The 144,179-nt window shown below is 37.4% G+C and overlaps 3 protein-coding genes, 1 long non-coding RNA gene and 1 other non-coding gene across 9 annotated transcripts; 1 reads left to right on the top strand and 4 right to left on the bottom strand.

Annotated features, from left to right (window-relative positions):
* Nucleotides 1-6,044: 6,044 nt before the first annotated feature.
* LOC575436 (complement C3) lies at nucleotides 6,045-68,211 on the top strand. Of its 3 annotated transcripts, none has more exons than XM_775838.5 (41): nucleotides 6,045-6,129; nucleotides 12,337-12,667; nucleotides 17,070-17,251; nucleotides 19,493-19,690; nucleotides 26,011-26,063; nucleotides 31,863-32,012; nucleotides 32,582-32,624; nucleotides 34,064-34,154; nucleotides 34,992-35,091; nucleotides 36,204-36,437; nucleotides 36,978-37,175; nucleotides 38,734-38,853; nucleotides 39,703-39,771; nucleotides 40,992-41,183; nucleotides 41,925-42,089; nucleotides 42,551-42,625; nucleotides 43,279-43,333; nucleotides 43,742-43,819; nucleotides 44,649-44,818; nucleotides 45,738-45,925; nucleotides 46,665-46,893; nucleotides 47,163-47,372; nucleotides 48,309-48,429; nucleotides 49,707-49,808; nucleotides 50,522-50,710; nucleotides 51,381-51,465; nucleotides 52,649-52,808; nucleotides 53,693-53,776; nucleotides 54,292-54,457; nucleotides 55,718-55,932; nucleotides 57,409-57,570; nucleotides 57,934-57,993; nucleotides 58,916-59,121; nucleotides 59,781-59,868; nucleotides 60,521-60,598; nucleotides 61,661-61,766; nucleotides 62,324-62,416; nucleotides 63,018-63,092; nucleotides 63,395-63,478; nucleotides 64,355-64,496; nucleotides 66,083-68,211. In XM_775838.5, the coding sequence occupies exons 2-41, from the start codon at nucleotides 12,582-12,584 to the stop codon at nucleotides 66,207-66,209; spliced, it is 5,229 nt and encodes a 1,742-aa protein (XP_780931.4). In that variant the 5' UTR covers nucleotides 6,045-6,129; nucleotides 12,337-12,581; the 3' UTR covers nucleotides 66,210-68,211. The 3 variants fall into 3 exon arrangements, with proteins under 3 accessions (XP_780931.4, XP_011661993.2, XP_030852964.1); XM_011663691.2 differs by having other exon boundaries at nucleotides 49,710-49,808; XM_030997104.1 differs by lacking the exons at nucleotides 61,661-61,766; nucleotides 62,324-62,416; nucleotides 63,018-63,092; ... (1 more) ...; nucleotides 64,355-64,496; nucleotides 66,083-68,211 and adding an exon at nucleotides 60,700-60,765 and having other exon boundaries at nucleotides 60,521-60,555.
* Nucleotides 68,212-71,692: 3,481 nt separating this feature from the next.
* Nucleotides 71,693-106,104, bottom strand: LOC105437276 (coiled-coil domain-containing protein 180-like). Of its 3 annotated transcripts, XM_030998185.1 has the most exons (36): nucleotides 105,964-106,104; nucleotides 102,656-102,739; nucleotides 102,049-102,236; nucleotides 101,462-101,550; nucleotides 100,922-101,031; nucleotides 100,297-100,363; nucleotides 99,923-99,960; nucleotides 99,023-99,157; nucleotides 98,335-98,594; nucleotides 97,499-97,618; nucleotides 96,971-97,139; nucleotides 96,398-96,520; nucleotides 95,461-95,634; nucleotides 94,499-94,614; nucleotides 93,619-93,745; nucleotides 92,746-92,946; nucleotides 91,773-91,850; nucleotides 89,981-90,201; nucleotides 89,308-89,389; nucleotides 88,647-88,921; nucleotides 87,658-87,804; nucleotides 86,795-86,971; nucleotides 85,843-85,966; nucleotides 85,628-85,687; nucleotides 84,653-84,811; nucleotides 82,559-82,719; nucleotides 82,078-82,133; nucleotides 81,262-81,433; nucleotides 80,147-80,224; nucleotides 79,568-79,634; nucleotides 78,751-78,895; nucleotides 78,085-78,245; nucleotides 76,522-76,659; nucleotides 75,226-75,337; nucleotides 74,432-74,763; nucleotides 71,693-73,413 (listed from the first exon to the last, which is right to left on the bottom strand). In XM_030998185.1, exons 2-36 carry the CDS (start codon nucleotides 102,725-102,727, stop codon nucleotides 73,285-73,287), a joined length of 4,863 nt encoding a protein of 1,620 aa, XP_030854045.1. In that variant the 5' UTR covers nucleotides 102,728-102,739; nucleotides 105,964-106,104; the 3' UTR covers nucleotides 71,693-73,284. The 3 variants fall into 3 exon arrangements, with proteins under 3 accessions (XP_030854045.1, XP_030854044.1, XP_030854046.1); XM_030998184.1 differs by lacking the exon at nucleotides 85,628-85,687 and having other exon boundaries at nucleotides 85,783-85,966; XM_030998186.1 differs by lacking the exons at nucleotides 85,628-85,687; nucleotides 91,773-91,850 and having other exon boundaries at nucleotides 85,783-85,966.
* Nucleotides 106,105-110,866: 4,762 nt separating this feature from the next.
* On the bottom strand, nucleotides 110,867-120,716 carry LOC115929351. The gene is made up of 2 exons (XR_004066438.1): nucleotides 112,279-120,716; nucleotides 110,867-111,351 (listed from the first exon to the last, which is right to left on the bottom strand). It is a non-coding gene; the product is annotated as an uncharacterized LOC115929351 (long non-coding RNA).
* Nucleotides 120,717-121,907: 1,191 nt separating this feature from the next.
* On the bottom strand, nucleotides 121,908-121,999 carry Mir4851 (microRNA mir-4851). Its single transcript, NR_038820.1, has one exon. It is a non-coding gene; the product is annotated as a microRNA mir-4851 (primary transcript).
* Nucleotides 122,000-130,261: 8,262 nt separating this feature from the next.
* LOC100892594 (tRNA-splicing endonuclease subunit Sen15) lies at nucleotides 130,262-140,685 on the bottom strand. Its single transcript, XM_003727959.3, has 4 exons — nucleotides 140,542-140,685; nucleotides 134,235-134,316; nucleotides 133,280-133,415; nucleotides 130,262-132,592 (listed from the first exon to the last, which is right to left on the bottom strand). The coding sequence occupies exons 1-4, from the start codon at nucleotides 140,614-140,616 to the stop codon at nucleotides 132,274-132,276; spliced, it is 612 nt and encodes a 203-aa protein (XP_003728007.1). The 5' UTR covers nucleotides 140,617-140,685; the 3' UTR covers nucleotides 130,262-132,273.
* Nucleotides 140,686-144,179: the final 3,494 nt, after the last annotated feature.

Genomic DNA, 144,179 nt, shown 5'->3' on the forward strand with positions numbered 1-144,179 from the left:
TTAGTGCGTAAGTGGCAAAACTAATGTTTTCAAGTAAATTCTACCTGGAAAAAGTACGTAAAAATTACCAATGAACAATTTTTTTTTTACAGTGTAGTCAATACTTTTAGACGATGCTATGTTAACCAAATATGTTATTCTTTATTTTTCCACAACCATTGGCGTAGCTAAGGAGGTGGGTGATGAAGTGGGGTAGAGAATGGAAAATGGAAAGTAAAATAAAGATGAAACGACCCTTTCGAGTTTCGACACCCCCCCCCCCCCCTCATCGATAACCTAAATGTCATTTCCTAATTCATACAGTTATAAATATATATGTATATTGTCGTACTATCATGTTGTATATAACCGGTATTAATTTTTTCCTTTTTATTTGAAAAGAAAAGGGGAAACAATTGTAAAAAGTACTTCAATTAATATAATTTATTTTCATCCCTGTATTAACTTCCAGAATAGACATGCAGTTGTATGTTAACTTGTGTCATTCCTGTTTATTGTTATCTTTATACACTCAATTATCTATGTTACATTATAATTTCGAAATTTGTTATCCAATATAATAAACAAACAATTGAGAATGATCCTTTTTGAAATCAATAAAATTTGAATAAGTTGATTTGAATTTGAATTTAAATCGAGTAAATTCGGACCCCTCCCCCTACCTGATGGTATAGTGCCCCTTAATGTTTTCGGTAGATGCGAGTCTGGATTTTTGGCAATTAGGAAATGGCTTATGCAAGCAGTATGAGTCGTCTAAAAATGAAAAGTTAAATTTTATAGCGGTGGAACCGCTTTTTAAATCAATCGAAGGGAAAATTCAATTTTTAAAAGGGTAGAATTTACATAACGAAGGATTATGTTAAAATATCAAAGCCAAAAGATAATCCTAATGACATCCGGTGTTAATCTGCAATGTCATGTCTCTATGTGGTTTAATTGTTGATTAAAGAAGCCCACTGTCACTGTGTGGTTCTCAATAAAACATGAATCATGTAATAAGTAAGATTAGGCCTCCAGGTCATGAACGGTTCAGATCTATAATAAAAGGCCTATATTCTCGAATAGCATGAGTGCATTTTGGGGAAGACCTAAGGCCTATTATAGGTTATTTAATTTTGTTTTCAATTCAACCAGTGTGTACACCCTTTCACTATCAGGCTGCGGCATGAATATTATATCTCAAAATAGTAAAAGATAACTTTTATGGTATACATGAATGGAAGAGTACAAATGAAAAAGTTTAGCCGGAGAGGAGTTTCAAGAAAGTTCGGCTTGAACTTGTTAAATGCAATGTTTGGAAACGACGTTTTTCTTGTACAGTCGTGCAGCGCCGTCTACGTTTAATACTCACTTTGTCAATGTAGGTTTCTCTGTTGATAAGTTTCTAATGTTAATTGTTTTATACTCAATCAGCATGATCTGGAAAGTCAGGCAAAATTGGGTCTAATTTGACATTTTACAAGAAACACCATATTTTAAGGGAAGTGACATTATTTTGTACGATCTTTATTTCGTCAAAGATAGGGTTAATGCGCTTATAATAATGTTTGAAGTTAAAGGTTTAGTGGTAAGTACTTTAATCATGGTTAGTTGTAGTGTTGGGTCCAGGCAGTTTGGTCAAGGTTTGAAGTTAGGATTTCATCTCTAGCGTATATAATTGGGCATGGGGCGATCGGCGTCGGAGTTGAGAGTTAGACCCGTATATTAATTTTGAAATGAAGCTATACGAGGCAGCAGGCGCGTACGCAGGATTTGTTCAAGGGGGAGGGGGGGGGGGGGGGGGGGGGGGGTTAACATTTGTAGACGCTTTTTTTTTTTTTTTTTTGTCTCGAAATTTGAAAAATTGACATATTTTGGCTCCGTTGGGGGGGGGGGGGGGTAAGGTCAACTTTTTAGGTCAGCCATGGGAATATATATATATATTTTTTTTAATAATAAAAAAAAAAAAAAAAAAAAAAAAAAAAAGGGGGGGGGGGGGGTAGGGGGTTTAGGGGGGGGGGTTACACACATAAAAATACCAAAGGGGGGTTTAACCACCCAATCCCCCCCCCTGTGTACGCGCCTGCGAGGCAGATAGTTATTAAATTATTTGGCAAGAGAAAGTCATAGATTTGGTGATACTAGCCATATCTAATCTCAAAGTTACTACCCCCCCCCCCCCCAATGAACTTGATTAATCTGACTAGCAGCACCAAATATTTCTTACTTTTAAAAAAAGAGTGTATAATATATCAAAAATCCTTCATATTCATTTTGTAGCCTTGTAAACGGTATACCACGAATACAATTTAAGCTACTGAAGATAACAAAATAATGAGCGACTTTGAGTAATAAAATAATTTATCAGGGACGGAGATGAAAGAGAAAATTCTCAGTATTTCAACCACTGATCTCTGCAATTTTTTCCCCGTAGATCGAGATCAGTGGTCTCCGACGGGGTTGAATTCTATTATCTCCTGGATCAATTCGCTTCGGTCTAGCCATTATGATTTAGTGGTGCCAGTGGGCCCTCCATGGTGTCTGAAAGAGAGGATGGGGAGGGGGGGGGGGATGACTGCTTGAATAATGATATGCTATTGAGTCAGGGAAGCCAGGTAGTAGTCATATTTTCAGTGCCTCCTCTCTCCCATTTTTTCAATTTTCCCTCTTTTCCCTTTCTTCAAATTTTACGCCATTTGATTTGGTGGAATTAAGGCACACGCTAGTGTGTCTGGCAATATATTTCGTGCAGTTAAATATACCACTTTTTAACAGGTCTATATGCTTTCTTTCAAGAACCCTTAATTCGGCTGAGCTATATAGCTACAAAGGCATTAACTCTACTAAAGTAGCTCTTCCTACCTCCCCTCCCTCCTTTACTACTATCAGTGGCGTAATGAGCAAAAACTTTTTTTTTTGGGGGGGGGGGGGGGGGGGGGCAGGAAAAAAAAATCGGCATCACCCCAGGTGGCAAAATGGGCAATTATTTTTTAAGGGGGGATACAGATATTGACGAAAACAGTCGAAATTTGGGCCTACAATCTACGATTTAGCTATGGCGTACTGTTTTTTGTTATGTTGATTATTCGTGAAGCTAGAGTACTTTGCATCTACCCACTATCACAAATTACTTGATTGCTTACATTAACTTTGAGTAATGAGATTATAAGTTAATATCCTACACATTATCCAGGGGCGGTGGAGCGTCTTACAAAGTGAAGGGAGGCACCAACAAAAAGGGGCACTTTCTGAAAAATGGGCACCTACACATTAAGGGAAACCTAAAAGTGAGGTGTTTAACATTGCACCTACACATTAAGGGAAACCTAAAAGTGAGATGTTTAACATTGGTATACCCCTACATTGTGATTACATTATCAGGGATGATTTCAATGTTTGTTTCTCTCTTTACATGGTTCAAGTTACCAGTTAAGCATTATCAGTAATTTGCAGTTGGGTGTGATGGTCTGAATATATAGGATTTCCCGGCCAAATTCGCGAGTTTGTCATTCGAATTAATTTGTCTTGCGTTCAAATTCGACGGTTTTAGTGCAGTTAGGTATATCTCGGGTTTATATTCCCTTTTCTAGTTTTCAAATCTACGGAATTTTCGTTAGAATCTACGTATGTTTCATTCAAATTAACGAACATTGTGCTTCTTTCGCCATTTGGTCATTCAATTTGGCGCAACACGATTTTCTGACAACGCGACGATGTACTTCTAGCATTCTAATTAATTTGTAGCATTCAAATTAGCACTTTGTGCACTTAAATTGATGGTCATTATACATTTCTCGTTTATTACACACTTTTTATAGCTCATTCTTTTTCTTTCAAGATTGTTTTTTCATGTGTATTTCATCATATTTCATTTTTTTGCATTTATACACTTATACTTATTAGATCTATCTGATATTCATCAGCATTTAAGTTTGATTATTAAGAAGAAAAAAACGACTTGTATCTACGGACGTGATGGTCTCAGTATATTTGTAAACGTTTATGTAAGGAAGTTGTTTGTCTTATAATAAAATAAATTTATCATAATTTCATCATAATTTCATCATGGAAGAAGGGTACAATATTGTGACTGGGGTGGGGACTAGAGTCAACAATTTGAACATGATTCATTATTTAGCCATGTCTATAGCCATCGATCTGCTGGCGGGCAAGTAAACTATGAAACTCTTTAAGAAAAACAGAGGGGTGTGCTGGGTATAAGAGACGATGTGAATTACTTTTGTAAAATTCCGAGTCTGTAGTAAAAAGGGGCGATTGAGGGTACCCCCACATTTCCCGGGTAGTTGAACATGTCCGTACAGAAATGCCATATCCCTTGATTTCGCCCCTTCTTTACTTTATGTCTGATTACATCCATCTGCATTGTCCTGAAAATAAATAAATGGATTAACAGCTTAGAACCCAATGAAAAATCATGCATTTTAACTGCATTATTTAAAAACTGTAAAAGTTTGTTGCAATTCTTCCCCCTAACATTCCTAACTTGAATAAAAATATTACGAATACGAATTTGAATGATAAAAATTACGCTTCGACAAGTGCAGGGCTTGAATTAATCCAAGGCCACCAAGGCCATGGCCTTGGATGCCCCTTTGATTGGCCTCAATGCCCTTCTCATTGGCCTTGGAGATTTTTTGTGCCCTTTCCAATTCTTCCTATTTGTGCTGTAATATAGGAATGTGCCCTACAGAAAAGTGGCCTTGCCCTAAAAATATTGAAATTTACGGCCTGCAAGTGAATATTAATTTGAATGCTAGTTAAGCAGTTTCTAAATTGAATGACAGATCTATGAAACCCTTCGACCAAAATCCTAAATTAAATACAAAAGCTGGAAAATTGAATGATAATTGGCATGGCAAAGCCAATCTGCGCTAACTTAAATGCAAAGTAAATTAATTCGAATGACAAACACGCGAATTTGGCCGGGAAATCCTATATTTATTTGCGAGCGAGCAAAAATTGCCAGATGTGTGAGGTCGCAGTGCGAAAAACTACATCTTATAAAGACGAAAACACAATTTTGATTGGGCTTTAAGCACAATCTAATCATGAAAGACTTAAAAATATCAAATAAGAAACATAATTATATCAACTTTGAGAGCGAGCAGAGCGAGCGAGCTTTGGGCGAAAAAAAAAAATATATACTCTTAGTTGCTTTGAATTATATGAGCAATTTTTATGGTGAAAGGGAAAAGGGGCACATCTCAAAGGGAAATGACACTTATAAGAAAAGGAGCACGTGTCAAAGTAAAAAGGGGAATTATCAGTGGTGAAAATGGGGCACTTCTCGCATCTGATAAGGGTCACTTACTATAGAGATGGAAAATGAGAAAGGTGCATGAGTTGGCTCTTATTTTAAAAAGGGGGCATTTATCCGCAGAAGGAAAAAGGGCCCTCTAATTAGAAAGGGGGCACTTATCAGAGGTGAGAAGGGGCACTCATCAAAGGTAAAAAGGGGCACCGGTTATTATAAAAAAAAGAGGAGGGCACTTGTTAATGGTAAAGTGTTCTGTACTATTTCAATCATATAGCACGTCATTCGCTTCTGTATAGTAGCTCCGCAGACTCTAAAGACTGTTAGCCAATATATAAGCTCTGTACAAGCTTTGCTTTTATTTACGCTCCTTATCATAAAATATTATTTTACATTTTTTCAAATTTTAATTTGTCAAAATATGTATTGTCTCACATATCTGCACTTAGTAATTCTACCCTTTATCTACCCATTTTGTTTTGCTACTCTACAGTTTGTATGATTCTGAATATAATAATATAAATGTTGGGAGCCCCAAATTCGCAAAAAAAAAATTGATGGCAAATTAAGTTAAATTGGATGTGAAAGAGCCAAAGAGGATGTCATTAAAGACACACTTCTACAAAGATCCCTCCAAATGTGTTTGAAGACAAATATTGATAAACTAAGAATACATAATAAATTTGGGTCAGGCTGTTGTACGCAGAAAATCTAAATTTTGTATTTTTTTCATACACGCCGAGCTAGCTGGCATGGCTTTCCACCTCCCTGCTCAGATCAGCTCAATGAACTTTCTGAGAAGTTCTGCGCAAGCGCATCGAAATTATTGAGTTGATGGTCGCCTGCCGACACAGATCCTCCGTCTTTTTGAGATGGTAAGACATGACAACGAATTCTAACATAAACTTTTTTTAATTTAGAAATAAATGTTCATCAGATTACTGAGCAAAACGTCACCATTTGAGATGTATTTCTGGTCGACCTTTTTCGTACGTGAAGATTAAAAACGTGATGTTGTGTGCAGCTGTAATAAATCTACTTTTGCGTAATCTGGTAGAGGCTCTTCCCCCGCCCTTCCCGGGGAAGAATCGGCACCTGCCCGATGACCATTTCCATGTAACAATAAATATCTTGGACTTAGCTTAGTTTGGGATATGTCTTGATGGCGACAGGTTGAAGGGAGAGGGGGGGGGGGGAGGGTTAGCTAGGTACCTTGTTTCTATCAATAACAAAGCTTAAAGTCATGTATTATAATTTAATTAACCTCAATTGTCAAAGTTTTGTTTTGTTGAGAAACGTTGAAGTTGAACTTCAAGTTGCAGTTTCATGTCAAGACTCTAGACTCTACTTGAGTCTTACTCTAGTCTAGAGGTCTATAACTTGTAAGTTCTAACTTAGCCTGAGACTGAGGGACTAAAGTTGCATTGATTTGTGAAGAAAATCTATGAAAAGATTGTAACAGGGTTGTATTATTAATTAGAGATCTAACTTAGATCTATGAAATGATTCTAGAAAAAAAAAAGTTTTAAAAAGGCTTCAAGATGAGACTGGATAAGCACTGGTGGTCTGAGCGATTCAAATTAAGTTAATTTGATATGATCGAAACCGTCCCAACTCTGCGCATGTGCAATAAGTTAAATCTAGAACTTAACCAACCCTGAAGAAGTGACCGAGGATTACAGGATCTACCTCTCCTCGTATCATGATGATGATGATGATGATGATGATGAAAATATTCTTAAATTTGGAGATGGTGATGTATTTCTACTGCATCTTGTTATTCCCACGCATATATGGGAGTTGCATTGTTTAGAAAACTCTCAAGGGAAAATGTCAATAACAATGTCACAGGGATCATTAGTTTAAGGCAGCCATCAATGAAGGACTACTACAAGTCTACAACGAATTTGATTGACTGTAATAACTCCCATTGCCACATGTTTCAGGAGCGTCATGATGGTGCTTCTGTATTGTAAACCAAGAGATTTCAGCGTTAGAACGGGATCCTATGACTATGAAGGTTTAAAATGAGTTAAAAATTTGACATAAAGCCATTCATATTTGTGATAATGTATGGATAACGTACATGTACAAGATGTTGCATATTGATTATTCTAATGAATTGAAAAACCAATTAAAAATTAAACAAAATTGTAATTTTAACTGCAATTGCCACTTTACTGGAAACCCCATCAAAAAAACATTGCTGTTTGCTAATTTAGTTTTTTCTTGTTATTGTGAGTTGCATCACTTCTCACTGCTCTTGCTCTCTGCTCTGCATGCAATGGCACGGATGTGAGGAGAGTCACACTTGAACCATGGGGTTTTCCCCCATGTTTATAGGTACATGTAGTTGTCAAGTAACCTCCCATCAACTCCAGAATGTGAGAAAACCCCAGGGGGGCGTTTCACAAAACTTGTCATCAGTGACAAATGACAATTTGTGTTATAAGCTACTGAAATCCTTGCTTCTGATTGGTTATCAGCAGATTTGTCACTGATTTTTGTCATTTGTCATTGAAAAAAGGCTTTGTGAAACGCCCCTCAGGGGCAGGGATTTTGCTTTCGGTGTAAATGCATCATATGGGACTGTCCCAAAGATTGTTGATTTGGAAACCTAATCTGACTTTTCCTCCTTGGTATGTTAAAGGGGCTGTATCATGAGGTGTGTCTTTCCCGTGGCCCTTAGGCCAATCGGACGACGTGACCACAGTATTCACGTGCATGCTACATATGCAAAATCAAAGCGTGGGGAAAACTTTGGTCTGTTTCGCGCCCTTTCGCGCCCTCTCACGAACGCTAGCGCGCCATGACTGTTAATCAAGTCCATTCATTTACTTGCCGTTGTCAAAAAGAAGACGCAGATGGCGTCACCCAGCATTTCCCATGCAGCCCCTTTAATATTGACTTTTTTCCTCAAAGTCATGATATTAAGAGGTGAACCTACTTGTGTTAATTACTAAAACATTGAAAGAAGAGTAAGAAAAATGAATCAATGTATTAAATCTTCAAACAATGACAATACCATTTCTAACGGAAATGTGGGCTTTTCCAATTAGTTACATGTGCACAATTGTAAATGTTCATGTGACTATTTCAACAAGTGGTTTTTTTTTCCGGTATCATGAATTAGCCCAAAGACTACTAAAATCTTTTATTCCCACAGGAGCAATCTGATTCATGTAGACAGTAGTTGAAATTCAATCGAACTACAATAAAAGATAAAAAAGATTCTTTATGCAATGACCATTTATAGTTTTTATGGGAACGTGGGCTTTTCTGGAAAGTTACGTGTAAATACACACGTGACTCTTTTAACATCATGCACATGTGGTCTTTTTTCCGGTATCATAAAAAACATCCTCAAGTGGCATTCCAGTTGTCTGACATTTCCCCCAAAACACCTGTTTTGGTGGAAAAGTAAACCAATTCAGAAGGTGGTACTTTGTAAATCAAATCAATAGGATTTATTGCGCAGTTACTATGGGAATATTAAAGTGACCTTTTATGTGGATACCTTAACTTCATTCTTCATATTTGCTACAATTTTTGTTAAGTTTGTAGGAAGTTAATATGATATAATTTTTGCTTGCAGTGTTTTGCACTAAGAAGTCAAAGGAATGCTTTTGATTTTTAATTTTTTATCTGGCTGGAGAAAAATTGATTTCAGCTTTCAAAAGTTTGATTTCGATACTTTATTGCAAAAATAGTCAATCCTGACTGGTTGCTCCCAAAACACAAAAACAAAACAAACAACCAAAACCATTAAATCCTAGTAATGTTGGCTTATGTTGTCTGTTTGAATATAGAATTCATGGCAACATATTTTTACTTGTGTCATTTTGAAAGATCTTGTATTATGTTAAGCTTCATTAAATATACATGTACAGTGTTGTAGGTGATGTTTGGTATTAATCAGGCATAACAGTTATGAATTTGTTGCAAGTTTTCATAATTCTCGTTCAGGAGACTTAATTGCTACACTAATCAAAAACAAAGAAAAGAGTTACATGTAGGTATAGGTGTGGTATATGAGACACACCTGAATTTTGCAAGAAGTAGATAAAGATAAAGATACAATTATCAGAGTACAAACAAACTTTTTAAAGAATTTAAGTTTGAAGTTATTAACATTTTTCCCAAACTATGTACATAAACATGTTATATATACCCCCCTAAAAACTTTAGTATGTGGATGTTTAATCCATTGCCTGTGGGAGGCAGGTGGCTCCTGTATTGTGGCTATTGGGACATAGACCTGTCGTCATCAGCCCTAGTTGGCCTAATAGCCCGCTATTTCGGAGCCGGGAAATTAGCCAGATCACGAAATAGCGTGCTATTCGTCAGGTGAAGACGGAAATACTGGGCTATTTGCTCAGAAATTTTCCCAAGATATCTTGGGCTAGTTTGCAAAATATCCTGCTCACACTATGGGCGAACACTAAGCAAATTTCTCGACTGATGAAGATGCAAGATGTAACTTCGGGCTAATTTCCCGGATCACAAAATAGCGGGCTATTTGGCCAACTTGGGCTGATGAGGACAGACCTAATGAGAACCCAGTAGTCAATGGGTTAATCTAGAACTACAGAGGTACTGTACAAAATATATATGTACACAGACTTAGGGTTGAATCAAGTTCATGGTTGCAGAGGTCACTGTAGATAAAGAAGTTGTGCCCTTGCGAGACATGTGATGACCTCCTTTATACAATGCACACTGTCATTATACGACCAGTAGATATTGTGAAGATGATTCAGTCCCAGACACATGATAGTCTTCAAGAAGGTCATGTCTAACAAAGACGTTTTGATAAAATAACCTTTATTGGCTCCAGTGGTTGAAGCACGTTTCGATGACACTTTAAAGTCTATGTACATGTACATGGTAGGCTAATGATAGGACTGTCCTCATCAGCTCGAGTTTGCCAAATAACCCGCTATTTTCAGACTCGTGGTGTTATCCCGAAGCTTGAAATTGCGTCCTCACCAGACCGATACGCTCATCCCAAACTAGCTCAGACAGGCACAAATTAGCCTGCTATTTCCCAAATAGTGGGATATTTTGGAAACAAGACCGAGATATCTAGGGATATTTTCTCAACCAAATATCCCGCTAATTGCAACTGTGGACTGATGAAGACGCAAATCAACTGGTTAATTTGCGATCGGGATAGTTAAAATAGCGGGTTATTTGGCAAACTCAGTCTGATGGAGACAGGCCTTGAGAGCTCTGAGAATGGGAAATGTGTTTGAACTAACACTTATTGTAAAGCCATACAATGAAGGGAGGGATCTAGGTAGGGAGGGAGGGAAATGAAAAAGAGAGAGAGAGAGAGAGAGAGAGAACTAGATTGTGTTTCCATGATGAAGTCTGTGGAATCCATTTAAAGCCTATCCGCAGTAGTTTGGCCAGGAGGGAATTAGACCTCCCAGCGTGGTCACTAGCTGGTGGTTATCTAATGAAATCAGCTCTCAATTAACATATATAAGAAAGAGGGGACCATGGGGGATCAACGAGTACGGCTTGTTGGCTGTACAGAGGGCGCAAGTAGCTACAAGTAGTGCAGTCCCACTTTTAATTAAAAAAAAAATGGGCAAAGAAGATAGATAGCCTTCATGTGGAGGTGGGCATATTGGCCCGTCTCTAGAAGTTGTGGAGTTATAGTTTTATAGGAAGGAGGATGAAAAAAAGGTGGTGAAAAGTGAGATAGGGGAGCACAAAGTTTCTATCCTGTAGAGCTCTTAAAACCGGCATGGTTGATTAGGGAGTCTGTCATACCAGGGAGATGCGAGTCCCGCACATACAGTTATTTTTCATACCAGCCATAGTCTACAGGCAAAGACTCTTAACTATGGCGGTAGCCTAGCAGAGCCGGGGTAATATTGGAGCGCTTTGAGCACCTTGCAGGGTGGATATGTGCGTTATATAAATATCCAATATTATTATTATTATGGCAGGCTGTTCATACCATTGTTTGCTCTCACCTTTAACCATTTACTGGCATTGATCTCTCAAGAGGCGTACAAATCGTGGTCACAAATCTACAGAATTTACATTTTTTGCAGGAAAAAATATTATCTAAAGATCATAATTGATATACCATTGGCGAGAGCAACCAGTGGCATGAATGGCCTGCCATATTTAAGTCCAACTTAAAGTCTATATATTAGTCTTTGTGAAACACTCCCCAGGAATCAGATAGTTTACAGGCAATAACCCTGGTTACAGTAGTCGTTGTGTATGTGTTACAGTGTCTGCACAGTGAGACTAGGCTGACATCATACTGCATAGGCTCTGTATTTATAAGCTCCCCAGACACAACGCAAGACTGACCAAGCAAGGCTCTGCTCAAGGCTTTAGGAATAAGCGAGTTCGTAAATAGCTCTGGACCGTATGACCCCAAAATATCCACAGATCTTAGACACGATGGATACTTCCCACCTGTGCATTTTAGAATCACTGCCAAAGTGATGGAGGTGCTTCATGAATACCTTTTGTTTGCCTCTTGAGAAGAATACTTCCACCTGTGTATCAAATAAATGTACTGTTGGTGCATAAATGAATACTGATTACATAACTTTCATGAGCACAATCCGAGTATTTGTCTCAATGGTTTTACAATTGGGGTACGAATGACCTTTATCTGCCCATGCGCAAATCCTATTACGAACTCGCTTATTGTGGTAGAGTTTAATGAGAGTCTGTGCTAGCAGACTAGGAATCAGACACAATCACTGCTGTGATCTCATTGGTCCTTGAGATTGAAAGGGGGTGTGAGATGGCCTTATTTGGCAAACGATAAGCATGGCTGGAGCGCCATGCAAGTATAGATTACATGCTGTTTCTCGTTCTACTAGAACCTACGCAGGCTTTATAGAGAAACACCACAAGGGTAAAGATATATTTAGGAAACCTGTTGCGATTTGACGTCAGAATAGAAGTTAGAACTTGCTGGAGTGCGGACAGACTGCACATGCTTTATACCAATCAGCATCTCCTACCTATAACTACCTGATTTGTTCACTGTAGGATCATTCAATTTGAGTCCATTTCTTTTTCAACTTGACGTTCCATTCCAGATTCATCGTGACGAGCATTTCAAGTTTTCTACAAAGCAACTCTGCTGAGCTGATCTTCACAATATTAAAGAAGAGGAGTTGGAATTTCAAGCGGTTCCTTTTTGGGGCACCCAGACCCAGAGGAAATCTTAGCTGAGAAGAACAAGAGGAGAAAGGGAGGAGGAGTAGGAGGAGGAAGAAGAAGAGAAGAAGAGAAGAGAAGGAGGAGGAGTAGGAGTAAAAGGAGAAGTAAGAGGAGGATAGAGATGGAGGGGTTAAAAGGACTGATCGTGGCAATCTTTGCCTCTATGGCAGTATTAGTATACAGTGGATCAGCGCAACTTCAGACAAGGTAGGACAAATTTCAAAAGAATAAATATGAGAGGAAACTAGATAAGTAATTACAGTACATTAACTTCTTGTCTTGATCTTTATTGAAAATTGATTAAGGGAAAATCTAGCTAACATCGTGATTTAGAATTTTCTTTAAAACTGTTGCATGATACTCAAACTTGTTGTTCAGAGAGAGAGATTTGTGCAAATAGTGGTGTTTTAATTATAGTCTTTATTTTAAAGAAAAAGAGATGAATGCTAAATTTCACAGCACAGTATACGCGATTACGTTGTTCATATTTTTTAGACAAATTAAATGTTGACATCTATATCAAATCAATAGTAGTGGTTATGGAGTATGAAATAAATAATTTTTTATCTGACTAAATACAATTTACGGGGAACAAAACTCACAATGTAATAAAGAAACATTAAAATTACAAGCACAGGTACATCAATCATGCTACAGCATTTTTATATTTGTTTAGATGTCCAACTCATCTCCTTTGTGAAATGATAAGAACTATTGGAATGCTTGTTTTTTTAAGAAAAGACCTACGTACATACACTAGAAACAGGAAAAAGCAATATATATTTTGCAATGTCGATTGTTTATTTATTATATTGTTGTTAGCATCCTTGAGGGATTTTCACAATTGACTGGTAAAACAAATGGGGCATGCCATGATGACTGAGAGATGATGAGCATCACTGATTCTTTACAATGAAAGGATAATAGATTCACCAGCTTAAATCATGAATGAAGTGGTTTACAATTCATAGTTATTGCTGAGTTGATCATCTTTTCATCTGAAATAGACAAATTTGTTGTGACTGTATTGGTTTGTCACAATGTACATGTATAGAGTGATTCTAAGAAGTCATTAGTCATTACTCAATTTTATGATGTACATGTACGAGTAGTTATAGATGATGTTTACTATCAAATGTACACAAAATGTATTAAGGTATTACTAAAAAGTGGAATATTAAATAACAATGATATTTTACTCAACAGTGAAATATTGTAAGATATAGCGCCTTTTCATTGCGGTTACAAAGCGCTGCAAACACCGCTCCACAGAGTGCTTTGTCTCAAGGTTGATCATTTTAACAAAACAGAACAATCGAAAAAAGGTAGTTAAATTGTATTGGATTTATATTTTAATATCAGATAAGAGATGAAAGTTTGTAGTAAGCTGCATCGATTTTTAAATATTTTGTGTGTGGCGAGAGGGGCCCTTCCAAGACAGAATACCCCAAATACTGGGTTTACTAAATAAATTGAAGTATTCTCTGGTGGTGGAAAAGTGTGTAAAATCCTTTGTCCTTGGGAAGTTTTGAACAAGAGTTTTTGCATACATCGTTTGAAGATGACCTTGTTTTCTCTACATTTGGCAAATTCATGAAAATGACTGTTATTATCTTCATAAATCCTTAAAAACATATTGCTCTGTATGTTTACCATCAAATTAGCATTTCTTCCAAAAACATTTTTAGACTGATTTTGCATCTTGTAATTTCAACGGGAAACGATTTGTTTCACCCCAAATACTGTCAGTTTGTTAGCTCTGCACTGTGAGAAATAAAAGTCACTTTGCCGGTCATGGTCCTTTGATCATAAGGCATGCTAATTCTTTATCTAAATTTGTGTAATTGTTGTTTAAACAGTATCACGTAGGTGCAGGAATTACCTAGCAAGTTTTTACTAATTATCGTACGTCTGCAGATCTTTGTTATTTAATTCCTAATCTTTGTGAGTGCCAGCCAGCAAGTCTAACTAACCTTCCTCTCTCGGATAAGTCCTCTTTGCTTAAAAGTAAATTCATTACTTACAGACTAAGCAATGAAAAGACCAGAGCACTGAAACGAATGACTGCTCATAGAGGTTACACAGCTTTTGTATCTCGACTAGCAGTCATTTGTGTCTCCTCTTTAGTCAATTTCCAAGTGTCAATACATGTACAACCCAATCAAAGAAATGCATTTTATGTATTGTCTGGAGCATTTGCCCACCCAATAGCACTTCTATTCAAATTGCCGCAGCAAATACCGCCAGTCAGCCTTACTGATTGAAAGTTCGGAAGCCGTATGATGCAAAACTATACAAGTTCTGTTGACTATGTTCGGAAGAGTTCAAAGTGTTGAGGGTGGTAGCTCTTCAAAGCTGACTTACAAATTTGCGGGAAATCACTTAAGTATCTGTTGATTTTAGAGTCTATGGATGACGCCGCCGCGAATGGTGTATGCTATGTATGTGTGAATAACCTTCCTTAGCCCTCAGCACGTGGCCTTTATGACTACAGGAAGTTTGTCTGCGACCACAGACAGATCAAAGAATATACTCACACTAAACTATCAGAAGCCCCTTGGAACCATTCACAAATATGAGATGGAACCATGAAAGTAGGCCAGATATTTCTGAATAAATGAGGCCAATCACAGAATTTTTTTTTACTAGAAGATATAAAATTATCCCCAAACTCTTATGAGTCAAATGAAGGAATAAAGGGCACAAAGAGACTAAAAAGATTTGATGTAAAGCTATTCTGCCATGAGATTTCACATCAATTATTGTAAAGAAAGTGTCAATAGTCAAAGAAGTTTTAATTTTCCACCGATGGGTATGGTCTTATGGAAAGGATTGACGTGGATTAGCAACTACAGTGTAGATATTTTGTAAAAATGGTCTATTAAACTGTACATGTACTCACTGGAAGATGTTGCAATATGATGTTCTCATTATGATTTTGTTCTGAACAATATGAAACATGCGCTATTTTTCTATGCAGAATCCCACCGTAGACATCATAAGGATAACACACATACTGTACATGTATAACATCACGGTAGACCCTAGAACAGATACTAAAGCACGTCGAAAATGGTTTTGAGCGGTTCAGTGACTAAAAGGAGGGGTGTTTTCGAGTGGGTTCAGCAGGGCTCCACACTTAAATTTTTCTAAAGGGGCCCGGATTGGACTTTTTACAATCTGTATGCATGAGCCCTTTGGAAAAACTTCAAAATCTTAGTCCCGGGCCCATGTGTTCCGGGCACCTGTTGGTATTCTGCCCTACCTATGGGTATGGAAGGGGTTAACGAAAAATTAGAGAATAACGGAATAAAGTCTACAATTTTTTTTAGAAAACTGAGGAAATAAGGAGATTGACATCGATTCATAAGTACTTAGAGAGAGAGAAAGAGAAAGAAAAAATAGAGAGAGAGAGAAAGAGAGAGTTTTGATCAAGACTATATTTTTCACTGTGAGAAGAGTTCAGGTTAACTTGTAGTTAAACTGTACGTGAAAGTAACATATAGGCCCAAACATAGTTTGTATATCTGTAAATCAGAACAATTTCTCTGAATTATTTCCATTTCATGGTTAGCTGGAGTCTGCTGGACAATTGTCTGAAAAGAATTGTATCAAGCACTGAAACTGTCTCTCAAGTCAAATACCATCAATTGAAGCGGCACTGTCATAACAACCTCTACTGTTTGCTCAAAGACTAATTCTCTTTTGACAGACAAATGTGAACTTTTGGGGATGTTTTGTGTTTGTTGCAGAGAATGATTTGAATACAATGTATTCCTTTGTGAGTAATTATGACAGTGACAGTTCAGCTTTACAGTTTCCAGACTTGAACTTTGTTGATGTATTCATTCAAAATCCAATGTTGAGATAAGAATGAAAATTGTAGATGTAGATTCTTGGGTTTTGTATTTTATGCATGATAGATTCAAATGACACTGTAGTGTAATTTCTCTCACAAAAGTATGTTATACATGTATATAATACCATAAAAAACAATCTACAGGAAAGGGAGAATATTTGCATACAATGATAATTTTGAGTGTTTAAATTCTTTCTTCTCAAACTCTTTTTTTTGGGTAATGTATTTGATTGAATATGTTTTGAAATGTGGGTGTGTTATCCTATTGAACATGTACAATGACTTATTACCGGTACACTCCTTCACTTTACTCTGTAATCTTATACTCTATACCACATACACATGTACGTTCATGTTTATAATGTAACTTACTTGCCAACGATAACAATTATCCAATCGATTTTGTTTCTAATAATTGATAGTAATGAGGTTCATGTACTTTTATTGCCCAAAATTTAAAAGGGTTGGAAAAACAAATTTCTCCTGTTCATGGTTATAGTAACACACACAATACCATACACGATATCCACTAGAATATGTTCGTTATTCTCCCATCTATATTTGACTTCTCAATGTTATAACCTTATTTGTGTACAATAGGACTTTTCACAAGCTACTTTTAATAGCTGATTAGCTAGACTTCAACTATAATGTGTGAATTATGTTAAGCACATAGAAACAATTTGTACATTATTTTAGCACTATATAAATGATAACTATCATAATGACCATTTTGGTTTATTTTTGCAGAGAGAAGATCTTCATCACGGCCCCCAATGTGTTTCGAGTTGGAGTGAATGAGACTGTGACGGTGTCTGTATTCAACACAGATCAAGACCAAGATGTTGAGGTTACTATCTACCTTGAGAAGAGAGAAAGGACGAGAGGACTAGCATGGCCGTATTCATATACTACCGTTGCAGTACGCAGAGGTGAGTCTCTGTAATGAAGGATGATGATGATGATGAGGAAGAGGATGATGACAATGGTGATGGTGGTGGTGGTTATGGTGGCAGTGGTAATGATGGTGACTGTTATTGGTGTGTTATTGGTGTAGGAAGTGGAAGTGATAGAGTGGAAGTGGAAGTGGTAGTGGAAGTGGTAGTGGTAATTGTTGAGATAGTGGAAGTGATAGAGTGGAAGTGGAAGTGGTAGTGGAAGTGGTAGTGATATTTGTTGAGATAGTGGAAGTGATAGAGTGGAAGTGGAAGTGGTAGTGATATTTGTTGAGGTAGTGGAAGTGATAGAGTGGAAGTGGAAGTGGTAGTGGAAGTGGTAGTGATATTTGTTGAGATAGTGGAAGTGATAGAGTGGAAGTGGAAGTGGTAGTGATATTTGTTGAGGTAGTGGAAGTGATAGAGTGGAAGTGGAAGTGGTAGTGGAAGTGGTAGTGATATTTGTTGAGATAGTGGAAGTGATAGAGTGGAAGTGGAAGTGGTAGTGATATTTGTTGAGGTAGTGGAAGTGATAGAGTGGAAGTGGAAGTGGTAGTGGAAGTGATAGAGTGGTATTGGTAGGGATAGGGGAAATAACAGGGTATTGATTGTGGTAGTAATTGTAGTGATAGTGATAATAGTAATAGTAGTGGTAGCAGAAGACAAAGAAGACAAGGAAGACGAAGAGGAGGATGAGGAGGATGGGGAGGGGAGGGGAGGAGGAGGAGGAGGAGGAGGAGGAGGAGGAGGAGGAGGAAGAGGAGGAGAAGAGAGAGAGAGAGAGAGAGAGAGAGAGAGAGAGAGAGAGAGAGAGAGAGAGAAAGAGGGGGGAAGAGGGGGGAGGAGGAGGAGGGGGGGGGGGGAGGGGAGGGGGGAGGGGGAGGAGGAGGAGGAGGAGGAGCTCCTTTAAAGATGTCCAAATCAGACTAATCTTTTAAAGTCCAAGGGCAGATATGAATACTTCAGAGAAAACATGAGTCACTACATACATTTCTCTGGAAATGGGGCATTCTTTCAGAGGATTGTTATCTTATTAGATTAAGTGCTGGTTTTGAAAATAAAGAAAGAAATGTTTCCAAACACTCTAACTGTATTGACACATTTGATAAAGAGCTTGGCTGAAAGATACACTGCTAGCCTGGGGTTGTTTCTCCTTTGTCTTGCTATAGACGTCATTTGAGGCTCTTGATAAATCCATCATTGAATTGAATTGCATTGAACCGAATCTAGTTATATGAACCAATCAGTAAATCAAATAGCATTGAGTTTTATATAGACTGCACTGTATGATACCATGGTTTATGCTCTTTCAGCAATTTCTTTTTAAAATGGTAATCTGAACCAATGGAAAGTGTCATGTAAAGCTTTACTGCAAAAGGTTAAAGATAATTCAATAAAGTCAAAGACGGCAAAAAATAGTTATATCATATGGAAAAGCAATTTCATGGTGAGAGTGTGACAAATACAGGTTTTTCCATTATTGTACGAAGAATGAATTGACGTCATAGAAACCAGAGGAATGATGAAAAAACACCCTGTTACGTGACAAGCAGTGAGTGACAAGTGACTAATGTGAGGGAAATGGGGGAGGCTGATGGGGGAGGGCGATACCACTACTACCAATCACGGATGTTTATGAAATAATATCAAGCATCCTCCATGAAGCATCATAGCGGATGTTTGAAAAGTTGAGAAACTTTTTTAACTTAATTTGTTTTAACATTTAGTTTGATGTTATACAACATTCTACCTTCACATTGTTTAACTCTGGCTATACACGTATCCAGGGAAGGCAGTGATTGTTAGGTGCAAGAAGTGTCTATACTAATGACTGCTTGTTTGATAAGGGGGGGGGGGGGATGTGAAAAGAAACACAATATGAATGTACATATATATAGTAGAGTGATTACTACTACTCGTACCTATTAGTATTAACATTATAGTTTACAATAAGCTGTTGTATAGAAGAAAAACAAAGTTTATAAGTTGAAACTATTGATAAACAATAGCAAATACTGTTTTATTTTTTTGATGCAAAAGAAAATTAAGTTTACATTAATCATTGTTTTCATAGCGTTTTGTTTGAAATAGACTACTACCAAGATATCAAAGACATGTACTCAATAACATTTCTGTTCGAAGATTTCAGATGCTATCCAGATAAATGATAGGAAAATGAATATGAAGAGATAAGAATGATTTTATAGTCTTTTTTTTGTTGATCATATCATTCTACAGGTACACCAGTGACAACCAGTGTGCGTGTGGAGCCAGAGCATTACTCCTCCCCGGCTGAGGGAGGGAACCAGTATGTATACCTGGTAGCTAGTGCCCCCTCCCTGGGATTCCAAGAGGAGAAAGAGGTCTTGCTGAGTTCCAGATCGGGATATCTTCTGCTTCATACCGATAAACCAATCTATACACCCAACCAAGAAGGTGAGTTTAGAATGATAATAATAATAATAATGGTGGCTTCTTGTATAGCACATGTCCGTCACGTTGTGACGCTCCTGGCGCTGCCCCAATAATGCTCACAACATTCCCTTGAACATTGCCTTTATTGTCATTTGATAGCCAAAAGAGAATTAAAGTCTCGGTCACAAATGCCATTAGGAACTGCTACAAACGCCGTACAAAAGATTTTCAGACAATGGAAATTCGGGAAGACAATGGAAAAACAGGGAGATTCGTACAAAATTATCATTCGTATGAACCTTTGTGACCGTAGCATAACATTTATGTACAGTCAAACCTGCTTTAGCGACCACCTGTATAGAAAGACCACCTGTCTTCAAAGACCACTTGTCCACAAAGACCACATTTTTGGGGTAAATACTCTAAGGAAGCTAATGTAGGATGAAAGTTTGATACCAGTTGGTGCAGACCAAACAACCTACATTTTAAGTTAAACATGTAGGTCAAAACCTTGAGAGTCACCTTAATACACACAGCAGGGTCCTAATGAAAGATTTATCAAGCAGGTCAGCTTTTAGTGGAAAAAAACCCACCTACTGAGCTCTGTTTTTTGAGAATCTTAGTTTAAATCCGACATGATAAAAACTTGCACCAAGTTTTTAAAGTTATGCCCAGCGCACACTACACGATCCTCCTTTTATATAATTTTCAAAGAAATGGCCATTGCATTACAGTAAATATGGAAATCTAAACAAGCATCATTTTCCCTATTTAGTTGCTGAATGATGATGATAATACTAACAACTTTTAGTGCATTTATGCTTAACAGTCAGAATTAAAGCTGAATTGGCTTCAAATCGTAGACGATTGCATAAATGGTTTGACGTCATTACAATTCTGTGCCGATTCAAGAAGCTTGAAATCCCTTGAAATTCAAATTTCAATTTAAGCGTATGACTATTCAGATTCTCAATCATTGAGATTTTAATAATTTGAATGTTCATACCAAATACTGTTACAAATTCTTCTCAATCTGATGGTAGTCAGATTGTATAGTGTGGGGTTGGCTTTACGCTGTTAATGTAATCAGGGTTTAATCAGTATCTGAAGGTGGCAGTGGCATTCTAATTTGTTTATCAATTAGTTCGCAACTATAGCAAGGTTAAAAAAAGGAAGAAATGAAACAGGAAAAAGTAGGGAGCAAGCTACTTTGCTTATTCTGTAGCCCTCCTGCATCTGATGTATGTTAATTATGCATTCAATAATAGAACAAATCAAAATCAAATCAAAATCAAAGAAGCTGGTCTAGGATAGATAGGAGATGTAGGTCTAAAATTATCATGAAATGGCAGGAAATACAGTATGCCGAAAGACAGAGAAGGAATATTATGAGGTGTAAAAAAAAAGGTTTGAGTAGTTTGATATCTGTAGTTAAAAAGAATTTCATATTGAAAGGAAACATGTGATTTTGATTTGAATATCTATTGAGGATGATGGAAGTTTGAAGGTGTTGATGAATAAAGATTATCAAGTCTGCATATGTTTTTTAGACTGGATAGAGGAGATTGATAACAAGTCTTTAAATCAGTGCTGATTTATGGCTGTTTATTTTCTCTTTCTCTATACATGTCAAACAAGCAAGTCCCAAAGTGAAAGTACATATTTTACAGGTCTTCACAAAAACAGGGAAGGGGAATACCAATGTTTTCATTTCCTATTTGCTGCAGACATTATGGAATGTTCATCTAAGAGAAATGTTGGGCAATAACAACCAGACCGGGGAAAACAGACTGCAAAGTTGAATATCTGATTACAGCAAAGTTTAGTCAAGAATCATATTGACCCAACATTCAGCCTTTTCACACACAAGTAAATTTGTTTAAAGCCGATTAGTTTAAAGAGCTTTAAACTAATCAGCTTTACTTATGACATCATTCACACACAGAAATTTCGATGCGATCGTTTCGTGATTAACTGCTCTTAAAATGCGCATTGAAGGTCAGGTCATATCAAACAAAGTGCACGTTCCATCCAGTTTAAACATGTATAACCGTTCACACACAAAATGTCAAGCTCTCTAGATACGGACTTCGTATCTGCAGCCTGTTTTGAACGGCGTATGAATCGCGACTTTGTATCGATCCTAACATCGTATAAATGACGTTCACACAGGGAAAATTGTCTTTAAAGCTGTTTAAAACTGTTGAGTTAAACAGCTTTAAACTAATCAAATCTAGATACGATGAATTTTAGCTGTGTGTGAAAAGGCTGCTAGTCAAGTTTACTCTGAAGAATGAAATTGACCAAACATTGCCTCATTCAGAACATGTCAATGCATGTTGGCGCAATGTATCAACCCCCTACCATTCCTTGAAAATTGAAAGGTAAAGAATATATTTATAACAAGAGCTTAGCATCGAAGAGATGAATGTTAATATGTGGGTGGGTTGGATAATAATGTAGGATGTTGGTCTCCGGCCAAGATTTTTGTTTTCTTCTGAGAAAACAGCTCCAAAACTGTTGCGTGCTGTTCAGTGTTAACTCTGTCACGATATGTATTATAGTATGATTCAGCAATGAACATATGACACATTTCGTAGAAATGTGGGATAACCATCAACATACATTTTGAATAATGACCTGTATAAGCTCCTCATAATTGTCAGGGCGTCCCTGATGATATAAATGTCCCTCTATCTCTTTGATGATGAGAAAGAGTAGATGTGCATCATGCCTAAAGTTGAAGGCCATTTCTTTCTCAATTTGATTTTTCACTGTTTACAGCCTAAAGATACATTCTTGGATAAGAATGAGCTTTGTTGAATTTATGCATGTTTTCGATCATGACATTCTCTTAGTAAAGCTATAGAACATTAATGAGAAGAGGATTAGCAGTTGGTGTTGAAGATGCCTACAAACTTAGTGGTTTGCAGAATATGTAAATTTTAATTGTAAAGAAACAAAAACAAAGAGAGAGAGAGAGAGAGAGAGAGAGAGAGAGATAAAAAGAAGAACTTTCAAAGTCATGCTGCTTCCAGATATTGCTTTTTTATTTCTGAGAATATGAACTTCGTCACATTTGATCTGAAAACCAAATGTGAGATTATACATGATTAATCAAGTGCACAATTGGTGTTTAATGAATTACCCTTCCAGACAGAGTTAACAACCACAGTGAAAGGGCATTGTACGGAGAGAGAGAGATTGGGGGGGGGGGGGGGGCGAGGAGGAGGTGAGTGAAGTTGGGAGTGGTGTTTCAACATACAAGTATTTTCTTGTATGTTGAAATATATTGGTTTTTCTCTGAATTATTACAAATGCTTGTGCAAAGAACTTTTAAAATTTGTCATTTTCATGAAGATCCTCTCTCCTGCCTCCCACCCATTGGAAAGAGGAAAAGAGGATTGGATGATCACAAGAGATTTAGAAGCTTTTTTATTTAATGTTCAGCTCACCAGTTACGCCCATGAGCTAGCCTTGACTTTCAATATGTTTACCCTTTTATTCTGTTGATGACGTCTACAGTAAGCTCTTTTGAATATGTTTTTATTTGGATCATACTTGAGTAAACAATTTGAGAAAGAATGAAAATGGCTTGTTGTTTTGTCGTTGATTTTCCCAGAACAATCTGGAAATGTCTTCATTCCGCCGCAAAATGGATCATTACAGACTGCTGGGATGATAGCAACAAGTGCATGTGGTCAAATCATAGTTCTTTTCTCTTCAATGGTTTTTCATTTTATGATCAGAGATATTTTGAGAGAGAGGAAGGTAGAAAGTTGGAAAGGGGTGGGTGTGGGTCAGATCAAGCAGACACGAAGAGGCAGGTAGAGGGAGGGAGGGAAGGAGGGAGGGAGGGAGACGGTGGAAGAGAGATGGAGGAGGGAGAGGGAGGGAGACAGGGAGGTAGAGGGAGGGAGGGAGACAGAGGGAGGGAGGGAGGGAGGGAGACAGAGGGAGGAAGGGAGGGAGACAGACAGAGGGAGGGAATGAGGGAGGGAGACAGAGGGAGGGAGGGAGGGAAGGAGACAGTGGAAGAGAGACGGACGAGGGAGAGGGAGGGAGACAGAGAGGTAGAGGGAGGGAGACAGAGGGAGGGAGGGAGGGAGACAGAGGGAGGGAAGGAGGAAGGGAGGGAGACAGACAGAGAGAGGGAGGGAGACAGGGAGGGAGGGAGGGAGACGGTGGAAGAGAGACGGAGGAGGGAGAGGGAGGGAGACAGGGAGGTAGAGGGAGGAGACAGAGGGAGGGAGGGAGGGAGGGAGGGAGGGAGGGAGACAGAGAGAGGGAGGGAGGTAGAGGGATGGAGATGGAGGGAGATGGAGGGAGGAGGGAGAGGGAGGGAGGGAGGGAGGGGGGGGAGGGAGGGAGGGAGGGGGAGGGAGGGAGGGAGTTAGTTGCCGAGTAGAACTAATATCGTGTTATTAAGAAATAAATATAGAAGAAAGGAAAAATGATGAATGGATTGTTAGAAAGTGAGATGGAAAATCAGGGAGGTTATAAAGGATTGCAAAAAGAGAGAGACAGGAATCGAGAAGGAAGTGAGAGAATGGGAGAAAGAGAGAAAGAGAAAGAGGGAGAGATTGAACTCGAATACAATGAAAATGCCAGCAAACAAAATCTGGATTATTATTTTGTTGTAACTGTGCCAAGTTCCTGTGATGCATAAACCCAACAGGATATCAGGGAAAGACCTTGCTTTACATTTCGGTGGAGATTTTGAGCAAAAAAGAGGGATTATCAAATCATGGAAAGGATGGGAAAAGAGAATAAAAGAGAAGAAACTCAGCTTGAGTAGTGGCTTAGTTCCAGTGGTCTGTCTTGGTATGTAATGGGCTTACTATGAACATGGGTGAAAGAATGAGAGCAAGGATTGTAACTCCATGATTAAGAGGAACGAATGGGGAATGATCACACTCTTTTAAGGGCATGTTGAGAAAATTAAAAAAAAATTTGTAGGTGGCTTCCAATACCAAATCAAATTCAGAAATCACTTAGCAGAGGCAATATTGGTGCACTACTAACTGGTAGTTGTGTTTTTAGGACAGATTACACCAAATTCCAATGCCTCTTGAAAGTTTTTCTTTTGATAATAACGAAACGAAAAGAAATGGAGCTGGTATTTTCTAATACATGAGTCATGGGGATAAGCTTTTACAATTTTTAGCCACAAAAGTTAAAATGACGAAGTATTTCCAGCTTTAGCAAATAGTTGGGAATCAAGGTTTTTTTCTTCCATTTCTGGTAACCAGTTACATACGCATTATTACCACATATTGCACAATATCCTCCATATGATGTAATGTATCACCACTAAAACCCAAGTCATCGAGATGAGGGAAGGCCAGGGTACTAGGGTGTGTTCGTCATGGGGGAAATATGTTCCGGGAGATCGCAATACAGGGAGCGCTATTCCGGAAACATAATGTACCCAGTAGTTGACTGGTATTACGATCGATCATGTTATCCCCCTGCAACACATTTCCTCGCCTTTCGTCATCGCTGTTACGAAGTTAGATCCTGGATGTGGAGGTCAGAGGTCAAAGTCAATCCACTGTGGCCTGGGGTCAAGGGTCTGACCCTATATATGGAATGCTTCTTGTAATGTGTGTGTGGGTGGTGGGTGGTAGAACGTGATGTGCCAACCTCCTCTGCTAGTCTTGTGTGAAGACTTCATGTTCAAGTTTCCGGCACGATCTCTGTATTTTTATGTGCTATTGTAATATGTTTTTAAAATGTTAATCATGTGCCATTCAGCGTTATTGACACAAATCTTGATTCTTTTGAATTTAGAAACCATCAATCAATCAGTCATATGTGTCGAAGGTTCAAATCCTTCTTTGGATGACATTCTGTCGCATTATCCTCTCGACCAAACATGCCAAATGGGATCCTAACCCTACTTACAGTTAATGCCTCTGATGGTGTTAGAATGGGTTGCTTGGTTCAGTCCAGTATGGCATGAAAAACTCATTGGTGGCTTTCATAGTCACTTATATTGTAAGTACGGAATATGATCCAGTTTAATTTACGGTTATGGATGCAGACTTTATCATTCTTTATAGCAAGAAACTTTTACCATCTTTAAACTTTCACCTACATGTACTTCTTCAAGGAGTACAAAAGCATGCAAACTGATTGAATTTCAAGGTTGACTTTTTTCTGTTTATGAAAATTTCTGTTTGCGAAAACGCTATGTTATTAATGATTTGCGAAAGTTTTTAGGTAAAAAAAGTTTCTGTTTTTCTAGTAGTAGAAAGATATCCTACTCATGTTATTAATGATCAAACTAAAAAAAATTATATAATCTGTTTACTATTTCTTTGCTCTTTGTATTTCAGTGAAGATTCGTATGGTGGTAGTGGATCAGGATATGAAACCATCTTCAGAATTGGTAAGCATTTCACAAGAAAGTCTAATCATTCTTCATAAGCTGCGGCCCCGCAATTTTGTGCGTTTACAGTGAGAAAAGCCCGGGCCGTGGCCGAGACTACCTCCAGAGCAGGGCCAAATGCACGGCCACTTTTGGCCTCGCATTTGGCCTTTTGCGCATTTACAGTGCTAGGCCGGGCCGGCCTTTTTGCTCACTGTAAACGGGGTCTTAGTCTTTGTGAAACACCCCACAGTTCTCAAACCAGCAATACGACAGATGTTCAATAACATCAGGTACAATCAATGTTTACTTTAAACTTAACTAAACAATTTCTAGGTGTTCTGTAAACACTTTACTAAATATCTAGAGTGGGTTGTAGATAAGTTATGACCTATCAATATTGTACCAAATAAATTGATTTGTGGAACTTGTAAATACTGTCAATTTTTATATTTTATTAGCATTGTAATACCAGGTGAACAAATACAAGAAATGACTAGCTTTTGAATATCTCAATTGAATCAATACAAAGTACAGAGAGCTAACAAAATACTTAAACATGTATTTATCCTTGATTGTCACAGAAAGATAACAAAAATTGACTTCATTTGTTAATTTATCATAACAGTTATAGGCTGCGTTCATGCTTAAATTTTGAAGGCAGAATGAGCGATCTGAAACGCTCATCGTAAACGCTCATCGTGATCGCAGTTCCACGATGTAGTGTTCATGCTTACTTCTCTGGCTCCCCAGGCAATTCTCCGTGTGGCCTTAATTGGTCTTCCAGCTGGATTCGCAAACCTTCACTGTGCATGCTACGTAGACCCACTAGAGGTCAGTGCGTTGACCCCATTTAAACGCGTTTACAAATTGTAAACGCATCTTTTTTGTGAGTTTACGATCGGCGATCGTGATCGCTGTTTTTCGGTGATTCTACAAAAGTGAGCATGAACGCAATCGTGTTTTAAACTAAACGCGTAACAGATGCCTGATTCTGGCCGTCAAAATCAAACATGAACGCGCCCATAGATGTTTAGATTGTAAGCTGTAGTCAAGAGTTGTATTTTGACCTAGATGAAAGCAGTCACATCAATCTTTCTGTTCAATAGGAAAATGATTTATCGAGACCATTAAATCATTTGAATGCATTCTGGCCTAAAATGGAAAAAGTCTATAAAAGCTACCTGTACGTGTACGTGAAAGCTTTTGGCATAGGCCTGTCCTCATCAGCTCGGGTTTGCCAAATAACCTGCTATTTTCAGACTCGGGATATTATCCTGAAAGCTTGAAATGCGTCTTCACCAGACCGATACGCTCATCACAAACTAGCTCGGCTGGGCGCAAATTAGCCCGCTATATCCAAAATAGCTGGATATTTTGGAAACAAGACCAATATTTCTCGGGACACATTTTCTTGACCAAATATCCCGCTAATTGCAACTGTGGGCTGAAGACACAAATTAAATGGTTAATTTGCGATCAGGATATTTAAAATAGCTGTGTTTTTTGGCAAACTCCAGCTGATGAAGACAGGCCTAATAAATCATTGCTGTACACACAACTCAGCATTTTTGGTCTTCTTTCACCCTTACAATGCTCCTAGCCCAGATACGCACATAATTACTAAATCAATATTTATTGAAGGTAAACTTTTGTATCAAGGTCATAAAACCATGTAAAAGGCCTGTGGTTTTCTGCACTCAGCCATGTAACAAACCAATTACAGCTCGTATGAGTTTAAATGAAGCCTTGTTTTTCTCTTGTTGAAGAAAATGTCAACTTCACTTTGTGTTAGATATAATTGCTCAGCGCTAGTCAGCGAGGGAGCCGAGCGATTCGTCATGCCTAGAATCAGAGACGGTAGGAACCGCAGAACATGACAAATGTACCCTCACAAAATTCAATAAATAACTTCGGAAATTCTTAGTTTAAAGGTACTACATAAATTGTTTTTGTATTTATTGTGATGACAAATTTGTGAGGAATTTATGAACGGATTGATGGCTCATCTAAAACAAAAGGACAAACATTGAAAAATCATTGAAAATTGATGGCAAATACATTGTCTTTCCAAGAATTAGAAATACAGAAAAGTTTGGCTGATTTTGTCAATGTCCATTTCATTTATGACCTGTTAAAGTAAACTTTGCATAACAGAAAAAGAAAGGTCATTATCTGTAATTAACACATTAACCACGCAATAGCCAAATAAAGTTTATACACACTGTACTTGTTTCTTGTGAGCATATTTAGCTAGAGTTTTGCACAATTCAAGAACTGTGATTTTTATTTGAAATAGGACCTTTAATATCAGTTCATGATGCTTTATGTCTGGGTCTTTATGACTAAAAGCATATAGTTGAACAACTGTTGACCCCATGGTTACATGTAGGCGCTTAGGGCACATTGGTAGGTTATGCTTGGGGCCAGTAGGGGTAGACAAAGGGCGTTTCATTTGCATGACAATTACTCTCAAAAAGTACCTAAAATCCACTGTATTTATAAAGAAAAAAAATTACAAAAACAAAGGATAAAACACAAAGGGTAATTTAATAGTTAAAAAACGTTTTGTGACAACTATTTTTATCCTGTAAATTGTTTTATTTCTGAAGTTCTCAAGCTGTGATGATGCAAGGAGGGCATAATTATAAATAATTGTCATTTAGAAATGTAGTACGCTGTTTTCATATCATTATTCTAAAATGAATAAAATAATTCTGCAGTTTTACCCTCCTGAAAAAGACCTCCAAGCTCTGGAGCGGAAGGAAGTGGAAATAACTTGTGGAATGGATCTCTGAATTATGGAGGAATGTGTATCATATTGACATGTGTAATATAGCGTGGTTCTTAGATATCATACCTGAGAGAGTTAAAGGATACTTAATTGGCTCTCCAGGGAACCAGTCTAGTTCCACAGACATGGTCTTTAAGTCTCCGTTGAAGCCTGACCTTGCACTTCGGAACTCTTCTCTAGGGCCTGGGTTCATTCACATCAGGACCAGGGATCCAGTCTAGTTCCACAGACATGGTCTTTAAGTCTTTGTTGAAGCCTGACCTTGCACTTCGGAACTCTTCTCTAGGGCCTGGGTCCATTCACATCAGGATGATTTTGTGCCAATACTTTAATGATAAAATAACTTTTTTTGAGAATAAAGTTTGCTCTTTGTTTCCTGGGAACTCTAATAATCCCTGCATTGTGGAATTGTTAGATTTAAAATGTGCCAAAGACACTGTAAATGTAACATTTAAAAAGAAAAACAACAACAAAATCACCAAAAGTATGCTATATATATATTTACTAAAAGATACGGAAGAGATGATATTCCAGTAATTATTGGGTTTATTCTGCAAAAGCATATGATATGTGCACCTTTCTAGACCCCCTTTTGAATTCAGGGAAATGGAAATACTCTTTTGAATTTTCTGAGAGTTTTCCACACTTCCATACCACATATATCATATTTTCAACTTTCAATACATGTTAGTTACAGAAATTGGTTTGCTGTATCGGTATGAATAAATGTGAACACTCTGTGAGAAGAAAAGATTTTGGGTCAGAGACAAAGGAGAGAACGGTCTAAAGTCAATGTCAAAGAGAGAAAGAAACGCCTCCAGGGAAATTCAAAGAAGTCAACTATCCATAACTGTTCTCACATGCATAGAGCAGAGTGATTTATCATACCGGCTCTGTTCATATTACAATTTAACCATTTTCATCAATGTGAGGAACCTTCATTTGTGTGTCACACTGAAGCTGTTGCCATGTGTTGGTTGGTATCTACATGTTCTAAGTAAGAATGAGGAAAATGGAAGGGGAAGAGAGAGACAGAAAGAGGAGAAGGTAGAGGGAGCAGTATTTAAAGGTACTATGTCCCTTTTGCAGCCAACCTCCAATGCTGTAGAACTTTGCAGGAATTATGAATATGTCATGTATGTCCTATCTGTGAAATTTAAACGTTAGTAGTGTCCTCATATTCAAATTATGCAAGGAAACCCGTTTACTTGCTAGACTTCACTGTCAGACACTATTGAGTGAGTGACTGTTTTTTTTTCTTCTTTGGTAATAACATGTGAAAAGAGTTGTAAAGTGTACACTGAGCATTTGTCTACATCAATAGCCCACTTCTTGTGATGGCCAAGATTAAACTGATTGAATCTTTGCGCAGCATAAAATGTATGACCATTCGGTACAATTGTCTGAAAATCAAGACTATTACTTTTGGGCTCTATAGCCCTAAAGTCGATTTGACAACTAATAGTCGTTATTTTCCCACTTGAAGAAATTTTTAAGCCCCACCTTTTTTAGGGAAGTTCTAAATTAGTATTATCTTTCAAATGCAGTTGGAATTTAACTTTTTCATTTTTTTGGCCTGCAAATGGGACATAGTACCTTTAAAGGGGAAAGGCAGAAAGAACGAAATGATAGTAACAAAAACAGTGGAATATGTTTGTATAGAAAACTATAGATGAACAGATAATATGACTTAGAGAAAGAAAGAGAGAGAGAGAGCGAAAGAATGATTGAAAGAAAGAAAGAATGAAAGAAAGAAAGAATGAAAGAATGGAAGAATGAAAGAAAGAAAGAAAGAAAGTGAGAGAGAGAGAGAGATAGAGAGAGGAAGAGAGAAAAGGAAGAAGTACATGTACAAAAAACAAACACGTTACTGAAAAGATAGAGAGAGAGAGGGAGACAGAGAAGGAGACAGAGAGAAGGAGGAGGGGGAGGAAGGAGATTCTAGCACTAGGAATGTTTAACCTTACATATTTAAAAATTATATGATTGTGTGAACTAGAGGCCTGATGATATTTTGCTCCCAAGTGCCTCTTTAAATGCTCATGTTGATACCTCTTGATCATCAAACTGTCAAGCAACAGGTTTAGATTGCAGCATTGATTTATCTTAGTTCGGCATGGTATGGAAACCCCTTGGTATCACCCAGCTCACTGACCCTTCTCAAGTTCTAGGTTAAGAGAGAGACAATTAAAACTTATTTAGATTTAGTTTCACATTGTTGTTGTTTATTTTTTTAAATGTTAATGTACTTATATTTTTTCTTCTCCATGCGCCTCAAAAACATTAGTCATGTGGAGTTGGCGCATTACAAATACTCTATATTATCATTATTATTATTATTATTAAAACACAGAGAAATTCCCCCTTTTTTAACTTCTATGAATTCACTTTTGTAATAGAAGGCAGAGAAAAGAGTTTTTACTTCAATTCTACCATTAAAGACATCAGCATAGTTTCTGGACTGGTATTTATAAGCTACCCAAGTCAGATCTAGCTAAGAGATTATCACTTTTGTTGAGGGATATCTTTCAAAGCATTAATTGTATGACACAAGACAAAACCGAACCACAAGGAGAATCAAATGCTTCCAGCTTAAACCAGTCAAATGATGATGGTTTTGAATGATGATAATTTTACATGAAGATACAGAATCATACTTTTTATTTTAATAAGAAACATTTAAAGGAGAACCCTGCTCTTGTCTCCTTCGATTAATGTTTTAGCTATGCACATTTTGACCCGACCCTGCAAGTTCACCCTGTAGGATGTTGCCTTGAAACGTTGTATTGTGAAAGAACCACAAGAATATAGTTAACCTTGTATACAAATATTTATTTACATTAGAAACGTGTGTAATCAACAAGATGATTCATGATGAGTATAATTGGTTGAATTATTAAGGTTATTACTGCATTTTTATAGAATTAACTAATAGAAAGAAAGCTTCTACCAAGTTTAATTTTATCATAATATCCTTATCAAACTTTTATTCATGCTGCCATTGTTTCAATATTTCTCCCCTTCAGATTCATCTGATGATCTTGAACCCCCAAGGAATCATCGTAGAGCAGTTCAGAGAGACCAGAGCAGTCAATGGATTCATGAACAAGACTTTCACTTTCAATACTGAACCCATGTTTGGGAACTGGTCTGTCACAGTCCTGCATGGTCTACAGGTAAGTCTTCAACCTTCGGTATGTAGATTTATTGATGAGTATGGAGGGATGATTTTTAGGAGAACTAACATCCAGAATACCACCACCCTGACAACTAGAGGGAAGTATTAAACATAAAATGGCCTCTGGTGTAGATTTCCAAAGGATGTAGTTGGTGGTGAAAAGGGGGATATGAATGTCTTTGAAGGGTATAGTTGTTTTAGGGGACCAGGGCATTGTTTCAAAAAACCATGCAGAGAGACAGAGACAGAGACAGAGACAGAGACAGAGACAGTCACAGTCACAGAGAGAGACAGAGAGGGAGAGAGAGAGAGAGAGAGAGAGAGAGAGAGGAGAGAGAAAGAGAGAGAGGGAGAGGGAGAGGGAGAGGGAGAGAAAAAGAGAGAGTGAAGTTGAAGTTGAAGTTTTATTGATCAATTTAAACGTGACTGATAAGAATTCTATAGGTCGTTATGAAAACATCATATCAAATCAAAGGAAATAAAGTGTCTTTGTTTAAGGCGTACATGAATGTTTCCTATGGTTCCCTGGTGATTTTTCATTCTTTTTTTCATCCTTTCACTTTTCAGTTTGAGAAGAACAAGACGATCAAGTTTGAAGTCAAAGAATATGGTGAGTTAGAGTGGAAATGACGAAGTTCTTTATATGTTCATAAACATTTAATGGGACCATTTGATAATTCTGATAGGTTAGGACACAATTCAGATTTGAAAATACATTGAGCAATATCCCTTGTAAGAGATATCAAGACATGAATGAGGAAATATCCAAATTGGTATCAGACGTATTATTCATTTTCAGAAAGGATGTGAGTTGTAAATTGGGAACTGCCCCAAGATATATTTCATCATGTCTCCACAGTTTCCTTTCCTGAAATTTCATCGCTTTTTGAGTCATTTTGAGGATATATTCATGCGCTGTTTTCCAGCTGTGGTTTAAGAGTTTTGATAATTCATGTATGATTGGCCGATACCTCGAAATACAGAAATGATGTTTTCATCTTCGCCCACTATCTATGACAGATAAGAATTCTGTAGGGAAACATCATCATATCCAGTTGCAGGAAATAGTTTTTGAAAACCATTCCATATAATAGAGATCAGCTGATTTCTGTATCTGTTTGTGAAGCCCTTTTCAAAGAATTAGCCTGGTAACAATCACACTCTCAGTGGAGATAACATCATAGAGTTATGAGATAGAGATGATATCCTCAAGAAACTGTATGAACATCAGGGGGGTTTCTCACAAAGATCCTAAGTTGGGCTTAAAAATTAAGGAGAGCCATTTGTAGCCTTAAAATAAAATATATTCAAAAGTGAAAATTCAAGTATTTTAGTGTTTTTATAAAATCCACATCAACAACATGACATCTTCTTGATAATAGAAAATATGTATGATTTGAATCAACATTTTATGCCTTTTTAAATAACTTTTACTAAATATTTTTACAGATGCAAATGGCTTTCCATAACTATTAAGTCCAACTTAGAGATAAGTTCAACTTAGGATCTTTGTGAAACACCCCCCAGGTCCTCTTTGAAGTTAAATAGTAATTACCACTCCGATAAAGCAGGTCTAACGTTTTACCAATGTTGTTGCATCACATGTTAAAAAACCACAAGACTTTACGGCGGTAAAGATTTCCTTTTTCATAAACAATTTTTTTCCTTGTCTGTATGGAATGCCTATAAACCATATATGTATTTATTATTGATCAACATATGTTTTGAAATGAGTTATATAGGTTGTTTGTAATTTTATGTAGTTACGTTTCCCTTTTTTCCTTTTCACTCCTTATTATCAAATTGTATCTGCTTTACGGTTGATTGATGGAACTATTCTTCATGACATATGTTTTTCTTTTACACTTTTGATAGTCTTTAAAAGTTTTTGTGTTAGTGTAATTTTAAAGCTGTAGCTAGGTTGTGAGAAGATGCTGTTTGAACCACTCTAGCTTTTCTGATGTATCTATTCAAACTGAACATATTTACTTCAAAGTATGAGTTTGAAAGAGAATCCTGTTAAATTGTTTTTCTTTTAATTCTTTTCAGTTCTTCCAAGATTCACCATCAAAATAAACACCCCAGACTTCATCTTAGAAAGCTCCAGCCGAGAGTCTCTAGACATCAACTTTGAGGCAAAGTAGGTCTTTTTTTCAAATTATCTTTCCTTTGTGATTCTTTTCATTTTTATTGTTATTATTTTTGAAAAGCCATCTAGCAATGGGTTTCCATAGATCCATTGTCTTTTATCGGTTGTCATTTTCTTTCAAGGTCCACTTCAAGGTTTTGCAAGCTCTAATGGTAGTGTGATAGTGTCAACCTTTATCTAGATATTTCTCATTAGGCATACTCAACAATTGGTAAAAGTAAGCTCAAGACAACCTTTCATACAACCCAGTGTAAATGTTTACGTGTGTTTAAAATGGCCATGGAACTCTCTGCAAGAAGTGAAAACCACAGATTCAAACCACTTCATACCTACATGTAGCATAAATTGGGTCACAGCTGCTTGTGGTTGTACTCCTAGTGAGTAAGAGTATGAAACAGGTGAGATGGGGTGTAATAAATAGTCTGGCTTTCATTCACTTATTTCTTTGAGCTAGGCATTTTATTTACATCGCTCCTCTCCACCCAGGTGTTAATTGGGTACCTGGTAGGATGTGAATGTTGTTGTGATTGGATTAACATGTGCGCATCCACCAAAATTCAACTAGTTGGAATGCTCCCCAGGGAGTGGAGAATGTGCACTGATTACATTAGTGCAGAAGAGTAATTGAATCCAGTGACTGGGCTGATGACATGGGATTTTCGGACTGACCTAAAGGTTTATAATTATGATTGCAGCATGAGCTAAATCCAGGATTTTGTTTCAGAATCTGAGGCAATGTTACAGAGTCACTTTTATGGTAAGGGCTTTATAAAAAAAATGGTATTATTCATACTATTATTATAATTCATTATTATTCATTACAAACAGACATGTCTACAAGAAACCTGTGGGAGGTAACTTCCATATGGAGATTGGTATCCTGCAACCAGACGGAATTGTGGTTTCCAAAAGTACTACTGTAGGCACGGTGAGTCAATGTCACCATGATGAGGAGGATAGTTGTGATGATCATGATGATTGTAATAATGATGTGGTGGTGGTGGTGGTGGTGGTAATGACCAAAATCAAACTCTTGGTATGTATTACATGATTAACAGATGATTTGCATAGTAATGGCTGTTCTGATTTTTAATGATGATGATGAGAATAATTGTGATGATGATGATTGTAATAATGATGTGGTGGTGGTGGTAATGACCAAAATCAAAGTCTTGGTAAGTATTACATGATTAACAGATGATTTGCTTAGTAATGGCTATTGCATTATTTTAATGATGATGATGAGAATAATTGTGATGATAATGATGATGATGATGATGATGATGATGATGATGATGATGATGATGATGATTGTAATAATGATGTGGTGGTGGTGGTAATGACCAAAATCAAAGTCTTGGTATGTATTTTACTTGAGTAACAAATGATTTGTTTAGTAATGGCTATTACATTATTTCCTGGAAACACTCCTGCATTATTTAAACCAGCAATGCTCCTCCCATTGTAATATATGTCTCATATTTCTGATTGGTTTATGGAGATGGTGTAGGGAGCCATAAGGAATTGACAAAGATCATGGAATCTTCCTTGTCATTTTGATTCCGAGCCAAGAAATCTCAATATTAGAAACACCGGCTTGTCATTTTATAACGATGTTCGTGCAAGTTCTTTTCTTTTCTTTAAAAAAAATCTATATAGATATTAAAACAAATAATAGGGTATGATAACTCAGTTCTTCCTTTGATTTTGATGATAGTTCAGCCTCCTTATTTATTTATTTATATGACATTCTTATATGACTTATATTATTCATTCATTCATCCATTCATTTAAGTCTATTGAAAGAAAATTCCTTGAAAAATAGTCCAAAGACTAATACATATAAAGATAACATGGTTGCTTTCTTTAAAATTATATGAAAGAATCCAGTAAATTCACCAAAATTGACAAGAAACAAAAATTGAGAATAGAAACGAAGAAGAATTATTCATATGACTAAAAAACATAAAATTTCACTGAAAGAAAGAGGTCTCAACATAGCTAATATTTATCGGTATGTTTTATTCATTCTTTTAACAGCTTGAAAATGGGATCGGAACGTCCTCCATCTATCCCAGGTATAACTTTGGTCTTGACTGGTTCCGCAGCTATGAAGGATGCAGGCTCAATGTCGAGGTCGTAGTCACCGAGGCTTCGACAGGAGTCACGGAGCGTGCTGTAGATATCTCAACAATGATTGTACGGAGTCCCTACCGCTTCAGGACCGGCCAAACCGTACAATATTTTAAACCGGCACTACCTTATGAAGTACAGGTATGTTGCATTCAAGGTTTTTCTTTCAAATGAGATGCCTAATCTATGTGAATATGTGATATTTGCTTATTTTTTTTGTTTACTCTTCCCTTGTGTCGGACATTCTATTAAATTCAAGTTTTACAAATTCAATAAAGAAAGAGAAAAAAATTATGCCTACTTGAAACATGTACATGTATGTGCTAAATGGAAACAATTTCACAGCCACAATAGAACCATTCTATATATATTATATATGTAAAATATACCTAGCAAGAATATTTAAGCCCCTTTAAAGTGTTGGCAGCCAAATGACATCCTCTTTCACATTATGATACAATTTAAGTGAAATTTTGCCATCAAAATTGTTGTAAATTTTGGGCTCCCAACACTTTAGAGGGGCTCTAATAAAAAACAGAACTATGTATTTTATTTTATAGCCAGAATAGAACTTTGCTTTATATATTAGATATGTAAAATATACCTAGCAAGAATATTAATAGAGGCATAAAAGACAGAACGTTGTATTTTCAAGTGAAAGTCCCTGTTTTCTTTGAATAGTTTGAGTTGGAGACAGTGCTGGGAAAGCCAGCGCAGTACCTGGACGTGAACATCGAGGCATCCGCTCTGGTCCAGTCTCGTCGTCTTACTCTGAACCATAACATGGATCCCAACGCTAACCAGCAATCTACTGATGCTAACGGTAGAGTGCGGTTCATCTTCAATACAACACAAGATATGAGCCAAATCAATATAAGGGTGAGGAAATACCTTTCTACTTTTATCCTTCTTTAGCTTTCTTTGCTTCTATTTCAATATGTTTTTTTATTGTCTACTTATATACACTTACAAGAATAGCAAGAAATACAGACATACCTAAAGCTTTTCGTCTTGTGCTTATCAGAGTAAATCGCAAGAATAAACAGAAAGCTGAAATTAGACAAGCAGATGTCTAAAGGAAGAAAGCGTGAACAAAAACTTTCATTGTTATTACTCCAAAGTATTATATTGTAGATATTGCTCTAGTCTCAGAGTAAAGTTACATACCAGCAAAACTATTGCAGAAGCAATCTTAGTAAAAGCAGCATTGATGACAATGTGTGGTCGCTGATTCAAGAAATTTGTTTTTCAGTTACACTTTATATTCAGATTAATTCATGTATTTTGTAGTTATTTTCCTTGCTTATGGCAAGTTGATTTTATGAGTTGTGACAATGTCTTCTTATTTGAATGTAATGTAACTACCTTGTTTGTTTGAATAATGGAAGAGACCTTGGATGGTATGTACGTGCAAGGTCAAGGTTAGATCTGTTTAGATAATATCTCATTCCAGGAACTACAGTTGTTTCGATAAACAATCTTCATAACTTTATAGTAACCCTTTAAATGCTGGCTATCAGAAATATGTGCAAGATATTTGGTTGGCTTACCTTATCTTTGGTACTATGCAATATACATTACGAAGTCTGACTGAATTGAATTGGATTTAATTTATTTCTTTTGCAACACATCAGTCAAATTGCATTTCAGCGATGCAACATATACAAAATATAACAAATTTTTGAATGTGTACACAATTTTAATTTGTTAATGATCATATGACTGAACACACACTAGCAAGAATTATTCATTAAGAAATCTGCAGAAGAAAAGCTATCTTGTGCAATATTTTTGTTCTTATGAGAAACATGATTATGTAATAATTGCTCTGCATGCAGTTTCATCCCTTGTCCTAACACTATATCTTACACGTATCCTATACATAACCCCAAACCCTATTACAATATAAGGGCTTGTTCACATACCACATGATATACCGTGGGGGTATTTTTAACATAATACATTTGTCTCTTATAACACATTGATAAGTGAGTGCGCTTTATTAACACAGAAAACTAACATTTTGTATTAATTCTTTCATCAAATATTGGCCTTAAAATGTATATATTTTGAAAACCCTTGCAGAAGTGTGTGCTAAATAACACAATCTTTCAGATCATTATACAATTTAAGTGCAATTTTGCCATCAAATATTTGAGACTCCCAACACTTTAGAGGGGCTTTAACCTTCAAAAGTCCCTCAGATAAATGTAGGTACTGCTGATGATGATTACCTGTCTATTAGCATTGATGTTTGTCTGTATGTATGTTGTAGGTATCGACAGAGGAGAACATAGAGCAAGAGAATGCTGTCTTTCAGTTTGATGCTAAGCCATACCAGTTACCCGCTGATGATGATGATGATGATTACCTGTCTATTAGCATTGAGTGCAGTCCCACTAACTCTGTTTGATGTTTGTCTGTATGTATGTTGTAGGTATCTACAGAGGAGAACATAGAGCAAGAGAATGCTGTTTTTCAGTTTGATGCTAATCCATACCAGTCACCCGCTGATGATGATTACCTGTCTATTAGCATCGATCAAACTGTTTTCAGGGTAAGCTTTTCATATCATACATCTTGTAATAGTACAGTGTTTACAATCATTGCGTATTAAGTGCTATATATATGTGTTAATGTTACATTAGGGCAATTCCACGGTAACGGAAGGACACTCAGACAAGATTTTTGAACTTCAGGTTCATACTAAAAGAACTGTTTTATTAGTATAAGATGTGAAACAGTACAGATATAATACCTATATAAGTGCCTTTAATTCTCCCCAAAAAAATTGTCATTATAGTTAAGTAGTTTAAGAATGTGCATATTAATTATCTCGGTAACGGAAGGACATAAAAATGGACATGGTTTTTCCAGTTAATTAGTGTTTATCCAAACTTTGTGAAGTTGATGAAGCTTTCCACTTGACTGAAACACATTTTGTTCCCCATAGTTTAATACATACTAATAAAACATTTCTTTTAGTATGAACCTGAAGTTCAAAAATCTTGTCTGAGTGTCCTTCCGTTACCGTGGAATTGCCCATTATTATCATTATTATCAACAAACTCTTGCAAAGAGAGTTAATGGTCTTGCATTGTTGCACTAGAATTGTGAACAAAACTTTTACAATATTATTGATGTTTAAAACAGTTTTGCGCATTTGTAAGCTCTTTTTATATCGCACCTTACTTTATCATTGAATTATCATTAAAAATTTATATTGCTACTATTACAGCCTTTCAAAGAAAGATAATCCTCTTTGTTAGCAAAGAGTTGGAGCTGTTTTTCAATACAGGTACATTGTGTTTCATTTGCCACTTCATTTCAAAAGACAAATCTCATGTAACGTTTTGCCTGAATAACATATTACATGATATTTCTTATTTCTTTGTCTTGCATGCAGGTTGGAGATGAACTTTATGTGGTTGCCAGGACAACAGCCTCTACTCCCATTGACAATCTTAATCTACTGGTAAGTGTATCCTGCAAACTACTAAATCATGCTCACCTAGCTGTCATTTATCTTATTACTACTTTTTCTTTTATTTGGTTATGGACCTTCTTTACTTTTGCTGTCAATGATTAACTTGTGAAATATTAAAATGATAAAACAAATAATGAAAGCAATATGTATTTTGTTCTCTAAAGCCTTGTTTAGATATGAAGCGGCAAAACTGTGGAGCTTTTTTAATGATGACTTTAAAGCGTAATACGCTCTACATTTCTGTATATTATAACACAGAGCTCAGTGATTATGCGTAGGACCTTTGTAGTGCGCAGTTGCTATTCATTTACATGTTCAAAAAGGTGCCTTTGGGGGATAATATCTGAATGGGCCTTAAAGGTACTATGTCCCATTTGCAGGCCAAAAAAATGAAAAAGTTAAATTCCAACTGCATTTGAAAGATAATACTAATTAGAACTTCCCTTAAAAAAGTGGGGCTTGAAAATGTCTTCAAGTGGGAAAATAACGACTATTAGTTGTCAAATTGACTTTAGGGCTATAGAGCCCAAAAGTAATAGTCTTGATTTTCAGACAATTGTACCGAATGGTCATACGTTTTATGCTGTGCAAAGATTCAATCAGTTTAATCTAGGCCATCACAAGAAGTGGGTTATTGATGTAGACAAATGCTCATGTACCCTTTACAACTCTTTTCATGTATGTTATTACCAAAGAAGAAAAAAAGCCAGTCAGTCACTCAATAGTGTCTGACAGTGAAGTCTAGCAAGTAAACGGGTTTCCTTGCATAATTTGAATATGAGGACACTGCTAACGTTTAAATTTCACAGATAGGACATACATGACATATTCATAATTCCTGCAAAGTTCTACAGACTTTGAGGTTGGCTGCAAAAGGGACATAGCACCTTTAATATAGCAGAAAGGGAATCTTCTAGAATTGCAACAGAATACTATAATTTGGTTTGATGGTTTGTTTTACCTGACTTCTAAGAAAGCATGTGTATGCTTGTAAGTAAGCAACCAGAGGACTGACAGCTTTAGGTCCTCTCTGAGGGACTTGGTAGTGAGGATTAATGAATTACCAAAGGGCACTAGCGCATCAATTTGGTTGCAAACCTGGACCTCCTGGTTACGAGACCACTGCTCTACCACAGAGCCATCTCATCTCCTTAATATAGCATTAAATGATGTAATTGTTGTTGTTTCTTTTGTTTTTATCCCAATAGTTCTTATCACAAGGTAAGGTGATCTTGGCCAAGAGCATAGACCATATGATCAACAACCCAGAGCGGGTGTTTTTCAGTGTGTCCTCTGACATGGTTCCAATGGTTCGTATCATAGCGTATTACATCAACCAACTGGATCAGGTCGTAGCAGACTCCATCGCTCTCAAGATTGAGAACACCTGCAAACACCATGTAAGTAAATACTATAAATAACTTTTTTGTTTTTAATATAAGTCTGATGCCTCTCCATATGAGCATTTTATCTGCAGCAGTTTCTCTTGACCAAGGGATAGTAAATATGTACAGATAAATAACAGTTTTTCAAATCCTTTTTTAAATTTTGTTGTTTGATCCTAAGTTTGATGTAAAAAGAGTAAGAAAATAATGAATAATGCAATCTGAACAGAGGTAAGTGTAATTGAAAGACAATCTAGTTTTGCAAATATTTTTCTCGAGGTCAGAACTGTATATCTCTGAGTGGCTTTAAGTTGACACGCCATGTATTTAATGTGTCACCTGTAGATGCAACATTAAAGAAATCTCTTGGCAATTACACCATCTTCCCTTCGTTCATTAGAAAAGTACTTGAATGTGATAATTCAAGCCTGCCAGAAATTTTTAATTATTATCATCTTAATGTAATATGTTAGCATTTGCTGTAACAATTTATAGGTTTTCGCAACCTTCATGGAAAGTCCAGATATAACTTTTGTAAATATAGTTAAATTTGACTGTTACCTTGTATACTTTGATTTTTATATTGCAAAATAAATTGAATTGAATTGAATTGAACAATGTAGAACTTTGCTAGCAATCATTCCCCCATTTTCCACTATATTGCTAGGAATGTACAATATGCTCGGTTTTATACATGATCTATTAAGCAAAAGCCTATCAGAAGCTTGTAATTGACATGACCTTCTCTCTGATTAGGTTGCAATCAACATCAAGGAAGAAACCAATGAGGAAGGTGCGTACCTGCCTGAAACACCTGTAACTCTGCTGGTAGATGCCTATCCTACATCCTATGTTGGTCTGCTTGGTGTAGACAAGGCTGTCTATGCTCTCAACAACAAACATAGACTCAGCAGAAAAAAGGTGAGTCCTATCACAATATTGTTGTATCGTTCCACATTTTGTGGTTTTGCTCAATAAATTTTGAATCAGAGCTCTAAGAATATGGCAGATACATGGGAATAAATGGCAAAAATATCTGCACACACTGCATCCAGTTCTGTTTCATGGCTCTATTGCATTTGATCATTTTGATGCCAGGAGTTTTAAGAAGGAAAATAAGCTTTAAGGATCCTTAAATTGGCACCTTCTTGAGACATTCAAAATCATTTTTTTCAATCAAAATTTGGCATTTTAACAACTTTTGACAATCTTCTCACTCTCATATATTATTTTTTAGAGACAAAACATTTTATTTTAATAATGTAGCAATAAAAGAAAATGTAATTGTTACCAATTAAAGAGCAATATGTGATCAATTTAGCCCTACAGATAAATCCTGCCCTGAAAAGGTTGATGATTATCCTTTTACCCTTTTTTTTTAGATGTTTGAGATGATGCAGACATACGATATAGGCTGTGGTCCTGGAGGTGGGCCTACTTCACCAGTCATCTTCAAAGTAAGTTAGAATCAATTTGGTATCAGTGAAATCACTCATCTTTTAATGAAATTTCAAAGTAGAATAAACAAATCTCTATGATAAAACCAGAATTAATATGGAGCTTCAAGAGTGTCAAGTCTGATAGACATGAGCACTATACAAGAACGCACTTTTATTATTATTAAATATTATTATTTTATTGTTTCAGATGATATCAATATTTTGGTCAAATGCTGTATGTAAACCTTTCAGAGTCAAATATGAAAGTAGACTATCAGATTTTTGTGGTCTAATGTCTTCTGTAAATCTTCAGTCTAAAATGTCAATTTTTAGTTCTTATTTGTCTAATCATAATGGAAATGGTCAACACTCATCCATATATTTCAATGAATTTCAGTATACAGTGAGATCTTATGAGACTCTGTGATAGATGTTGTAAAACCGTTGGTTTTATGTTTTTCAATTCAAATGATTTTATTTCTCATGCAAAACATAATACAATGAATAAGTATATTAAAAACATTATACAATGAAACAACAAATATAATAGTAATAGCATGAGAAAAAAGGAACTAACTAGAAGCAGAGCTTGTTGAAGTATTAGTTCCTCAGATGCTGTTTTACAATATATCTTGAACAAATGTTGATTTATGTTTTTACTTGTATTGTAGGATTCTGGTCTGTCTGTTTTGACCAATGCACTGCTAGCTGTCCCTGCTCGGGAAGGTAAGAATCATCTCATAAGATTCACATGTCACAAGTCACATCTATTCTGCTAAGAATGACTTTATTACCATGTACTTAACTTATCTCTAACTTTTGTTTATAAGTGGCCCAAACATTGTGGAGCGGTGTGTGCAGCGCTTTGTAACCGCAAGGAAAAGGCGCTGTATCAAATATCTTTTGATTGATTGAATACATGTTTGAATAAGTGTTGGAAAATGAGAGAATCATTTACATAGCCTTCTTAGTTGTTAAAGAGAGTCTTTTTATATAATATTATGATATGTGCTATACAAGAACAGAATATTAACATTATTAGATGGAATAAAATGTTTAAATGATTATCAGATCAGAGAAATATGCCATGTTATGTCCTTGTGTGTCATTACTTTTGTGTTTTTTCTTTCAAAGCTCTTACATGCCAGCGTGTATCATCATCTAGAAGAAAAAGAAGTGCTACACAGTGCCAGTCAAATTCCCGCAGCAGAAGTAAGTTCGCCATTCAAGATTCTCTTTTTGATGTTTTTAAACTTTATTGGATGTAATATATATTCAAGAAACTGTGATGCTGAAACAGGTTTGGAATATTTCCTCTGACTTCCGAATCTCTACAAGTCAATAACTCCAAAAACGTGATCTTGGTGAGCATCTAAGAAAAGTTGGCAGTTTAGCGATCGACAGTCTCTGAATGATTCTCTTAAAAGGATGTCATTACTCCTAAAATATTGAGAGTTATGTATATGGATGTGAAAGCCTATCTGTTAGACTAGTTTGGCCAGGAGGTATTAGACCTCCCTTCCTGGTCTCTGACAGGTGGTTATCTCATTAAACCAGCTCTTGATTAACATAAGAAAAGGAGGATCACGGGGGACCAATGGGTATCACTTATGCATTGTTTGCTATATAGAGGGCGCAAGCAGCTTCAGGTAGTGCAGTCCCGCTTTAAATAAAATGTTTCTTTGGAGAGTTTTTAACAATCTTTCATGGCAGTCGGAAAAGATTTAGGTCAAAGGTTGGCAAAGGTCACACACAGCTAGACCAGTTAATCCTACATTGTATACTACTATTTTAGGACTATTAGCACCATTTGAATAATAATTATATTAAATACAACATTTATGATTATGCTCATTGGTTTTGGAATGGTGTTCCATTGGAGCTTATAAGACAAGCAGAGGTGGAGGGAGGGAACGTCATCATAGCACTGAAGTCAGTAATCTCTCATAAGAGAGAAAACTCTGACTCTACTAAATGATGATGATTATAATGGTTGTATTGATGGTCTTTAAATAACATGCACATTTTATTTCTCTTTTAGTTGAGTATTGTTTGAACCAGCTGGAGCGTCGATGTAACTGTGATGATAACCTGACCACTACTAAGATGTTCAATAGAATCCAACGATGGTGTACATGCGAGACGATTGCCTCCAAGCTGGCCTCCAAACTACCCCCGTATTGTCCACAAGCTACAGAACAAGACATCGAGGTAAAGCATTCTTAACTTAGCTGAGGCAAAGCCCATGGTGGCCTTGTTTAAAAAAGTTCCCCTGAATATTATAATTTATATCACTGAGTATATATAAGTTAAAGATATCATAAAAGACAGCGATAAACCCAATATAAAGACAAACAATTATAAGAACGTGTGAAATAATGTAGAATTGTAGGCGGTTAAAAGGTTTAGAAGGTAGATTCAACGGTACTAATCTTGTATTTGATGTAGTATTGAATGTTTGCAATTGTAAAAGTACTTTGTATTTATAGTATACAATACCCTTTTTGGATTAGAGCAAAATCAATTGACCTAAAAATTGTGCACTCTCTGTGGCTTCAATAGGCAAATCTAATGGTATACCTGGTATTGTAATGAATGTATGCAAGTGTAAACAAATTTTCATATTATAATTTCCCTAAAATGTTACACATGTTACAGCCATTACTCCATATTTTCAGCCACATTTTTCTTTCTCTCGAAGAAATAAAAATGGTTTATACATTTCTGGTACATTGATTTTTCTGTGATCTGAGATAGGATATATACACTTAACAACTGAATTATCCATACCTCTTGTCAATTTGAGTTTTTGGGGGAGTGTGTCTTCGTAATTCAAGAATGAAAGGTCGACTGGTTGAATTAGGGCCTTTACTGAATACTTTTACATAAAAGCTTTTACATGTCACATTCTCGAGAAAAAAAAAATCGGGACAAATACATTTTTCACACACTTAAAAAATCACAAAACTTGGTAAGGGTGGAATAACTCAGTCGTTAGATGAACATCAGTACATTGACATGTCAGCAAGTGGTCGATAAGATAACACCTTACAGCGATGAAAAAGACTTTGATGTATCACCACCTGTTACTGTGATTATATAACCATAGAGTATTGTTTTTTATGTGTAGGATTTCTCCCAATGTTGTGAGCTGATGAACAAATGGCGAATAGGTAGTGCCCCTCTTGGTGTTGATGTTCTGGATAGTATGGATTCAATCAGCATTGGAGAGGATTCTACAGACACATTTGAAGAGTTTGGGATGGACGTCAGATCTGATTTCAGAGAAACGTGGCTCTTTGATCTCATTAGAGTTGGGTATGTATAACAATCTATAATGAATCTTTTGATTCTATAGATTGAAAATGAATTTACATGTAATGTATTCAAAGACCTACACTTTTGTCATGTAGATGTATACATGTACTATGAATTTGATTAATGAGCTGTATCTTTCAAAGTTAGTAAGGATGTACCATTCCAATTTTTATAAGTTTAAATGTTTGCATACAGCTTCAAACACCTAAGTAATGGACTGAATATGTAAAATTTCATTTATCCAGGCTGCATGTAAAAGGTTATGAAATAAACGCTAGTGCCAGGTTTTTTTGCTATGTCAGGCATGCGAGTTGGCAGCAAGTATTGTATGAGGGGTTGCCATAGGTTTATACACTTTAACATCAGCTCAAATTGCCTTGAAGGAAATTAAAGCGTAGTCAACAGTTTTACTTCCCTCTCTCTTTCCACATTGGCTGCAGAGAGTAATTTCAAAAGTGACAGCAGGGACCCGTTTCATACAGCCTCTTTTCAATGACAAATGACAAAAATCAGTGACAAATCTGCTGAAGACCAATCAGAAGCAAGGATTTCAGTAGCTTATAACAAAAACTCTCATTTGTCACTGATGACAAGTTTTGTGAAACGCCCCTCAGGAAAATGCTTGAAAAAGCTATTTTAAAGCTTTTACTATACATGTTAATTCAAAAATACGACCCACTTTATCAAACCCATTTAACTTTTATATTTCTTTCTTCTGGAACCTTTGATGAACCAATAGTGCACCTGGGCGAGCGTCTCTAGACCTTCAGACTCCTGGTAGCATCACTGAATGGAGTCTACAAGCAGTATCAGTCACACCTACAGGAGGTCTCTGTGTTACTGACCCACTCGATGTGAACGTCTTCAAGAGTCTATCCATTCAACTTCAACTGCCGTATTCAGTGGTCCGTTCAGAGCAGATTGAGGTTCTAGCAACCATCTACAACTACAATGCTCAGGGTGCAACTGTAAGTGATTGTTTATTTGTTTAACTATCGGTTAAATCTGGAAGTGAATTCCTGTTTTTCAAGTCGGAGAAAAAGTCAGAGCATTTGAGAAAAATCACTCAAGTAGCTCTAATTCATCATGGAAAAATCAGAAAAAACAGAATTTCATTTTCATGGAATGCTGGGATCTCTGTTTTGAACTTGAGTTTCGTTTTATTATTTTTTTCTTTTTCAAATTGAAACAAAGCAAGTTCTTCACCATATGCCCATCTTTTACTTGACCCCCTCAGGTGAGAGTATCATTCTACAATCCTAAAGGAACGTGCGGAGAGTCTACCAACCCTTCTCAGCCAGCTAGGAGGACTGTTCATGTTGAAGGATTTAACTCCCAGTCTCTCAAGTTTGTGATTGTTCCCGTTGAGATCGGAGACCTACCCATCACAGTCACAGCCACATCAGACGTGGGCAGTGATGGAGTGCAGAAGATCCTTAATGTTATTGTAAGTGCCTAGAATAAGCCAGTCCATAGTTGCAGTCTGAGCATGAGAAAATAAAGGTCATTGCAGACCGAATTGTGAAATACACAGAGACAAAATACTGGATACGTGCTCATGAAAGTTATGTAATCATTATTCATTTATGAACAAGCAGTGCACTCCATGATACACAGGTGGCAGTATTCTTTGAAAAGGGGAAACAGAGGCTATTTATGAAGCACTTCCATCGCTATAGGAGTCATTATTTCAAAATGTACAAAGTGGGACCTCTTCATGTTTTGAAGATCTGTGGATATTCTGGATCATTTGGGACATGTGCTAACCGTGAACTGGTCTATTAATATGTTGATTGATTGATTGAATTGGTTTATTAAAAAATAACAACATGACATGCAGCTCAAGGCTGATATTCTTTTTACAAAATTATCAGATATTTACATTGTAATACAAACATCAAAATACACAAGCAATATAACAATATAACAATGGTAACATCCCACAGCACATTTTACAGCAAATATTTTGCCGGATTTTCCACACACAGTATGAAAGGCTAAGATGTTTTTAGCCCTAGAACCAAATATATTAATATTTGGCTCTATTTTCTGTCATCATCTGTGCCATTCTCTTTAGATGCATTAACAGTTTCCTTTTCTGATTTAGACTCGTATTTGTCTTGTTATCGCGATTGTAATCATATAAAAAACACAGACTTATTCAAATATCCTGCTATTATGATAAATCATCTTAGCTTTTCATATCGTGTGGGGAAAATCTGGCAAAATATTTTCAGTTAGATGTGTAATATGTAAAAATGAATGACTTTAAAGATATTTAGTGCTAGTAAGAATCGGTATGGTCAAGCATTAAGCCTGTTGCACTTGACGCAAAGTTGAATGATTTGAAATGTAATATGTATTTTCCTTTGCTGTATGTTAGGCTCATGGAGTACCTCAATCTGTGGATCACTCTGTCATGTTAGATCCATCAGGGATCTATCGTCAGCAACGAAGATCACCTCGTCTTAGGGCTGCCATGATGGAAGACATTCAGAGTGATCGTAAGTATCTAGAATGATTGTTAGTGTGAAGAATGACTGCAAGTATAAAATATGATTGTATTTGTGAAGAATGATCGTAAGTGTGAAAAATGATTGTAAGTAAAAAATATGATGGTATTTGTGAAGAATGGTTGTAAGTGTGAATAATGATTGTAAGTGTGAATAATGATTTTAAGTATGAAGAATGATTGTAAGTGTGAAAGATGATTGTATTTAAAGTGTGAATAATGATTGTAAATTTAAAAAAATGATTGTTAGTGTGAAGAATGATTGTATTCAAAGTATGATTGTAAGTATGAAGAATGATTTTAAGTGTGGAGGATGATTGTATTTAAAGTGTGAAGGATGATTGTAAGTGTGGAGAAAGATTGTAAGTATGAAGAATGATTGTAAGTGTGGAGAATGATTGTAAGTATGAAGAATGATTGTAAGTGTGAAGAATGATTGTAAGTATGAAGAATGATTGTAAGTATGAAGAATGATTGTAAGTGTGAAGAATGATTGTAAGTATGAAGAATGATTGTAAGTATGAATAATGATTGTAAGTATGAAGAATGATTGTAAGTGTGAAGAATGATTGTAAGTGTAAAGAATGATTGTAAGTGTGAAGAATGATTGTAAGTGTGAAGAATGATTGTAAGAATGATTGTAAGTATAAATAATGATTGTAAGTGTGAAGAATGATTGTAAGTATGAAGAATGATTGTAAGTGTGAAGAATGATTGTTAGTGTAAAGAATGATTGTAAGTATGAAGAATGATTGTAAGTGTGGAGAATGATTGTAAGTGTGAAGAATGATTGTAAGTGTGAAGATTGATTGTAAGTATGAAAAATGATTGTACGTATGAAGAATGATTGTAAGTGTGAAGAATGATTGTAAGTGTAAAGAATGATTGTTGGTGTGAAGAATGATTGTAAGTATGAAGAATGATTGTAAGTGTGAAGAATGATTGTCAATTTAAAAAATGATTGTAAGTGTGAAGAATGATTGTATTCAAAGTGTGAAGGATGATTGTAAGTGTGGAGAATGATTGTAAGCATGAAGAATGATTGTAAGTATAAAACATAATTGTTAGTGTGAAGAATTACTGTAAGTGTAAAGGTTTATCACGTCTTTAAAGATAAAGTGTAACTATAATAAGAACACGCAAGTGTGCAGTGCTTGTCATAATGGATTGTCAGCTGCAAAATGATTGTAAAATGTAAGCCTGAAAGTAGGTTGTTTGTTTTCCCAAGATCCCTAGGATGAATTTGATTGTGTCTTCTCTTCCTCACAGAAGTTCTAGATACAGACAATGGTGTGCAGTATAACATTCTAGACCTGCGTCCACCTGAAAACATCATCCCTGGAACGGAGTCCGCTGTACTTTCTCTGATTGGTGAGTTTATAAACATACCTTTGAGAGGGAGATGAGAATCATTCCAACAGCTAAAGGTCTTCCGGAATACAATACAAGGCCATGAGCCACAGGAATGAAAATTGTTTATTTCACATATTTTGTTATTGTTGCTATGCAACGTTTTGATGTTGTATTTAATTTGATTGTATTAAAGTTAGAATGATCGATATGAAATCACACTTTGAAATAAAAACTAGCATCCAGAGGCAAATGAAGTTTTTACATCAATGTTTTTTGATAATAAAGTTGATTTTCATTAAAAAAAAAGTAGAGGGGTTTGGTGAGTGCATTTTGTCTTCAGTAGTCTCTAACATGTGGTAATGGGTACCCGTATGCATGTAACAGCTGTTAGAGCTACAAATGCAAATATAGAAATATCTAGCAGAATTAGTAGAAACAGTGTTAAAGATGTTCTTGCATGTTCTTGCATATAGTCGTTTGTGAAGTAGGCAACTTGGCAAACACTGAGCCAACGGGTATTATACTCCCGTACGGACGTACCCATAAAAGGGCACTAGTACGCACAGGAACGTTATTCCTGTTGGCTCAGTGTGCTGCCCTCCATATACCCACGGATGAGCAACTTTAATATGATTTTGACTACTCAAATAAGTTTCATTATTATCATTAATATCTTTATCTTTATATTAAATAACTTTTGGTTATTTTTCTGTGATACTTTCGTTGTTCAGGGAACATGCTTGGTCCCATCCTGGTTGATCCTGTGGCAAACTATGGTGAGTGGTTAGCGTACCCCCGTGGGTGTGGAGAGCAGACCATGAGCATTGTGGCTCCTACTATCTTTGTTCTCAAGTACTTACAGACTATGAAGCTTATGAATGATTCCTTGGAGGAGATGGCTATGGATCGCATCTCTAGAGGTGAGTCAATGCGACAATCAGTGCAGATTGGAATAAGTTATGTTTGGACACCTAGATTAATGTGAAAACATTCAATAAGACTATATTTTGATGTAACACTCGGTTTCTATAGACTCAAGCATGAATTATCTTATCTCTTGCTTTGTGTTCTACGGGGTGAAGGCCATTTGCTCACTACCCATATGTAAATGCAAACCAGACCAAAGCATTTGCGTCCCTGATCACGACCAAACTAATATCCATTCGTGACCAGCCGACTGTAGGCATTTTCCAGGGTCCACTTAAAGCTCCAGATGCTCGCTTGCTCGCTCAACATCCAACCATGCAGTGATTCACTCCTCGCCATGCTTTTGATTGCAAAACAACAAAATGATGATTTTATTTTAGTCATCACCTCACCAAGAGATGGGGCTATTTCACTTATTTAGCTCCAACACCATATATATATATATATATTTAACAAAGGCCTTTCATTTCCATCATCCAATTATTTCCCTGATCATCCGTGGAATGTAACATGATTTTTTTAATATTACAGTTTTCACTGATTTGTCATTCTTCACTTGCCTTATATATCTTTTGCCAAACATTTGATCTACTTTCACTTGTGACTAACACATTTGACAAATGCTTGAATATTGGTGATGTTTGTTTGCTCCTGTCTTCATAGGTTTGGCAAGTGTTTTGTCTCACAGACGTGAGGATGGCTCATTCACCATCTGGGGTACCAATGTACTCTATAGCAGCAGTACATGGTGAGTGTAACAGGTCAACAGGTCTTTCATGCACCCCCATATAAGATAGGTCTACTATTCCATTAACATTCAGAGAAATGGACTCATTCTGTAATTCAGATCAGTGAATTATGAGGGGATGAGATCACAATTTCTGACCGCATTGGAAAGATTCATGACTTTCTTATTTGTTGTCCAATTTTTCTTAAACTTTCACAGAGTTGTTTCTTAAATTTTTCTGCTTCTATTAAAACTAAATAATATCAGGGGGGACTTCCCCTTTAAGGGTTCAACAAATACTGTGTAACATTATTATAATAACCATGGAATTCATTCAATCCATGGAGTATTTTGAGCAACATTGATATTGAAAATGGTTTAATATGGTTGTAGCACTTTTACCTGAAAGAGTCTGGGTGCAAATAAAACCCTTAAAGTTTGAGAAAGTATCAATAATGAAATAAAACATTGTTCAGAAGAGATGACTTGGTAAAATACCTCAAAGAATTGCTACAGTGAAATCAGAGAGTGTATGAATAGTGTTCTGCACATTTCTCAAGCTTATATTATGCGCTCAACGGTGAGTTTGCGAAGCAGCGTTTGTTGTATGCAACCCCTTTACCCCTTCCTGTTTTTCATGTCAACAAAACAAGGTTTGTTTCCATTTTGCCACTGCATTGTATGGGGGGGGGGGGGGGGGGGGGGGGCTTGAAAGAGGAATGGCGATGGAGAGATAGAAGCTTGTTCTTGTTTTGACTTCTGGTTCCGTCCAGAAAGTTGGGGCAATTTTTGTGACATATCAGAAGTGAGAAACTATGTCTCCTATCAACTGTAGCAATGTTTGCTCAAATTGAGTTTTGCATAAAAAGCATAACCAACTATCTTCAGAAGTACTCAAGCTTCATGGTGAATCAATGTTATGGACCCAAAGTTTATGTAATGTTATATGAATATGGTGTCCATGTAACACTGGTAAAAAGAGAAACGTGTATCAAGCAAAGATTTTGAAGAAAAGCAACTGAAACAGGAACAATTCTGGCAGGGCACTACTAAATATATTTATTGCACAAAAATCTTCAACAGATGATTTCATCTTCCGTGTGTAGTAGAAGATTTCATACCTACGTTACATGGACACCATCATATTTTCTGCCCCAACGTTATGGAATGACCCTTCTACTCTCTGATGATGTTCTGTTTTCAGGTTGACATCATTTGTACTGAAGGTGTTCTCCCATGCAAACACGCTCACACCAGTCGATGAGAATGTAACATGTAAAGCTGCTGAATGGTTGGTCCTCAATGCTCAGAATCCTAATGGATCATTCTCCGAGCTCTACAAGGTTCATCATACAGAGATGACGGTTCGTTTTAATCACTAAATCAATAGTACCTCCTTAAATTGGATAACATCTCACATGAAGCAATTGTTATATACATTCACTTCTCTTTCTGTTGTAGTGAACATAAATTACATTCATACAAAAGTTTGGAGATGATTTTCTTGCAGTTAATCAGAAATTGTTCTTGGTTCATGTATTTCAGTCTTTGTGATATTTTGTTCTACTTCTGACATTCTGTTTCTTTCTGTGACAATCTATTCAGAAGAGTATAATATGTAAAAGTATAATTTTGAAATAGACATGTCTATTTAAAATAATAAGATATTCAGTCTGACATGTCTCATATGTTAGACCATATATATATAACAGTGAGAAAACAGGACTTGTGTTGAAATTTATAGTAGAATAGTGGAGCACCTTCTAAGCTTAAACTTGTTATTTCATAGGTAAAATGCAGGGGCACTCTTACACCTATCCATCAGTTTGTATTTAGAGGACTACGGTCATGGAAATGTATTATATAACTCTTTATTCACTTTAGTTGATTAATGTAACGAACTGTGGGGTGTCACAGTCAATGTTTGTCACACTTAATAATAATAATAATAATAATACCTGGTACAGCATTTGTAATGCGCCATCGATCTAGTAAACTATTCTGAGGGGCAGAGGGAGATAATTACCCTGGCTTTAGCACGGTTGCCATTACGGTGCCTAGCATTTCAAGGAAATAATTCCTGTCAGGTACCCATTTACATCACCTGGGTTGAGTGTGGCATGTGTAGATCAATGAGTAGAGGTATAGTGTATGTTGCAGTTTTGATCCATGCTCAAAGACATAAATGTACATCATGCAGTGTGTTTGTACGCTGCTCAGCTAATGTAACTACATGTATTTCTTACAGGGTGGTATAAGTGGTGAGGCATCGATGACTGCTTATGTTCTAATCGCTCTCTACGAAGGACATTGGTGTGATGGTATGCACAGGGTAAGTACAGCAGAATTACCATTTTCACCCTGACTGAATGTCAGCCAAAAAATATGCTTTCTCTCATACAATGAATAATAATAATAGGCATGTGTATAGCGCCGTCTATCTAGACAATGCTATTCCGAGGCGCACAAGAAAAATAGTGTGGTGTGCTTAAAAGAATTCATTTTGAAAGTGATGAAAAGCTTTAGACTCTTGCCTAGAAGGCTAATAGAATGACATTACAAAGATGTTTTTTAGTAATAATATTGGATTTTTGGATCTCCACCACTCAAGGTGCTCTAGGTGTCAAAATCGATAGTGTTTCTGTTTAATAGAGCATTTTGAAATACACCATGTATGGAAACTAAAGACAATTTGTTATATTTTCCTATACATTCGTTCAGGACACACTTGATTGGCAAAGTTGAAGGTTTAAGCTATGGAACTTAATTGCAAGTTCACAACTTCCAACGTTTGAAAGCTACTCCACATTGCCTTAATACCAGTCATGTTTTGATTTATTTTCACAGGACTTTCCTTTGGCTCTGCGTAATGCCCAGAGTTTCCTTGAGCGTCAGGTCAAGTATCTGAGCCGACCTTACGCTAAGGCCATCGTGACCTATGCCTTAGCTCTCTCCAGGAGTGCCTATGCCAGCGATTCCAACAGAATGCTCAGAAATGATGCCATTATTCTAGGTACGTATGCAGTATGCGAAATGTGGGTCTTAAGAAGAATGATGTAAATCCCTTGGACTGACAAAGTTAGTAATGAGGAAGTTCTTAGACGAGCTGGAGTGCAAAGGAAAATGATACGTGAGATGTTGATTAGGCAGTTGAAGTTTGTGGGTGACATTAAGCGTAAAGAAGGCCTAGAGATTCTTGCTCTGATGGAAAATTGTGGGAAAAAGGAGTAAGGGAAGAAGGAGGATACTTTGGATGGACAGTCTGCAGAAACTGTTGGAAGAGAGAGAGGAGTGAAAGAACTAGGAGTGGTGCTAATACAGAAGGCTAGGAGCCAAGGGTTGTCGAACAGCATGATCGCCAAAGTCAATTGATATGGCAGTTAGAGAGAGCAGTATCACAGATCATAGATAATTAGTAAATGAGTTGATAACATGGATGTTGAAAATTGCCACATATTTTTATCTTTTTCATAGCTGCCATTTGGACAATTTTAGAATAGAATGTATTCCTAATTTTGAGAATTAAACAAAATTATCATGCTGTTAAATATCTGTAGGTTCCTATATTTCCATCGGTGAACTTGGAAAGGGAGAAAACCATATTTGTTTGTTTCAACTAACTTTTGATTTTCTTCATCTCTTTCTCTCTGTCTTTTTGTCTATTAATCTTATTCTGTTTTTTAATACTTTGTCATTATTATCTGTGTATTCTGCATGTATTTATTTCTTTCTATCCATTCCTGCAATGTCTTCTGCAACCCCCTGGACTGGCCTTGTCTCATATTCTACTCCCCTGTGTGTTTCTTGTCTACTCCTCTCTCTCTTGCATCTCACGTTTATTCCCTTCTCTATTTAATTTGGGCATAGAGCTTTTCAACATGCAGTCCCTCAACTATGGAACAAACTTCCTAGTAATATCAAAGAATGTTCTTCTCTTGATCTGTTTAAGCCTCTGTTAAAGTCTTACCTTTTTCAAACATAATTTTGTACCATCCTTTTTACAATACTATGTATCATACAGGTAGTTTCCAGTTCGGATGTTCATCATGCTATTATGTTCTTATTATTTCATTTCTTCTGTACTCATTTCTTGATTTTCTTCTATTTCCATAGTGTAATAGAGACTTAATTGTAATTGACGCTACATAAATACTGAGTGTTATATTATTACTATTATTAATTTTGCTACCTGTTCCACCACGTTCACTCATGACATTTGTGAAGTTGTATCCTCTTCCTTTCTGACCATTCCTATCTTACCTTTACCCCACAGGAGATGGTAGTCGTTACTGGACGCCCAACGAGGCTGACCTAACCAATGAGGATCTACCTAACTGGTATCGCTTCAGACCATCAGCCATCGCTATAGAGACCACAGCGTATGCTCTCCTTGCTCAGCTAGAGCTGGGTGATATCACGTATGCTGGTAGCATTGCACTGTGGCTCAGTGAACAACAGAACTATGAAGGTGGATTCATATCAACTCAGGTAACTAACCACCTACAATCTATCTGGGGGGTGTTTCACAAAGATCCTAAGTCGTACTTGTATTTGTATTATTTGTATTTATTAACATTTATTTTCTTCTCAACAGTACAATATGAAACACAATGTATATATACATGATATATGTAACAATTATTTCAACATAGAGTATACAGTAAATAATTCAGATACGGAAGTACTTAACTCTAAGTTGGACTTAAAAATTATGGAGAGCCATTTGTAGCCTTAAAATAAAATATATTCAATAGTGAAAGTTCAAGTATTATAGACTTTTATGAATTCCACAACAAGAACATGAAATCTCCTTGATAACGATTTGAATCAATATTTTATGCCTTTTAAAATAACTTTTACAAAATATTTTCATAGATGCTAACAGCTTTCCATAATTTTTAAGTCAAACTTAGAGATAATTTCAACTTAAGATCTTTGTGAAACACCCCCTTGGTCTTGTCTTGAAGACACCGCACAAAAACGCCTCAAAGTGGCTATCAACGTGCAGACCACCATTGTAGGCGCTGCCTGCATCGATTGAGTTGATTTAAAGTTTTCTGTTTTATCATTGTTTTCTCATTCCGTATGAAATTATCCTCAATGTATAGAAGGATGGCAAGTGTATGAAGACTGCACATTGTGTGCTATGTATGTAAATGTTTTGATAAAGATATTTTTTAATTAAGAAATGATTAACCCATTCCCTGTGGGAATCAGGTACCCCCTTTATTGGCCCTAATTCACAAAGGTGGTTTAAATTTAACCCATGGTTTAGATCTTTATTTACATAACCCATGGTTTAAAATTAGCACAAAAAAGGTGCGAAACAGTCAGAGGTCCAATATTAGACGCGCGCAAGGCAAGGTCCGCTTATTTTGCGCCAATTTTTAAACCATGAGTTATGAATGAGGGTTTAAAACATGGGTCAAATTAAACCTCCTTTGTGAATTTGGGGAATTAAGACCATCCAAATTGCAACGACATTTAAAAGCTTTCAAATGAAAGCTCTCAATGAGTTGAGTAAAATGATATTTCAAGTTTATAACAAGCAGAGCAAATATTCATTCATTCTTGTATCACCAGGAATATAGAACCTTATTTGAATTGAATATATCCAAACTGAAGTACTTAAGCTAATAAAAGTGATCTTATATAGGGATATGTTTGGCACTTGATACTTAAAGAATGTTGCCCCTTTAGGCTGGTTAAGATATTACGCAGCAAAACAGCTGTTTCAAAAAAAATGATGATGTAGAGAGTAATACGCATCATATTTCTGTATCCCTATAACACAGAGCTCAGTGAATATTCACAAGTCCTTTGTTACACGCAGGTGTCATTTGTTTACTAGTATAAAGAAGGACAAAATGGCGTGTTTTTTTTTGCGGCAGTTTACCTCACCATATCTGAGGTAGCCTTTAAAGACACCTCCTGTAACTGCTCTACATGTTTTTTACTTGCCAGGACTCTGTACTTGCTCTTCAAGCTTTGACCAGATATTCAGAGATGGCTAATGGCGGAATTGACATTGACCTTTCTTGTGTCGTGACCTCAGAGGTCGATGAATCCTTCCACTATGAACATCGCTTCCTTACCCATAATGCACTTGTCAAGCGAGAAGTCGCCGTAAGTTGTCTACTCATCTGTTGTCTTTGTCCAATATCTTTTATTATTCGTATCTTTTATTTTCATGTATATGTACATGTATATATCAAAGGTTAAGAGGTCATGTGTCTGTAGTAAATTTGACTCTTACTATAATTAATACAGATAATGGCCACAAATATTTATTTAAGTTGGGGCTGTTCTATATTGGACATGATGGGTAATCTGTTCTCAATTGTAACATATCTATATAATCTAAGAATCTAAGTTAAGAAAAATTGATTTGATATATGTGTCCAAAAACTTTTGGCAATTGTAAACCTGTTTATATCAAGAAAAGACTTCAAAGAGATTATTGCAAACTTTTGCTTTTATAATCTCCAGGTACCTGTTGGTGGTCGTCTTCGCAGTCGATGTGAGGGCAAAGGAACAGCTAAACTTGCAGTAAGAGCATCATCACATTGTACATTTTCATATTGTCAGTTCATTTAAAATGTTTGTATTATTGTGAAGATAGTTACAACGGTTGTATCATAGAATGGAAGTAATTGGTAGTCCCATATAATTTGTATTAGAGTCTCATCCTAAGTAGAAATAAATACGGGAAAACTTTTGTTGATAGCTACATGTATAATCTACTATACTATAATAATATTGGGTTCTTTTATAGCACTCATATCTGTCAGACTTGACACTCCTGGCACTCTCATTTATTACCCTGGCTTACGGCTGCCATTACAGCTCTCTAGCATTTCAAGGAATTAATTCCTGCCAGGTACCCATTTACATCACCTTGGTTGAGTGTGGCAAACGTAGATCAATGTCTTGCCAAAGGACATTAGTGCCTCGGGGGGACTCGAACCGCGTACAGTTTGGTGACGTATCTACTCGACCACGACACCTATAGTCCAACCTTTACATGAAGACTTCTAGGGAAACAAGAAAATCATTGTTTTCATTTAAGGTAGAAGCAGAGTAGAAAGCTCAGCAATATGTTTGCATTTGCATTATTCTCAAAGTCCTATAGAGTATATCTGGGTGCCTCTCAAGACGTCTCTAAATTTGGCTAATCTACTTGTACCTGCTGTAGTCGCACTAACTGGTTGGATTATATTACCATAGTGACTAGTGGATATTGAAATACAGCCCTATGGTATTCTCTTGTAGTGTTATTTGTTTATCACCTTCGCTCTCTTCTCCTCTTTGACCATGATCAACAACAGATTCTTTGATAATTTTTTATGTAAAGCGCTGTGAAACAACAGATAGTTTGTAAGAGTGCTATAGAAATGACTTTATTGTATTGTATTAATTGTTTGAATTCATTTGAGTGTTATTCAAATCTTCACCCTGTGTTTGTGAACAGGTGAGAATGAAGTTCAATCGCCTACCCAGCTCCCAGGACGTGTGTCCATTCAACGTGACATACAACGCCCGTGAAGCCCGGACTGGTATGGATCCCATCAGTATCAGTAGATCTCGTGTTGGGATTGCCCCTCGATCCACCACTACATCAGCTCAGATGGCGAGGGCTAAGGGAGATCTGGTAGCTACCATAAGATTCTGTGCAAGGTAAATCCTCTCACTTCCTTCAATTCCATGACCTCTCAATTTCATGTTGTCTTGTTCATTTTTGTTAAAAGCTTCACTTGTAGACACCAAAATCATCTATACATTTACTGGAATGCTGATTGAATGAAGCCAAGTTGTTTGACTTATAACCCTTTGAATACAAATTGATTTTGATAGAACACATATTTCCATAAACTCAAGCCTGAGTTATCTTGGTCTTGTATTCCGTGGGTAAACACTTCAGGGATCTGATCAGAGACTGATATGGAATTTGTTTTTAATTTATAAAAATAATATTGGGTTCTTGTATAGTGCTCATATCTGTCAGACTTGGCGCTTTAGCATAGCTGCCGTTATGGCGCTCTAGGATTTCAAGAAATTAATTCCTGCCAGGTACCCATTTACCTCAACTGGGTTGAGTGTGGCAAATGTAGATCAATGTCTTGCCAACATTAGTGCTGCGGCTTGACTCGAACCGCGGACCCTGTGATCCACAATCCGGTGACGTATCCCCTCGACCATGACATCTGATGTAATGAATTGAATGATTTTCTATTTGAACAATCTCAGCATCATCAATTCTGTTAACATGATGAGACATGAATGGTCAATTTGGCAGTGGATTCATAATTTATCTTGGTGATTTGTATTATTTCTAGATACACCCAGAACACAAGAACCAACATGGGAATCATTGATGTGGGACTGTACTCTGGTTTTGTGCTGGTTTCAGAACGCCTTGAGGATGTAAGTTTAGTAGTTTTCTATTTCAGTGAACTATTTAATATGCTCTTTTATACTCCTTATTTGGTTAGGTGCTTCATTTATCACTAACTCTTTGTAAAAATATATCAGTAAACATCACGACTCCAGCTGAATATATGTATGTGGTAGATGTATCTCTTAGATTGTCTTTGGCACATAAATCTGCAAAACTGGTTGCATCTGGTTGGGATATAGGTGAGGGCAGTCTGCAGACTATAGTTATTTGGTTAACTTTGCTCAAGGCCTGGCAGCACCGCCGGGTGCACCCAGTGCAGGGAAAAAATTAATATTTATTTTTCGGGGGCTACTTTTCAACCTTGCCTGCATGAAAATAACATTCTAAAATTTGTTTTGCATTGAACTCTATGCAAATTTACTGGGGCTCTTTTCTGATTTTCGGGGGCTCTTTTAGGCATTTCGGGGGCTAATTCGCCCCGAGCCCCCGTGTATTTTTTTCACTGACCCAGTGTTCATGTATTTTTGTGTGATTTGCTATTAATTAATTATTTTCATTTCTGTATTTTTATAACATGTGTTTTCTGCCAAATAAAAGAATAAATAAAATGAATGCACATTTTTGTGTGGGTTTTGTTTTCAAGTTATTCTAATGAAAGATTTTGTTTTTAATTGATAGATGGTTCAGACTGATCACCTTCATCTTGTACAGAGGTACGAGGTCTCACAGCGTTCTGTAATCTTCTATCTAGACGAGGTAAGAAACTTATAATGGGGAATGTTAAGAGGGGGAAGGGAGGGGGAGGGGGAGGGGAGGGGGAGGGGAGGGGGAGGGGAGGGGGAGGGAGGGGTGTAGAGGTACGAGGTCTCACAGCGTTCTGTTATCTTCTATCTAGATGAGGTAAGAAACTTATAATGGGGAATGTTAAATGGGGGAAGGGAGGGGGAGGGGAGGGGGAGGGGAGGGGGAGGGGAGGGAGGGGTGTAGAGGTACGAGGTCTCACAGCGTTCTGTTATCTTCTATCTAGATGAGGTAAGAAACTTATAATGGGGAATGTTAAGAGGGGGAGGGGAGGGGGAGGGGAGGGAGGGGGAAGGGAGAGAGAGGGAGTGGAGAGGGGATGAGGGTTGGGGGAAGGGAGGGATGAGGGAAGGGGAAGGTAGAGGGAGGAGATGAGGGAATGGAGAGGGAATGGAGAAAGGGATGAGGGAGGGGAAGGGAGGCGGAAGGGAAAAAGAGGGTGGAGGGAGGGGAGATGGAGGGGAGAGCTCACAGTGATCTGTTTTCTTCTACCTAGACAGGGTAAAAAATGAGAATATTGGGAATCTGGGCATTAGGGGGGGGGGGGGGGGCTGTGAAATTCTCATCATCTGTGACTTAGGGGAAATAAACATGCCTTTATTTGATTTTTAAAAAAATCTGATGTCCCCCTTACCACTTTTAATAACTGTCAAATAGCTTGAAACATAATGAAATGCTACTTTCAACCGTGTTCAGAAACTTAAGAGTATAAGAACTAGCTATTATTATTTATACTCTTAAGTTTCTGAACACGGTTGAAAGTAGCATTTCACTATTTGATTTTTTTTAAAATCTGATGTCCCCCTTACCACTTTTAATAACTGTCAAATAGCTTGAAACATAATGAAATGCTACTTTCAACCGTGTTCAGAAACTTAAGAGTATAAATAATAATAGCTAGTTCTTATATAGCGCTTTTCAGGACCAAAGGTCCTCTAAAAGCACTCTACAGATATATATACCGGTATTATAAATATGCTTAAATAATATTTGTTATTGTTTACTACATGTGTGCAGATTCCAGCTGATCAAGACATCTGTATGGAGTTTAATGCTAGGAGAGAGATACATGTTGGTAACGTCCAACCTGTAGCAATCAGGGTCTACGACTACTACTCACCAGGTCAGTATAAGGTCTAAGGTTACCGTGTATCATGAGAAAGAGAGAGAGAGAGATACATGTTGGTAACGTCCAACCTGTAGCAATCAGGGTCTATTCACCAGGTCAGTACAAGGTCACTGTATATCGTTAGAGAGAGAGAGAGATACATGTTGGTAACGTCCAGCCTATAGCAATCAGGGTCTATGACTACTATTCACCAGGTCAGTACAAGGTCAAAGGTTACTGTGTATCATTAGAGAGAGAGAGAGAGAGAGAAAGAGAAATATATTATTATTATTATTGTCTGTGGCCATGTAGTCTTCCTAAATGTTTTGTACAGAGAAAAAAATACATGTAGACATTAATCAGTTCTCGGCTGGGTTATGATAAATATACCTAACACTGATTCACTATATCAACAAGATTCATAAAGGTTATCTGTCTTTTGCCCAAAAGGTATCATTTATAAAGATTTTCATTTTCCCTCAAAGTTTTAATAACTTAAATCCTATAATATTTTATGTATACTAAACAAATTAAGCAGTCACTAACGGCTCTCCCTTTTTATTGTCTTTCAGATAAATCCTGCACATCATTTTACCACCCTCTTCAGGGGAATACCCAGTTACCTACTCTGTGTAACAGTGCTGATCAGTGCATATGTCCTAGTGGTAAGTCTCCTCTACAATCCTTGCCATTTGTCAATTTCATAGTGAAACATTGTTTAAATAGTTGTAAGGAATCAAAGCTGTTAGAAAGAAAAAAATTCTTCATGTGGTGATAGTAATAATATAAGTAACATTTATAAAGCGCTTCATACTAATGTTTCTAAGCCCGTACTGTTATTATCCTGATGAGGCGCTCTGGCATTCCAGGAGTTTCTTCCTACCGGGTACCCATTTAAATCACTTGGGTGGAGAGTGGCAGATGTAGATTAATATCCTGCCAAAGGACATTAGTGCTGCCGTGGGACTCTAACCACAAACCATGTGATTCATAGGCCATTGACGTATTCAGTAGACCATCTATGTATATGAAGTAGCATTTCAAAAGGGACGTTATTTAAAGCAAAATGTTGGATATCTCTTTAGTCAGTGTCTTCATAAATATGTTGAATATTAGTCTTGAAGATTGTAATGCATTTAATCATAGCTTATGGTATTTACCTTGAATGTTTTGCAACTGTTCACTCTATGAATAATAACTAAATTGAGAAAAACAAATTGCATTTTAGAATGTTAAATATGATTTTATATCTTGCCTTCTTTTCAGAACGTTGTGCGTTGTGTACCAGAGAGCCTGGTAAGAGCTTACTCGACAAGGCTTGTGAATCGAGTGATAACTATGGTAAGTTTTCTCTTGTTCTCTCTGTCTCTTTCAAAATTTCATTTATTTTTCTAGCTTTTTAGTAGTTCATCTTGCAATTTACTCTTATGAGTGTATGAGAGGAAAGCCAATAATATGTCTTTGTTTGAAGCAATGTTTTATTATTCTTTTTTTCTTCAAATTTTCAAAATTTTGTTCAGCTTCTCCGTACTGATAGCTTTATGCAACCTCTTGTTTTGGGGTTTCCAATAACCAGGAAATATATATATTGTGAAAAGGATACCATTAATTAAGAATGAATTGACCCTGTTTTTATTTACCAGCTCTGAGAGTGACCATGATGTCACAAGAGAGAATCAGTGGATACACAGTCTACATTGGCAATGTCACAAGGGTTGTCAGAACAGGTTAGTACAGTCAAACCTGCTCTAGGGACTACCTGTATAGAAAGACCACATCTTTTGTTACCCTTTAAAAAAGTTTCTCATTGAAACATGTACTATAGGCACTTGTACATAAAGACCACTTTTCATGTCTCCCTTGGGTGGTCTTTATGGTCTTTATAGACAGGTTTCACTTTACTATGATATTAATGCTTAATTTGTATAGTTTAAATAATTAAATCAATAGAATATTTGATATAGTGCATTGGCAAGACATTAATCTACATTTGCCACACTTCACCCAGGTGAGGTAAATGGGTACCCGGTAGGAGGAAAGTCATTGAATGCTTGAGCACCTTTTCATGCTAGCTGGGCTAAAGCTGTGGTAATATGATTGCAGGGCCCACAGGGGGAACAGTATGAATACTGATGAGGCCAACCTGGGTAAACAAGACATATTATTATTGTTATTACGGTACTGTTTATAAGATGATGAAGCGGATTCTAATCAAATGATTGGTTGAGAGTGTACATGTGACCAGGCATTTATTTTGCCTAACACGTAATTTTACTAATGAATGGTCATTAGTAAAATTTTATAAAACAAATAAAAACCTCATCTTATAAAACACATCATTTTGTTCAGGCATTAGTAAAATTACCCACACTCGGTAACTTTGAAACAGTCCAGACACCTGAGGCGATACGTTATTCTTCCTAATGCCCTTTGTATAATATAAGAGCACAAAATAACTACGTGATTTTTCATGATTAATGACAAAATACCTGTACACAATAAAGTCCCTTGCACGTGTTCACTAATATCTGTGTGTTATATTAGATAAAGAGTTAATTTTAGAGTAATCATAAACTGGACCATGTTTGATTGTATCTGTTCAGGTCAAGACGATGTGAGTCCTGGAATGCTGAGACATTTCTACATCAAAGAGAGATGTCCTTGTCCTAGGATTAAACTCAATGGTGAACACACTATCATTGGATCAGCAGGTCTTAGTTTCATCTCAGACACAGGAGCAGATGGGTGAGTTCACACGCAAAAATAATAATGATGATAAAAACGGTGCTCATTACGAAAAGCTCTCGTTAAAACTATACCCCACCACTATAGCACAGCAGTCAATGGGAATCTGGTGGGGTTGGACTACCCCAATTTCGTTTCTCTCGTTAAAACTTTGAGAGAGCTACTACTATTTCACAGGCACCAATGGGAATCTGGTGGGGTTGGACTACCCCAATTTTCTCTCGTTAAAAACTTGGACAGAGCCTTGAGGCTCTGCGTGAGAGTTTATGATATTGGATTGCAGCTGGACTCCTCATCATCTTACGTAATACTAGTGTAAACAAACTCTTACTGGGGCTCTGCCTGAAAGGAAATGAGAAGTAGGAAATAAGTATTTTACTTGTTTTAAGATATTTTCACGTCAAAAAATCGCTAATAAGATAGATGAAGACCAAAATGAAAGTTCAAACGAAGCAAAATGACCCATAATTGGCGATATAACAACGATTTTAACTCTGGCAGCGAACCCCTGCATGTGTCTCTTTCTCCCTACTCCCTTCCTTTCCCCATCCATGCTTTCCCCCCTATCATGCTTATCTCTCTCTCTATCACCTCATCAAGGTCTCGGTGGGGGTGGATTACAATGCTAGTGTTTACTTAGGACTTATCACAATCTCTGCTCTAGTACAAGTAGTAGTGGTGAAAGTCAAATGGGGGTTTCAATTTTAAATGACGAGTTTTCGTCATGTTATAAAGCGCTTACCACCGAAGTCTCTAATACAATGATAAACAATTACATATTAAACAAAACATAAAAAGTGCAAATAAACCTACAAATTACAATACATATGAAATATACATCAATGTGAACAGAGTAAGTGAATCATCTAAAGCAATTCTAATCTCCTCATTAGACCAGGGAGGTGTTTCGTAAAGACTAAGATCAACTTCAAGTTGGACTTACATGTAACTATGGCAGGTCGTTATTGCCACTGTTTGCACTCACCATTTACCGGCATTTGTCTCTCAAGGGACGTACAAATCATGGTCACAAATCTACAGGATTAACATTTTTTGATAATTCATTAATGAAGGAAAAAATTTAAAGATCATAATGGTTAGAGAAAACAGTGGCATGACAGCCTGCCACAGTTAAGTCCAACTTAAAGTCGATCTTTCTTTATGAAACACTTCCCAGTGCATCGTTTCATGAAACAGTGACAAGTACGCCGATATCCGAGTCCCACTACAAAGTGGGTCAATTCTTGTACACACGTTTCAACAGAATGTGTGCAAACTGGTTAATGATCGATTCATGAAACGCTGACTAGACCTTTTATGTGCTCTGATAATAGGGCTGTCACAATATAGTAAGACCTTAAACATGCTAACCCAAACAAATCTGGATGGTTTTCAGTTAACTTTCATACAATAATAGTCACAAAAGAATGTAATTTGTTCTAAAATATTAGCACCAATATGCTTGTGTACTCTTGTGAAACACTCCCCACGCTGTCAGTAGTATTGTTAATAGCCATATCACAACTACTTTATAACATTGATTTCTCATCAAATAATCTTCTTGCATATATTCTTTCTTTCTCCAGCTACAAGTATCTGTTGGACGACAGGAGTATCGTGGAATGGTGGCCAACAAAACTGAACAAGAAAAAGAACCTCGACATTCAGACAAAACTTCTCAACTTTGAGCAAGATGCCCAGCTGTGTACATGAGTCCATCTTCATTGATTTTTTTAAACATATCAAGGACTGTGGACGGTGCATTCATTTTCAACCGTGTCTGCTGAACTTGATCGAAGTCTTCCAAGTTTATTGCATTATTTGAAAACTTATTTGGAAATATGTGATCTTGCGATTATTCAAATACTTTGCGGCTCATACAGTATGTATATGCATCCCAATGAAAGAAGTTTCAGATTAAACTATTTTTAATTGAAACAAGAGTTTGTTTGACGTATAGTAGCTCCAAGAATTGAATTTCAAGTTTTTTTCTGTTACACCGTGTATGGTATCATCCAAAAAGTCTTTTTGGCCTGTACCCAAGAAAATAATGAAACACATTGCATTATTCTAATACTTCTTATCTGAAAATAGTTAATAAAACATTTATCATCAACACTATATTCTACGAATGTACATTCATATTTTATCATGCTCAAATTCGATTCTAATTAAATGTACATGTACATTACATAGGCTTCCACATAATTATGTAAAAATGAATTATTTATAAATCAGTGGCCTTATTTTTTTAATGGTAGAAAAATTGAACATTGTCTCAAAGATTTTTCATAGGTTCCTTTGTGGGGAAAACTGTTAAAGGTACTATTCTTCCCTTTCTTATTCTCATTTGTTTTAAAGTAATTTATGCAACTCCCTGTAATCTACATCGCTGTGTGTTTTCATCTTATTTTATGTAAATATTGAATATTGTATTGTTATTTTTTGTACTATTTGTGGCTGAAATGAAATCTCTTAATCACATTTATATCATTCCTATTCAAAGAGATAATATTTTGTTATTTTTATAAAAACAAAATATAAGATTACTCTTCATAACTAGAAGGGTTTTGTTCTTTCCAAAGCTGTTTAAATTGTGTTTTTAATGATATCATAAAACTGAATTTGAAGTATTGATCAAATTGAGCCTTTCTTGACTAAATTAATTACATAATAGAGAATACATTGTAATTCTGTTAATTTCTAAGGCAACCCATGTTTAATAAATAGTGATTTATTTATTATCAATGAATAAGCCTTTTTGAAGAAAAGAAAGTGTAAATGAATGGTTTGACATCAGTATGGGGGCAAGGATGAGTATGAAAAGTATTTCTTGAGATGAAAAAGTGTGGCTTTAGAAGGGCAAGGAAATTCCATGACTATTTGAAGACAATCTACACATGCACATGTACCGTGTGTAAAATCTAGGCAGGGAGATGAGAAATAAAGAACACATTTTTTTGGTGCTAAATTTACAGTAAAACAATTTTAAATAACTCCTTATTAGAAGTGAAATATTCATGTTTTAAAGAAAAGTGTGCCCATTTTATGAAATAATTTTAAACAGTCATCATTACCTTGATAGTCAATTGTATTTGAAATTTACAAATATACTATTTTTAAAAGGGCAATTTATTTGAAGGTTCTTGAAAAATATTTTAAAGAATATGATACACTTGTATGAGTGGACTTTTAATCTCAATTCAATGTAATATTTACATTTCATGTACATGCAAATGTTGGTGTTTGGTATTTATAGGAAACACTGCTTATCTTCATGTTCATACATTTATGAAGTCACAGACGGAGAAGTCTGGTCTCTATTATCAATAATCCTAACACCCCCCCCCTATGGTCTTCTTTGGAGACATTCAAGTAAATATTAATGTCGTATGCATCCAGTAAAGGTCACAAGGTCAATTTTAATAAATGTGATTGAAGATGAAAGCAAAAGTCAAAGAAAACCATTCTAACAGATTTGACAGATTGTTGAACAGATATAACTTAAATGTACCCAATGATTAGGACCAATTTTATAGTTAATCAAAGTCAGGGTTTTTAGTGATGCTTGTATGCAGTGTCACATTATGTAAATATATATTATAATATGCAAAATATTCTGCTTTGTTATACAGAATGCTATATCATGTCATGATTTGTACTTTTTTGCATTTAAAAAGTATTCATAATAAAAGAATTTTAAACTATGCAACTTGAGAAGTTTGATTTTTATGCGTAATCGACCGTAAAGTGTGATTAGTTAACTACCTACCGGTGACAGGTGGCATTTCATAGACTGGTTTACTCACATATTGAATGTTTTAATGCATACAAAGGTTTTCTTGACAACCTGAAAGCTTGCCCAACATAGCAACAAGTAATGTATGCAGACGGGATCCCAAGTATTTTAGTTCCTGAATAACAGATTAAACGAATACCTCGTCAACAGGTCCCCAGGAAAGAAACATCCATAATTTTACTGTGATAGTAAAGCAGTCTATTGACTTTCACAATGACTTACAAATATTCCGCTCATCTTTACAACCATTCTGATTATCTGATTTATTTGGTAGCCTGATATTTAAACAAATTTTGCACATTATCTCTTTTGTACACATTCAATTTCCCTTTTTACCTATGTTTTTCAATTAATGCATGTTCTCTCCCGAACCTTTGGTTTACCTGCTATGCTAAATGGCTTCTGTGTAGATGAAATTCACTTGAATACATTAGTTGTTGCTATGTTGGTCAATCATCTGAAAGCTTGTCAGTCATCAAGAGAAACTTTTATTTTCAAAATAGTATGCATAAAACAAGAAAACGGGTTTATTGTAGATTTGAATACTAGGACACTGCCAACGTTGTGACATCTTCATATTTCCTTCAAAGTTCTACAGAACTTGATGTTGGTTGTAGAAGGGATACATTTAAGTGCCATATAAAAAATTATTTCATTCACCTGGTACAAATAATTGTATTTCAATAGTCGGAATACGAATCGATTAAAATTGATTGTTGCTACATAGAACAAACATGGCTTGTCATACCAAACAATGCCTAATCTATGCAAGTATAAATTTGGTTAAATTGCGGTTTGGGGTTTTGGGTGCAAAATATAAATTCTTACCGGTAGTTGTTTAAATATTGACTTCAGAGGTTTAGATGACAATATTTCAACCTAAATTCACAAAAAAGCAGAAATATATTCTTTCACATGATTGGTAATAAGAGCTTCCATTTCATTTTTTGAGCGGGGGGCATTTCCAAAACTGGGGTATGCCTTTAAGCAACATGCGACTCATATTCCAGTTTGTGTACAGTTAAGAACTAAATTATTCATATTCTTGTAAATTAGATGCCATTTTGGAACAACTTTAGAAAAACCCCACCACTAAAATTGACCAAACGCTCGTAGGGTACCAAATACTTCATCAATGAAGGTAAATATCAAGACTTTTAAGTAACACGTAACCCTGACTCTAACCCTAACTCTAACCCTAAGTTTTCAACGTTTATTTACATTAATCCCATTGGTGGGGTATTCTACATACATTCTATTACATAACTTGGCAAGGGTATAAAATATCTAGTCAAGTTTTGTAGCAGTGGATTCATAGGATCACATCACGCAAGCCATCAAGACATCACACCATGTATGTTATCTCACCTAGCTCACCAGTCGATCAGCGATAATCTTGAGAGGTTCTGATTAAATCTATGGGCCTCGGCACACATAGCAGCATATAGTATACTTTTTGTGTATCATAAAGTATTTAGACGATCTCTATTGATTCTCAACATTTCAAACACCACTGTACAAAACTGAGTTCACTCGAAATCAGTATTTTGGTGACAATCGATGATACCTAAATCACAGTAAAATACAATCTTTTCTACTTACAGACTTTAAAAAAATTCTTTGAAAATTCAGCCAATCAGCCACTTCGATGCCTCTCAGCACGTATACAGCGCTAGAGGTCAATATACGCATTATCATTGACTACTATGCTTTGCTGGAGTGGGGGGCCTCGGTGACTCCAATAGTACTTAAGGGAATTAATCATAAAATAGAAAGTGGTTTCTTTCCTACCTTGTCTCGTAGCAACACCTGTTGAAACCAGAATTAGTGAGCCACTAATTGTTGGGACAAAATATCTCACAAGTTACAGTGAGATAATATATATATTTACAAGATGAATTATAGGTAGCCGTTCAAATATGGCACAATCCCCGTATAAAGAATATGTAGACTTTACACAAAGTAATGTTGCTTCTTTGCGGATGAAGTAAGGGAGACAAAACTCATAATCTCAATGAAGTAACAAGGCCTTAGAACCGAGTAGAGAATCAAGCGAAGAAGTTTGATGAAGCTGAATTAGCCTCGATGTAAACTCTCTCTTAAAGTTGCGTGTTCTATAAGAACAGCTCGGGAGAAGTGATGAAAATAGGTGTGGCAGAAGCAAGTGTAATATGCATGTCATATGCTATAGTACATTGGGTGGTTGCACATCCCAACACATAGGTTGTGGAATGTGCTTGCCAGAATAACTGCATTTCCCAATACTACAAGGTTCGAATGTGCTTGCCAGAGAAAGTATGTGTGGCACTCTAATGGGCCATTTTCGTAATGTAACCAAATTTAATGCATAAGTCTTTGTGAAGGTCCTCAATACAAATTATTTCATTCACCTGGTAAGAATAATAGTATTTCAACAGACATAATCCAAACTGCATACATTAGTTTTTGCCAGGTTGGACAAACATGATGGCTTGACCTACCTAGCAACACTTGATATATGCAGTTTGCATTCTGACTATTGAATTACTATTATTCTTATCAGGTGAATGAAATAATTTGTATTGAGGCACTACACAAAGACTTGTGCATTAAATTTGGTTACATTACGAAAATGGTCTATACTGTTACAGGTGTCACTATAGAAATGGGTGACAATTGAATAAAAGGCCAGACTTCAAGACACACAATCAAGACAATAAAATTTACAAATGTAAAGTTCTTCTAAGGTCAAGTCACTACAGTACTATTGGAGTCACCTCTTGTCCATAGTTTTAACCAGGGTATATTTGTTTTATATCCTGCCTTAAAAAGTTTTCATTACATTTTTTAAAAACAATTTTTTTTTTAAATCAAATTTTAAACCATTCAACATTTGAATAAACTTAACAAACAAACAAAAATATTATTGAATTTCTTTTTCAACTCCCCAATAGTACTCCCAAATAGTTCTTTTTTCAGAGCAACATGACCAGGGGGGTGTTTCACAAAGACTAAGATCGACTTTAAGTTGGACTTAACTATTGCAGGCTGTTCATGCCACTAGTTGCTCTCACCATTGGTCTCTCAATTATGATCTTTAGATGATATTTTTCATTCAATAATGAACGATCAAAAGATGTAAATTCTGTAGATTTGTGACTATGATTCGTAGGACCTTTGAGAGACCAATGCCAGTTAATGGTGAGAGCAAACAGTGGCATGAACGGCCTGCCATAGTTAAGTCCAACTTAAAGTCAATCTTAGTCTTTGTGAAACACTCCCAAGAACTGGTGTCTTATTTTACTTCCATTGACACTACTCCACTCTGCAACAAACTATAAGGTTAATTTCCCTTTTGGTCTAACATATGTAACTACTGTACTCACATAAGTAAAAAAAAAAAAATTGAAACATAATCAGGTTTTAGGATAGTTTATTGACAATAATAGTTTTTATTCTACATTATACATATACATGTATATCTATCCTGGCCAGCAATGTGTATATACAGTTAGTATGATCAAGAAACTTCTTAGATTGAATAAAGCACTCAGTCTCTCACTGCACTGCCAATGAAAGGTGTATGACCATTGATAATATCCAAAGACTATGTCATAGCCAAAACATAAAGATACAACTTCAAATGAATCCAGTACAGAGAGAGAGAAGTGCAAAATTATCAAAATAATAAATCATGAATGTAGATAATTCAGGCACTATTGAACAGGAATAAAGCTTTAAGGTAATGTATTCACACACTGCAATATCTAACAATGGACGGATATAAAGTAGAAGATGTCTGGCAAATGATCAAGAATATGTTTGCAGTGTTGCAATGAACTTGCATCCAACAATAAAATAGACAAAACATTTTTAAATAGAAAGAATTTGCAAGTATATACATATGTACATCTTATATAATTTCATCTATGGACAGCTTATCAAAATACAATATTAGATATACAGTATATACAGAGAGCAAGGTGGTTTCATTGTGACTCGATAGAGATCAAGTTCTTCGGTATAATGCTTCATGTCATCACACAACACATACTCTATACAAAGGAAGTTGATGATGCAATTTATCATCTACAATCATAATTTTATAGTGCGTCACCTATTTTAATATTGTATGTTTGCCCATTCTGATACTTATTGCTGCCGGGCTTACGATCAATTGGGCAAAAGGAATATCCGTTTCGGTTTAATAAAATTTGGAGTGGATTATTAGGCTATTATTATTATTATTATTATTCCTCATTTTCTCAAGCCTTATATTCAACTTGAGAAACGTGAATTGTCATGTATGAAATAAAATATATGAATATTCTGTTCCTGTTGTAACTTTTTTTAAACCCAATACGCTTATGTCTTATAGATATAACATGTACTTTTTGATATATTGCAAGTGGGGTTTCTTGTATAAAAAGGGGTGAATAAACACAACTCCAAAAATCAAAACCAACTAAAACTCCAAATAATCAGAGCTAAGCTTGAATGTCAGATTAGAGGTGTTGTATTGCGAAGCGTCCCCGACACGATCACATTGTTTGTGAGTCCTGTGGTGTAATGACAATAAGAAAGGTAGGAATTTGCCGACATCATCAACACAGTTTACATAATTATAGACTGGAAGAGTGCAGATGAAAGTCTTTCATTGACTCAATAAATGGATGAAGCTGGAAAGTGATCACGGAAACACTTTCTTAAAGCTCCACTACACTACTTATACTCTCTGTATAGCAAACAATGCCTAATCGGTGACCAATGGTCCGCTTTTTTTTAAATTGAGAGCTGATTTGATGAGATAACCACCTGCCAGTGACCATGCAGTGAGGTCTAATCCCTCCTGGCCAACTAGTGCAGATAGGCTTTAAACACAATTGCAAGAATATAATATATTCTGTAGGGATATGTTTGTTTAATATGTCACTGGGCTGCTCCATACAATGTTCCATAGTTCTCCCAGTGATTCTCTGTTCATGCTCAAGGTGAAGTCATTGAATTGTTTCAGTAGAGATCTTTGACTTTCTGGACGGCTGTCTGCCAGCTACCGGTCCACCTGTTTTCCGCCGTGGTCTGCTCTTCCTGCTTGGTGGCGATCTCCTTCAAGCGCTGCTCATAGTCCGTTGTGCTTTGCTGGATACACAGATATAAGAAATAGAAAGATGATTGGCATGGGGGCAGGATAGATGGAGGCAAGATATTGAACAGAGGGCAACGTGTTCTGGGAGTGTTTCACAAAGCCTAAGATCGACTTTAAGTTGGACTTAACTATGGCAGGCTGTTCATGCCACTGGTTGCTCTCACCATTGGTCTCTCAATTAGGATCTTTAGATAATATTTTTTCCTTCAATAATGAACTATCAAAAAATGTAAATTATGTAGATTTGTGGCCATAATTTGTATATCCCTTGAGAGACCAATGCCAGTAAATGGTGAGAGCAAACAATGGCATGAACAGCCTGCCATAGTATATTTGTAAAGCGCTTAGAGACATTTGTATTAAGCGCTATATAAAAATTAAATATTATTATAATTAAATAGTTAAAGTTGATCTTAGTCTTTGTGAAACACTTCCCTGGTCTATTGGGTATGTTCAACATGAAGTGCCAATGTACTATGGAAAGACAAGAATTCACATTGGCCATTTGGCATGAAACAGAAGAATGTGAACCTTAGGATACATGTAGAAGAATCATGGTGACTGAATGCTGTCCACATGTTGGGGCACTCATTATGAATGTTCATGATCTACAGATTAGGTTTATATCAACATTAGTAAAAGGCAAACATATTATTGTAGGCTAGTGATGTTATATCCTTAGTATCACTAGTATCATTAATGCACAAAGATATCTTTGAACCCTAATACTTGTTTGAGGATTGCCTGAAAATAATAACATTGACTTTTTGTAACAACACAGGATTGAAATGCAGTGACAGATTTTCGTGATGGGGTTTGTTATTGATAGGCCTGTGGCCTTTACAAATCTCACTATATTGAATTTATTTGTGTTTAATACTTGTTATTTTTTTTTTAATGTTATTGTCATCGTGATTGTTATTTTTAAACAAATGTGAAAATAAAATGAATTAAATCATCCTAAGATAAACGATGAGTGACAAGTATTGATGTCTGTGTGTTTTCTGTTACCTGGAATGCATGATTCCTTGCATCATAGGTTGCCTGGTGTGCTAATGCAGTCTTCTGAGTCGTCACAGCTGCTGTTGTAGTCGGAGTAGGAGCTACTTCACTCTCAACCTTCTTACCCTTCGCCAGTCTGCTACGGCTACGTGCCTGAGTTGGAGTCTGCGATGTTTCTATCTTAGGAGGGGGCGTCGGCTCTGGTTGAATGCTAAGGGGAAGCCCCTCCCATTGACGACTACCTCGCTTGATGAGTGGTACATATTCATTGTCCTCTAGTGGGAGCCCTGCTTGTTTGCGTCGCATCAGGGCGCTGGTCTTCATACGCTTTGCATCAACCCCTGTACATATGGAAGATCATGTCGGTTAGATCATTTAAAATACATTACAGTTTACGAGAATATGACTTCCATTCAGTTTTATGTACAAAAATAATTTTTATTTCAACAAGGAAATAAGACATTGACCAGCCGTATTCTAAAAATTATAATATATTTCATATATTTTATATTCATGATAATGAAAATAATTTACATTATCATTACAAATATAAATTCATGTGAGCTGTCAGGTAATAACTGCACACAAGTGGCTGTACACGCAAATATTTTCTAAGTCATCCAGTTTCATTTACTCAAGAACTTCAGAAATTCTAAGGGAAAAATTATGAACAACCAAAAAATGCAATGTTTTAGTAGCTTGACCAAAAATATTGTAGATGTTAACTAATAACAAGTTAAATGATACAGGGACCTGCATGGCCGTATATCAGATTTCTTATTGCATTGATCGAGAAGACTTACTGCCGGTGATGACATCATCAACTGTTAGCTCTGAATCTAGTAGGAGTAGAAGCTGTTCAGTGGTAGTAGCAAGCTGTTTCACAAAGTCATCTCCACAGCTCTTCATTGCATCCTGTATGAATACGGATAAAAAGGCTAGTTATGGGGTGTCTTTGACTCAACATGACCCTCCACATTATCAAAATGAGAAAATCATATAGATTTAATGAAAATGACAAGTACATCATTGGGAAGAGATGTCCAACGTAAGCTCTTCTTGTCACTCTTGTTGTGCTCTACAACTTATTTCCAGAGAAAAAGTTGGAAAAAGACATCTCTCCGCTTTTATAATGTCATTCTATCATCATCATCAATAACTTGGAAAGCATGTTAACTACTTTCAAGATCAAGAAGTTTATCCAAATTTAGATTATTCAAAGACAATCCAGGAAAATCAATGTTAGAGCCGCAAAGTAGTAGAAAAAAGTTGCTTTTTCTTCTCTCTTAATTCTTCAATCTATAAACTCTGCAATATCTAACAATGATCATTCTGACAACATTGTAGGTTACATACAGGGATAAACAAATTTCATCCTGTAAACCATATTTCTATAAAAGAAGACAGCGTGGCAATAAATAGACCTGTAACTGTAAGCAAATTAAGTATATAGTAAAATCTAAATACACCCATTCAATTTATGCATGTTTCTCTCCCTTACCCCTGGTTACCAGCCATTTCATTCACCTGCTGTGAATAATGGCATCTTTATGGATGGAATACACTTCGCATACATTATTTGTTGTCATAAGATGGATCCTAATCAAATGATTTGTTGAGAGCGTACATGTGACCAGGCATGACCGGTCATTATCAAATGCTAATGACCGATCATTAGTAAAATCAAGTTATAAAACATTATTTTATAAAAAAATTAAACATAATCTTATAAAACAAATACTGGTAATACACATCATTTTGTTCGGGCATTAGTAAAATTACCCACACTCGGTACCTTCAAAACAATCCAAACAGACTGTTCCAAAGGTACCTTGTGTGGGTAATTCTTACTAATGCCCTCACTGCTGTGTATTATTTGTATACTATGTTGGGGTAAAAACATTGCAAAGCTTTAAAGTTCTCAAGAAAAACTTATGTTAAAAATATGCATACAATTAGTAAACAGGGCTCATATTCATAAAACATTCCTAAGCCCAGTTGTCAGCTAAGTATATACTGTAGCCTATGTAATTAGTTGATAACTATCTTGGTAAGGTTTTAGGGATATGGGCCCAGGTCCATTGGATTAAAGTTCTTACCCTGAGGGCCTTAGCATTGTCCTCTACTCCAGCCATGTATTCCTTCCTTCTCTCCTCCTCCTGATCACACAGTGATACAAGCTCATTGCGATTGTGAGGGTGGCCTAGGGTCGGGCGCAGCAAAAGTTTATGCTGGCTCTGTACATATAACAAATATAATGAAGAAGTTATATGTACCTATATGTATTAAATACATGGGGTACTTTAATGAAGAATTGTGCATATTGATGCACCTATACTGGCCGAAAGCCACAGAAAATTGATTGTATTGAAATACATAAACTTGCAAGGGAAAAACATCACTGTCTATATATGTAGGGCCTAACTAATGCACAAAATTCAACTCAAAACACAACATGACTAATACAAATTAGTTCAAAGCAGTTAACTTCTCTTTGCCTTGATCATATATAACTAGATGGAACTTCGACTACGCGCAGTCGAAAATGATGCCTCCGTCATAGAGCAATTTTACAAACCAAAACAGAAGAAATTTTTCAAATTCAAGTTCAATTGTAATCCATTAAGAGGTTCTCAGAATATCGTGATTACAAGCAATTTCTCATATACATATATGACCCTTTGATCTTTGACCTGATGACCCTAAAATCTACTCAGTTCATTGGCTCTGCAAGATGTCCTGAGTTAAATAGTAATCCATCTGTCAGTTCTAATGAGAATGCGTTCACAAGTTATTTTTGGATACATAATGAGCCCATGACCTTTGACCTCATGACCCATGAATCTACTCAGTTCATTGGCTCTGCAAGATACATACATGATCGAAATTTGGCAGGAATCCATCAATCTGTTCTAATGAGAATGCGATCACAAGCTATTTTTGCATACATAATGAGCCCTGTGACCTTTGACCTCGTGACCCCAAAATCTATTCAGTTCATCGGCTCTGCAAGATACATACATGACCAAAGTTTGGCAGGAATCCATCGATCGGTTCTTGAGATAATGCGATCACGAGCTCTTTTTGCATACCTAATGAGCCCTGTGACCTGTGACCTTTGACCTTGTGACCCCAAAATCTAATCAGTTCATCGGCTCTGCAAGATACATACAAGACCAAAGTTTGGCAGGAATCCATCAATCGGTTCTTCAGATAACGCGATCACAAGCTGTTTTTGCATACATAATGAGCCCTGTGACCTTTGACCTTTGACCTCGTGACCCCAAAATCTAATCAGTTCATCGGCTCTGCAAGTAACATACATGACCAAAGTTTGGCAGGAATCCATCAATCGGTTCTTCAGATAACGCGATCACGAGAACGGGACGTACGGACGGACGGACGTACGGACGTACGGACGTACGGACGTACGGACGGACGGACGGACAACCCGAAAACATAATGCCTCCGGCTACTTCGTAACGGAGGCATAAAAACACTTCAAAATTTCAATCAATACTAGTCTGATATCATATTAGGCAAGAGGATGAGAGAGCACTTTATGTATTAGACACCGAGGAAGGAAACAAATTCATGGAGCCTGAAAAATTGTAACATATTTTTATTATTGCATTTTGTATATCTGTTACCCTGGGACTTACCCTTGCTTTCTCCCACTGTCCTAGTTTCTGTGTGAACTGTCCACCACCTTGCTTCATCAATCCACTAGCTTTCTGAATGTGATGTTTGAGAAGCTGTTTGATAACCAGTGATGGGACCTTGGCTACCTCAATCTCAAGCCTCTCCAGCTGTTCACGGAATTCTGAAGTAATTAAGAGCAAGAAAATTTCCCATTCAGGTATGATAAAATATAAATGTGTACAGTACACTGCACATATCTCGTTCTGTATTGCCACTGCGATTGATTTGAAGCAGATCATTGATTTTTGTGTATAGGATCAGAGCTTTTCTTGTAAATCTGTCATATCAACTGACCCATCAGAACAACTAATGACTAGCAAAAGATTATTATCTAGACTTATTTTGTTAAAACAACTCTGATTAAGAGAAATGAAGAATGAAACATCAAAGTCCATCAAAATCAAATGCCATAATGTATATCTGACTTTTGCAACCCTCCCCCCCCCCCCCTCTCCCCTCACACAACCATTGGAAGTCACAATACAAGCAATGCCCTGATGCACTTTTGGAAACATATATCCTGCCTTTAGATGAACAGCCATCGTAGTCCTAGCATTAAAAAGGGAAAGTCCCACCAATGAGCTACACCTGGGTGGTGAGAGACAATAGTAGATGAAGTGTCTTACCTTGTAAGCATTGGTTATGATAATCATCAGCCTGCTTGTAGTAAGACTGTAGTTTAGTGACAATCACATCGGCGCACTGCTCAAAGATCTCATGGATGGCTTGAGGTCGGGTCACAGCACGACTGCCTTTCTGTCGGTAGTACAGCTGTAATACAACAGGATATCACATAAATTATGCTCTTCATTTAATAGATGAAAGTACATTGTAGTTTCAAAAAGCTTGCTACACTGACGTGCATACTCCATAGATGTTACAATACATAAACAATTGTAAAAATAACAAAAGAGCAGAGGAACAATTTTCAAATGCCTTCATCAGGTTTAAGTTGGTAGGCAGTGGTCTCGTAATCCAGCGACCTGGGTTCAAAATCAAGTTGCCGCGCTAGTGCCCTTTGGTATTATTACCATGTCCCTCAGAGAGGACCTAAAGCTGTCCGTCCTCTTAAACTAATAAGCATTTATGCTTTCTTAGCAGTCAGGTAAAATAACCACCACTAAGGTAGATAGAGAGAAACATAGCAGCAAAACTTAAGTCCCAATGTTATTGGAAAGCACATACCATGCAATGTTGTAATACCCATTGAAAACTACCATTCTGTGGCAGTTGTGGCAGTTGTGGCATTTGGCATTAAGACATACCAAATAGCATATTACCATACCAAAGTAGAGTTAGACTGATCTGACCTTACCCTTATAGGACATTAAGGATACTAAAATTTAATTAAACGATATGCAACATTAGATCTACAAACTTGAATAGGGAAGTGCATATTGAGCCCCATAAAAAACAGAAGATAGCTAAATAAAGACAACTTACATCAGCAGTAGTAAGTAGGCCATCCAGTGCATCTTGTAAAGTCCTCTTCACAACAGCTAACAAGTGACTGCAAACAGAGATGAAGAAAAACAATTATCTCATGGTTTCAAATCGACAAAAGAAAGAAGAAAAAAATAGTGAATGAATGATAGAATGGAACAGACTTTTTTTCAATTTTTAAAGACCGTCAATACTACTGGGCTAGAAGGGATTAGACCACACAGCGAGGTCACTGACAGGTGGCTATCTCATTAACTCAGCTCTCAACTAACATAAGAAAAAGAGGATCATGGGGGACCAACAAGCACTGATTGGGGAAGTTTTCTATATAGAGGGAGCAAGTAGCTACAAGTAGGACAGTGGGGCTTTAAATGCAAAAGATAAACACAAAATCAGAAGATAGTGACAAATTCACAGGCTATTGATTACATTCAAATTCATTTACTGTCTGATAGTGTGGAAAAATCTATTGTAGCAAAGGTGATGAAATAAATGTGTCATATTTCTTTGCATTGATTTTTGTCATCTGTCATCATTATATAGTATCAACACGTACATGTACCTTTCAATAATACTTACGTTTCTTTTTCTGGCTTTTCTCCAAAGATGTAATACTTGGGATCAAACTTGAGACCATTATTCTTGTTCTTTTGAGTTCTGTTTCAGAAAATAGCAATAAATAAAAAGCATAAGACATTTATTTGATATTTCTTATGCCATGTCATTTTCCTCTCGATGGTCTAATGTTTATATAAAATAAAGCTTTCATTTTAAAACATTACACTATACACAAATTGAATGATATAAGATTATTAAAAGTAATGGGTGGTATTCCGGTAGCGCGTACTAAGTTAGCGCGTGCTTAGTTAGTTCACACTTTTATGGAGTGCCTGTTGTGAACTAATTTACCCTGAACAGATTATTTTAATCCTTCAATGAAAAGCGTCCAAAAAATTGATTTTGCAATGAAATGGGAAGAAAAAGATAATATGAGTATGAACTGAATTTCAACAATGTCTTTGGTAGATTATCCTTGTCATGGATATTGAAGGAGGAAGATGAAACCTAGCATTTCATAGAAGTGTGAACTAAAATTCTTGTTTAGTCTGGACTTAGTCCCGGCTTAACTTATGAGAATACCACCCAATAAAACTAAACATGATATCTCATTTGAAATTAATAATATGTTATCAGCCTATCTTATTTCACTACTGTAAAAAATAGATCAACATGAAAGAGATGTAAATCAACTAATAAGCATGTATGATTTCAATCTGCTAAGGAATTGTATAAATTAATTAATTGAATATTGCTTGAACTAGTACCCATTACAAAGGGAGCTGGGGGTGTTTCACAAAGACTAAGATCGACTTTAAGTTGGACTTTACTATGGCAGGACATTCATGCCACTGTTTGCTCTCACCGTTTACTGGCATTGGTCTCTCAAGGGACGTACAAATCATGGTCACAAAATTGATATTTTTTGATAATACATTATTGAAGGAAAAAATATATTATCTAAAGATCATAATAGTGAGAGAAAACAGTGGCATGAATGGACTGCCATAGTTAAGTTCAAATTAAAGTCAATCTTAGTCTTTGTGAAACACTCCCCAGGCATAAGATAAATTTTGATACTGAATATAGATAAAGAGCTTGCCATGCTCAGACCATGTCATGAGGCAAGTACTCACCCGGAAGCGCTCCTTCTAGGGTTATGATCTGAGGTCATCGAGGTGGTGCGTTTTGGATTGTTGACCTTTGACCTATCCTTATCCACAGGCTTAGCAGGGGGTCTAGCCACGCCTTTACCATGGGCGTCACCGGCAGTAGAGGTGGGCTGGGATGCTAATGGTCTTGATACAGCTGTAGATTGACACATCAAACTTGTATTCAGACTTGATTTAAATATGGTACTGTTTATTTCATAACCTTGAAAGTGTCTTGAAAAGAGCTTGTACATGCACCAAACCAATTAATACTAATATATATGCACACCAATGAACTATTATATAATGATGAAGTAAATAAGACTGCTGAAGAGAATGTTTTGAACACAAATGTAAACTGGCATCGAGCTTTCCTGCCCTTATGCTTAATTGACTCATGAATAAATTACATTTAACAACTAAATTATTTATACCAGCCCTCACCAAGTTTAGTAATTTTTTAACTTTGTGAAAAATTGGATTTTCCCATTTCTTGTTTTTTGAGAATGTGACATATAACAGATTATATCTAAAAGTATTCAACCAGTCTACCTTTCATTGTTGAGTTATGCAAATACACAAAAAACATCACATGTATGAATAATTCAGTTGTTATCTGTACAACAACACTAAGGATATACTTATCCATCTGTCTCTAGCTGTATGTTACATTTGCAATAACAATTACTCTAAAAGACTGAAATTTCCAATTAAAAATATTTCACATCCATAGGCAAGGTGAAGCAACCCCTGCTTCCATGGTTATCCCATATTTTTTTATGAATATATGTATGTACTTACATGGAGTGGTCAATGGTGTCTCCTCATCCTGGCCTTTCATCTTGTTCTTCTGCGATCTGATGAGACAAACAAAAGTAAAAGCGGTTATAAAAGAAGATTGACCATCGTTTGATACCAATAAACCTTTAAAGAGTGCTGATAATATTCCTAGACTCGGGGCACATTAAAACATTTCAATAAACTCTATCACTCTCAAAGCGCACCTATTGTATATAATTTTGTCTGGAAAGAGTGTATTCTTTACATGGAACAATGGTACTAACTCTCTGATAACTCTTGAAAATCTACTTCTTATGTTGTCTGTGAGAATGTTCTTGAGCAGAAAAAAATACTTTTTATTTTTCATCAAAGACTTTTGGTAAATTCTCTTTATCGCTTTCAAAATTTTTTATAAGTATGCTCTGAATAATTTTTTTTTAAATAACGATTTTCAATCAACTTTGTGATAACTCTCCTAAGTGTACATCTACTACCATCTTACGTCAGGATATTCTTGATGACCAAGACGGCAGCATCTTCCGACTGTAGTTTAGCTGCTTTAAGAGCTGCTGTAGTCGTAGACGTGATAGGAGTCAGGGCTACGGCTGTACCAGATGGATGATGGCTTCCTGGGCCCTGCTGCTGCTCACCACTAAAGCCAACCTACAGATGAGACAGACGGAGAGATGGAGGATGTTGATAATAATATAATAATAATAGTTTTGTCCTTATATAGTGCATTTCGGGAGAGCAGGCTCTCTCAATGCGCTTTACAGATATATATTATTACCCCGGTCATAGGATTCATGCCTACCCGCACACAATGTATGAACATTCTCGACTCCCTTGGGAGTATTCGAGCCAGTCGCCATTTTACAAGCGCCACTTGCTAATCAAACCACATTAACTTTTGCATCCTACCGGGTACCCATGTAACACCTGGGTGGAGAGTGGCAAATGTAGATCAATGTCTTGCCAAAGGACATTAGTGCTGCGGCGGGACTTGATGGGCGGACCTTGTGATCCACAGTGCGGTGACATATCCACTCGACCATTACCCCTACTGCACTTGGTTTCAAAATATTTCTCATCAATGAACATTAAAGATTTAGATACCGGTAGTAAGGGAGTAAGTTTAATGTTCATGTGCAGTTTTCATAGCAAACAAGGGAAATGCTCGCGGCGGTCTCGCCTGCATAACGCAATTCAATATGATAAACCAGAACGTCAATGACGTAGCGCTCATCCGCATCTCGCAACAACAAATATTGTAAATTTTATGTGGTACACTTTTGAACTGGTCAAAAAATAAAAATTTGATGCCCTGGAAGGGACATAATTTCATTTCATTTGCATAAAGTACCATAAATAATCAATGGAGCAAAATCTCACAATTCCGTGTAGAAGTTTAGTGTTCCAAATTTAGCTCTACCAGATAAGGCAAACCAAATCAAAATCGGTCAAAAAATGAGGGAAAAGAAGCAATTTTTGTTATTTTTGGAATAAATTTGCATAAATTACCATAATTAATGGAGAACAATTTCAAAATTCTGTGTAAAGTTTAGTGTACCAAAGTTAGCTCTACGATATAAAGCAAACCAAATCAAAATCGGTCGAGAAATGAAGGAGAAGAAGCCTTTTTTTGTGATTTCGAATAAATTTGCATATATTAGCCCTATCATATGAAACAATCAGAATCAGAATCAAAATCTGTTGAAAAATAACGAAGAAGAAGCATTTTGAAAATCTTGATGTTGATGCCACAACAAAGTCTAAGTTTGTTGACCTTAAATGACCTTTGACCTTAACTTAGTGACCTGAAATTCTACTCACATGATTGGGGAGACTTGATAACCCTATAGTCCAAGTTTCATTGACTAAGAACTTATACTTTCAAAATTATATCAAAAATTCAAAAACTTAACCTTAGGTTAAGTTTTCGATGATGATGCTACAACATAGTCCAAGTCTGTTGACCTGAAATGACCTTTGACCTTGACTTTGTGATCTGAAATTCTACTCACATTATTGGGGATACTTGATAACCCTATAGTCCAAGTTTCATTGACTAAGAACTTATACTTTAAAAATTATATCAAAAATTCAAAAACTTAACCTTAGGTTAAGTTTTTGATGTTGACGCCGCCGCCGTCGCTGTCACCGGAAAAGCAGCGCCTATGTCTCGCTTTTTGCTACGCAGGCGAGACAAAAAGTAATTGTCATTTCACGTATAGAACATAGTCTCACATCGTTCACCATGTATTAGTATGTATTAGATCACTTGATATTCCATCCCTGATTTGTTATTCCAATGACTGATACCAGTTCACAGATATAACAATCTTTTCAATACATATACTAACTTCTGTTTCATGAGAGAAAACTAGTGATATGTATATGTAGTTTTTATTCAAAATACAGTACAGCGTTGATATTCTTTGGCACATTTCAATGAATGAAAATATGTTAAGATTTAAGAAAAGTTTAAAGGTAATCAAATTAGGAGACCTGACAACAAAGGACAAGAAATAACAGATTCAGAATAATTAGAATACTATGAAATAGGCAAGATGGCTAAATGGGAGAAGAAGTGTACCTTTGCAGTTGTGTTTTGATTGCCTCTAGACAATGGAGCAGGATGAAGTGGAGGGGCGTTTAAGAGCAGGTGTATAGCACAGTTCAGGTACTGTGCTCTCTCATCAAACGCTTGGAAGATAGATGGTAGCGTCTCAAGTAACTCACCAGGAGTTATTTGCTGTAGTAGAAACATACAAGATAAACAAGTAAATAAATATACTCTGATGTACACTTAAAGGGCAAATCCAATGCTTGTAATAAGTTCACTTTGAATGAAAGCAGAAAAATCAGATAAACAGAATGGCGAAAGTTTGAAATAAGTCAGACCAATTAGAATGTTTGAAATATGAGATCATTGCAGCTATGGAAATCTTCAAACTTTCACCAGTATGCTTCTCTGATTTTTGTGCTTTCTGTTACAGTAGTTTGCTATCAAGGTTGGATTTCCCTTTGAAAGATACAATTAATCTTCCTAAGCAAACTATTTAAATTTACAAAACGTACATAAAGCCCTGTAAACATCTCTCAGTTAATCTACCTTCCTCATAATCAGTATACGATAATAATATTACCAAGCTCTAAATAGGCTAGCAGTTTTAGTGCTAACTGCATTACAATTCCTTCATTATTAATTCTAATTTCTTCCTTATATATGTTTTTAAACTCACAGAAACTTTCTTTCTTTACTGCAGGTTTGAATATCTCTCAATTGTACCGGTACCTCATCATCATCATCATCATCATCACCCTTTAAATATCTAAATGTAACACACTGGAGCTCTTTATTCTCCTGGGAAAAGCTAGCCTGATGAAAAAATAACCTGATAGTAGTAACTCACCTCTTTGTCTAGATTGGGTCTCTCACATGCATCCACTCTAGTTTCTAGTTTGTTAAGCACCCTTTAAGAATATAATTGCAACACACCGGAGCTATATACGTTCTTGGGAAAGTCTACCTAGCCTGATGAAATATAACCTGATAATAGTAACTCACCTCTTTGTCTTGATTGGGTCTCTCACATGCATCCACTCTAGTTTCTAGTTTGTTAAGCACCCTTTAAGAATCTAATTGCAACACACCGGAGCTATATACGTTCTTGGGAAAGTCTACCTAGCCTGATGAAATATAACCTGATAATAGTAACTCACCTCTTTGTCTTGATTGGGTCTCTCACATGCATCCACTCTAGTTTCTAGTTTGTTAAGCACTCTCATGAGTGTCTGAGCCTGTGTATTACTCTCTGCGACCTCCCCTTTGATCTTGACCTGTGTGTTGTTGAGCCATCTACTCAGCTTCTCAATGAAGGTCAGATCAAACAGGTGACTCTTGAACCTGAAAGATAGACACATACAAAATACAATTAGAGAGAACTTTTTAAAGTAGTCACCCAAAGAAAATTCACGACAACTGATAATCATGGACAAATTATATATGGATGGAAAGATTTTCTCTTGATCGAAAAACATGAATAATTTGCTGAAAATCATATCGATATCATGAAAAGGCATAAAATGCTTTGTGGCTAGCTGTGTCTCACATGTGACGTCACAAATCTTGATACTCTACGGAAGACCGCTGAAGGCAGAAAATCTGAATCTTATAATTAACATTTTTGAGAGATGATTACTGCGAGTCCCAAACATATTTTGAAGAGGGGAGTTGTTATATTTTATCAGTGAGGCTTCCCCTTCGCAATCATATGAATTTTGAATCAATTAAAAACACTTTTGATTCTTCTTGTGACTACTTTAATACTTTTATTTGTTGTGACGTTGTGATACACTGCACACTGGAATATCATTTTGAATTATCAATCGATTTTCCTATTTCATAAGAATGGGAAGAAGATACATTTTTTTTAAAGGAAAAGGGAAAAAGAGAATGGAACAAAACCATTTAATTTAAATACATGAATATAGAAACTGAGCATAAACCAATATTCATTTAATAACTAGTGATTCTAGAAGAATTAAGAAGGGGGCAAGAAGCAAAAAAAAGGAGAAGAAAAAAAAATGGAAAAGCAGGTAAATGAAAAAAAGAGAATAAGGAAAAGAATGATTGAAAAGACAAGACAAGAATAATAATTTTTAAAAATGCTGCAGGATAAAGAAGAATTGAAGAAAGAAGAATATTTGATGTAGAGTATGACTCTTGACTGACCTGTCTTCAAACTTGCCAGCTATATCAGTAGCTTGCGTTAATCTCCTTGCCTCCATACCCTCTAAGTCAGCCATCACAAAGCCTTCAGCTGAATCAATCTTAGTCGCTAACTTCTCTAACTTCTTCTTGTATGCTTCTACCTCCTCCGGGGAAAAATTACCACCACCAGAAAACAATCTGGAAAAGGATACAAAGAAAATATCATTATGAGCTTTGTTGCTCTTCTATCACACATTTTAAAAAATAATTTAACGATATGTTTATCTTAGAAAGACAAAGTGATGTAAAATAATAAGATTTTTTGTTTTGTAGCATATTCTTTATTGCATTCATTCAGTAAAAAATAAAGAAATACTACATCTTCATTGAGTTACATAACATATCAAATGTCAAGAAAAGATTAGATGAATGACTGCAATACCTTACAAGATACCAACAGTCACTCAACGGCCTAAGTAGACCAAGGATGTTGAAGAATTGAATACTGACAATGCCTCTATACAACAGTTATATTTACAGGAGTGTAATTAGGATGGGGATAATTAAGTCAACATGCCAATATGTTCCCCTTTTCAAGATGCTATAAGAAATTGGGGCCATAATAAGAGAACTTTCTTGTTTAATCATGATGATGATTGCTTTACCTGACTGTTAAGAAAGCTTGTGAGGAAACAACCAGGGGACTGATAGTTTTAAGTTCTCTCTGAGGGACTTGTGATTGAGGATTAATGCCTTACCAAGGGGCACGAGCGCATTGACTTGGTTTCGAAGCCGGGACCTTCCGGTTACGAGACCACTAAGCCATCGCACCTCCTCTTGCACATGTCTTTGTGATCTGCCGAGAGATTTTCAGGCCGACTTACTTGAAAGACTTGATGAACCTAGCATTAGATTCTCTGAGCATCTGTAGAGTATCATCCAGGTATGTCCTGAACTGTCTTAGGGATGCTCTGATCACATCCATGTGACTCTCTACCTTGGTGTTCACTTGGTGAGATAAGGACACCAAGCTGCAAGGAGAACAAGAAACAAGGAGAATATATTAGAGTGAGGAGAAATAAAAAATACAATTGATATATTTTTTCTTCCATTAATAACTTAATAACTACAAAATGAAAACATACCAAAAATATATTGGAAGGAGTTTTTTTGTTTGCACCTTCTCTGCAAGTCACTCTCTTGTTTATTTGTATTTTTATTGTTTTATCTAAGTTGAGGGCTGCAGGCACGTCAAGCTACTTTGCCTATTTCTGTAGCCCTCCTGCATCTAATGTATGTCAATTATGCATTCAATATATTTGTTTAATTTTGTTTATTATTTGTATAAAATTATATACACTTAAAATATTGTATTAAACCATATTATGTTCATGAAAATGTATGATGAAAAAAAGAAAAAAGATGCAGAAACCAATAAATCAAATCATTATGCTTTATTTGCAATCTATAAAGCGAGTATTGGAAATCAATTTAATAAAAATGTAGTAATGAGAATAATAAGTAAATATTGTTTGTTTATGTTGAAATACAAAATAGAAGTAGAGGAAAATAAAACTAAAACAACAGATTTGAATGTTATGAAGTGGAAGAAGACAATTACTGATTTACAATCTGCTATCAAGTAAATAGAGATATATAATTTTATTTGATCTCATTTAAACATGTGATTAAGTGCTTTGTTATGAATATTTATGTACTACAATGTTATCCGTGATTTTATCTGAATAAAGACTTTATTTCAACGACAAAAACAAAAAATCAAATCAAATCAAATAACCAAGCATAAGGCAAAAAAAAGCAACCAATACATGGACATTTCTTTACTTTTATGTCTCTTGCGCTATATACTTACTCAGCTGATCTTGAAGCATGCACAAACACATTCTCCATAGTATCAATCTCCTGCTTGAACCTCTCCACCACACCATCATGTTCCTTCTGCATAGCAGAGAATCTTTGCTTGACCTCTGATAGAGCACAGGAGACACCCTTAGAATGCTTGGTGACCCGCTCCTGATGAAGTAGAAGCTCAGCGGCACGTACGTTATGGATGTCAAGCTCAGTGCGATGTGAACGAGGCTCATGAAGGTGCAGTCTCAGATCCAACTCACTCTTTAGCTCCTCGGTCTAATTTCAGAAATATTCATTAAAATAAAAAATTGATTCTTAGTGAAATTGCAAGGAATTCACTTTTGATGGAAAAATAATTCAAAGTTTTATACGTTTTATTGCTGTTGAATCTACAACCAGTTTGTCTACTACTCAATTGGTCTATTCCCATATTGTCTATGAGGTCAAGGAATCTTCATTTATCTTTCAAGTCAAAGTGAGATTTTTTTTACATAAATCAATTCAACCTCAAATAATCACAGGATGAGTGAAAGTGTATTGGTGAACTCAGCTTAAAATATATTTTTTGCCAAATGAAAATTAAATCTCTATTTTGTATACTGCAGTTCATCCAAAACTGATTGTACTACATAAGACTGATATGCAATGAAGAAAAAATTTACCTTAGCAGCTACTACACTGTGTGCTCTCTGTACTGCATAGATCATCCACTCCTCTAGATGCTCCAGAAAGGACATCCTCATTCTACAGAGAAACATGGAAGAAAGCAATAATACGTGAGAATAATGACACAAAATCATACAGTCAATATTTAAATTATTCATACCTGTACCAAGTTTTGTCATTTTGTAATTATGTGAAAATGAACATTATGTTAGGTACTCTGGGAAATTACATTATGATATCTGAGATGGATTTGAGAGGACTTGCTATATAAAAAAATTCCGAGTTTCTAAATGGAAAAAAAAGGTAGTGATCATACAGTGTACCTATTTGACACACCTTGGTAAATGTTTAATTGTATTAATTCTGTGTCTATCAAATGATTGTTACCACATAGAAGCACCAAAGCATCAAAAGAATCATTATTATTTCTTATAGAATACTCAAATGCAATGTCTGAATATCTCTCCCTCTCTCTATATATATCTCTCTATCTCTCTCTCTCTCTCTCTCTCTCTCTCTCTCTCTCTCTCTATATATATATATCTATATATATATATATATATCTCTCTCTCTCTTTAACATACACAGACACGCACACAGACACACAAATAAAGAGGAAGAAGTACATGTACATGATCGATGAGTATGCATGACATCACATCCTCTTACATTTCTCTTATGCTCTTCAATGTTTCTTGCGGGATGGTAACATTTGCTAGATAGGCTGGTTGATCCTCCCCAGACACCGTCTCCGTCCCATCTTCATTCCGGTCCCCATCTGATACGATCCCATGCTCCCCGGCAACCGTTAAGACGTAGAAGTTTGTCCCGTTTGTTGTTAGGAGCACCTCAGTGACAACGGGAGGTTCCTCACTGGTGGCAGAAGACTCCTGCAAGGAATGATGGGGGGAATCATTTGAATTAGCATACATGTAGTACTTCAAGAGCAGCAGAGTTTGTAATATTAATAATAATTTTTCTTACGCAGGGAAGCCTCATCAGCATCATTGATGTTCTTTCTAAGGGCCCGGCAATTGCCAGGTGCCCATTTACACCTGGGTGGTGAGGTGCTTATATGGATTAATGCCTTGCCGAAGGACGTCAGCACCAGGCTGGGATTCTTACTCTAGACTCTAGGATTGAGAGTCAAGTGAAGGAACCACTATACCATGACACCTCCATGCTTGTCTTATTCATTTCTTCATTTTGAATATGTTTATCCCCGTTTTCCATCAAATTAAGTTTCATTCACATGTTCCAAAATCTACATCCAGCCATTGTTAAAAATCTACCATAACCTTAATAATCCTACAATAAAATCGGATGAATTGTGATAATTTTCACCTTTAGGTACAAAACAGGAATATCAAATACAGTATATAGACAATGGCGATTCAGGTTTTAGTACAGAGCTTTAATATTAAGTGCAGAATAAATGTTACTACTAGAAGAAGATTGAGCATAAAGAATGGATAATATAAGCCATGACTGATATACAATATGACAGCATTATAATAAGACAGGAAAGTTAAACTGCACGGTACACTACACGGTGATAAAGCAGGATTAGAAGGTGCAATACAATAAACATGCATGTTTAATATCTCCCATATACCATAAAGGAGGGCTGTCAGTTATATATATATTGGTGTAGTTCATAAAGTATAACATCAAATTTCTAACCAATATTATTTCCTCAAATATAAAGGACGCTTTATAGTTCCGCTAATACAAGTACATGTATAGTACCAGACAATACATGGGTCATATGATCTCTTTTTTTTAAACATTATTAATTTGGCAAAGCACAAATATTGATAACTTTATGATTTTGCACCTCCTTATTTGATAGAGCTGTTAAAATTGTACACACCTTCTAGAAATCTTTGTTCTAAATAAGAAAAAATTGTTTGTTATTCCACCAGTGATGACCAGGTCATATGGTGAACACAGCTTCGCTCACACTGCCTCAACTTTATGGAATAAACTCCCGGAACATCTAAAAAACATTGACTACATTGTTAAGTTTAAGATTGCTTTAAAGATGCACTTATTTAACATTTAATTCATCCATTATGTCTGCTACCCAGTACATCTTGTCTTTGTATTCTGTTGTGTTTTTCTCTAGAGCGCTTAGGGACATGTTTTCATACTATGTGTTATGCGCTATACAAGAACGGTTAATTATTATTATTGTTATAACTTGAAAGTTGGATTAAATACAGATGTACACCATGCTGAGTATAGTATACATGCTGAACCTTCTTGTGACATCTTGTGTTTTCTCTTGCTTTTAAAGAAGCACACAGTATAAAAAATAAAGAGTAACTGATCAGGTAACTCATTTATCAAAATTAATTTTTATTCAGGATTCTTTAAACAGGGTAGCCTCGTTAGTAGGTACTTGGGGCCCTAAATCACGGTTACTTTGACAGAGCTTGATAGAGCAAAGGTAACTCACCCTTATTTTGGTTAAGGAGGTAAGGACAGTCTTCCTTAAGCTGGTGTCTCTCGGACTAGAACCCAACTTGGTTGGAGACTAGACAGAGAAAGGTCATACCCACAAACAAGTTGGTTAGGATACAGAAAGTGGATTAGGTGCAAACATCACAATAGGCCTGTCCTCATCAGCTCGAGATTGCCAAATAGCCTGCTATGTCTGATTTGGGAAATAATCCCGATGTTACAAATCGCGTCTTCATCAGCTCGAGACTTGACCTCGAAACGTAAAGTTCGAGCTCAAGATATTTTGCTCAGCGTTCGCGCATAGTGCGAGTCTTCGGGCTTGTGAAGACGCACTGGACAAATAGCGGGATATTTTGCAAACTAACTAGCCCAAGATATCTTGGGATGATTATCTCGACCAAATATCCCCCAATCGCAACTTCGGGCTGATGAAAACGCAAATTAACTGGATAATTTGCGATCGGGATAGTTTAAATAGCGGGATATTTGGCATTCTTGAGTTGATGAAGACAGGCCTCATGATTACAATTACAGGGTAGTGCTTGATTAGTATACTTAACACAGCATACAGGAATATGAAGCAGTGATATCATCAAGGAGGAAAATAAATTGTGTAAAAAATACATTATGATGTGAATTGAGCATATATCACATATATGAGACAGAAACGACAGAGCACACTCAAGAAAGGGATATGCTGGAAGAATAACTTCAATGCATACAAGTATCATAAGAGCACATAGAGCACATAGACAAATAGCATTGATATAGGACAGAAAATTTGGATATTTGTTAATGTATGACTGCACTTCATCCGAGTAAATATTAATGGTCTTAGTGGGAAAGAGAAGAAATGAAACATACTGGAATATAAAATCACATGCATTCTACAATTTATTAATCAACTACTGAAGTCTACCAATGCATAAATCTACACACATGGAAATACATATCACCAAGCAACATACCGACTTGGTAGACTGGGGGTCCTGTGGTTGACTACCTGCTTTGCTATCTGTATTGCTGCCGGCCTGGCTAGCTGCTTTGCTGCCGGCCTGACTACCGGCCTGACTATCAGCCTGACTACCGGCCTGACTACCTGCCCTAGATGATCTAGGTGAATCCTGAGATTGGCTCTTTATGCTGCTCTTCCTTTTTCCCTGTTTCTCCTGAGAAAATGTAAAGCAATATATATCCTGGCTACTAGTTGATAAGCACATGTCTCTTGGCCAATCCTTAATTATGCGTAACAAATGTGTCACATTGAATGTTTTGCATTGAGTGCATCGTGATGCAATTGTGCGTTGCTTATAATGACTGTGTATGAAACTATATGCCTACCAATCAAGGTCTCCAAAATAATTGGCTTAGGTCAGATGGAGTATTGTCTTAAACTCGTAGTAAAATACTTAGCCGAAAGCTTAAATTGCATACAAAAGTAGGCTATTTTTTTTTTTATCTAAGCTGAAAAATGAGTAGAATACTTGTATTTTTAGATAAGCGATGAATTGAATACCATGCAGCCCTGGGACCTGTTTCATAAAATTTGTCATCAATAACAAGTTACAATAAGCTACCAAAATCATGGCATTTGATTGGTTGAGAGCAAATTTGTCATAGAAAAGAAGCTTATTATTGATAACAAGTTTTATGAAACAGATAGGGCCCTGGGGGGCATATTCACAAAACTTGTCACCAGTGAAAAATGACAGTTTTTGTTATAAGCTACTGAAATCCTTGCTTCTGGTTATCAGCAGATTTTTCACTGGTTTTATCATTTGTCATTGAAAAAAGGCTTCATGACCCCCCCCCCCCCCCCCCCCCTGGAGTATGAAACTAACCTGTGGGTCCACCCGATCAACCTCAAAGAAGATACACAGAGAGCCGTCATAGCGCTGGAGCTCCTCCTGTACCATACCAGGATAGTCCTGGACGATCAGTTCCTGGTCCTGATAGAAATGCAGATAGCTGGAGAGAACAAGGACAGGACAAAGATGAGAAAGAATACTGAGTGTGAATTCCAAACAAAATTATAGGTTTATTGGGTTGGACAAAGGTTAATTAACATTGAATAATGTGCTGGATTAGCAACATTGGGAATTTGGAATAGTAGGACTTTGAATAACAATTTAGAATAGCATCATTGTTAATATTTGCCTGAATTATGAAGTCAGTACTCATTGTAAAGTAGATCAATAGATAAAGAAATCCATACATGTATATTTGCAAGAGACAATTCTAATCAGCAAAGAATTTAATGGGTATTTGTATTAAACTTTTAATCCTAACCACAATAGGAATATGTTCAACAATAAACGTGAATGGATGAACCTAAGGAGGAACAAGAACAAAGCTCAAACCATACAGGTTCACTAACAATATATATGTGCTTCAACATGACCTGACTTTCAAGGGAGGTGTTTCACAAAGACTAAGATCGACTTTAAGTTGGACTTACTATGGCAGGCCATTCATGCTACTGTTTGCTCTCACCATTTACTGGCATTGGTCTCTCAAGGAACATACAAATCATTGTCACAAATATACAGAATTTACATTTTTCGAAGAAAAAGTATTATCTAAAGATCATAATGGTGAGAGCAACCAGCAGCATTATAGGCCTGCCATAGTAAAGTCCAACTTTGATTTGATAGTTGATCTTAGTCTTTGTGAAACACCCCCCTGATGTCTATATCCCAAAGGTTGTCTATCAGTGCTTACCTTTCTTGAATCTTGTGGAGCATTTGATGAGCTTTGTCCATGGTTGTTTTGAGAGCTTCCTCACTGCTTTCCTGTCTCAGTCTGTCCATCAAGATGTCTAGGTTAGCCTCCATGTCCTGGGTAAATACAACAAGATTTGATTAGATTTGATATGACTAGATCTGATTACGGTAGATTTTATTTGATGTGACTGGATTCGATGTAAAGCATACAAGTGCTCTAGCTGTCCATAAATGTCTTCTCAGCTTTTCCTCTACTCTAATGTTTCCTTCTGTCAGTATAAGTCTCATTGTGCTTGTTTTCAAATTTGTGCTTCCTTCCATTCGTGTTTCGTCAGGTTCCAGTGTGATCGTAATGTTTCATTTTTTACCCATCCAGCACAAATCAATTTCCTCATGCCATTTTCACAACAACGTTGCTCAGTGAAGCATGCACGGATAAATGAAATTAATTTGAAAAACATATTTATACTTATAGTATACTTTAATTATGACAAAAGCAAAATAACAAATTTATATAGCTCATAGTTAACAATACCCGTTTGTTTTTGTTGTATTTTCTGGGATGCAATGTATATCTTTTATTGGCTTGTTATGTATTTTAGAGCAATTACAAAGTTTTCTGCAAATATGTGCAGGTGAAATATAGTTCATGTATATCTGTGACACTGAAGGGGGTACTTTCCAGACAATATTCAAAGACTAAATACAGGAGAGTCATTTTTGCCCATTTTCTACTACGCTTGAAGAGAGTGAATACACCCTTTCACGGTTACAAGAGTACGCATGCGCTGACATGCTTACTCGTTATTTAAAATGGCTCCCAAGTCAATATGATGTGAGCGCACAACGCAGGCAGTGACGCAACAATTCATGCGCATCTGAAAACATTGATGACGCAATGTTTACGCGCAAAATAAAATGGCGCCCTTAACCATGACAAGGTTTATTGATTGTACCCACCTGGTTGAGATTGTCATGTTTTCTCCGACACTCTTCCAGTTGTTCCTGAAGGTGGCGCTCTTTCTTAGCCAGGTTGATCTCATGGACGTCCCAGAGGTGAGCTGCACCCTGGGTGAATTTGAAGAGTGATCGTAGCTCCTGGGCGTGATGCTCTGCTAACCTCTCAAGAGAGAGCTGTGATATAAAAGATTAACATAGACTTGAATTCTTGACTTATGGTTGACCATCATCTTGATATAAATATTATTTGTCATTCACTAGCTTATAGATGGATTTTCCCTTTTGCAGACCTAAATACCTTAAATTCCATGAATCAAGTGATGTTTCAAAGAGATTTATTATTAAGAACCTTCCACCCCCCCCCCCCCCCCCAAAAAAAAAAAAAAAAAATGGAAAATATTTTTTTTTATCTCCCAGATATTTATTTCCTGTACCTAATTCAAAATTGATTTTACTGTTATGTCTGTTGAATTGAGGATAGCTCACTCTGCAGCAATATGAAAACGGCACTAGGTTTTCATTTCTTACTAAGAAGTTTTAGAACCTATGATTGCAAAATTTCACACATGATATCTGAAGGATATATTTTAATACTAGCTATTAAGTTTCATGGATTTTGCACAAATCTGCAAAAGGAAATTTTTATAACAAAGCCAATAAATAATGAATACGTATCATTTCTGATCATTATCATCCACATAACCCCAGATCAATTTTTGTCATCACTATCATCATCATCATCTGACTCCTTCTCATCGTTCATCATCATCAACATCATCATGAATGTCACCAATAAAATGTACATATCTTCATACCGATAACCTATAATCATCATAAACATCATTATACCTTGATTTCATTAGCCATTTTCAAATCATGGTCACAAAAGGACATTATAAAACCCCTCAATACATAACTGTTTGTACTAATGACTCACATCCATGTCTTCCAGAGCCTTCTCAAACGAGACCTGGCGCAGACCAACCTCTGGCAGAATCCTTTCCTCTGTGACCTCCACGACCTTTAGCTCTGTACAGACTCCAGCATCCAGTAGTTCGGTCTGAAAATAAACAAATCTCAGCCTCATTAACAAGTCCAAATGACCTCACTGTAGGCAAAGGTCAACATCTTTTCTTTTCCTTTCTTGGATATGGTCATCAAAGATATTTTTCATTACATATTCAATTATCCTAAAGCATACACGGCACTGCACAAAATTCATTGGTTGAATATGCATGATTTCGTCATTACTGGTGTATTTGATGAGCCAATGAATATTCCCAAATTGCTTGTAGGATACTATACAGGACAGAATGGGTATCTTGCCATTGAAAATGGCACACACACATAGAAAATTGTATTTTATTAAGGAAAATCGTACTGTCGTATTTAATCGTACTAAATACGATTAAATCTTATACTGGTTGGCAGCTCTGTGACAGCTCTCCACTATGACTTAACCCACACAGGGTAATAACCTTATGAGAATTGAAATGATAAGACTATATACCTGAAAGTTTTCCACCATGTCCAGGCATTCCTTGCAGACCTGTTCATACTCTGTATGTAACTCATCTAGGTAGGCTACATGAAGCTGTTCAATACGCTGGCAAGAGTTCACAATCTCCTTGTTCCATTGATACGCTGCTGTCTTGGTCGATTTGGGAGGCTTCATCTCACTGGGTAATGTAAAATGATTCTCATGTTAAGTATTATTTCATTGATGAAATCATGCATTATATGATATACAGTCCATGAATTAAACCAAAATTAAACACAACAGAAAAAGAACATAATAAACAAATTTAATAATGCCCTTTGTTCCCCAAAGCTACATGTACTTGAAGAAAAAAAAATACAAACCACTCTCAAGAAAGCTTAAAAATCAGGATTACAATGAATATTTTAATGAATGCTTGTGTTACTCAATTTTACCATTATAACGAGAAACAAAAAAATACAAATAGAGAAAGGATCAAATGTGAATGTTGTAATAATAAACTTAAGCTTAAGGATAATGAGGAGAAAAATTACTCACTTGAGTTTTGTTAGGATCTGGAGTCTTTCAATGTTTAGTTGAACTTGCTCATGGTGCATTTTTTCCAGTAGTGCGTTGACCTTTGACGGATTCACAATACATTCACTCTGCATGAAGTCCCTGTAGCATACAGAATCAGAAGATTATTCATTAACCCTTAGACTGTTGAATTCCCTAATCTCCATAGACTTAATACAGGGATCACCCAATTCCCATATGCGATGGGTTAACAAACCCACAGGCTAAAGAGTTGTCAAAAACTGAGAACTTCATCATGTATTATTCCCATGATCAGAGCCATTGATCAGGAGAGTTTGGCCAACCCAAGTTTGGCACAATATGGCACAATAGAATACACGCCATGCTGAGACCACGTGAAATCAAGTTGGCCAAATTACTCCGAGTACAGATTCTGATGCAGATACTAGAGTGTGGTCAACTTGCTACTGAATACATTTACCTTTAAACACAATCAATAAAACAGTTTTTTGTTTTAACTCATTGATAATTAATTAACTAAGGATTGTTTTTCAAAACACGTAATTATGATATTCTGTGAAAGACTTGCTAAGTGACATTCAGCAACTAATTGAACCTTGGTGTATAAAAAATAAGTTACACAAATATTTGAGGACTCTGTACATACATGTAAAGGTATTTTCAACTACCGGTAATTCATTCAAACCAGACAAGAGGGAGGACTGAAGATCAGTTAAAAAAGGGAAACTTAATTAGACCTCAGTCTAACTTCCTTTATTAAACTCCGGAATCAGTTTTCAATTTGAGTAGAATACAGACCAATGAGGTATTACAAAGCAAACTTCTGCAGTACTCACATGAACTTCTTAACGGCAATCTCAATGTTCAGTTTACGCCAGTCCGCTAGCCTGTCTTCCCAGATGCCTCTGTGATTCTTATCCCGTTCAATATCAGTCTTCATTAACCTAGCGTGAAGATCTGTGTAAGCTCTTCTGTTTGTGAGCAGTGTTTGATTGATAACGGTTGATTCCTTCTCAATGAGGCGCTGGACGTCAGGAGGCATCAAGTAAGCTATGTCCTCCATCTTCTTAGCATACGTCTTGAGGATATCTTTCAGCTGCAAGAAAGCATTCAGTATTCATGAATATATAGGATTTCACTTAACAAATTTTTAACTGAGCACAGTACTTTAAATAAGAAAGCTTTTTTTAATGTTGGTAATCATTTAAAATATATGCTCACACGATTAAAGGAAACCTACACTGTATTTTAAAAAGCTATTAATGAATGATATTTTTAAAACAATTTTAATATGAAATATAAAATTAGCTGAGAAACAAGCAACAAAGAGAGGTTATACTGCATAGTCCGAAATTGTCTCCCATGTGAAAATGTTGTGAACTTTCATTTGAATATGAGTTACATATTACCAAGCCAAAATGTTATATAAATTAAGGTACAAATCTTTAAGGTTATAATGTAAAATGTGTCTAGGACACTACAAGGGGTGGGGGGGGGGGGGGGGTACATAAAGTTTGTACATACCTTAGCCAGCCTGTCATCCTCCAGGACATTTAATGCGATGTCCATTTCATCAATGTACTCTCTACGGATCCATGCCTGCTCTTCTACCTGAGCCCAAAGACTCACTAACTCTGAGAGAGCATAACCTTTCAAATCCTGTCAAAGTGATACACAAGGGTACATGTAGATCTCTTTTATTTAACCCTCTCTTATTGTACTCTCTACGAATCCATGCCTGCTCTTCTACCTGAGCCCAAAGACTCACTAACTCTGAGAGAACATAACCTTTCAAATCCTGTCAAAGTGATACACAAGGGTAGCTCTCTTTTTTAACCTCTTTAATATGCTAAGATAATTACAATGTTAACAGGGTATGAATACTGACATTTATGATAAAAAAATGTAATCTTCTTCAAGTCTAAATATTTAAATATTGGAATTTTGTGGATTCACGTTTACTGAAATAATGAAAGATATGATGAATGTGACTGCACCTCTACTGTGCCTCTGCCTTGATGTATGTTTATTGATAAATGACCCAGTGACCTTTAACATCTGACCTCACGAACCCAAACTTTTCATTTAGTCTGTTCATGATCTTACATAGTTAAGCCTGGTTTTGTCTACAGTGGTTCAATTGGTGGTAAGTTTTCACAGTAATACAAGATTTTTTGGGTTTTTGAACAGTTTCATGACCCTGTGATCTTTCACCTTTGACCTCTTACATGTATGCTCCATTCATCCTTGCATGATCATACACACTTGATCTAAATTTGGTTAAAATTTGCTCAATGGTTCCTGCATTATCATCGCGGTAAGGAAAAGCATGGCGGATTGGCAACCAACAAATATAATGCCCGCACCACCTTTGATAGAGGCATAAAAATAGATTTTAAAACAAAATTGCAAATGTGAACTTACATCATCATCAGCTATCAGTGCAAGCATCTTGTCAATTTCTGCAGGAAATTAAAAAAAAATGAAAATCAGGAAAATCAAATAAATTCATAACATTCCTCCTACAGATCAATTCCATTTAAAATGTTAAATTTGTTAATGAACAGTAACAAACAGTTTATATCACAAGTGTTGAATGAAAAATTATATATTTATATTTTAAAAAACATTACCCTATGGAAACAATTATCATCATCATCATTACAAGCACTAGTAAATAATATTATGAGTGAAATGGTAAAAAAGATGGTATTCATGCACTCATTAAAAAGGGTTATAGTTTGAACAAAACCAACAAAAACTATAATTCATTTAGAGTTAGTGTAAATGATCCATACCTTTATCATTATCTTCAAGTTTCTTGATCAAAAATTCACCACCAGCTGCTATTTTGGGCTCAATATCCTAGAAGAAAAAAAAAGATATTAAAAGCTTGTATCTATTAACATGTTAGAAACAGGTTTGGTTTCATTCTATTTCACATATACTTCCAACAGATTTCATCCCAATTCATTCTTTTCTATGACTTAATGGATTGACTTCAACTGCTGCAAGTTTAAGGCATATTACTGCACAAACTGAGCCAACATTTGCTCTGTACATAAAATTTCATAAACTTTAATTTTCTTCATTATTGATGACAGAATAGATTTTTGTCCATGCAGGGGTCATATAGAAACATATTTGCAATAATGCATGTATGATCGAATATTTTTTTTCAGGGAAAATATCTCTGATTTCTTTTAGTCCAGAGGAAGTGGAAAGGGAGCTCGCAAGATAAATCACAGAGTTCCCAATTTGTGTTTGATTGATCGCAACTTCAAATATTCATAACTTTCTTATTTCTAATCAGAAGTTGCTCAAACTGACATGATCCTGTTATTTTTCTGCTTCTATTAAAACCAACTTAATATCAGGATGGACATCCCCTTTAAGTAACTCCTGAATTGAAAGACCACTTACATTTGAAATGATTGTGAATTCATGATGCAGATCTTCGGTAGCTTCATCGTGTCTTACTCTCCTGCTCTCAGCTAGTCTCTCTATGATATCTGATCCAAGTTTCTCTGCTTCTGCATGTTCATCAAAGAGTATGAATAAAGAGGGACAGTGAAAACTGTTTTGTTGCAAACATGGCTTGATATTCAGCGGAAGACTTTCGATGACAGGGAAATCCTACATAATACTATCAAACCAGACACTTTTGTGAACTGTTAACCACACTCACTTTTGTAGAGGTGTTGTCGTCGAGTGGATACGTCACCTGACTGCCAATCACAGCATACAATATTGATCAGGTTTGTTACTTATTTCTCGACTTCATATTGCTGACCTGTTTTTTAAAAAAAATAATTCAAGTTTTGAAGCTTGTTCATTAGTGACATGCACTGCACTTGATTAAGTCACAATGATTTGGATAATGCATGAAGGAGAACTGTCTTTATCTGATCGTGACTTAACCTGCTTGCAGTGCATACCCACCAATCCACTTTATAAACTAACCGATAGTATCAGCGAGTCCTCTGACTTCCCTAGCCGCGATGACCGATCTAGGTTCCGTAGCTTTCCTATCAGCAGTCTCAACAGAATGCCTGGAGAAAAATAGAAATAAATATATTTCATTGAGTTGTTTAGGGCCTTTTTCAGCAGGACTCAAGTGAAAAAGAGTCATACAATTAATAGCACAATAGACGAAGGTATAAAGTAAAAGAAATAAACAAAGATATGCAAATTTTTCTAACATTTCAGTCCAATGACTGCATTGTAAACACAGTGAAAATATATAGTAAAATACAAGATGAAAATTAATTTCAATAATCAAGGAGAACGTCTGCACAAATTCTGTGTAACAAACAGGATCGGAGGTGCAGAGGTAGAGAAAGATAGAGGGAGAGAGAGGGGAATAGAGAGGGAATAGAGAGGAAGGGAGAGGAAGGGAGAGAAAGAGAGATGGGGAGAGGGAGGGGTAGAAGAGGATATGGGGAGAGAGAGAGAGAGAGATGGATAAAAAGCAACAAAATAAAACAGATAACCAAAATGTGGAAATAACAATTTCAATTTGCTACCAGATGTAACTGAGAAGTACTCACCTGTAAAGGACCGGGTTTTCTGTTAGCTGGTTGTTCGGCAAACTCTCTATCCAATCAATATCTCTAGAGGGCAGCAGACTCTTGCCCATCTCTGCACGGTTCTCATGAACCAGGGGAATAGATGAGGTCTTAGGCTCAGACTGCTGACGAGGGTGTTCATTCTGCTCCAAAGTCTTTACCAATTGTACCTAATATGTGATATTAGCAAACAATATTTCAAGAGTTCAACTGTGTATTTACTTCAGTGTTACTAACCGGTGCACGTATACATGTGCCAATTGCGATACTTCACACAAAGTTACTAATATAGAGTATCGAAGTATGACGTCATACTGGCCAAGTTGTCAATGTTGCTGGTTTGTGCAAAACAATGAGGTGATGATAACAAACGCCCCAAACACTGAATTTGACCTGCTCCCTGCTCCATTGTGGACGTTATATTCTCCCATAATGGTCATATTACATTGACCATGTGCAGATTGCACACTTTTAAACTAATATTTAGTTTCTTTCTCCTATTAAAGAAAAAGAGGATTTAAACTCAGCACACTTTTATATAACATTTTTGTAATTCATAAAGAGAAATTGCATCATTTCAATCACTTACTTGAGCATCAAATATCTGTTTGTAGATATGTCCAGAGGGTACTACCCGTACAGCTTTCGTTTCTGCCATCATTTTAATTTCAAGCTAAAAGACACGGTAGACAAAGAATTTATAGAAATAATTTTCTGCTTGATAAGTACTATACTTGATTTGTATAGTATACAAATAATAAATGGTTACGAGTTCAATAGTGCAAATATTTTCATGAGTTGAAAGATTAACATTCTACTCAACGCGGGGTCAGCAGAGTTGAATAGAATTAACGTTAATCTTTCAATGAATGAAAATATATGCACTACTGAACGAATGAAAAACATTCAGTGTTGTATAATATAGTATAATTAAGGCACCATGCCCCATAACATGTTTTTGTTTACACATCACAGCACTACACTCACCATGAATTATTTATCATTGATCAGCACATTGAACGGAAGCAGCACACTTCATGGACAGGCCTGATCACGGAAGTGCTGCCAACACAAGTCAGAGGTCAACACCATTGTATTTCTGAACGGTAAGTCACATGGTACATGTGGAATTGAATCTAAGCTGTAATGCTCTGGTAAGATATTTGCTAATATTCGTTATTTTTACCTCCGATTTTGTACCGCACTCCATTATTAGGAGTAGAAGCGGCGTAGCAAACGTTAAGGCCACTGCCCAATATTCGTTGGGTGCGGGAAGGTGTGATTTCGGACACATTTTAGGGTTTGTTTACCTGCCTCTTCGCGCACGTCTATGGGAGCCAGTTAAGGCTTGGTGATATCAACATCATAAAAACATTATTACCAAGCCCTTAAGGCTAGTCTTGTGCTTGTGGCTTTGTGTGACTTGTGACTTACTGATGTTTCTATCAAAAGATACAGCCCCCCAAATCTAAGCAATATTCATCCAATTTTTGTCAGAATTGATGAAAAAGATGTACACGCAGAGTTATTTTGTTTTGCTAAATTTGGCAAAACAGTGGCATTGCGCAATATGCAAGCGTACACATGTTGCTTTGCTGCATGTGCTACTTGAGCACGATCTCAAGCTCCACTAAACTTTCTTCCGCATGCGGGCCCGTATGGTAATTTGCAAACACACATGTAGAGTGTGTGACCAAATGCATATGTATGTGCAGATTCTATGCGCCGTCGACATGGGTTCAGGGTGAGCGACGCTCACATCTCCCTACCGTATTTGCCGGCGATAAGGCCACACCGCCGCATAGGCCGCACCCCAACTTTGACATTTCAAAAAGGACAAAAAAAAAAGGACAAAAAAAAAAAGGAAAGAAAAAGGGAAAAAAAACAAACGGACAAAAAAAAATCATCATCATTTTGTCAAAAACACTATTTTTTTTTTACAAACTGATACCAAATTCATCAATATTCTTATAATTTACCGGAAGTTTAGCTAAAAAAGTGATCGCAGGCAGATTTGGTGTCCGATTTATACCCCTACCACAATGTACGGTGTAATGCGAAACTGCATGAAATGGAAAACAAAATGGCGACTTCGGATGGATGTTCGCATCAGCTCCGTTAAACGGTCCCTTCCTTTAATTTTGCAATGCATTGGCCATAGTGTACCATAGTGTACCATAGTGGTATAGTTATTTTACAGTTCCCAGTCCCATATGTGCAAATTTGTGCTGGTTTTGACTTATTTTTTACTCTTTCGTCGTAAAGGCCGCACCCCGACTTTTTGATATTTTCTCTTCCAAAAATACTGCGGCCTTTACGCCGGCAAACACGGTACTAAATCGTCATATTGCTAACTGTAAGCTAAAGAGTAAAGTTCTACCTGTCCAATCGCATGGATCAATTCCTTAGTACTTACGACTGGGACTAGTATTTACTCATATCGATTGGGGCTTAAATTCTAAAAAGTAGCAAATTTTGGAGCTAGGAATTATACTAGATCTAGGATGCAAATAACATATTTAAATCGCTGTTTTGATCAAAATATTTTTATAATTCCGAGATGGGAATAGAGTAAAGGAGCCTGTTTTCGGCCACTTAAGACAAAATCCTATTTTTAGGACTCTTTACTTCCTATTTATTATCATTTCTTGTTCAAATCATGAAGCAAATATTATTATTATTTAAACAAAAAAAGAATCCCAGAAAAAAATCACGAATTGCCATGACAATATTCGTTTCAATTTTCACTCTTTTGGAGCCCGTTATCGGCCGAGCGTTTCAGTTTACGGCCGCATGTACAAAGTCAATAGGAAGCGCTCGCGCGCGCCGTGCGTTTCCGCGCTGATGTACAGCACAAGCGGGCGGAGCAGGTAACCCACGCCGGAGCTCCCTGGTGCTCGCCTGGCCGAAGACAGGCACAGCGGTGATCGGAAGTTGGAATCTGAATTAGACAGAGATATCGTGTGTGCGTCGCGGTGTGCGGCTGCATTGATTTAATACATGCGATGACATACTTTTGAGCTTGCGACTAGCACAAAATCGGGCTTTAAATCTGAAAAATACTTGAAATAAAGCTCATTTTATGGTACCCATATTTCTTACAGACACGCGTAAGATACTCGATTTTTCAGATTTGGGTAGCGGGACCGGCGATTACATCGCTAAAATGTGATATTTTAGGATATATTTTCCATTGCAAATGTGGTTCTTCAGTGACACTGGCATGGTATGGTATGTGTGGGATATGTGTTATGCTATTATGCGATGTATTTTAGAGTGATTTTACCTTGCATCCAACAATCGGCCGAAAACTGGAGCTGGCCGATTACGGGCTCCTTTACTCTATGGAGATTAATCTGCTCTTTCATATGAGTTATGACACCTCATTTATTGAGTAGTCTATCAGTATCACCTTCAGGATCACAAGAAATAAAGGTTTGAATCTCGATTTGTTAATAAAAACTATGACCAATTTTGCATGATCGCGCAATGCACATTGACTGCATAGGAATGCGTGCAATCTCTATCGGAAGGACAGGACACAACATCGGGTGCGCGATCAGATACCCGTACCCGCCTTTTATTTTGTTGTGCTTCACTGCTTGTCTATTTTTTCGTAAAATCCAATGACAAAAGTGACAGCATTTTATTTGTGAGTGTCCGGACATCTCTCTTCTCCCCGCATTATAATAGACCTAGACCTTAGGCTAACATTCAAACGGCAAAAGTGACAAGCCTTTCTGTCATTCTCACTGACGCGGACAACCCACATCCTAAAGTTTACCAGACAAGGAATGTAACGTATGGGACTGGGCGATGATAATCGCAAAAAAAATTACAGGTGAACGAGCAATAAATCACAATAAATATTAAAACTTAATAAAAGATGTCCGTTACCTCTAGCTCTTGTCACCTCAGAATTCGATCATATCATGATTTTAATCAGTATGTGCACGTATAATGTGTAATTCCTATCTTTTTAAAAAGATTTCTTGATCGAGAGCGATGATGTTGCTTGGTAACGTCTAAGTAATTTAAGTGCTGCGCCATCAACGTTGAGCTGTACCAGCTAGCTAGCTAGCATTGAACACTAACCCCGCGATTTAAGATGTGGGGTAGTGGAGGGGAGCGGGGGGGGGGGGGGGGGGGGGGGGGGTGATATACGAGGAAGCATATAAGCATACATTATAGCAAACGAGAGGAAACGGGTATGTGACATATAGGCCTGTGAAGGCACTCTTCCCCTCCTCCCCCGTATCGAAGATTTCCCATTTTGCAGTATAAAAATGTGCATTTAATTGTTGATGGACTATAAATTATATCAATTACAGACATTTAATTGAAAAATCTTGCATTTTTAACAGCACCTTGAAACCTGAACAATTTAGAATATAAAATATGTAGAATATATAGAATAGAATATATATCATTTATTGTCTTCTTCCAAAAAAGAAGAAGAAACTTTCCATCCAGGTGAATAATATTACATAAAATTATACAACTTATACAAAATATTATTTTTTAAATACATTTGTATCAAAATATCAAATGCATCCAAAGTATGAATAAATAAATAATACATGCATATAATACAAATTATAAATAGAACATAAGGATAAAAGGGAAGAAGACTAAAAGGAACAAAAAGAGAAAAATATAGAATAAGGGGATTAAAGGAGAATAGCCCCGGGTAAAGTAACTCCCAAGTTTTTAATGTAGAGTAAATTGGCGTGGGGCTAGCTTTGCCCCGGCAGGGGTCAAGGTGGGGGCCGGGGGTCATCAAACTATAAAGATATCTTATTTGTGACAATGGCAGGTCACTGATTGGTGTGGGTCCAGGGGACTGAGCCCTATGAAGCTCAGGGTTTTGGGGGCATATAATTATTACAGATCGATGAGCATCCATGGGCCCGTTTTAAGGCCCCTGGTGGGGTCCAGGGGGCGAAGCCCACGTAAGCTTAGAAGAGTTTTAGGTACTTGATAACGGTCAGATGAGCATCCAGGGGCCCACCTTAGGACCCTTGGTAGGGTCCAGGGGGCAAAGCCCCCGTAAGCTAATAGGATTTAGGCATTTAATTACGGTCAGATGAGCATATTTTGATACCTCGTTATTTTGTGACACTGCTGGCAGGTCACCTATTCTTTCTTTCTCTCTTTCTTTCTTTATACTTTTTCTAAAAAGTGAGGGGGGGGGGGTGGGAGGCTTAGCCCCGCCATTCTGCAGGCTTGGACATGAAGGCTTCTAAATATAACCATAAATTTTGCCCGACTGTAAATTTGGGAATTCGTTATTTTCCAACAAACACATAAAACAGTATAATTTACAGGAAAAATCCTGCACTATCATATAATTTCAGCTGGTTGTAAATCACTGTATCGAATAGGCAAAAAATCTTAATCTTATTTTCAAAGCAACTGCCCCCCTGTAAGTACACCTTTGTTTAGGGGCTCATGTCTTCTCACCCTATCGTAAACTAATAAAATAATCTCTTGCCAATCAATCACTGAATTAAACACCAATCTTTCAAATCACTGCCTAACTCACAAGTCCTCTCTCCTATAAAGTCTCTCCTATCTCATGCCCACAGAGCTCTAAAATAACACCTCTGGCACAGTGTAAGTCCAGTCCAGCTTTGCTTCAGTTTTATTCTCTCAGGCTGTACACGTGCTTCATGCAAATTATATTCAAACATAGCACAATAGGATTTAAGAATATTCATAAGAAAAAGGAGAAGAGAACCAATGACAAGTATAAGTGGAAATATGCAAATGAGAAGAGAACATACCATCTGTTCTAGCTTTCAGAGTTGGTATGTGGTGAAATGAATATGCAAATGATGTGAAATGAATATGTATGGGGTAGAAGAAACTAGAGAAACAAATAGTAATTGTGACAAATAAAAGTAGGGAATGAGTCTAATTTTAACTCTTACACTATAATAAAAAAAAAAACACACATCCTCTCTAAATATTTCACGATATGCACATGTCGCTTTCATAAAAGCCTCCATTGATAAATATACTGGCTAGCGGAATGTTTAGGAAACTTAATTCCTGTTTACTCTTCTTTTGTTTGAATAGAATATTGTTTTTATGCGATTCAATTAAGGTTTTATTACTTTTATTTTCTTTTTGGGTAAAAAATTACAAATCATTTTTTACTCCTATACTGCTGATTTTTTTCGAGGAGAGGGGGGGGGGGCAACAGCCTCCTGCCCCCCACCACCTCCGGCGCCCCTGGATGTAGGGAATATGGGACAGTGGGGAATATAGGACAGCTACGTAATAAGCTCTCGTAAACACTGATTTGTTGTTGTTGTTAAATTATATTTTATTTCCTTCCTCATAAATTCACATTACAAGAAATTATCACTATAAGTCATAAAGAACAAGATCTTCGATATAACAAGACACTTCATAGATTACATCAATCAATGAACAATGAACATAGAAAAATCTCAAATTATACATGATTGTGCATTTTTTTGTATCCATTCTTCTCTGATTGCTGAAAAGATTCTTGAAATTCTAAGCAAGCTTTCAGTTGCAAAACCCAAATTATAAAAATGTAAGATTGGTTTTAAATGATCTCCAACAATTATATCTGATGCTTGAAGTAAATACCTTTTCTGAAATAATTAGAAATAAAAAAAATGTTTAATCGATGAAACATATACACTTATTATAAAAAAAACCCAGATTATTCTTATGTTCTCCAAAATGTCTGCACTTATCTAATTCTTGCCATGCTTTCAACTTGTCTTTATAAAACAATGGTATACCATTCAAGTCCATTGTCTTTATATCATAATTACAAAGAAATATAATTTGACCACCCTGTGATCTGAAAAAGTGGTCAAAGGTTACCTTCCGGCCTGAACACTTTTCTCCATAGAGCAGCTGTTTGATCCACATTATTGCTCTGAGTCCCCCAGCGCAGTAATCTTGATATAATATTTTCTGCTTTATTTTGTCTCTCCCTCCCCCAAAATGATTAAAAGAAATCTTTTATATTTTTCCAAAAATTCTCTGTGGGACTGTCATAGTTTTTAAAATTCATACATTTTCAAGTTTAATTTTGCCAAACATTATTAAATCTACCATCCATCGCTCAGGTACGCCCTGCATTGTTGATTCTGGTTGGGCATTCTTCTCACATTTAGATCTCCACCCTTGAGCTGGCTCACCAAAACTCAGTTGAGATATACTGCTTGACCCTCACACAAAAAACCAAACCCAACCTCTCGACAAGTCAGTATTTAAGTCATTCAAATTTGCCTACAATCAGTAGTGTAACAATTATCTGCGGGACAAATTATTGTAAAAGTACTTTGTATTTCTACACATTGGGATAACAGGAGATGGGGAGAGGCGTAAACCAAGTCGCAAGTGCCCTCAAGCATTTCTTGATCAAGAAAGATTGCAACGATCACCTGAAGACACGAAGGTGGTCCTTTTTGGTGATTCTTGTGTTGGCCAAAACAAGAACTGTCTTGTCCTTGGCATGCTAATCCTTGTATCGACGGCTCACAAGGCCGAGTTTGAGCACATTTTCCCCGTAAGAGGCCATTTGTACATGCCAGATTTTGTTCTTTTTCTCTGTATGATTACTTTGTATGTGTTTTATCTGATTTTATCATACATAAATAAAAACAACAACCCCAACCAAATGATAACATGGGATGACTTTTTGTGGCATCTTTACATCTGCTTTCCACAAAGCATGCACCATGACCAAAGTGATCAGTGGTTTCCAATCAACAGAGATTCATCCTTTCAACCCACTAGCCATAACTGCAGAGTATCTTCAGGGGGGTGTTTCACAAAGATCCTAAGTCAAACTAATCTCTAAGTTGGACTTAATTATTATGGAAAGCTGTTAGCATCTATGAAAATATTTTGTAAAAGTTATTTTAAAAGGCATAAAATGTTGATACAAATAATTTTTATTGTCTATTATCAAGTAGATATCAAGTTCTTGATGTGGAATTTGATTCCATGACATTTGCTCCTGCGACAATTGCTCCGCTGTAAATTTCATACACTAATCGAATGGCTAACTTCAACACTGGATTCAACACTATACCCTACCCTAAACCTAACCCTAAACCTAACATAAAACCCTATTGAAACCCTAACCCTAACCCTACATCTTAGACGAAATAAAGCCCGGAGCAATTGTCGCAGGAGCAAATGTCGTGTCACCGTGGAATTTATGAAAATTCTAAAATACTTGATTTTTCGCTTTTGAATATATTTAATTTTAAGGCTACAAATGGCTCTCCATAATTTTTAAGTCCAACTTAGAGTTAAGTTTGACTTAGGATCTTTGTGAAACACCCCCAATTCTCAACTCTAGACACAGAAATAAGGTATGAAGCAGATGAGTCAACCGAGGAAGATGTAATGGATGACATAAGTCATAGGGATGCATCAGGAAGTGATGGCCGTGCTAACTTGGAAGGCACTCATAGAGATGAATTACATTGACGAAGCTCTCGCTCTACAGAAAGAGCAAACCGTGAAGAGTATTGAAACATCTCAAGTTTAGTTTAAGTTCAAAGGTAACCGTGTTCAATTCAGATTTAATAATTCTCGAAACGAAAGCATCAGAAGAGCAATTAGTCGCATCAAGAAAGGTGAACACGGTTGCGCCCGAAATGAACTCGTTAAAGCAGATGATGACATTGTGATGACAAGCAAATAAAACAAGAAGCAATAGTAGCAGCTAAAGAGGCAAGGAAGTTGGCAGTCGAAAATCAGTCTTTTTTATTTTTTGAAGAAGTTTTTTTTCTTTAAACCTTCTATCCTTGGAATTTCAGTGAAATTGGGGAAGGTGAGCAAAGGAGGGCTACTCCATTCAAGAAGATACTGGTACTTCCAAGAGGAAAACAAGCTGGTATAAAGGGTGCTGTTGTAAATGTCCCTGTGATTGTAGAAAAGGTCTGTAAAAGTCTCCCTCGGACTCCTTGACAGGCTGGTATCATTCCACTCAAGTTGAAACAAAAAATCCAGTCAGGAGTCATGTGGCTTACCAGAACATTCGTCCTGGAATGGTACAAGCTGCTCTTGGACAATTAAAAACGATCAACAAATTCTACTTATCAACAGTGGACAAAAATGAATGGGAGGAACAGTGTCTAAATGAAGATCCTGAGGTATGGAAGGAACTTACAACAGTACAACTGAATTGCTTCACTTGTTTCCCCTCATCGAACGAGAAGTTTGCTCCCTCCTGTCACTTTCAATCAGTCCAGGCTTCAACCAGCAAAGTGTGCATGGAACCTTGGGGTTATGATGAACAATCAATTGACACTGTTAAGTCATTTAAGCAGGATATGCCGTTCTGCTGTTTATGGGTTACATAAGATTGGAAATATAAGGCGTTACCTGGATCAGGACACTACAGAAAGACTTGTGCACGCTTTTGTAATAAGCCATATTGATAGCTGTAATGGTTTATTGTATGGTCTGTCTCATACACTGATTTGTAGACTTTTGCAGCGAATACAAAATTCTGCTGCCAGACTTATCACTAGAACACATTCACGAGAATCAATTTCCCAAATACTTTGTAATTTACATTGGCTTCCAGTTAAAGATAGATTAATATTTAATAGCATTCAATTGTCAGTATAAATTGGCTCCTCTTTACAGCATCTCAATGAATATCATCAAATAAGGCAGCTTCGTTCAAGTTCCAGACAGTCGTTTGTCTTCCTTACGGTATCTACAGTATCATATGGGCAAAGAGCATTTCAACATGCAGTCCCTGAACTATGGAACAAACTTCCTAGTAATATCAAAGAATGGTCTTCACTTTTCTCAAACATAATTTCGCAGTCTCCTCCTGATTACTTCTTGGTCTCTTGTGAAAAGCAAGAGAGCTCTCCACTGACCAACAAACACCCGGTGGTCACAGAAGAAAACCCAATACTGACCAACCAAACCAAGGAGGTCACAGCAAAAAAACCACAAATGATCTAGTCCAGTAACAGCGTCAAGGCATTTTGACCACAGACTACAATGTTTGTTCAGAGATGCTATTCTGTCTGACGTGAATCCACTTGGCAAGGTAAAAAACTACATGTATCGCATTGAATTTCAACAGAGAGGTTCCCCTCATGCTCACTGTGTGCTGTGGGTAGATCAAGCACCACGACATGATGACACAGAGGAGAATGTGACGGAGTTCATTGATCAGTATGTCACCTGTGAACTTCCTTCATCTGATGATGATGATGATGAGCTGATGCATACTCTAGTTTCTACTCTACAAAGGCGCTCACACTCTGCATCATGCTGCAAAACTGGGAAGAATTGTAGATTTCATTACTGAAGGCCCATGGCTTCCAGGACAGTGGTGGCAGACACACCTTCTGATGAGGATCCAAAAGAAAAACAAAGACTTGTCAAATCTTAAACAGAGATATTGAACAAAGTAAGAGATGAGTTAGAGAGAAAATGCAGTGACAAGAGCACAGTGCAAGAAGTACTTCATCATGTGAACATTTCTGAGATCCATCGTGTACAGAAGACAAGCTCAAGAAGTCAATATCAACTCATACAACCCAGTTGTATTGAAAGCATGGCAGGCCAATATGGATCTTAAATTAGTTCCTCTTTTCTCATGCTTTTTCCATTATATTTGTCGTTTCATTGAATATTTGTTGTGATATAATTATTCTTGTTTTGCATGAGAAATAAAATTATTTGAAACATTTGAAACATCTTAAATTTGTCTGCAATCCATATGCCTACATTCACTTCATAATTTCCTATGTGACAAAGGATGAACGAGAAATGGGACAAGCGCCGAAAGAAGTAAGCAAATCCTATAAGGACTCAGACATCAAGCACAGAATGAAGGAAGTAGCATCCTGTTTTCTTAATGCCAGAGAAGTCAGTGCACAAGGAGCTGTTTACAGAGTGCTTGGTCTGCCACTTCATCGTTCCACATTTTTCAGACAGTTTTCATCCAAACAGATCTTCAAGAAAAAAGAGTTGTCTTCTTGAAACCCCAAAGTATTTTGGAGAATTTTGACGAAGAAAGTGAGAATGTGTATGTCAAACCATGCCTGGCCCAAACCATGCTGCAAAAAAAACAACATCAGCCATTTATTCTGGAGTAGACGACTTGTACAGAATTTAGTAGTTGGTTTGTTTCTTCATACAATATGGTATAGAAAGAACAACAACAATCAGCAGAATTTCATCTACTTGAATCAAGTGCAACAAAGGCAACACGTATCAAATCACTGGATGGCAAGGGGTAAATGATGAAACGCAAGAAACCATGCATCATCAGATACCACAAGTTCAATGAAACACAAGAGGAAGAAAAATACTGCCACCACATGCTAATGCTCTACCATCCATTGAGAAGAGAAGAACTTGATCTAAAGAATGGCCTTGGGACGTATGCTGAGCATTATCACTCCCATCTCCCCAGACATCTTATTAAAGCGATCCAATCTGGAGTCGTTCACTAAAATAATCGAGCATGCTATTGAAGAGCATGAACACGTGGGACCACCCGAACATGCCTGGGATACTCTGGATACAGCAACCCAGCAGAAAAATGGAGAATCCCAGACAGATCTTCCACAAGACCACCCCGATCGTAATTTCCTCCAACCAAGTTCCGATCAGACAGTAACTGATGTTCAGGAGTCATGTCTTTGCACTAGCATTGCACTCGCCATTGAACACAGACCAAACTACCCTTCTGATGTAGAGTACAGGAACAGTATGCTAACTCTAAACACTTGCTAACTGGGCAGTCCAAAGTGTTTTCATACATTAATGACTAGTGTGGGGATTTGGTGAAAAGCTGCAAGACACACGTTGATCTACAGCCAGTGCAGCTTTGTGTAACAGGAGGTGTAGGAACAGGCAAATCATCACATCTGATATCTACTATTTACCAGATGGCTATTCATACGCTGAAACATGAAGGAAGTAATCCAGAAGCAGTGAGAGTGCTACTGACTGCAACAACTGGTACTGTAGCATTCAACATCCAAGCAAGCACCCTGCACTCAACATTTCTCCTACCACTGGGTCAGACCAAAGTCTACAAAAAACTGAGTGATCAAAAGAGGAATACCCTACGCTGCAAACTTGCTGATTTGGATATCTTAATCATAAATGAAATATCCATGGTAGGGTGCGATCTTTTTATGACGGTGGACCAGCGCCTTTGAGAAATTAGAGGTGTCAACAAAATCTTTGGTGGCATATCCGTTCTGGCATTTGGAGATCTATACCAGCTTGCACCAGTTTGTCAGAAAATTGTGTTTGAAGATGCTGCAGATTTATTTGCAGGATTGGCTGGCTCCCTTTGGCAAGAAAACTTCCAGTTTGCTAAACTTGATGAAATCATAAGGCAAAAAGATGACAGAGCCTTTGCAGAACTTCTCAACAGAATCAGAGTAGGAGAGAATCTGTTCATGTTTTATTTTTTTTTAATCCCTCATTGTTTTCTTGTTTTTCTCAAACTTTCATCAATTAATTCAGATTTCCTGCCTTCACTCAGGCAAACTGTGTACTCTCTAATATTTTTTAATTTTTTTTATATATCTTTCAGACCCAACATCTACCTCCATGTGGAACGAGTTGTGGAGCAATTCGAGAAGCATTTGCTCTGGGTAGTGAATGGTGTCCAGCAGTCAGGGACCGAGGCTACAAAGATTATTATCTTTACAAAGGGCATGAACAATTGCCAGAAGATCTATAACTGGATGGTGTCCAGCAGTCAGGAACCGAGGCTACAAAGATGATTATCTTTACAAAGGGCATGAACAATTGCCAAAAGATATACAACTGGATGGCGGAACAAGTGGACCAGGTGAGATGTCCACATCCAAGCAAACATAGGCTCGTAGAGATGTTTCATAGCAAAACGACACCTGGCAAGTCCCAGGAAATAATGGCAGAATTTTGTTGCAGGGGAAGCAGTATCAGAGTGGTTGTTACCACTCTGGTCCTTGGACTTGGGGTAGATATCGATGACGTGGAAGTGGTCATCAACTGGGGAGTGGAGGATGCCCTGACGTATTGGCAGGAAGGGAAACATTTTACCACATGGACACGCCTGTTGAATCTAAAACACTTCAAGGTAAACAAAGGGACTAAGGTGTGCAGCAATCATTTTCTGTTGATCCTCATCCTACTCTCTACGATGAGATTCAAAAGACACCCAGACGACCACCAACTCAGCAGACTTGCATGTCAACTCCTAGAAAAAGGCAGAAAATAAAAGCTCCAACTCATAAGTCTATTGGCGTTCAAGTTGATCCATCTCAGTCGAAGATACATGTAGTGTGGACGAGTACGACCATGTTTATTGTCACTGTGGCTGCAGCGAGGTCGACAACAAATCAAAGTCTAAACAAAGGCTTCTACAGGAATTCATAGCTCGTTAATTGGAGTTATTTTTTCGTTCCAATTCATTCCATTTCGTTTCATTCCATACCAGTTTATTCCGTGAAAACTCTTTGCCTGACATAATGACAAACTTATGACTGAAATTTCCTTGATGCTCTGGCAAAAAGGAGATTCTTGCACCTCAACACAACCATGTCTATGTAGCCTTCTGAGTGTGTAATAGCAAGTGAATATCAATAGATGGCGCTATACTAGGCACCTTGCCAGAGGAAGTGCTATTACAAATATATGTGTATTCATATCATGCATCAATAGTACAAGAAACAAATGACTTGGGTGATAAAGTAATTAAGTGCAACTGTCACAACAGTCACCCTGCATTCCGGAAGAAATCACTTAGTCAGAGTGGGTTGCTCACCTAGAAGATGATATCCACAAATTAACGGTAAACTGTGATCAGCCCAAATAAGGAATTAAGAGGGCATTCTAAAAAAGTGTTCCAAAGACGTTCCAGAACTCAACTGGCTGGCCACTTTTATACTAACAGAGTGGTCCAACCTTGGAACAACCTACCAGAAAAAGTAGTGTCTGCACCTACAGTGGCAACTTTTAAGAGTCAACTGAGAGCCCTTCCCTTAGGAAAAGAGGGCTAATCTACCAAGTATACCAAGCAAGTAAGTAGAGCCAATATTTGCAAGCTAAAGACACCGTTGCAAAATTGGAAGGTACCATTGCAGGATGTAAAAAAGAAACTTACTGTTGCAGACATAGCAAACTGTGATAAAAGTGTGAAACTTTACACAGGTTTACCTAGTTATGACCTGTTCAAGTGGTTACTAGCAGAAGTATCCCCACATGTACAGAACCTTCATTATTTCAAGGGGAAATTGTCAAAGGAGGACAAGACCTGGCAAATAAATAACACTACAAAACTTGGAGTTAAGCGATCTCAGTCTATTGAAGATCAACTTCTCATGACACTCATGAAGCTTCGGCTAAATCTTGGCGAGGAGGATCTCGCATTTTGTTTTGGAATTGGACAAAGTGGCTGAACTCAGTGAAGAAATGAAGAAAGAAATCTTAAAGCTGAAAAAGACCAATCTGGTAAGACGACTTGCAACTCGTGATAAGCAATTGCAGGATGAGAAGCAGGAGATGGCCAGATTAGAACAAGAGGTAGAGACATTGCATAATGTTATGAACGAGCTACGACACACAATAAAGAACAGGACAGAGCAAGTGCGGTATAATGTGAATAGACGGTTTGAAATTGAAGATAAGATGGAAACTGAAAATAAGTCTTTGAAGGAGAAATTGAGAGAAGTTGAAAATGACAACGATGCCCTACGAAATCAGCTGGATGAAATAATGGGGGACAGAGAAATTTCGACATTTGAAGAAGGGGCCTTCACCAGTGACATACGTGTTGTATGCTACGAGGTAATATCACGAGGTGTAGGGTCTAAAAATGTTTCATGCTATGAAAAAAAAAATGTCTGCAGTTTTTGGTCGTCCAGATTATCTGGCGTCATTTCAAACCTGTATAAATGCCAGACCAAGGAAGCCCGAGAAACCGATTGCTGTGTATGCTGCTGCCATAACAACGTTGTTAGAAGAGGCATTCCCTTCATATGGAAGCTCGGCTTAAGAAAGTGAGAAGTTTAGAAGATTTGTTGCAGGCTTGAATAACTTACTTCAAGTCCGCATTCCCGAATTGGGGGCGAAGACTTATCAAGAGGCAATTGACATAGCTATCTGCATTGAATGGGCACATGTCATGAGACAAATGATTTTCAGCCAGTCGAAAATGATTGAGTTGAAAACTCAGAAGACTACATTAGACATCCTGAGTGCTGCGGCAGATACTATAGATGTTGCACGCCTAAAATCGGTCTGCAAAGCTTTCGGAGTGACACCAACTCACACTCAGAGAAGGCTAGTATGCAAAATTGAAGTACAAGTGACTGGAACAGATCCACGGGACGCATCTGGCAGTGACTCCTGATGGAGGTGGGTAGCAAGGAAGAAGGTGAACACATGTGCTACCCAGTCTCTTCCTGGTTTTACACATGCTCTCAGAAAAGAACCTCTGCTCAATTCGGACTTTGTGTCTCCAAGCTTGAAGGAGTACATAACCTACCCAGCCAAACATGTTCCACAAAACAGGAGAAGGAAAATTGCCAGAGGCAATATCTGGTGAGGAATTTTGTTGTTACATTAGCAATAAAAGGAAGAAAGAAGAAGAGGAAGAAGAGATGCCGGCACATATGTTTAGATATGATAAGCAACTTTAATTCATTGGATTTTAAAACTGAATTCAAACACCACAATTGAATCATAAGCTCATATGCATTAACTCTCCAAAGATGACTTAGAATATCATATGGAACGGCAGCAAATGTCAATAAAATGGAAAAAATGCTTCGCCATAAATAGCGAGAAGCTCTCCTTTATGTTCAAGACATTTTGATCAGCAGCAATTACAAGGCAATGGATTCGCAGATGGTGAGCCGAAATATTTTTATTGGAACGACTTTGGGCAAGGAGGAGTGAAGAGGAAATCACCAATGAAGAGACCATCGCCAGCATCAGTGTCAGCCAAAAAAAAGTTATGGTTACGCCTTGACCGCCCCGGGGACTCCGGTGTAATGTTCACTGATTCAGAGTCTTGTCCATGGCTAGTCAATGACATTGGCAGTGACATTGATGGTCGTTTAGACACTGCTGACTTGTATCACCTATTCATGTGGCCCATAAGTTTATTTGTTTTATGGATCAACATTTTTTTTTAAAGATCTATTCTAGATCTAGACTCTAGATCTACTAGTACTAATTACACCTATCGATATGAAAATGTAGTGCACAACTGAGCAACTGAATTTCCTTTAGACTGGCTGTCCTGCATTGCTGTGTGCATAAGAAGTGCGCATGTGGGGTTGCGAGCATTGTATTTCGGCTTCGGCTGGTGACATGGTCTGGGGCCCCCTGACTGATGCCTTGGGTATGGTCTGGTATCAGGTGGATTGTATCGCTTAGCTTAGTAGGCGGGTTGAGCAGTTGTAGTATTTGTATTTCATTGGCTTCTCCTAGATTCATTGTGTAGGTAGGATAAGATTAAAGATGGAAGAGTCTCACAGTAGAAAGTCTTCTAGAGAGCGACATGCAACCTACTGAAAAGATGGCAGCTCTGCAAAGTGAAGAAGCAGTAAAGATGGAGCGAAAGTTCTTCAAAAACTATGGGGCTCTGAAGACTATCGTCAAGCAAGCAAGGAAGGCAATTAAGGCGGAAAAAGAAGAAGAGGTGATCAAGCAGCATATCGAGGCACTCGAAACTGGAGAAAAGGAATTGGTAACAATGTTTGAAGACTTGAGGAAGCACAAGGCTCCTATAAGAGAAGTTGGGGAAAGAATGGATAGAGCAAATGCGATGGTCAGACATGGCATAAATGCCCATGAGGAAGTTGTAGGGTCACTGGGAAGTCCCTTTGATGCTGAGGACTGCAAGCAGATCGCAAGAGAGCTCTTGAAGCAAGACTATGCCAAGTCAGTCTTCAGCTCATTCTTTAGTGAGGTGGATATATAAGTTTAACAAGTATGCCCAACACGAGGACAAGACCTTTGAAAGATATTATGTCACACTAAGACAATTGGCAGGTAGCTGCGAATATGGCGCCCTAATGGAAGAGTTGATAAGAGACAGGATAGTGTTAGGGATACTAGATGTTTCAGTGAGGAAGTGATTGCTTCAAGAGCCCAATCTGACCCTGCAGGGGTGCCTTGACATTTGTCAGGCTTATGAGTCCTCTAAGACGCAAACACAGTTCTTGCAAGGTGATGCTCCATTTGGGCATCCTTTGTCGCATAAAATACCAGCGCAAGGGGCAAAACAAAGAGAAGAAGCATGGCCACAAATCAGGGTTGCAAAACAACTCGATAGATTGCAAATTTTGTGGAATGAGCAAAGGTGGCACTATACAGCTATATGTTATACATCATATTGTAAGAGTATGTATCACAACAGGTAAGCAAACTGCATAGATTTTGTCAACTTCCACAAAATTCTGTGTTTGTAGAATTGTTATCAAGATTTCTCATTCATATTTTTCTCTGACTACAGAGCTTCAGATGAAAGGTGACAAAATTAAGGTTTTGCCAGGGAGGTCAGTGTTGACATCCAGCCGACCAACATTTCTTTGTGCCATCGGCTCGGGAAGAGGAGAGAAGGAGGGAGGAGCAGGCAGGCCATCGTCCGGTTTGTTTCGTGGAGAAAGCGATACCATCTCCACGATGGACGGTTCCGGTTGAAGGGGAAGGATGGTATGAGAGGGGTTTTTATCAATGAAGACCTCACATCACTAAGATTCTCTGTCTTGATGAGAGCAAAGGAGACCGGCCCCTCCGGTGAAAGGTGTATCAACCAAATACGGAAGCATCGTCTGCAAACTGCAACATGAGGCCTGTTATTAGTCTGTTTAGCTTCAGTCAAACAAAGCAACATGTAATTTGCCTCAAGACCTTACTGGTACCATGAAACAAAAAGAGGAAACGGAGGAATTAACAGACTGTTTCAACTTTTGTGTTTTGCCACACGGTCAGTTCCTTTTATCTTCAGCCTCATGCACTAACTCAATATTATATCGTAACTCTTGTGTAATGTGTGTAAAGTAGTATATGGATCTGTGACTCTACTCTGGACTGTGTATATGCAGTTATTGTATACCTCTACCTCTACTTCTGCATTGCCTTGCCTAGCTGTTCTGTTTCTATTTTGTGATCCAACTATCGACCCCTTACCCGTTGATATTTTGCTGTATTCAACGCAAAAATACCATGGCTGGTCAAGGTCCTCGTAGTGAAGGGCTTTCGCAAGATAGTCTTGATCCAGACTTTTCCAACATGTCTACCATGCTTAAGAAACTGTTTTGCGAGGATGAATTCATCTCTGCCCTGGAGAGGTGCGTGGAGAAGATTCGGAGGAATTAACGGACTGTTTCAACTTTTGTGTTGTGCCATGTGGTCATGATCTTACATGTATCTTCAGCCTCATGCACTAACTCAATATTATATTGTGGCTCTTGTGTAATGTGTGTAAAGTAGTATATGGATCTGTGACTCTACTCTGGACTGTGTGTATGCATTTTATTGTATTTTTTTACCTCTACCTCTACTTCTGCATTGCGTTGCCTGTTTTGTTTCTATTTTGTGATCAAACTATTGACCCGTTACAATTAACTATGGCTGACAAAACAAGATTGGCTGGGGAAAAGGAGACTGCCTCCCTTACCGGTATTCAGGCAGGCATGACTGATATTCCACATGAGAAATTTATGCAGCTGGGGGGTAATTCACTAACAGCTAAAATCGATCCCAAATGAGATAAAATTGCTTTTAGGGACTGGTCCACCAAGGTATTTGGGATCAATGCTAGCATTAAAATATAATTGTAATCTTCATCGAAATGTATGATTCAGTGGATAGGTTTCCAGGGTGTCTGACAGTGAAATTTCATCAGATTCCCAGCAATCCGACATCGAAGACGAAGAGGCGGTTGAAGAACTTGCAGAACTTGCAGAGCTAGCTGATGGAGCCGCAGGTGTAGGGGGTATTGCGCCATATCAATTTGAGCCGCAATTTGAGGAAGGGCAAGCTCAAGAGCCAATTCTGGGGGAGGGAGGTGAAGCGGATGTGGAAAACAGTGATCCGGATCCCTCTTATACAGAGATGCCAACCTCTTGACACAAAATAACAGACTGAGTATCCTAAAAAATCAGATTTTCACGAAAACTCAACACTACCACTGGCCGTCGGCTCCTGGCCAGTAAAATTTCAGAAAATGTTTGCTCTTTCATTAAAATTTAATGAGAAAATTGTAAAGCAAATTTTTGTTAGGGGTTGCGGGTGTTTACTTGTACATGTTTCTATGCGATTCCGCTGTTTTTATGGGTTAAATTTTTTTGTTTTTGTTTTTGTGAACAAAAATTGAAAAATCATATTTTAAGATTTTAAAATCGTATTTCACTCTTATTATCGTACTAAATATGATTTAATCGTACTGGTTGGCATCTCTGCTTATAGCATTGCCTTTTGTGTGTTACCATTAGCAACCATATACATCTGCAATGCTAATGGCAGTGGCTGCCGATCGGCCCCTTGAAAAGAGAAAGCGTGTTTCGAGACCGCACAAACCACTTAGATCTTTTTGACGACACGGATATGCTGAAGAGCTACAGGTTTTCAAGGCACGTTGTTGGTTACATCATTGACCTACTGAAGGAGGACCTAACATAGTTCAGTTCAATAGCTGACGACCCTACAGGTTCAAGGAAAAGGTTTAGCGATCAGGAGATGGATGCCATCGACAAGATTTTCGGACTATGTCTACAAAGAAAAAAGATTCCCAGAATGGCTGAGGTGAGGGATGCTCTCTTTGATCATCCAGAGGCAGCCGAACTCCTCTCCAGAAGAACTCCAAAGCAAGTAATCAATAAATTTAGTCTGTAGGAAGGTAGGAGGCAAGGATCCTTGACCTTAGAGATTTCTGAAGAGAGAAATAAAAAGGAAATCAAGCTGTTGAAGGAAAGCCATGATGGCACAGGTCAACAATTCAGTATGCTGAGAAGGGATGTAAACTCCGAAGAGCAGTATAGCAGGAGAAACTCTCTCAGGTTTTTTGGTATCCCTGAGGTTGAAGGCGTGCCCTCAGATGATGTGATAGTTGATCTAGTCAACACCTCCCTCAGCGTTCACCTTCAGAAGGGGGATATAGACAACATCCAACGGGTGAATTCCGCTGTTAAGCCAAATGGTCCAAGCACAATGATCGTCAAGTTCTTGTCGTTCAAGAAGAGGAACGAGGTCCTCGGGAGTCGACGCAAGCTTGCTGGTACGAGAAAATCAATCAAGGAGGACCTCACTCGCGATAATGCCAAGCTCCTCAAGATGACCCGTGACCATCAACGGGTGAAAGCTGCATGGACACTGGATGGTCGAGTTGCCTTGTTGCCAGCAACCTATGGCAAAGAAATTAAGAAAACCATCTTTTCTGAAGTGGACTTGGCCAGGCTCTAAATTCAACCTTTGACTAATAACTTGATAGCTCTTGCCACATGATACTTATAACATATCTTTTTAACTTACTATATTAGTGGTACTATTTTTTTTAATGAATTGTCTTTTTACTTATCTGCGTAATGTATGCGCAATCATATTTATGATGGTAGGAAAGTTTACAGGAAAGTTTTCTCTCTCTCAAGAGACCCAAGACAGGAGCAAATCTATCTTCTCAACCTGAGGATTATCAAACTGCTCTTCTCCTTCATACAGCGTGTTTCCACAGTAAAAAAGTGGAACACGGATTATCTTTTCCGGAATTGAAATACTGTGTCGCCGTTAAACCAATCTGTTTCCACAGAGCGCAGCATTCCGATTACCCCCGATTCCGTGTTCCAAGTCCAGCAAATACATTGTCAATCGGAAGTCAAGATTCAACCTTTGACCTCGCAACAGATGTAAAATGGCGCCTCGCTCGGAAATTTCACTGCAGCACTTTGGCTGCGTTTATTTTAATGTTTTTGAACACAAGTGTTCAATTTTTGGGCAGTAATAGCAACGACGGGCATTGACAGCCACAAGGAGTTGCATTTCTAGGTTCGTCAGAAATATGCAGACACAGGCACGTATTTTTGCTCGCCAGAGACGACGGTCTAGACTGGTAATGCTTACCACTTTAAACTTACTCTACCACTCTTCACGGATCGTGGATCCAGATCTACACAGGATTCCACCGATCATATGTGGTTCGAACAAATTGTTCTCCCTCAATTTACTGACGTCAATCCCTGTAAGTCAATCCCTTGGCATCATTAAACGAGTATATGACATACATGCATTTCAGGGAGTGATGGAAGAGTCCTACACCACCAAGCTCGAAAAGGATGCAAACCCATTTACCATCTACAGCTCAAGGAGAGTTCCTCTTCCACTCATGGGTAGTGAAAGTAGATGGGTCGATCCGATTTCAAAACCACGATAAATTCAGTGACGCGATCCAACACATACCTGATTCCATTGATGCAACAGATGAATCTACTTATGGGCCAATGCTGTGGGGGGGGGGGTGGTAGTCAATCATGGAAAAGGAAAGGCAACAAATGTTAAAATCTGTCCTGTGGAAGACGGAGGTAGCCATCTCCTAAGTCTATTTGCCTCTAAAGATATCGAAGCAGGGAATGAACTCCTTTATGATTACGGAGTTCCGTTATAATTCGATGAAATGGTGAGCCACGTTCAGGGTTGGATTAAAATATTTTGTTCACTATCGAGGAGATAAAGAAGAAGTGGCATAATTTGACAATAACGATGAAAGAAAAATTCTTCAAAGAGAAAAGACACATTCAGAAAACCAGTGAGAAACTAGTATATCTAATGCAGCAAGTATGGAATGATCTACAAGGAAGCAGTACCCCAGAGTATCTTCGTGATAGACCCCCTCCTTTCATCAAGCATTGCCTGGCCAGCTTGGAGTCATCAATGTCTATTTCTGCTTCAGATGACTCAAAGATATTGCAAGATAATTTTGAGGTGAGCAAAACCTTGTGGACCAACAACAGTCAGATATTTCATTTGACTTGAGTGGGAAAATATCTGATTCATGCAGGCCTGGTGTGATTTAAATCCCTAAGAAGATCCATCTAGTTACAAATGTGTCTTTCCAATTGAACAGCACCAAGACAAAAGCATTGAATCTGAGCTGTATTTCCTCCAGTTGTATGATCTCTTACACTTAGTTTTGCTGTTTTTCATGAATATTACAGGTGAAGACTAGGACAGCAATGGGAGAGCAGGTTTACATTGTCTGCCTGTCTCCTAGACTTCACGGACAGTGCCAAGATTTCCTAAGATCCAAGCTGCCATGCAAACATATCTTTGTTGTGTTGACTCATCAGCGTGTGTCTGCCAGCATCCTTCATCCTCATGTTTTCGAGGGTCACCTAGAGCTGCGTTGTCCGTTGCTGGTTGGGAGGCTGATTCGACATGAGTGTCTGTTTGTTGAATTTGTTATATGTCATGTCAATTAATTTTGTAGGTGTAATTATAGGTGCATTGGTTAACTTTTTCATGAATATTTTTTTGTCATTTGCTTATTTTTTTTGTTATTTATTGTTGTATTAGTGTTGTTTATATATTCAAATTTGTTATGATTGTAAAGCGCATAGAGAAATTTACAATTTATTATGCGCTTCATAAATATTCTCTATTATTATTATTATTATTCTCTATTCAACACACTTGATGATGACATTGACAAATTTGTCAAAGTCTCTTCAGCAGGGGAGAGTGGAGTGGATATCCTGGCCTATGATCCCTCTGATTGCGCAACGAATGACATCTTGTTGCCAATCAGAGGGACACTGCTATAACGACTGGCAGTCTGTTGTCGAGAGAAGATTTCCTTGCTACGAGATCTTACGTACCTGTGCAATGATGGGGAGGCTGTCACTGAAATGTGTAAAAAGCTGCAGACCACGATTGAAACTAGGAGGTTTAAGACCATCATGCTAAAGCCCTAGACTCAAACGACTGGCAGTCCGTTGTCGAGAGAAGATTTGCTTGCTCCGAGATCTAACGTACCTGTGCAATGATGGGGATCAGGCTCTCACTGAAAAGCTGCAGACCATGATTGAAACTAGAAGGCTATCATTGCCAATTGATGAGGGCCCTGTGGTTACACCAAGTATTCCAAAGAGAAACAAAAGAAAGGCCGGAGAGATGACAACTCTTCCGTCGAGACGCAAGAGACAGCGAGGACATGGACCTTTGAAGGTCACAGTCCCCAAGAACCCCAAGAACATTACTGGTACACAGAACACCATCATAGATGGAACTTTTCGTATTCCAAATAGTAGGTCAAAGTCTTGTATTCAAGAGAGGCAAGTTATTTAACTACTGGCATAGCAGCAGTCTCAATGGAGGTTACATAAGACTGTTGTGTGTATGGTCAGGGCTTCTTTACAGAATGAGTAAAACAATTTGCACAAACTTCAATGCCACTATCATATGGTTCGAAAGGTATCATCCAGTGGCTAGTTAATAGATGATAGTGGTATCAAAAGCATTAATGATATCCTATTTGCTTTAATATATGTGGGCCAATGCTGGGGAGGATAGTCAATCATGGAAAAGGAAAGGCAACAAATTTTAAAATCTGTCCTGTGGAAGACGGAGGTATCCATCTCCTATGTCTATTTGTGTCAAAAGATATCGAAACAGGGAATGAACTCCTTTATGAATAAGGTAGTGAAAAGAGATGGGTCGATCCGCATTTGTGGAGATTACAAAACCACCGCTATCCAACACATACCCAATTCCATTGATGCAACAGATGAACTGACTTATGCTGAGGAGGTTAGTCAATCAAAAAGAGCTCTTGTGACGTCATAATATTTCAAGTGAGTCCGCCAACTTTTTTTCTATGGAAATTTGGGAGTTGGGAAAATCGCACGGCAGGAAATTACCTCGGGCATATGCATGCTCTACCACTTTACCAGCTATCTTGATTGATTGACAAGACTGCTCAATTATGAAAGAAAAAATGAATCACAGGAAGGCCAATTTTAGGCATTCAGAGAAGTTACTCCTGGTAGAGGAATTCAAGAGTAGGGAGAGCATTTTGAAGCCAAAATTCGGATTGGGAGTCACAGCGAAGCTGAAGGAGAGGACATGGGAGGCAATCACAGAAAAGATAAATGCCCGAAAACCCATTAGTGAAGAGGATGGTAAAGGAGATAAAGAAGAAATGGCACAATTTGACGATTACAATTAAAGAAAACTTCTTCAAAGAGAAAAGACACATTCAGCAAACCAGTGAGAAACTAGTATAATTAATAGTTTCTATTATGGCTCAGTTGTATTATGGCTCAGTTGTATGATCTCTTACACTTAGTTTTGCTGTTTTTCATGAATATTACAGGTGAAGACTGAGACAGCAATGGGAGAGCAGGTTTACATTGTCTGCCTGTCTCCTAGACTTCACGGACAGTGCCAAGATTTCCTAAGATCCAAGCTGCCATGCAAACATATCTTTGTTGTGTTGACTCATCAGCATCCTTCATCCCCATGTTTTTGAGGGTCACCTAGAGCTGCTTTGTCCGTTGCTGGTTGGGAGGCTGATTCGACATGAGTGTCTGTTTGTTGAATTTGTTATATGTTATGTCAATTAATTTTGTAGCTGTAAATTATAGGTGCATTGGTTAACTTTCTCATGAATATTTTTTTTGTCATTTGCTTATTTTTTTTGTTATGATTGTAAAGCGCATAGAGAAATTTACAATTTATTATGCGCTTCATAAATATTCTCTATTATTATTATTATTATTCTCTATTCAACACACTTGATGATGACATTGACAAATTTGTCAAAGTCTCTTCAGCAGGGGAGACTGGAGTGGATATCCTGGCCTATGATCCCTCTGATTGCGCAACGAATGACATCTTGTTGCCAATCAGAGGGACACTACTATAACGACTGGCAGTCCGTTGTCGAGAGAAGATTTCCTTGCTACGAAATATTACGTACCTGTGCAATGATGGGGAGGCTCTCACTGAAATGTGTAAAAAGCTGCAGACCACGATTGAAACTAGGAGGTTTAAGACCATCATGCTAAAGCCCTAGACTCAAACGACTGGCAGTCCGTTGTCGAGAGAAGATTTGCTTGCTCCGAGATCTAACGTACCTATGCAATGATGGGGATCAGGCTCTCACTGAAAAGCTGCAGACCATGATTGAAACTAGAAGGCTATCATTGCCAATTGATGAGGGCCCTGTGGTTACACCAAGTATTCCAAAGAGAAACAAAAGAAAGGCCGGAGAGATGACAACTCTTCCGTCGAGACGCAAGAGACAGCGAGGACATGGACCTTTGAAGGTCACAGTCCCCAAGAACCCCAAGAACTCCAAGAACACTACCAGTACACAGAACACCATCATAGATGGAACTTTTCGTATTCCAAATAGTAGGTCAAAGTCTTGTTTTAAAGAGAGGCAAGTTATTTAACCACTGGTATAGCAGCAGTCTCAATGGAGGTTACATAAGACTGTTGTGTGTATGGTTAGGGCTTCTTTACAGAATGATTAAAACAATTTGCACAAACTTCAATGCCACTATCATATGGTTCGAAAGGTATCATCCAGTGGCTAGTTAATAGATGATAGTGGTATCAAAAGCATTAATGATACCCAATTTGCTTTAATATATGTGGGCCAATGCTGGGGAGGATAGTCAATCATGGAAAAGGAAAGGCAACAAATGTTAAAATCTGTGATGTGAAAGACGGAGGTATCCATCGCCTATGTCTATTTGCATCAAAAGATATCAAAGCGGGGAATGAACTCCTTTATGATTACGGTAGTGAAAAGAGATGGGTTGATCCACATTTGTGGAGATTACAAAACCACCGCTATCCGACACATACCCAATTCCATTGATGCAACAGATGAACCGACTTATGCTGAGGAGGTAAGTCAATAAAAAAAGAGCTCTTGTGACGTCATAATATTTCAAGTGAGTCTGCCAACTTTTTTTCTATGGAAATTTGGGAGATGGGAAAAATTGTACGGCAGGAAATTACCTGGGGCATATGCATGCTCTACCACTTTTCCAGCTATCTGGATTAATTGACAAGACCGCGCAATGGAAGAAAAAAATGAATCACAGGAAGGCCAATTCACACATTCAGAGAAGTTACTCCTGGTAGAGGAATTTAAGAGAAGGGAGAGCATTTTGAAGCCAAAATTTAGAGTGGGGGTCACAGCGAAGCTGAAGGAGAGGGCATGGGAGGCAATCACAGAAAAGATCAATGCCCAAAACCCATTAGTGAAGAGGACGTTCGAGGAGATGAAGAAGAAGTGGCACAATCTGACAATAACGATGAAAGAAAACTTCTTCAAAGAGAAAAGACACATTCAGGAAACCAGTGAGAAACTAGTATATCTAATGAAGCAAGTATGGAATGATCTACAAGGAAGCAGTACCGGAGTATCTTCATGATAGATGCCCTCCTTTCATCAAGCATTGCCTGGCCCGCTTGGAGTCATCAATGTCTATGTCTCTTTCTGCTTCAGATGTCTCAAAGATATTGCAAGATAATTATGAGGTGAGCAAAACCTTGTCGACCGACAACAGTCAGATATTTCATTTGAGTGGAAAAATATCTGATTCATGGAGGCCTGGTGTGATTTAAATCCCTAAGAAGATCCATCTAGTTACAAATGCGTCTTTCCAATTGAACAGCACCATGACAAAAGCATTGAATCTGAGCTTTTTTTCCTCCAGTTGTATGATCTCTTACACTTAGTTTTGCTGTTTTTCCTGAATATTACAGGTGAAGACTGAGACAGCAATGGGAGAGCAGGTTTACATTGTCTGCCTGTCTCCTAGACTGCACGGACAGTGCCAAGATTTCCTAAGATCCAAGCTGCCATGCAAACATATCTTTGTTGTGTTGACTCATCAGCGTGTGTCTGCCAGCATCCTTCATCCTCAGGTTTTCGAGGGTCAGCTAGAGCTGCTTTGTCCATTGCTGGTTGGGAGGCTGATTCGACATGAGTGTCTGTTTGTTGAATTTGTTATATGCAATGTCAATTAATTTTGTAGGTGTAATTATAGGTGCATTGGTTAACTTTCTCATGAATATTTTTTTTGTCATTTGCTTATTTTTTTGGTTATTTATTGTTGTATTAGTGTTGTTTATATATTCAAATTTGTTATGATTGTAAAGCGCAAAGAGAAATTTACAATTTATTATGCGCTTCATAAATATTCTCTATTATTATTATTATTATTATTATTATTATTATTCTCTATTCAACACACTTGATGATGACATTGACAAATGTGTCAAAGTCTCTTCAGCAGGGGAGACTGGAGTGGATATCCTGGCCTATGATCCCTCTGATTGCGCAACGAATGACATCTTGTTGCCAATCAGAGGGACACTGCTATAACGACTGGCAGTCTGTTGTCGAGAGAAGATTTCCTTGCTACGAGATCTTACGTACCTGTGCAATGATGGGGAGGCTCTCACTGAAATGTGTAAAAAGCTGCAGACCATGATTGAAACTAGGAGGTTTAAGACCATCATGCTAAAGCCCTAGACTCAAACGACTGGCGGTCCGTTGTCGAGAGAAGATTTGCTTGCTCCGAGATCTAACGTACCTATGCAATGATGGGGATCAGGCTCTCACTGAAAAGCTGCAGACCATGATTGAAACTAGAAGGCTATCATTGCCAATTGATGAGGGCCCTGTGGTTACACCAAGTATTCCAAAGAGAAACAAAAGAAAGGCCGGAGAGATGACAACTCTTCCGTCGAGACGCAAGAGACAGCGAGGACATGGACCTTTGAAGGTCACGGTCCCAAAAAACCCCAAGAACTCCAAGAACACTACCGGTACACAGAACACCATCGTAGATGGAACTTTTCGTATTCCAAATAGTAGGTCAAAGTCTTGTATTCAAGAGAGGCAAGTTATTTAACCACTGGCATAGCAGCAGTCTCAATGGAGGTTACATAAGACTGTTGTGTGTATGGTTAGGGCTTCTTTACAGAATGATTAAAACAATTTGCACAAACTTCAATGCCACTATCATATGGTTCGAAAGGTATCATCCAGTGGCTAGTTAATAGATGATAGTGGTATCAAAAGCATTAATGATACCCAATTTGCTTTAATATATGTGGGCCAATGCTGGGGAGGATAGTCAATCATGGAAAAGGAAAGGCAACAAATTTTAAAATCTGTCCTGTGGAAGACGGAGGTATCCATCTCCTATGTCTATTTGTGTCAAAAGATATCGAAGCAGGGAATGAACTCCTTTATGAATACGGTAGTGAAAAGAGATAGGTCGATCCACATTTGTGGAGATTACAAAACCACCGCTATCCAACACATACCCAATTCCATTGATGCAACAGATGAACTGACTTATGCTGAGGAGGTTAGTCAATCAAAAAGAGCTCTTGTGACGTCATAATATTTCAAGTGAGTCCGCCAACTTTTTTTCTATGGAAATTTGGGAGTTGGGAAAATCGCACGGCAGGAAATTACCTCGGGCATATGCATGCTCTACCACTTTACCAGCTATCTCAATTGATTGACAAGACTGCGCAATTATGAAAGAAAAAATGAATCACAGGAAGGCCAATTTTAGGCATTCAGAGAAGTTACTCCTGGTAGAGGAATTCAAGAGTAGGGAGAGCATTTTGAAGCCAAAATTCGGATTGGGAGTCACAGCGAAGCTGAAGGAGAGGACATGGGAGGCAATCACAGAAAAGATAAATGCCCGAAAACCCATTAGTGAAGAGGATGTCGAGGAGATAAAGAAGAAGTGGCATAATTTGACAATAACGATGAAAGAAAACTTCTTCAAAGAGAAAAGACACATTCAGCAAACCAGTGAGAAACTAGTATAATTAATAGTTTCTATTATGGCTCAGATCAAAGACTAAATCTATCTTGATTTTATTTTGTGTAATGAAAGGTTCTGGTATTGTGATAGTGGAAGATCTTTCAAAGAAAAATCTTGATCGCCTAACACGGACACCATGTCATCCTTGCGTCTCGGCATTTGTGTCAAGAGCCTTGTCAAAAACTGAGCAAGACAGAGTGTCTGGCTATAGTGTGAATTAAGATTCCAACAATATATATATCTAAGGAAAGATTATTACAATGGAAAAGCCTCGTACCAATCTTTACTTAATCTTCGCATGGAACACCAAAGAGAGATTGTAAAGAATGCTTCCAAGATCGCATCAGATCCAATATAAACCAGGAAAAGGGAATGGATGTGACATAATGGCTAAGCTTACCTCCCTCAAACAATAAACTAAGTATATATATATATATATATATATATGATACATCAGATTTATTTTCTTTTACTGTGTATTCACACTTGGATTAGGTCAAAAGGACAACAGAACTCTGATCATTTTAATATGCATCTTTTCTAAACATGCATAAAAAGAGAGATGACCTTTGATATGCACAACCTGAGAATAGGTGTGCATTATGATGTATCATGCAATATCAGTTTCATTGAGTGGATTAGCGCTTTGAAACATCAGTAGTAAGTGCTATCTGAACGTTACTATTACTATCATTATCATTTCTAGTTTACTTAAACACCATCACTGCTATATTCCAATAACCATTTGCATGAAAAATTCAAACTTGTACTGGTTCATTGTATGTATCACAAAAGGGAAACAAACCAATTAGATTTTGGGATATTTAGGTCAAGGGACAAATGGACGGACAACCTGAAAACGTAATGCCTCTGGCACAATTTTTAAAAAAAAATTTAAAAATAATAATTGCACTACATTGAGAGAAAAATAATTACAATTGATGTGAAAATATGCATAAACTAACGTTAATATGCATAAACTTGCATGAATATATAAACTTGCATAAAAATGCATAAACTGCATGAAAATGCATAAACTGAATGAATATGCATAAACTTTCATGAATATGCATCTCATGCGTTCTTCCCATCTTCCATATCCGAACAGAGTACTGCACACTCTCCTTGCTCATTTCCTCTTATGGCAACATCCTCAACCATAGATGTGTACTGATCACATCAATGCACATTTTGATTTCACACAATAAATGAGTACTGAATACTACCTTTAGCTCATCGCTTTTTGTGCGTGATCGTGAGTGCACAATATCCCAGCCTTTGGCTGGTCACCTGGCATACCTTCAGTGTTGCTTTGAGAAGCTTCCAACATTCTTTTTAAAGTACTTTTTGTTCAGCTTACTGCACCATGACCAGCCTTTCTCTTCACACCCTTCCCCCTCCCTTTACCCCTTCCCCTTCCCTTACCCCTTCCCTCCTCCTTGCCCCCATCATCACTCCCGTCCTCTGTAGGAATCTTAGGACCACTATCCGGAGGCACCAGGCCGTCGCTGATCTTATAGTAGACTATGGTTGAATCGGAATCAGTGATGGCCAGAGTGATTGCCCTCTTGGCTCGATGCTCTTCTGGGATGACTGCCTTTGAGGGAGTCTTGAAGGAGCTCTGGAGACTGGAATGCTCAGGATCAAGGGTTGTAAGGAAAGTTCTCAAGCTGTAACAACGAGAGGCCAGAGAGAAAATTGAAAATAAAAAGAAGATTAGCATAGCCCCTGGTCCGATATAGGGTTAGGGACTTAGGGTTAGTTGTTTTTTAATGTAATCATGCTGAAAATCTGAGATCTACAAAAAACTGTACTTTCATTCTATTAATTATAAATTTTAAATAGGGTTCAGAATTTTTATCAGATTTTCATTATTTGCCTGATATACAATATAAACAAACTTGTGAAACGGAACACCAATACACAATGCATTTGCATTTGGCAACATTTCACTTTTGACTTAGCCTCATATTTAGGTGTACTGCACAGTCCATGATTACATAATCATTACAAATGGGGCATCATTGTAAAGGGAAATATGTATAAACAGGCTTTTCAATGATAACAACATCAAATATGATAATGTATTAACAGGAGAGAAGTCATCACTTATTTTGAAGGGTATTTGAATTCCTATTTGTGATACTTCTTTACTATCATTACCTAAAACTGCATGGACAAATCTAACTATAATGATGTTCAATTTTGTTCATGTTTTATGGAAAATTACTACAAAATGAAGTTGTATACCGTACATTTACAGGTGTCTCCTAAAAAAGAGATTTTAAAAGTACATGTACAAAAATTGAATTTAGATTCTCCTTCTTGTTGTTGCATTTTTCATTGTTTTATTGTACCTTGATGGTGATAGAGTAGCCTTGGCTTGCAGAGGTAAGACTGCTGTGATGTCATCCTTCTTGAAGGCTCTGCCTGTGATGTAGGCCATGTGTAGAGGCCAACAGGGATGAATCTCCATGTGCCACCAGTTCTTGCCTGTGCAATTAGATGAAATAAGATGAAATAAGATGAAATTATGATAGTCAGGGGTGAAAGTGAGAACTAAAAAAAATATTTTAAAAATTCCCCTCAACCATGCCCCCCTTGAGTAAAAAATAAAAGAGAGGATTCGGGAGGAAGAAAATGTCATCTAACAACATTCCCCCCTCGTGAGTAAGAAAATTGGGAAAAATTGGGAAAAATGGGAAAAAATAAGGGAAAAATGAGGAAAATATGGATAATTACGGGGAAAAAAAAGACAAATAAAAATCAGGAAAAAAAAAATTAAAAAAAAGAAAATCAGGAAACCGATTTATCAGGCCTGGATAGTGTCGGGATCAACACTGACATGCACCTGGGACACATGGGCTTACTTCGAATCATTGGGTCATCGCGTTGGGTTGGGTGGTCGCGTTACCTGACTTTTCGTGAAAAATGCGCCCCTCAGCGTTTTTCAGCTTTTTTAGTCACTACACTGTGGATTTCTCTCCCGGCACCCAAATGGACCACAAGTTACAAGAAAACGTTTTAAGTTGGTACACATCTAGCAACAATAGGAGCAGGAAAATCAGGCCTTATATACAGGGCTCCAGTTTTATACAAAAATGTGATCGATTCAAATCTATCGCAAACCTCAAATCGCAAGTTTGCAGTCTCCTTTCTCTTATGTACATGTACATTGTTGCGATTTATATCAATTGCAAATAAGTTGTGATTAATTTCAACTCTTTATAAGACAGGGCCCTGGTCTAATTCTTCATTGTTATAAGAGAATGAGATATTCATTATTGATTGAAAGAAGAAAAGAAATCCTACCTTCACACAGATCCAAGTAGACCAGAAGTGTTGAAATTATTTGTGACGAGTCTTCAAATCCCCATGACAGCATTTCATGGTACTGTAAAGAAAAATACAACAGTAGAAAGATGAAGAATAATTAACTGTTAAAATTCAAGAGCGTCTAAATAAAGCTAAAGACTAAAATAGTTTTGAAAATAGACGTGTCTTTTTCAATTTGTCTAACTCAATGTGCATAAACCTTTAAGACTATGAACAAGTGACTGAGGCAAGTTGATTTTTATTTAATTGAGGTAAACTTCAATTTCCATAAATGATTTAGTTAGATTTTCTTTTCGACACGTTGGATATTTTACACATTTTCCAAGTGCAAAAGCCAGAGCCAATACCCTCTAGTGATAAAATCAGATTCGGAAAATGGATTAAATTGAACATTACGACTAAATATGAACACATCAACAAATTTCATTGATACTGAAAACGAGCGAGTTACAAATCCATCATCTAACTCTACTTTAAGAAAACTTCATCCCAAGAATTAACTTTACTTATTCTAAGAGATTTAACATGGCAAAGAGAAAGTACGCATGCGCGGTAGCGGCGCAGCAAATAGAAATATTCATGATATAGAGCGCCGTTCGCTTGAAATTGCTGAATATGCAAGAGGTTGAGGAGGGCTTTGTCTCTTTGATTCATGCATATTCAGCAATTTCAAGCGAATGGTGCTCAATGTCATGAATATTCATATTTGCTGCGCCGCTACTGCACATGCTTACTTTCTCTTCACCATGTTGAATCGATGATACAACATGGACAAATCGTCAGGTTAGGACCAAGAATCACCCTTTTTCCCACCGAAGACTTCTTCAAATTAGAATTTCAAGTGGTTGGAAAGATGCCCAGAGAAGTCGAAAAAAATCAGAATTGTCAAAATTCAAAGGTCAAAATTGTCATTTTACCTCTTTACATTGCGAAAAAATGTGACCCAACCCGCTGTTTGAATCATTTTCATAAACAGGCTCTAATAATAATTACCCAGTGTAGCCTCATCAGTATTCATACTGTTCTCCCTGAGGGCCCTGCAATCATATTATTAACCCGGCTTTAACCGAGCTCCCTTTAAAAGGTGCTCAAGCACTCATGGAATTTCTTCCTACCGGGTACCCTTTTACCTCACCTGGGTAGAGTATGGCAAAAGAAGATTGACTCTTGCCAAAAGACATTAGTGCCTCTAACGCACTCCAGCAAAGCATAGACTATAGAGAGTCAATGCTAATGCGTATTGACCTATAGCGCGGCTCTACATGTTACATAGGCAGCAATTGCACACATGAATAGTCAATACACAAATAACACACAAATGCACACAATGATGCTGATGTGGCTGTAGACTAGTACTTTAGTAGACTCACAATTTTAATTTTTGATTTCTTTTTCTAACATCGGTGAGTTGAGTTTTGTACAGTGGTGTTTGAAATGTTGAGAATCAATAGAACAGGTTACACAGCCATCTCCAGCTAGGTCGATAACTGTCTCCGAAACAGTAAAAATTGAAATGAATATTGTCATGCCTCATGCCATCACTCCAGCAAAGCATAGAGAGTCAATGCTAATGCGTATTGACCTCTAGCACTGCATGCTTGCTGTGAGGCGGGTATTATTAGACCCATACACAAATATACACACCACACAATGTCGCATAGACTCTACACAATCATGTTGATGCAGCTGTAAGCAAAGTTTGACACTAGACATACAATTTGAATTTTGAATTTTTTTGAATTTTTTTTAACATCAGTAAGTTAAAAAAAATGTATTTTACTGCTATTTACATGTAGGTGTCATCAATTGTCACTAAAGTACACTGTACCAATTTTGAGTGAAATCAGTTGAGTTTTGTACAGTGGTGTTTGAAATGTTGAGAATCAAAAGCACAGCTTACTACACACTCACAGTTACAGCCAGGATAGTGATGCTCCTATATGTGCTATTTAGGTGTCATCAATTGTCACTAAAGTACCGATTTTGAGTGAAATCAGTTGAGTTTTGTACAGTGGTGTTTGAAATGTTGAGAATCAAAAGCATAGCTTTTACTACACAGCCAGGATAGTGATGCTCCTATCATGGATCACCTGGAATTGCACTCTACTCCAACATTACCAACATGGATTTCGGAAACAACATTCCACCGAGTCGCAGCTTGCCATAACAGTCAAAGAAATAGTGAGGGCTCTGGACCATCACCATCAGATTGACATGCTGATACTCGACTTCTCCAAAGCTTTCGACATGGTACCACATCAGCACTTACTGGGGAAAATAGATCACTACGGCATCTGAGACAACACCAAGAACTGGATAAAGACCTGGCTGACTGCACGGACACAACGAGTAGTTGTTGATGGAGCAGCATCGGAAACCATAGATGTTGAATCAGGGGTGCCGCAGGGGACAGTTTTAGGGCCACTGATGTTCCTACTTTACATCAATGATATTGGAGAGGACATTAGCTCAACCATCAAGCTCTTTGCCGATGATTGCCTCCTGTTCAGAAAGATCGACAAAGATGAGGATGCCCAGGATCTACAGAAAGACCTTCAAAAGCTGCACAAATGGACTGGAAAGTGGCAGATGCTATTCAATGCGAAGAAGTGCTACAGCATAAGAATTCATCGCAAGCAGAAACCCATCATCCTTAACTACACCATGGGAGATGAGGTGCTCGCCGCTGTTTCCAGCCAGTCTTACTTGGGGATGGAGATCCATGAAAAACTTAGCTGGAAACATCACATCAAGGCAGTCGCAGCCAAAGCCAACAGAACACTTGGATTCATTCGAAGAAACCTCAGCCTATGCTCATCTGCCATCAAGAAACAGGCATACACAACACTAGTCAGATCACAACTAGAATATGGGGCAGCTTTATGGGATCCATATCGGCAAAACCAGATAGATAGCCTTGAGAAAGTTCAGAGGAGGGGGATACGCTTCATCACAGGGAATCACAGCCGAGAAGACAGCGTCACGGCTACGCGATTGAACATCGGACTCCCAACTCTACAAGAGCGACGACTGGAATCATGTTTAGCCATGATGTACAAGATCCTCCACCACCAGATAGCCATCCCTCTTCCAGATTACATCTCACAGAAAGACAGAGCTACAAGGAGTCAACATCATCTTCGTTTCACCAGACTTGGTACATCCTCCGATTCTTACAAATACAGCTTCTTTCCTCGCACCATGAAAGACTGGGATGAGCTTCCTACAAATATCATTGAGCTGCCCACATTGAAGCAGTTCAAGGAAGCCATCAGCTGCGAATAGTCACAGCATCATCATTATTTTTATGATTTTTATGATTTTTATCATTTTACTTGCACCATAAACATGTATATATTTCGGCACAAATTCACACAAGCCGTCCACCGTCGGCATAAGATCACCCTTGTCTAGATGCTGAACAGGCTTTGACAAGTAGTAGAATAGAAGTAGAATAGAAGTAGATGTGTGCTGTTTACTCTACTACTATGTGTGATCACACATAGGAGTATCACTATCCTGGCTGTGTAGTAAAAGCTGTGCTTTTGATTCTCAACATTTCAAACACCATTTTACAAAACTCAACTGATTTCACTAAAAATCGGTACTTTAGTGACAATTAAAGACACCTAGAGTAAAGGACCCGGTTTTCGGCCACTTAAGACAAAATCCTATTTTTTGGACTCTTTACTTCCTATTTATTATCATTTCTTGTTCAAATCATGAAGTAAATATTATTATTATTTAAACAAAAAAAGAATCCCAGAAAAAAATCACGAATTGCCATGACAACATTCGTTTCAATTTTCACTGTTTTGGAGCCGGTTATCGGCATAGCGAACCGGTTTTCGGACGCATGTACAAAGTCAATAGGAAGCGCTCGCGCGCGCCGTGCGTTTCCGCGCTGATGTATAGCACAAGCGGGCGGAGCAGGTATCCCACGCCGGAGCTCCCGGGTGCTTGCCTGGTCGAAGACAGGCACAGCGGTGATCGGAAGTTGGAATCTGAATTAGACAGACATATTGTGTGTGCGTGGCGGGGTCCGGCTGCATTGATTTAACACATGCGATGAGATACTTTTGAGCTTGCGACCAACACAAAATCGGGCTCTAAATCTGAAAAATACTTGAAATAAAGCTCATTTTATGGTACCCATATTTCTTACATACACGCGTAAGAAACTCGATTTTCCAGATTTGGGTAGCGGGACCGCCGATTACATCGCTAAAATGTGATATTTTAGGATATATTTTCCATCGCAAATGTGGTTCTTCAGTGACTCTGGCATGGTATGGTATGTGTGGGATATGTGATATGCTATTATGCGATGTATTTTAAAGGTAAAGACCAGTATTGGAAACGACCCAATTTCAAAAAATGAAATGGAAGCTCTCATTATCAATCATGTGAAAGAATATGTTTTGACTAATACATGATGATAAAAAATTAGCCGGGAAACCGCCTACTAATTCATATATTTGGTAAATTTGTTTCTCTCATGGTCTGTGAGAGATATAGGGTAGTCCCATATACATCTTTCTGTGTATAGTGCTTGTAACTTTACGAAGAATGGGCCAAATTTCTTATCATTTTGATGATTCCAGAACCTTGCAGATGCTAGATGCTAGATGATCAACCTTTTCTGATCGATTCAACAACGTTTCTTTCACAATGCAATCGCATGACCATAACTGGTCTTTACCTTTAGAGTCTAAAGGTAGGGTGTCTGAACGATTTTTCAAATTTCAATTTGGGATCGTTTTTCACCATTTTTGTTTGATATTTGAATAAAAAATGTTATCAGAATAATACATTTCAAATTTCAAGTCTCACCGATGTTTCTATCAAAAGTTACAGCCCCTCCAACACGCTGGTATATTCATATCATTTTGGTCAAAATCGTCGAAAAAGACGTCCACGCAGAGTGATGTTGTTTTGCTAAATTTAGCCAAACAGCTGTATCGCGCGATATGCAAGCGTATGCATATCGTACGCATGCTGCTAAGCCAATCCGCGACTTGCAGCTTGAGCTACGCTGTCTCCGCGACATGTGCGATTGACTAGTATGGTTGGCGTTCGTCGCACAATAAACCCGGAAGTGATTGCACGTTATAGTTAATGGCAATATCGCGGAGACAACGCACGTTGTCTCCACGATATTGCCATTGACTATAACGTGTATTCACTTCCGGGTTTATCGAGGGAATTTCCAACCATAATTTCAGTCACTATAATGTGTAATTGAATTTGGGGTTTCGTTCGTGCGCGGAGATGTTACGCGATGTAACCATGGTTTGGACTGAGCGGAGCGCACGCCCCCTAATTAGCTGATCCACCAAATAGCGAGAAGGGTATTTTTAAACTGTTATCAGTTGTGATCCCTGGGGGCTAGCGAAAATATAATCACATAGAATTGTTCCTTAGGACTGGGACTACTTATCGATCGGGGCGTCATATCTCAAAAGTGACAAACCTCAGAGTTAGCCAGGACACAATGTTTAAATTGCTGTTTTGACCAAGATATTTTTAGGATTTCGGGGGCTACGCCCCTTTGGAAATATTGGAATTCACCTGCTCTTTCATATGACACCTCATTCATTGATTATCACCTTCAGGATCACAACTGATAAAGGTTTGAAATTGAATCTCGATTTGAAAAAAAAAAATTGACTTTTTTTGCATGGTCGCGCAATGCACGTAGGCTGCATAGGGATGCGTGTAATCTCTATGGGAAGAATTTTAGCACACAACATCGGGTGCGCGATCAGACACCCTACTAAAGGGATTTTATCATGCATCCAATGGATCGGCCGAAAACTGGAGCTGTCCGATTACCGGCTCCTTTACTCTAAATAGCAGTAAAATACATATTTTTCAACTTACTTAGGTCTACTGATGTTAAAAAGAATAATTTTAAAATTCAAATGGTAGATCTAGACTAGACCTAAGTCTAGTGTCAAACTTTGCTTACAGCTGCATCGACATGATTGTGTACAGTCTATGTGATATTGTGTGGTGTGTATATTTGTGTATAGACTTCTAGGTCCCTGCCTCACAGCATGTATGCAGTGCTAGAGGTCAATACGCACTACCATTGACTCTCTATGCTTTGCTGGAGTGTGTGTGATGAGTATAATATTAATAAGGCACGTGAAATAAAAGGACAACACAAAGAGACACATGTGGGACCGAAACTCTTTTCAACGCAATCCCCAGGCAGGTGATGAAGAGCATTCGCAAGGGGATATTTAGACACGGATCACGTATTTCCTGATATATTTACCTTAGGATGTTCTGAAAACCAAGAGAAGCGGTCAACTGTTACGTCTTCCGTTCCTAAATTTTGACCAGAAGCCATTTCTCTAGGCTTTTTACCTGCTTGTTCGTTGAAATTCGATGGTTTGCGTTCAGACTCGAACAGCGCTAGTCCCTAAGTCTCGTGCGTTACGTACGTACACATACACTTGATCTCGTTTTCTGCGAGATTTCAAGCGATGTAAATTTTATGTTAATTAGCCATACATTTGACCAATCGCAGCTTAATATGATGATGTCATATCAAAAAATTCCCACGACGCAGTAAACACAAGCATGTGGATTTCTAAATTTAGAGAATTGCACCATTGTAGAACTAGGGTACTTGCTCTCCCATGTCGCAATACTTGCAATACAACTTCCCGAATATAGCTCGACATTATTCAAAGCATTCAGTATAAGCAACTGGCGTGCAAGCCAGAGGTATTGTCGGCTTTGCTAGTAAGATAAGTTTTCTTCTCTATCGGATTAGAAACAAAGTAAGCAAAATGGTTGCTGAAGTAGGAGAATCACAGGTGGAATGCTTCCCAAATGTTAATACAGGGAAAGCGCCTGAAAAAGGTCCTGCTGAAAAGCTTACTGCCAAAAGGGCGGCGGTGTTGGCTCGCAAACACTCTAGGAGTCTGACTAAAACTCAGGTAAAACAAAATCTAAAGATAACTGTGCCAGACGATGCTGCAAGCAACAAGGGAAAGAAAAAGAAGAAATTTGTACCAGCTCCGTGGTTATGTGAAGACATGACAGTTGTATTGACAGCGCCCATTCGGTCTGATTTGGACGACGCAATGGCTTTTATTGAAGGGAAAGCACAAGCAGGAAGTGACAGCAGATACTATGATGACTCAGAACCAATTGATAGAGACGAGTTGGAGCTTGCCATGTGGTGTCGCACGAGATTAAAGAAGAACAGGTGTTTAATGCACCAAGTGAAGAACATACCCGGGTTGAACTATGCAACAAAACGCAAATTGGAAGAGAGGATCAGAAAGCATGGGGAAAAGGTTGTGGTTGGGAGTAGCGTTATGTCGCGACTCAAAGCAAAAGATGATGAGGTCACTTGCACTAAGGAGCGACGAAATGACAACACTTCTCGCATGCTCAACCATCATGGCATGCGAAGAAAGAGTGAGTTGGAGCGCATGCTCGACCCCCTTGGCACCCGAGGAAAGGGCCAGTTGGAGCCAAAGAAAGCCGAACAACCAAAGCCAAATTACACACGTACGAAGAGACATAAGGGAGGTCATGGGGGTAATGACCGCAAACGTCGTTGGACTCAAGAACAGAAGGATGAGCGGGTTTACATACCACACGAGTTCGAGCTCGTGACTGAGAACATGGACCATGACGACCCCGAGGAAGTGAACCTGTTGTGTTTCCTGCTCGACTTTCAGCACCGTGACATGACGCCCGAGGACTACGAAATGCTGCTCAGACTCGACGATAAGATCGCACCGAAGACCATAGCAGACGACAAGCTGGCATCCCTACGAACGGAGATCGTGAGCGATGCAGGTACCGACGGACCAGACGAGGGTATCCGATGGGAAGACACTGTGTGTGCTGTCTGCATGGAATCATACGAAAAGGACCAAACAGTGAAGTTCTTGCCATGTGAACACTACTTCCATTCGAACTGTATTGAAATGTGGCTGAATAACAGTGGTAATACATGCCCTCTGGACGGACTTGAAGTATGACCATGGACGAAGGGCGGATCATATCTTGCCCCCTTTTTTGTTGTTGTTATTGTGATGTTATGACAAGCCACTTAAAGTTTCTGGTGAATATGGATACTACAGAACCTTAGGGTATATGGGAAATTCTACCTCCTCTTCCTATATCTAGCGGATAACGAATTGAGATCATGTAAGTGTATTATTTTCGTTCATTATCAACGCATGTATAACTGGATTTGCTGTTAAATTACCATTTGGACAGGACAGATCGATATTGCACCATATGATATTTGGACGAAATGACATTTTACAGATATGATAAATAAAGCTTTCGAAATTAGTAACTCAAAAGTTCATAAAAGCTATGAACTTTTAAGAATGGCAGCACTACGTCAAGTAGTACACTAGAGGCAGAGCTGGATGAGTCGCCCTCGGACTCTGATTCGAAGTCACAGCTAAAGATGAGGTTGGGTTCTGGTAAATCATTAATGTGAACGTAATTTGTGAATTTTCTCGTTCTTTTGACACTGCCACATTGAGAAAGTAAGCTGTTGATTAATTAAGTAAAGTACTGTAAACAGAATTTTCTTACCCACATTTGACTGGTAATTTGTGAACAATAATTGATTATGGTTTCATAATGAAATTGTACTTTTATTGCAGTTGGTTGTAGAAAGAAGTTCATTAACAGTACCACAAAAAAAAACACAGTGGCACTGAGAAAGTATAGTCCCCCTTGAATGACTCCTTTTAGTATAACTTGAATGATATTTAATGAAAATTGTTAATTATAAAGTACTGCGTGCAGAATTTTCGAACCCACGTTTGACTGGTTATTGGTGAACAATAATTGATTATGGTTTCATAATGAAATTGTACTTTTATTGCAGTTGGTTGTAGAAAGAAATTCATTAACAGTACCACAAAAAAAAAACACACAGTGGCACTGAGAAAGTATAGTCCCCCTTGAATGACTCCTTTTAATATAACTTAAATAATATTTAACGAAAATTGTTAATTATAAAGTACTGCGTGCAGAATTTTCGAACCCACGTTTGACTGGTTATTTGTGAACAATAATTGATTATGGTTTCATAATGAAATTGTACCTTTATTGCAGTTGGTTGTGGAAAGAGGTTCATTAACAGTATTACCCCCCCCCCCCTCCCAAAAAAAAAAAAAAATCACACAGTGACACTGAGAAAGTATACTCCCCATTGAATGACTCCTTTTAAAACAACTTGAATAATATTCAATGAAAATTGTTGATATATAACGTACTGTATGCAAAAGTTTCTTACCCACATTTTGACTGGTTATTCGTGAAAGATAATTGATTATGATTTCATTATGAAATTGCACCTTTTATTGCAGTTGGTTGTAGAAAAAAAAAGTTTCATTTTCTCTTTCACAATGCAATGCAGGATGTATTTCTTTTCTGCACGTTCACTTTCATTTAATTTGTTCATGGAGAAGCGAAAAACTTGCCCAAATCATGAGACTGCATTGAAATGTCTTGATTGGTATAATTTCACAAATTGTAATCGCAAATTATGCGCTGCCTTGTACATGAACAAAACATGAAAACAATTGAACAGAGTATTGAAAATTGAACCCTATATAGCTGCATTGTGATAAGAAAAAGAAAATGCATAATTTTGCTTTTTAAACTAACGACTTTCATACAAAATGTATAGAGTTTATGCGTCGGGAGGGGGTTGGGGGGGGGGGCAAAGGAGGACTGACTGTTTTGGTTAATATTGAGTATGTCTTTATAATAATTACACCGAAGCGACTATAACTTACACCCTTAGTTTTCCTTTCTGATGTCATGAACTTGTAGGTGTATCAATTTTACTACTAATAAGATATACAAAACACATTCATAATATGATTTTGAAGTAACAAAAAGACGTTACAGAGCAGTAGG

This window comes from Strongylocentrotus purpuratus, unplaced genomic scaffold, assembly GCF_000002235.5.
Source record: "Strongylocentrotus purpuratus isolate Spur 01 unplaced genomic scaffold, Spur_5.0 spur5_scaffold_4, whole genome shotgun sequence".
In the NCBI taxonomy this organism is placed as follows: domain Eukaryota; kingdom Metazoa; phylum Echinodermata; class Echinoidea; order Camarodonta; family Strongylocentrotidae; genus Strongylocentrotus; species Strongylocentrotus purpuratus.

Bases quoted from the DNA above. Each gene is read 5' to 3' on its own strand.
- LOC575436 (XM_775838.5), top strand. From the start codon at position 12,582: ATGGAGGGGTTAAAAGGACTGATCGTGGCAATCTTTGCCTCTATGGCA. The intron at 32,625-34,063 runs GTGAGTTAGAGT...AATTCTTTTCAG, and splicing joins GTTTGAAGTCAAAGAATATG to TTCTTCCAAGATTCACCATC. The intron at 34,155-34,991 runs GTAGGTCTTTTT...CATTACAAACAG, and splicing joins GACATCAACTTTGAGGCAAA to ACATGTCTACAAGAAACCTG.
- LOC105437276 (XM_030998185.1), bottom strand. From the start codon at position 102,727: ATGATGGCAGAAACGAAAGCTGTACGGGTAGTACCCTCTGGACATATC. The intron at 97,619-98,334 runs GTGAGTACTGCA...TGTATGCTACAG, and splicing joins ATTGCCGTTAAGAAGTTCAT to GGACTTCATGCAGAGTGAAT. The intron at 85,688-85,842 runs GTGCTTAACAAA...GATTCTTAAAGG, and splicing joins AGGCTCAGACACTCATGAGA to GTGCTTAACAAACTAGAAAC.
- LOC100892594 (XM_003727959.3), bottom strand. From the start codon at position 140,616: ATGGCTTCTGGTCAAAATTTAGGAACGGAAGACGTAACAGTTGACCGC. The intron at 133,416-134,234 runs GTAGGATTTCTT...CTAATTGCACAG, and splicing joins CTACTTGGATCTGTGTGAAG to GCAAGAACTGGTGGCACATG. The intron at 132,593-133,279 runs GTACAATAAAAC...TCGTTGTTACAG, and splicing joins GCTACTCTATCACCATCAAG to CTTGAGAACTTTCCTTACAA.